Here is a 132,187-nt window from a genome sequence, read left to right on the forward strand (position 1 = left end):
AAATAAAATACTTTTTAAAAAAAAAACGCGAACTCAGATTTTTTTAACTGTTCAAATAAAGGGAGACAAGTCGGATTTTATTCACCTTTATATTCCGGTGGCTTTAAAGGGACATAATTAATATTTCTTTTTATTGCATGCTGTAAATCAAAATTAGTATTTTAGTGCCTCCGTAGATAAAAACTGAACACATTCACTTATAAGTTTTTGCCGTTAAACAAAAAAAAAAAAACAGTCGACCGATTTTTTTTTTTATTCTCTTAATGAAATATGTGAGATTTTGATTGATATATTTCAATACTTTTTTATCGAGTGATTTTTTTTAATATCTAAAAAAGAAAACATTGAATGAAATAGAAAAAATTGTCATAAGCGTCCGATATTTACTTGACATTCTAAGCATAACATAAGCTTCCACTTAAAAAAAAAAAATCAACATGGTTTTTTAAAAAAAAAAAGGTTTTACACTTTGGACTTTACAGGTAAATTTCTAAAAAACACTTCTTTTTTTTTGTTTTAAATTAGAATATTTTATTTATTGATCTTTTATCTTCAATTTGTGATATATAAAACTTTGAGTAAATTAATATTAAAATTTTAATAGATATTTCAAAATGGGTGGGGGGGTGAATTAAAAAAAAAGCCTTTATCTAAAATATTATATTCGGTTTATTGGAAAGAGCATTAAATTTCACATTGACCTTGAAAATATCGTAAAAATTGAACCAATAGAAAAATTTTGATAGATTTTTAAAGTTTAAAAATTGAAAAATATTTAATTTGTAAAATTCAATTGATTTCATTACGTAAAAAAAATGGCTGCATGAAGGCGCGCTGGCACTTTATAAAAACTGTTTTTTAAAAAATAAAAAATAATATTTCTATTTTTTAAACAACTTTAATAGTTTATTTTGGAAGTATATTCCATAAAGAAAATAAACAACCCACTTTAAAAAGAAAAATTGCAAGTTTTTTATATTTTGTTCACAGTTTTGTGGTAGGGATGTCAAAAATTCCCAAAAAATTCTGATACACCTAACATATCACCTTTTCTGCTATCGGTCAGCGGAGGAGAAATCCTATACAACTGAGACAATTTTTATTTTTGTTTCTATCGAGAGTGGGGAGCTGGATTTTCCCTAATTTATTAACCAACCTTGTGTTTAAATCTTCTCTTGTGGGGAGGCTATTAAATAGAAACATCACGCAATGAATGAGTTTTTTTGAGGCTGATGTTGGATTTCCAATTTTAACATTTCCAATAGTCATATATTCTATTATATGAATATATTTTTTAATATTGGAAACTTGTTATAAAAATTCTGTTTAAACTTCATATTGCGGAATATTGGAATTTAATATTTAAATTTTTTTAAAAATTCATTATTTTTTAGAATTCTGTTTTTTGTTGTAATTCAAATAATTATATTATCGAGAAAAAATATTATCGATAATAAAACGTTGATAATAGTATTGATTTTTTGTCCGTTTTTTTTTTTTTTGACAAATTTAAGGTAAGTGAAATAAATAATAGGTTTTTATATACATATATAAATAACTATTTCTTAATTATTTAAACTCTCCAGCTTTAAAAAATGTTGCAATTTTTATGAGCTCTTTTGTTTAGTTTTCATAACATGAAATATAGGGGTGGTAGAACACTTTAAAAAATATTTCCTCACATATATTTAATGAAACCTACTTTTAATTTGTAAGTTAATTTAAAAATAAATGAGTATCAAAAATTTCATGAAAATCTCTGACCATTAGTTGATTTTTGCTAGATCTTTTAAACATGGGTATGTTTACAGCTTCACAATGGTCACTAAGGAATTTTGTTTTAAAGTGTCGATAATGTAAACATGATTTTAGTCTTGCATTTTCATTATTTTTGTATGCTGTAAAAATATTTTTTAAATATTAGCAGTTTATTTGAAGTTTTTTCTGTTAAATGGTACAAAAGTTAGGATGATGATATTAAATTACAGTTACATATCGGATGGGGGGGTGTAAATCTGTGGTGCGCATTGGAGGTACCTATATTACAAATTAAACATCACATTACTGGTGTACCTAAGTATTGAATATTGCCGCATAAATTTTCCACAAATATCAGAAAAATTAACATTTACAAAATAAGAATTAAAAAGAAATCCGCGAAACGCAGGTACCAAATTTATACGTGAATTTAATTGATAGATTTTACAACCATTCTGAAAGGGAGATTGGGAAGGGGAGGTAAAAATGGCATAAGTGTATAAATGGGAAAAGTAGCACAAAATGAAAATCTTTGTGAATAAAGGGAAAGCATTAAGAAAGTTGTCAATTTAAAAAAAAAAAATTAGATACATCTAAATTTAAAACAGATGAAAACTTAGCTATCCCCCTCCAAAAACGAGATTCTGCTTTTTTAAGCGATTATGTGTGAATATTCCGAAAAAATATTTTAAAATTTAAAGTGGGGGCATCATCTTTACATATAAATTTTTAAATTAAAATGATCCCTCATTTCTAGGACATAACTTTTTGTGACAGGTAATCTTTAATATCTGTTGGGTACAGGCAATAATGGCAGAAAAAAAATAGGGGGGGGGACATAGTTTTGAAAGCCGGTTTATCATAAATTTTTTGTAGATTTCTGACTACTTTTTGATTGTATTTGAAAGATTAAAGCCTAAAGTTAATTTCCAAAAGGAAAAAAATATTTGTACATGTGAAAAAAAAAAGTTTTAATGAAAAACGTTTTCTTAACAACATTTGGAAGCTGACAAATTCAGCTAAATTTTGAAATTAAATAAATTCATTGTAAAAATCCTTTGAAAGATAAATATTAGTTTTCTGGGTCTATTTCAAAGATAATTAGTAAAGTTCTAAGATATTGAATTGAAGAAAAAAAACACCTTGTTTGCATAAAAAGTGACTTAATTAGCCCCCAAAAGCGAGAGATTCTAGCTTCACTCAAGCATAAACAAACAAAGTCATATAAGCGTGGATTCTTCAGAAGCCCAAAATATCAGAAAGTCAAAAGGCTGTCTGAAAATGAAGTCAAATAGTTAGAGGAAGGAAGGGAGTACTGATTTTCTTTTTATTCCCCAGCCGTGTATCCATACATAAACATTTGTATATTTTTTACCATTTTTTAATTTAATTATTTTTCTGTGTTTCTGTTTTAAATTAACAAATTTTTTTAAAAAATTTTCAAGATTATATAAAAATTATGTAACACCAAAAGTTTCACGTTCATTCAAGCAATGAAAATATTAGAATCTTACATATAAAAACTATGCGAAACATGTAATCTAAAAAAAAAAGTAGAAATATTTTTTGCAATTATAATTTTTTTGTGTGAAAATATTAAATAGATAATGCTTAATTCAATGATATTGGTAGTTTGAGAAATTAATTTTTCTTTGAGCTATTCATTAATACAGACTTTAGAGACTTTTTTCATAATGTTCCTGAAAAAATTAATTTTCCTTTTTATTCTTACAATTTACAATGCTTTATTTTCATAAAAAAGAAAAAAATAAATTCAATCATTTTTTTTTTTTTTTTCTACTACTGAAAGCCATAACTTTATTAAAGGTGTTTTTTGTTTAAACAAAATAATACATTTCCACTAAGATTCAAATAATGGTTTCATTATTATATTTTTTTTTTTACATAGGCATCACCACTTATCAAGGCCAAGAGGCCACTCGAGGATAAGGGTTAAAAGTGTACAGTAGAAATTGGACAATATAGTAATTGTTAGTAATAGAAATTCGGTAAATTTGTTAACTTATATGGAACAGCTCATTAAAAACTTGTTTACGTTAAACTTGAAGACAACCATATTATAGTCAGCTGGAAAGCAGGAAAATGGAAGACAATTACATTGGCGTGCAGTTCTAAGAAAGAAGTTTTGTTCATGACATTTAGGTTTAGGCACAGATAAAGAGTGGGAGAAATTGTTGATAGTGTTTGTGGGAGTTGAAATTCCCAGGCTGGCTCGATTGTTGCCCTTTAACTCAGATAGCGACCTAGCTATGTCACTTCCTTTTTCTGATATTTCTTACTCTTTTCCGCTGAACGCTCGATTAGTCAAGATGTGACAGAAATTGCTCCTGGTGGGGGCATTGGCCAGCCAACCAGTTTTACTGACTGACTCGTCAGCCTATTGCCAATCGCAAGTAACAAACTCTTCTTCTTTCTATCACTTCTTAATATTTCTCGTGTATATTTATGTAAATAAATTGCATTCCTTATCTGATTTACACCAGTATGTTTTTGTCGTCATTATGCGACCTTTTGCTTTTTCAATCCTTCTACCGATACATCCATTCACACACAATGAGGACAGGATCATCTATCACACAAGCAGACCATACTATCCTCCCTCAACATTGTGTGTTAATGGATATAGCTGTGTCAACGTTGTTCAGGTGCTCAGCATACTCAGTGGGTTGGTACAGTCTGAGTGTCTTAGTGTGCATGATGCAGCTTACTCATGTTAGCTGGGGAACTTCAGTGAGGAGGTGAGTCGTGAAATCCAGAAGTGTACAGTGTTTGGTGAACATCTTTGTGTTAGTTGTCATGCCTGTTGCTAGAAAAGGTTGATATCCTGTAAGGAGTTGCTGTGGATGACGAAGTTTAACAAACATTCTATCACGCATGCGTTTTATATATGGATTTTGCTGTGGACAACGAAGTCTCAGAACATTCCGTCACACACATGTTTTAGCTACATATCACAACTTTAAACTTTCTTCACTTTATCTAAATATTTTTTTTTGCCATGTGTGAATATAAAAAAAAATATTTAAGCTTTCAATTTCATCATGGAGAGAGTGCAGCAACAACCCCATTGAAAAACTCAAATAGCAACTCTCACACTATTTTAATTTCAGTTTTCCACAATTATGGAAAAGAAAAAGTGACAACAAGCCTCTTCAGCAACGTGTTACGGCGCAACAAGCCTCTCCACAGCATATCAACCCTTTCCAGCAACTCTAGCAACAGACGCGACAACTAACACAAAGATGTTCACCAAACACTGTACACTTCTGGATTTCATGACGACTCACCTCATCTCACCTCACTGAAGTTCCCCAGCTAACATGAGTAAGCTACATCATGCACACTAAGACACTCATTCCTGGACATTCAGACCATACCAACCCACTGAGTACGTCGAGCACCCGAACAACGTTGACACAGCTCTCTACAGACGGACCAATTTCCTCGCAGACCCACTTGTGACCGTAAGCGTGTAGTCGACACATTCGCGACCAATGCGAACCAACTTCAATCCACCGTGCTGACCCTTGCGCATGCTTCATAGACTCTGTGGCAATACAATCTATGACCGCAACACTCGCACTCCATAACTCATAATGTCGTTCCTGTGACTATCCCACAGTTATACAAGTTTGAACACTTTTTTTCCTGGTATCCTTTAACGTCGCAAATACTTCTTTCCACCTTGATACTTAATAAATAAAAAAATAAAAATTCTTCCTCATTCTCTATACAGTGGACACACACGCACACATATATATGCATGTTTTTTCTCCAATTATCTTTTCTTTTCTCTAGCTTCCAGCTAACTAGGAAGGGAGTATTGTGGGAGTTGAAATTCCCAGGCTTGCTCGATTGTCGCCCTTTAACTCAGAGAGCGACCTAACTATGTCACTTCCTTTTTCTGATATTTCTTTCTCTTTTCTGCTGAACGCTCGATCAGTCAAGATGTGACAAAAATCGATCCTGGCTGACTGACTCGTCAAGCATATCGCCAATCGCAAGTAATAAACTCTTCTTCTTTCTATCACTTAATATTTCTCGTGTATATTTATGTAAATAAATTGCATTCCTTATCTGATTTACACCAGTATGTTTTTGTCGTCATTATGCGACCTTTTGCTTTTTCAATCCTTCTACCGATACATCCATTCACACAATGAGGACTGGATCATCTATCACACAAGCAGACCATACTATCCTCTCTCAACATGTTTTCTGCTAGACGGGTGTTTCTTGTGAAAGTTTGGTGAGGGGGGGGACCATAGATTGGAGCTCAGTCGAGCACTTGCCATGAATTTGATAAATGCTGAAAATTTCATTAAAATTAGTTAATTTTCTGATTTTTGGCGATTCTTCAAGAGAGGAGTCAATATGTTTGTACATTTTGAGCATTGGCTATTCATTTTGCATGTACCTGATATCTGTCTAATCAATTGCAATGTCATAAAACCACACAAAATCACTTGAAAAAGTAAAACATGCAGAATTTATTTCCTATAACAAAAAAAAAATGCTTAAGTCTTGAGTTCTAAATTATTACAAAGCCCTGGAAATAAGGGTGTTACTTTACATTAAATTGGGCAACATTTTTCATGCCCACCACCATTCACAATCGAGTATATTTTTGTCTGCTCTGAATATTTAAAAAATGATATAAAAAAAATTACAATTGAAATATTTGCCAATTTTACAATATCTTTTTATTTTTGGTTTATTTGTATTATATTTTACTTTTCCAAATAAAATTAGTGCTAAAGTATAGTCTCTATAGGTCTGATATACTTTATCTTTTCTGTCCTTGGTAAATGAAGGAGAAGTCCTTTAAGATTGAGGATTAAAAAATTGTTGCCTCAAGCCAGAGTGCATCTTTTTGAGGGATAGCAGAGTTTTCACTAATTGACCTTGTGTCTAACTTTGTCATCATAGGAAGGCAACTAAATATATTTTACATGTGGAAAACTTTCTTCCTGTTTTTAATGTTTGCTAAAAAATAAACGCAATAAAATTTGCTGAGTTGTTAACATATGCTGCATCTTAGAAACGGTGGTTCATGCTAACAATTAAATGTAATAATAAACGTTGAAAAAATAGTAAAAATAGATAAAACCATGAATATTGGCTCTTTGGGGAGGCAAATAGGAACAACATAGTCATCAGTTAAAGTGCAGAATAGTTAACAGTTGAGAAATTGTAAACCATAACAAAAATCAACAAATACTTGATACCAAACGCTGTAAAATTGAAGTTTTTTTTATATGTGCTGAAACTGTGTTTAAGTTCTTTTTATTTCATTTCTTTTAGCTGTCTTTACAACAAATAACTAGTTGCTTGTTGCTTAATCGTTTGGGGACTTCATTCTTGAAAAATTGTAACAAACAATCTATGACTACCACTAACTCTAAGCAACTCAAACTATGGGTTAGTAGTAGAATAAGTCATTTGTTTACAACTTTTCAGGAATTAAGCCTCCCTACCTGTTAAGCAATAAGCGGGCATTTGTTTATTTTTTTATTTAGTGTGCAAAAACTACTTTGAACAAAAACTTAGTTTTAGCATGTTAAAAGTATAGAGATAAGTACATAACTAAATTCTGCATTTTTATTATATTTTGCTGTTGTTGCTTTTTTTTATACAATTTTTGAGTATTAACATTTCTACAGTTTTACCAAGTTAATTAAGGGGAATGCTTAGCTCGTATTGTAAACTATAGAGGTTGGAATGTACTTTTCTTCTTTTTTTTTTTACATGGTAGTCACCACTTATCAAGGCCCAGAAGCCACTCGGGGATAAGAGTTATTGCGTATACAGTAATCAATGGGATAATATCGCGTTAATTGTTAGTAATAGAGTGTCTTACTTAAGGGGGCGGTTTATCAGGAACTTGTTTATGTTGGACTTGAAGACATCCAAGTTGTAGTCAGGTGGGAAACGGGCAAACGGGCAAACGGAACAGAGTTCCACAGGCGTGCATTTCTAAGAAAGAAGCTTTGTTCATGGAATCTATGTTTTGATTTAGGCACAGATAACGAGTGGGGAAAATTATTGACAGTGAATTTTTCCTTTTTGGTAAATTTTTACTTTCACACTCATTATATTTTAGCCCAAAATAAAACTGAGATTCTAATTTTTTAAGGACAATTACATGTAAACAGTCTGAAAAGATATCTGGAAAAAATGGAATATATATATATATATATATATATATATGCTAGCGATGTACACCTATAGGTCAGTCATTGGTGGGTGACCAAGCCACGTGTTACATTTAATGTCTTGGAAACGGTCTGCATATGAAGATCTGTCGATTAGACATCTTTCTGTCTAGGTAAAGAGAAAAAGCATACCTGAGATGTTGAGTATAGCCGGCTCCTTCTTCTTCCAGAATGACGTTTTGTTTTTTGAAGGTTTGATATGGTTAGAATCTTCTTTGTCTTCAGGCCCGTTTCATTATGTAATGTAGACATTTAAGGCGGACACAAAAAAACGACGCACAACACAACAGTAATATGAGAATAATCTTATCTATTTATTTTACAAACAAAATATTATAATATATTACAAAATAAATTACAGATCATAATTACAAATTATAGATCATAATTAATTTTCACAATTAGTTCTTTAAAACTAACTAGCCCTAACTAGTGTTGAGAGAGGGAGGGGGGTTGCTTCCCCTCCTCTCATTTACGGAGAAACAAAAATATACGTCTTACCTCATGGCTGACAGAATAGAAAAGAGATTGAAGGATTAGGAATTGGATTGTGGTTCCCTTTCCCTCTGTATTACTCCACACGAGACCCAATAACTTCCCAGCAGTGCTGAGAGGTGGGGGAGGCCACGATGACCTGTGGCATTATCAAACCATAGTGCCACAGCTGTACCAGACACGCATTACTGTGGCTCAGTTTGATTAAATGGAAACAAACAAAAAAAATGCATTCTTCTTATATGTTTATGTTTCCAATACTTGTGACTACACAATATTTTGTAGTGTTCCATTCTCTGTGTAGATATAAAGAGTGTCTGTTTGCCGACTGTAGAACATGCAACATATACTTGTTCATGTGTAAAGCAATCAGTCACAAAAAAGTCACACAAATGTAAAATTGTCCCCCGAACTTTGTTGATGGTTATTTTAACTCTTTTTCAAAGTGTTTTTTAACATGTTTTATTGACTACTTGTTCTTTATATATATATATATATATATATATATATATATATATATATATATATATATATATATATATATATATATATATATATATGAAAAGCATTGCATAGTCGATCTTTCATCAACAAGGAAGCAAAACTTGTATAAAAAATACAAAACTTTTATTTTCTGGTTGTCATGTGTGACCTGTTTTTTTTTATGGCTGCACCTCTTGACTAGTGCACACTTCAAGTAGTTGACCTTACCCCTGTTTTCTTGATCTGCCGTACAAAGCTAAAACTCTGTAATAACGTCTTTGTACAGATACTCCCTTAGACATTTGTCTACAAGAAAAAAAAAGGAGCTGTGGCGATGGAAAAGTTGTGACGCGTGTAGGCCTGACAGGTTGGAAGCATGTAATAACTGATCTGCAATCATCATATGTATTTATGTGTGTATGTGTGTATATGTATGCATGTACAGGGTGACCCCCAAAAAACGTGCCCAACTCTAATTAGGCCCCGTTTCTTAGTGTTTTGTCCGAATGAAATGAAACTTTGGTCATAACTAGTTTATTATATTCAAAACATCACATCAAAACACTAGGGTCTTTGACATTTTTTTCTCCGTTCTACAGCATATGTTCTAGATGGCCTCCATTTAGCTTTTGTTTTTTGGGGTCACCCCTGTACATGTGTATATATGTATGTATATGTGTATCTGTATATATTTGTGTGTGTGTGTATGTATATATATATATATATATATATATATATATATATATATATATAATGTGTGGGTATGTACGTGTGTATATATGTGTGTGTATGTACGTGTGTGTATATGTATGTATATATGTGCATGCATGCATATATGTATATATATATCATCGTTTAATGCATTTGTCACGAGCTGTCTACAAGTGTGAACCTCAAACACTACATATATATGTCCGACAGAAACGATACGTGTAATGGGCAGACCTCGGTCGCCATCTTCTATTAAAAAGTTCATATAGGAAAACCGTTTTAAAAATGCCAGGTCTCTTTGATGTTTATGATGATGGTGATGATGAACACATAAATTAAAGCATAGATAAAAACAATACAGTATATGTATTATTTATATTATGTATTAATTTATTTATGTATTCATCATCACCGTCATCATAAGCATCAAAGAGACTTGGCATTTTTAAAACGGTTTTCCTATATGAACACTGCCCATTACACGTATCGTTTCTGTTGGACATATATTGTTTTTATTTATGTATTTATTTAAATTGATTTTAACATGAATAGATAAAAGCAAATTAATTAAATTCATTTAATTGCACCTATCATCACTGTCGTCATGATCGCTGGGGAGTTCTGATGTTTTGGACGCTACTTCAGTTTGGGATTTTCACAGACACTGCAACTCATGATCGCCTGTTGTGTATGTTGAGTTTGTTTTTATTTATTCACTAGCATTTCAGCCCGGCGTTACCCGGGTGTTTGGAGGTGTATGCTGAGCAAAAAAAAAAAAGAGTAAATTTTTTTTTAATTTGACCCCTATTATGACCCCTTAAAATTTATAGTTTCGGGCTCAAATCACTTTATTAAGTTAGATCCAGGTTCAAGGAACCTATATCTAAAATTTCAACTGTCTAGACCCAAAATTGTCGGAGGAGTTTGGTAGAGTTCTTAAAGGTCAAATCGTTGAAATTTGAGCCCTTAACAGCCAAATTTCTGGCTGACACCCGTCACATCGATTTTCCCAAATCTCAGTACTCGGTATTTCAAATTTCGAGTCTATAGACTAAAAATTGACAGAGTTATTGCGTAGGGAAATGTACACAGACAGACAGACAGACACACAGACAGACAGACAGACACGTTCACTTTTATAGATATATAGATTGTTGGTGTGTGTCCAGCGCTGTATAACTGGACCCCCACTGCCTTGTGGGCCAAGGTTCTTTAACCAAAGATTAAGGATAGGTAACCCTGACAGAAACCTCCAGAGAAGCTTAGACCCTGTCAGCTGCAGTATGCATGACTCACTGGCATGTGGAATATGCTCTGGTGCCCAGCAAACTAAGTCCCAAACATGGACCGAACAGCATTGGGATGGAGAGGGCTTTGTAAGCTGTGGTGAAGGCAACCCCTCTAGGAGAAGCAAATCTCTGATTTAAAAAAAACAAAGTGGAAGATCAGTACCTGCATTAAGCTGGTCTGCAATTTGACTTGTTGCTGGCTATCTTGCTCCTTCTTGTTGCTGGATTTCGACATTTTGAACCGAGAGAGATTTAGCTGCCGTACAAAGCTAAAACTCTGTAATAACATCTTTGTACAGATATTCCCTTAGATATTTGTCTACAAAAAAAAAAAAAGAGCTGTGGTGATGGAAAAGTTGTGATGCGTGTAGGCCTGACAGGCTGGAAGCATGTAATAACTGATCTGCAGTCATCATATGTATTTATGTATGTGTGTATATGTATGCATGTATATGTTTATCTCTCTATATATGTGTGTGTGTGTATGTATATATATATATGTATGTGTGGGTATGTATGTGTGCATATATGTGTGGGTATGTATGTGTGTATATATGTATATATGTGCATGTATGCATATATGTATATATATGTGTGCAAGTATAGGTATTTATATGTATGTGTGTATGTGTATCAGGTCATGTCATATGCTACTGGTACCATGTAACCCAGTATTACCTGCCTCATGGTCGGGTCACCAGCAACTAAACTGGTTCCCCCACCAAACTTATTTGGTGAGGAGGGTGGCGAGTCTCTCTGAAGGATTAAAAACAAGACGTTCCAAAGGGCGAATGAACCCATTTTCGGGGTCAATGGCCAACTAGCACCGTGTGTTTTTGTGTGTATGTATGTGTGTGTTGGGGTGGTGAGGGCTCCTGTAAGCCGTGGTGAAGGCAATCTTTCTAGGAGAAACAAATCTCTGATTTAAAAAAACCATAAAGCGGGAGACCAGTACCCGCATTAAGCTGGTCTGCAGTTTAACTTGTTGCTGGCTATCTTTCTCTTACTTGTTGCTGGATCTCAACATTTTGAACCGAGAGAGAGAGACTTAGCTGTCGTACAAAGCTAAGACTCTGTAACATCATCTGTGTATAGATACTCTCTCAGAGATTTGTCTATAAAAATGGTTCTGTGGCGATGGAAGTCATTTTTCAGCTCATGGACTTTAAGTGTCTGAGGGAGTGGCACTCGTCTGACAAGACGTTGCAATGATCATGTATGTGTATGTGTACATGTGTGTATTTATGTGTGTGTATATATATGTATATATACATATGTGTGCATATGTATATGTATGGATTTGTATGTGTATAGATGTATATATATATATATATGTGTGTGTATATATATATATATAGTCTTGGAAGTTTTTAACCTTTAAAACTATACAAAAAAAATATTTTTTATCATTCGTTAGAAAACCATCTAGTCAGTAAGTCATTTAATCACCTGCAATCACTGCATCAACTCGCTCTCGAATTTACTATAATACCAATAATTTATTTTTCAAGGGATCATCAGTTGTTTACCATGAAACACTGTTTCGGGGATTTATATATATTATATATATGTATGTGTATATGTGTGTATGTATATGTATGTGTATCAATGACCGTCTTCAATGTCATGTCTGCTTGAGGGTGTGCAAGTCGCTGGTAGGACTGAAGTCATCTTCGGACGCATGAACTTTCAGTGACTGAAGGAGTGGCACTTGTATGACAAGACGTTGCAATCAGAGAGAGAGAGAGAGAGAGAGAGAGAGAGAGAAAGCGACAGAGAGAAAGATAGATTTTAAAATGAAGGTATTATTTTCTTACATAAATATAACGTAACACAAGCACCCACTTCTGGGTCAGTTAGTGATAAATAGGAACGTGTAACCATTTTTTCCCCTTTAATATAAAGTGAATTTGTGAGTAATTCGTGTAATTTAAATAGGATTCTACCAACATTTCTAGGCAATTTCTAACAATTGTGCTCCCAAAACAAAAATGGCAGAAATGGATACAGTTGATGCAAATATGGAATGAAAGTCACCAAGCATGTAACGAAATACAAAATCATACAGAAACACCTTATTTAAAAAAAACCTATCTCAGTTTCAACACTTCTTGTGTTAATATGTTTAATATATTATATCCAAAGACTTTATTTTTAGACATGTAAAATATAAAAATTTTCTTTTCTTTTTTTTATTGTTTCATGTGTGAAGTGCAAAAAACATGTGGAGATGTTTTGTTTCAAGAAATTGTTTTTGTTTTGACACTTCTTGTGTTATCATGAAACAATATGAAATGATAGTAAATTTATTTTACATTTTTACAAAGAATTTTTACTTTTGTTTTAGTCTTAACAATTACAAATAATAAACTTTTATTTTTTTTACATTTCTTTAAATGATAGAGCACATTTCAGCTGTAAATATAAAATATTTTCATTTATCTACATTTAATGGCTAAAAAGAAACAGGTTTTACAGTAAAAAAGAAAAACAAAGGTAAAACACTCACGCAAAACCTGTAGCTGGAATCTGTATTCAGTGTGTGTCTTTTTTTATTTAGGAAGAAAAAAATTAGTTTACTGTCATCTTATGTTCCCCAGAAATAAGATTCTCTCTGGAAACATCTGTTGGTTTACATCTTTAGAAAGATGTGCAGCATAAAAGTGGTAGGTGGAGGAAAAAGGCTTGCATATTGAAGCCGCCATCTGATGCTCTGCAAAAATAGCCTTGAACAGACCCATCAGTAATTCTTGGTAAGAGTGTCTCTAGCAAACGGCAATAAGTTAACCTTTTCTCAAAAAGAGAAGAAAATGCCTTAGAAGACATGTAGCTGTCATGAATAAAACCTTATTTTCTTTTGCAGAAAAATGTCCCTGCTAGGCGATTTGGCTGTATGTATGCATATGTGTGTGTGTGTGTGTGTGTATCAGTTTACATGATGCATTGATTTCACCTACCCTCTGAAGAACTACTTTAGCAATGAGAATCCTAAAAGCAACAAGGAAAGACATCCTCTTTTTCCTACCTCTCTTCACTGGATGCTCCAGCAACTGCTGACAGACTCCTCATTTTTTCACTTGGACAATGGGCAACTATCTTCCACCTATAGCAAACGGACAAATGCTTTTGTTACTATTATAAAAAAAAGTTGTTTTTCATTTTGTGCGATGATTTTCATTAATAAGGTTAGATCAGTGCAACACTTTTTCTACATTTAAAATTTCATCTTGAAAATGAAAAACTGTTTTTGGAAATCTTTATTCATAACGACCTTTGCTCTTTTGATTCCATCTGTCAACGAGCTTATAACTGCTTTGCTTGTAAAATCTTTTAGGTTTTGATGTGAAATATGAATCTAATTCATGTTCAATCTCCTCTCATAATGTTAACCTAAGGAAATTTAAATGATTTTGTAATTCTCAAAATAAGTGATAATCCAAGGGAGCTAGATCAGGATAAAATGTAAGATGGGATAAGATTTCCCAACCAAACTCTCATTATAATAATGATGGAAGATAACTTCCTTTCTGTTGATAAAAAAAGGTTGTTTTGAGTCAATATGGGTGGAGAATATTGCAGAAAAATATAACTGATGTTTTAATAATCTGAAAGAAAAAGTTATAAATTAATTAATGTTTAAGTAATAACAATATGCATAAAGTAAATTACAATGATTTATCTATATAAGAGCCAAGTACGTCCAAAGATGGAGTACTGCTGCCACATCTGGGCGGGGGCTGCAAAAAACAGCCTATCCTGCCTTGACGGAGTACAAAATAGACCCCGTGGCTTGGTGGGGGGTGCCTTTTTCTCTACCCTGCAACCTCTTTCCCACAGAAGAGACATAGCGAGCCTGTCATTGTTCTATTGTTATTTCCATGGCAGGTGCTCGTCTGAGCTCCATTCTCTGGTCCCCCCTCGCCAATCTTTCTCAAAAAATACCCAACTAGCTGAAACCACCATCAATAATTTTCCCCACTCCTTATCTGTGCCTAAATCAAAACGTAGATACCATGAACAAAGCTTCTTTCTTAGAACTGCACGCCTGTGGAACTCTGTTCCACTTGCCTGTTTCCCTCCCGACTTCAACCTGGATGTCTTCAAGTCCAACACAAACAAATTCCTGATGAACCGCCCCCTCCTAAGTAATGACACCTTACCAATTCTCCAATACTATTGCTACACTATCCCTTTGATTACTGTACACACAATAACCCTTATCCCTGAGTGGCCATTGGGCCTTGATAAGTAGTGAACTCCATGTAAAAAAAAAAAAAAAATCCCCCTTCTACAAATCGGCAAAAACGTTTGCACCGAACTGATCTATAGAAGTTAGTTTTAGCATCCATTATTAAAACTAGCTCTTATAGAAGCATTTCCTAAGACTGAGCTGGATTATACTTCACTCTAACAGAAGAGGGCTTGAAACTGCCACAACAGTATCTGGTGTCAGATTGAGTGCCAAGAAAAGATAAACAAATATGACTTTATTTATGTATAAATATTTACAAAAAATAAGGGCATTTTTTGACTTGCTTGATTAGATCAATTTCGTTTTGGTTGCCAATGTTAAGACAATTTTTCATTTTTACCTGATATTTTTGGGTCTAGAAAAAAATTATATTTGTCCAATTATTTTATTTTTAAAAATTTATTTACAGTAAATGTGATTGGAAGAGGGAGGGGAACAGAAGTGGACAATGCTTTTTATGTTTTTACGTTACTAAAAGAAAGTGTTGATTTTTTTCCATTTTCTTTTGTGTAGAAAATGTTCGGTCTCTAGATATATGCACTTTGGCCATGCCTTTGCACACCACTCTCACCCCCATTTATGTTCAAGCACACTATTTTACCCATGCAACAGAAACTTGCAAATGAAAACAGCTAATTACTGCATCTATCTTACTCAACATAGCCTCTACGGACCATGTCTTCTTTCGAAAAACGTAAGTCTTTACCCTAATCGGCATTTCCATGGGACAACAAATACAGAAATGTTATGACCTCCTTCAATTTCGACTTTTTCAAAGTCAAAATTGAAATTGATATTAGTTCTTAGTGAAAAATATGTTCAAAACAAGACATTTCTGAATAAATCTGTTGGTGGCTTTCGATCTCATTTTGCTATTTTGCAAGTTTACATCCCCAAACATTTCATACAAAAAGGAAAGTCTTCCTTGCAAAAACTGATACAATCTTCTATGGAAGGTGAAATATTAACATTTAGTTAAAAAAGAAAGTTTTTTTTTAACTAATATCTTTCTCGTTATGGTTTTATGCCTTTTGAGGTATAGGAAATAACATAGCATCGTAAAAATGGGTAATACAACATTTCCAAATACGTAAAACAAAAATTATCCAATCCAAAAAATTTCAAAGTACCAAAATAAATATGAAGTGTGGTACAAGGTCAAAGGGGGGAATTGAGAGAGACTGGTCATCTAAATTAGCTAGTCACAGTTATTGATTGTTTTATTGATCAAAACATTACAATCATAGTAAAGATTTATTCACCACTCACCAAAATAAAATCACTTAACTCACTTAAAACCCATATAATACAATATGCAACTGTGAATTGAGGTGAATAAAAATTCTATATACAAAAAAAAGATGAGAAATAACTGCAATAAAAAAAGTGGTGTAAGTATAAGAATCACTCAATTTCTTGTGTGATACTATGAATGTACTCATTATATCTAGTAAGTTGATTTTTAATATAGCATAGATTCAACAATTCTATTCTCCCCCCCCCCCCCATCTTCCCTGTATTCCTTAAAACGTCAACAAAACAATCGTAGAACAAGAGTAGCATTCTCAGGGGTTAATTTTTAAATCTTTTGAATGCTGAACTGAATCTAAAGTGAAGAATATCATTAATAGTTTTGCATTGAAGACGGAAGCTTTTAGCAGATAAGTTGTTTAATTTAATTGTGATATGTATTGTTTTAGTATAGACAAATGTTGATATTATTTATATTTATTTTATTTGTTAATTTATATATTTTTTTATTTTATTGTTTTATAGCATAAATAGGTTTGACAATTTAATTATTTTCAGTTAGTTGGAGGGGAATCTATCACCATACCTTCCCTTAAACACGTCAGTTGGACTTATATTAAGTACATTACTTAATAACATAATTTTTTTTTAATGGAGAGTAAACAATGCATTGTGAATGCATTATCGGCTACTTCCATTACTCTTGCTTCTCCTAATAAGTCCCTCAGTCCCCATTTTTAATGAGCGATTTTTATGACAAAGGGAGAAAAAAAAGTTGTATTCTAGGTTGGCAGTATTTTGTGTGGACAGTTGCCAGAGATCTTGGAAATTTTCTGTTTCTATGTCTATCCTTGTAGCCATGTCACTAATAAGGGTGCTGGAGGTGAACGTTTTAACTGGGCTTATGTTAATCGCCTGATAGTCAGGGATTAACCACTAAGGAAGCTGTCCTATCAGCAGGTGCAAAGTACTGGGACTGCTGTATTGCCATTTTTATGGATTCTGGACCATGCAGTAGCTTCTGTTGGGGCTTTTCAATACCATATTAGTGGGTAATTGTTACGGCTTTACCTTATCATGTGTTAAAAAGAATATATATATAAACTCAGATCTTCAACTTCCAACATAGACCTCCACTACCATGTTTCCTTCTCCAACATCAAGGGTCTACGTTCCAACCTTCCAGAGGTTGAAACCCAATTACAGGAGACTAAACTAAAATTATTCCTAAGCAAAACTGGCATTGGACCGACTATTTCCCTAGAAAAGTTTGTAATTAAAGGATACTCTAACAACATCCAAATCTGATCCCTAAGATCGCCATGGACATGGTATATGTGCCTACATTAAAGATGGCTTTCCATGTGGTAGGGACATCTCCAGAGAAGCCTATATGTGCTTTCCAGGAATCACTTATTCACACTACTGTGTTTATATTTTCCCTCTATTGTCCCCATAACAGTGGAGTTACTATCTTTAAGAGCATATCTGAGAAAATTGACCACATCCTGCCTGCTCATCCTTTGGCTAACATTCACGTCTGTGGAGACTTCAATGTTCACAATGTGGAATGGTTAGCCCACTCAAACAAGACAGATAATGAGAGGAGGTTCTGTCACGATTTCTCTATTGCTTATGACCTCACTCAGATTGTTCGCGAACCCAGCTGTGTGCCCGACACTGACGGTCAGTATGCAAGTCTTCTAAACCTTTTCCTCACAACTTAACCTGAGCTATGTTCATCTTTCATTCTGTCTCCACTGGGATCTTCCAACCACTGTGTTGTATCAGTTAAAATAAAAATGAAATGTAATAAGTCCTCAGATGTACCTTTCCATCATACAGTATATCGATACTCTATGGCTGACTGGGATAGCTTCCTTACATTTATATCAGATCTACCTCTACATTCCATGTTTAAAAAGGATATGTCCTCTATTAGCATTACAAGTTGATTTTTTTCATTTTAGATAATTGTTATTTTATCAACTTGCTTGAAAAAAGCTCTGTAAAAGATGCTTAAAACCGTTAGAATTATGCAAATACCATCAGTAGTTCAAAAGTTATGAGAATTTTAAGTGCCAAAATTTAGGCTTTTCCATGGACATTTTTATTTTGAGAAAGTGGGCTAAATTACGGACCTCAAGATTTCAAGAAATTCGATAATTTCGCTATCATTTATCTATTTTTCAAGCTATTCTCATGGAACTGTGCACTCTTATGTAAAATTGTGTGCTCTTTCTGATTATGCAGTCAAATCTGATGTATCTCTTTACCATAAGCCATGAATTATAAATTAAGATGTACAAATTTCAATTTTTTTAAAACTGGCAGAAGGTATCATACAATGGGTGTCTATTCATGAACAAAACTAAGTATTATAGTGGTATTACAATATAGCTTTATTGAGAGCAGGCATTTTCCTGCCTCCTCCACCAAAGGAGAGCTTAATCTGGGATGTAGCCATTGAATGCCTAAGAAGCATTCACGGCCGGTATTTACTACTCCCCTCAAAGAAAAAAAAATTGAGTAGATAGAAATTAATCTCAGGAATAAATCAAAGAAAATTTTTCATATAGATTTTGGATTTCTGTAAAAGATGGAAATTCCCATAGTCGATCAGAACTTATGCATTTTGGGACCGGTCCCATTTTCAATTTTGTAAATCCTCTCTATCTGGCCCAAAATATACCCCTATTTTTTGAGATGCAACCATAAATCGTACTTTACATGAATCCTTGATGTAGCTTTCACAGTACCAGGATACCAGGAATCCTGATAAGCAACAACTATATATTCACCAGTTGATGGTAAGTTTTGTCATTTCTATTCTGTTGTTTTACTGAAATTTCAACTATATAAAACAAAGAAATAAAACAGTAATTTTTTTAACCTTGTTTCTGCCTTAAAATTTAAAATGATTACTTTCATAGGTTTTAGGGTATGCTGAAAATGAATATCGCATTTAAATTTTCTGCAAATAAGTAGTTTTCCAGATATTAAGCAATGTCATTTCTTATGTTATCGCTGGTGGCCATCTTAGTACACGTGAGTGCGCAAACATAATCCCTAAGAAACTATGCGCAAACGCACATACCAAGATGGCCACCAGCAATAACATAAGAAATGACATTGCTTAATATCCGGAAAGCTACTTATTTGCAGAAAATTAAAATGCAATATTCGTTTTCAGCATACCTGAAAACCTTAAAAGGTAGTCATTTTAAAGAAAAATGTTAAGGTGGAAACAAGGTAAAAATTTACAAAATGCATTAAATCCAACTTCCAACGTAGACCCCTACTACCATGTCTCTTCTCCAACATCAGAGATCTACGTTCTAACCTTCCAGAGGTTGAAACCCAATTACAGGAGACTAAACCAGACCTTTTATTTTTAAGTGAAACTGGCATTGGACAGGCTATTTCCCTAGAAGAGTTTGCAATTAAAGGATACTCTAACTTAACTTCTAAATCTGAGCCCCAAGATCGCCATGGGCATGGAATATGTGCCTATATTAGGGATAGCTTTCCATGTGGTAGGGACATCTCCAGAGAAGATCCTAACTTACCCTATATGTGCTTCCGGGTTGCTTTAGCTCACACTACGGCATTTATATTTACTCTCTATCGCCCCCATAACAGCGGAGTTACTATCTTTCAAAGCATATCTGAGAAAATTGACCAAGTCTTATCTGCTTATCCTTCAGCTAACATTCACGTATGTGGAGACTTCAATGTTCACAACGTCGAATGGTTGACCCACTCTAACAAGACCGATGATGAGGGGAGGTTCTGTCATGATTTCTCCATTGCCTATGACCTCACTCAGATTGTTCAGGAACCCACCCGTGTGCCCGACAATGACGGCCAGTATGCGAGCCTACTAGACCTTTTTCTCACAACTTGCCCTGAACTATGTTCAGTTTCTGTTCTGTCGCCTCTTGGCTCTTCCGACCACTCTGTTGTATCAATTAAGATAAAAATGAAATGTAATAAGTCCCCAGACGTACCTCTCCATCGTACAGTATATCGATACAATAAGACTGACTGGGATACAATAAGACTGACTGGTACATTTATATCTGATCTACCTATGCATTCCATGTTTAAAAAGGATGTGTCCTCTATAGTATTAGACCTGACGGAATGGTTAATTGTAGGTATTGACCGTTTCATACCCTCGAAAAAGTTTCAGCAAAAACCTGCCAGCCACGGTTCTCTCCAGAATGTGCTGCTGCCATTGCGCACAGAAATCACTTTTTCCACTGTTTCCAACGTAATAGATGTATGGAAACTAAAGCCGCTTTCAGGACTGCCAGCAACCATTGTAAGAAAGTAATAAAGAATGCAAGAGAGTTGTATGCTCAATCTGTTAAGTCCAAAGTAGCTGAGCAGCGACTTGGTTCCCACCAGTTTTGGCAAATAGCAAACAGAATCCTGAACAGAAGCGTGTGCTCCATCCCAACTATTATCAATGGACCTGAGGTAATCTCGTCAGCATCAGACAAAGTCAAACTCTTTGTCAAGAACTTTGCAGCTAATTCTACCCTTTGCGATCAAGGCCGCCTACCCCCAATATTTCCTCCTGTATCAGAAAACACGCTATGTGATATACGTATATCTGTACGTGATGTTGCCAAGCTAATCAAAAACCTTGATTCCAGTAAAACAACTGGTCCTGACGGTATTCCAATTATAGTACTCAAAAAACTTCAACCTGAACTAGCGCCCATACTTACAAAACTGTTTAAACGTTGTCTTAAGGAGAATAGTTTCCCATCTCCCTGGAAAATCTCATCAGTATGCCCTGTATTTAAGAATTCAGGTGATCGCTCATCCCCCTCTTAGTACAGGCCAATAAGTCTCCTGTGCGTCATGAGTAAGTTTCTGGAATCTGTGTTAAATAGAGAAGTAATCAATCATCTCAACAAAAATAACCTTCTTAGTGACACTCAATATGGTTTCCGTTCTGCTAGATCTGCAGCAGATGTGCTTACAGTACTATCTCATAGGATTATCAAATCTCTCGACGGAGGCAACCTTTCTAGGGCAATTGCTCTTGACATATCTAAGGCCTTTGATAGGGTATGGCATAAAGGTTTACTTCACAAGATCTCTAGCTATGGTATTGCTGGAAATGTCTTCTCAATTATTAAATCATTTCTTTCTGATAGGTTCATAAGAGTAGTGGTTGATGGGCAGAAATCAGAAGCTCATAGTATTAATGCTGGAGTCCCTCAAGGGTCCATCCTGGGTCCAACTCTCTTCCTGATCTACATCAATGATCTTCCAAATCACATATTTAGATCATGCATAGAAATTTATGCTGATGACACTTCCATCTATGGCAGCACACCAGAGTCCGTAAACGACCATGTTCTCTTTGATTCTCTCTCCTCTGATCTTGAGCATGTGGTACCACAGGGGAAAAAGTGGCTGGTTACATTTAATGCATCTAAAACCAAGCTTCAATCTTTACATCATCAACGCTCTGATCCCCATCTGGCATCAACTGAAATGCATGGCCCTCCTCTTGGGAAGACTCCATGTTTTGACAAGCTTCTGAGCTTGACTTTACTCCTGATCTAAAATTAAACCTGTACATCAAATCCGTTTCCAAGGTTGCTGGTAAAATGGTATGATCCTTCTATCAATCTAGTAGATAGATATATATAGAAAATTACGTCAGCAGGTAGACAAGAGCCAGCTATATCCAAGAATGGAGTATTGTTGCCACATCTAGGCAGGAGCTGCTAGAAAGGACTTGTCCTGCCTTGACAGAGTTCAAAATAGACTTTGTAGCCTAGTAGGGAATGCCCTTTCCTCTTCCTTGCAATCTCTTTCTCACAGAAGAGACATTGCAAGCCTGTCTGCTTTATCGTTATTTTCATGGCAAATGCTTGTCTGAGCTCCAATCTATAGTCCCTCCTTGCCAAACTTTCATGAGAAACACTCGTCTAACTGAAAACACTATCAATAATTTCCCCCATTCTTTATCTGTGCCTAAACCTAAATGTAGATTCCATGAACAAAGTTTCTTTCTTAGAACTGCATACCTGTGGAACTGTCTTCCGTTTTCTTGCTTTCCAGCTGACTACAATATGGTCATCTTCAAGTCCAATGTAAACAAGTTCTTGATGAGCCGTTCCCCTTAAGTAATTCAACTTACCAAATTTACACTACTAACGATTACTATGATATTGTCCTATTGCCTACTGTACCCTCTTTAACTCTTATTCTCGAGTGGCCTCTGGGTCTTGATAAGTGGTGACTTCTTTGTAAAAAAAAAAAAAAAAAAAAAAATGGACCTCATCCCCTCTTCCAAACAATGAAAATTACTAGGAGTGAGATTAGTAAAAAACGTAATCAAGATTTTCTGAACTCTTAAGACAGGAAGTTGCCTCATGGTCGGTGGTCAGTTTCTGAATAATCAGCCACTCCCAGCTGACAGGACTGTTCATAGCATTTTTGATCTTGAGTCAATAAATTTAGGAGTCAGAGTTAATTTGGACAATTTCCAGTTTGGGACAATTAACAGCAGATCAGAAGAGCTTTAACAGACCCAAAATAAGCTGACTTCAAGTGAACAGTAGTGATAACCTCGATAGACAATTTATCTCAATTGGGTCTTAGTTGATACATTGAAATTTAACTAAAATGCAGAATTAGTGTTTAGAGAGTCCTTTTCCTCAACAGATAGAGAGTTTGATTCTACTGTATTTGTTATAAATTATTTATTTATTTATTGTTTATTGAGTTCCCGATTGTTAACTATTCTGGATTTTTACCAATTTTCTAATGATAAGATCATTTTCGTATCATCCTTTATTCAAGTAATCATTTTTATTTCAGGCTTCATTGACTGTTAAAATATCAGATGCTATGGATGTCCATATTGTATGGGAGCCGAAGGAGGCCTTGGTAGACGAGATTATTCACATAAAAATTACACATCTCAACCCATGGCAAAAGGTCACAGTGTGCTGCAAAGTTCAAGACAAAAAGCAAATCTTTGGATCTTATGCTCATTATACAGCATCAAAAGAAGGAGTAGTTGATCTGACAGTCGACAATGCAGCCACTTCCGGCATGTACAGTGGTGTGGAGCCAATGGGTTTATTTTGGAGTATGGTTTCAGCACCAGGCCAAAGGAGTGGTGAGCGCCTCATAAAATCTGATGCGCGTACACCATTTGAGTTTGATATCAGTGTATACAGAGATCATATTACTTGGGATTGCATGTGGAATGACCATGTGCAACCAATTGCTCAAGAGAAACTGGTGCGGTGGTACATGGCACCGAATGTCAGACGAATTGAAATAGAAGAAGGACAGATACGTGGGACACTGTTTCTTCCGAGTGTGCTTTCCAGCAATGAAAAGAGACCAGGCGTGATTGATATGTTTGGCGGAAGGGGTGGTTTAGTGGAAATGCGAGCTGCTCTTTTAGCCAGCCATGGATTTGTTGCACTGGCACTTGCCTATTTCAAATATAAAGACACCCCAAAGGAAGGTTCCTGCTTGAATTATGAATATTTCGAAGAGGCTATAAAATGGTTGAGTGCTCATCCTTCTGTGATTCCTGGTGGTGTTGGGCTCATAGGAGTATCCCTTGGTGCCCAGATTGGACTTTATATGGCAACACATTGTCCTCTTTTGAGAGTTGTTGTAGCTATTAATTATCCTCCTATATTTGGGTATAACGTTCAATTCAAGCATGGTGATCATCTTATTCCATGCAAAAATATTAATGAGTTTAAGGCATTTGTTACTAATACTTTTGGTTATAATATGGTCCAATGGGAATCCACTCTGAGTGAATCTTCATATTTCCAGTTTGAAACTGAGAACACTCCTAAGATTTTGTTTATCATTGGTGAAGAAGACCCATGTGCTCTTGTAAATGAGTATGAAAAATGGATTGGAATGCTTCCACCGGAACGTGCAGTGAATGTGGAAATGGTTGTGTATCCTGGCGCTGGACATCTAATTGAACCTCCACATTCACCTTTGTGCATTGCGTGTTTTACTAAAAGTATAAATATGCCTTTATACTATGGAGGTAACACAAAATCGCATGCCGTGGCTCAAGAACTATCATGGAAAAAAATCCAACAATTTCTTTGGTTAAATCTTCCTTCTTCATTAATCAGTCATCTGTGATGGAATCGGTTGAATTCTTTGATCATGAAATTTGGACCACTTGTAATTGCAGCATTAAAACTCTTGAGGCATGTGTAAGTCTTTAAATGTGAAACAAGTAATTCTTATTATGATACTTCTCAATCTATTTTTGCCTAGATCCTATTCCCCATGTAAGAGTCGGAACAGAGGTACTTGATACCTTTCATGACCTAATAAATGTATGCTCTCCTCTAATTTGATAATCTTAGATGCAAACTCAAGACGGTATTATTCATACAAATTTTTTACATTATAATTTGAAAAAAAAATACTGAAATAAACAAAATACTTTTAGAAACCATGTATAAGATGCAAATATTTTTTATTAAAATTTATTCCAGTTTTATTCTTTCTTTCTTGACTTTTATCTTAAATTTTTCAGATAAGATATCCATCTTCAGAGAACAAGTGTTTTGCAACAAATATAAAGATGTTAACTTTATTTTCATATTATTTGGGTTATGCAGACTCCTGTTCTCATCTTGAGTGTTATTTTCACAACATTTCAGTCAATGTAATCTCCGACCTTCTTCAGGTGTATCTTGTCAAAATCAGGAATCTTTCTGTCAAACTCTGGAATCTGTATGGAATTTCAAACAGAACACTTTATTTAATTCACGGGGATAGCATGCTCTCATTCTATCAGTTATGACTGGGTAGAAATCCCAAATAATTGGGAATCGTATTTGGTGTTGCCCGCACTTCAACTTCCAGCTGATGGAACAAGCATAAAAATATGCTCTCGAGAAGCAATAGTGTCATACAAGAGCATGCTGCACCCATGGATTAAATAAAGGTTCCAGTCAAAATTCTGTACAGATTCTTGTGTTTAACAGAAAGATTCCCAAGTTTGACAAAATTCACCTGAAGAATGTTGGAGTTTACATCAACCGAAACATTGTGAAAATAACAATCTTGATGAGAACGGTAATTCGAATAATCCAAAGAATATGAATTATCAATCCTCATCTGATAAATTCACAAACATAATACCTTTATTTATTTGTTATCGAAGCGTCCATCTGATGAAAAAAATTGAGTGATTTTAATAAAATAGTATTTACATCTTGTGTATGGTTTCCAAATACATTTGGCCTATTTTTTTTCAAAATTAAATTCTTAAGAAATACTTTCAAAAAACTTCTTCCAGTTTTTAACATTATGTTATCAAACAAAACAAAATGTTAGGTTTTAATTTGGTTTGGTTGGTCTTTAGTAAATCGGGCGGGGGAGGGCGGTGTAATGCTGAAACACAATATCTATTATAAACAATTCAGAAAATTCATTATTGGCCCAATGGATATGATTAGAGTTTATGGAATTATCTATGTTGAATTTAATTCCCATGAGATCTGTCATGGTCATTTAAGTACTAATACAGATAAATGTATCAATCTGCAATTTAACCCATTATTAAATAAAATAGCAACTTGTGTTCAATTAATCATGTACAATGAATCGTTTTGACTTTTATTTTTAAATAACCCAAAAAATCTAATCAAACTGTAACCGAGTCATTGAATACAAATTGCTATTTTCTCAGTAACTATTTACTTAATTTAATATTTCATGCCTTTCATGGCAATATAAGTGCATCTTATACATCTGAGTATTGATAAATACAGAGTTGCATTCCCTTTTTTAAAATGGCGTCTGTATAAAAATAATTCTGATCCAATTAAAATATTTTCTGGAAAGAATTAAATTGAATTACATTTTATTGTCCTTAACATGTTGAGACGATCCACCAAAAGAATTGACAAGCCAGAATGAAATATTTATTTTGTAGCAAGAAAGCCATTGATAACAAAAATTGTGAAAGAGACTGATTTACAGATTGCTCTTATCTCAGTAGCTGAAAGAAATTTGAGGGTCTTTCATAACAATATTAGAACATGGCTAAACTTGATAAAACTTGCTTTATGATAGCATAGATCGATTTTTCACTTTTTTTTATATAAAATTACTTTTATCATAGAAAGCTGTGTATTGCTATAATAAATACTGATAATAAAAATTAGAGCTCTTATACTTGCACCATTATTTGAGATAATAGTGTTGAAGATCATTTGCATAATTACTCTAAAATCGTTGTTTATGCAAATTTTGACCTATAAATTTGTTAGAAATTTAACAATTTAAGTATTTAAAATCAGAAAAAAAAATTTGTCATTTTATTTTATTTTGATAAAACGAGTAAAAAATATCACTAGAATTCAAAATTGAAAATACGCCTTCTCCCATCACCACAGACAGCTTCAGTACGCTGCATTTTACCTCAAAGCAATGGTAACATTTTAAAAGATTGAAAGAACAACTGCTTCTGTTCTGTTATAAATGAAAGAAAAATAAAAACAAAAAAATATGTATTTTGTTGGTATCAAATTAGAGGATCATTTAATTTATAAAGACCTTTTCTCACTAAAGAAATGTTGTTAATCATTCTTTATTTTATATAATTCCTCACAATCCACAGGGAAATAAGTACTCTAATAAATTAGATCAGATTTGTAAATAGTTATTTGTATTATATATTAAATATTTTAGAGATTTTAACTATTTTCTTAAACACAATATATATTATGCAATTTAAAAAAATATCTTTTATAAAGGGTAATTTTTACATTTATTTTCTCTTAAGTCTAATTTTCATTTTACTAACTTATATTTTCGGATTACACTGAAATAGTTACAGAATTTTGAATTTTGAAATTAATTCCCTTCAATAGCAGTAAAATATTGAAGAAAAATTTTTTTATGTGGTAATTCTTTATGTTAATTTACAACTTTCATAACATTGCTTTTGTTCTAGTTCCAAAATCGATCAACCCTAGTTTAAAAATAATCAAGAATCGAGAAATAGTGTTTTTATTGTTTTACTCAAAGGTAAATTTTATCAGTTATGGATTAAATGGTGCTGTTGATAAATTGTTGTCTATATTTGTGTAGATAGTAGACGTGTCTGTTCCTTTTGTACATGTGCACTCTCGACTTCTGTGTTAAGTTCGCTGTTGTTATTTTATTTTATTTGTGAAACCATTGGTTGTTCTTTGTTTAAGCATATGAGAAGAATGTTTGGTTAGAGAAATTATTTTGTATGTATAAATACATAGTTACGTCACTTTTTAAGATGGCGGCTATTTCAGAATAATTCTGACCTAGATGAGGTATTTTTTTAAAGGAATTAAATCAAATTATATTTTATTCTTTTTAACAACTGTGACCCAACCCCTGTGAAAACGGATTTAACAGTAATAATCGTTATAATAGAGCTTAGTGAAAGCTTTCATTATGTGAAAAGTATCGGGCAATTCCCAATTGCTTTGTTGGCTTCACCTTACTAGTTAGTGACTCAACTCAAAACACGGGAAAAACACCTTCAGTTGAACGGATGTGAGTTGATAATAACAATTTAATACAAATACTGTTTTGTCAATAAATCAATGATATACTAGGAAATAGTATTGGAATATTGTTGGAGTTTGGTTTTAGGTGACGATGACACCTAGGTCACCATTTGCAAAAACTGCTGACATGAGAAACACCTTGATAAAAAATTACCCATGGAGGATGCTTACGTAAGATTGGCAATTGACCAATAGGAACGATGCTTACATAAGATTGGCAATTGACCAATAGTATAAGCATGACAGAGCAATCTCCTATTAACTGGAGTGTATGTCCACCACTAACCGTTACCCATCTATAAAATGATGTGCATGAGCGAATTTCAACAATAAGAAGTTGAGTAAGAGCAGAAGTTGAGAGTGTAGAAGTCACAAGTTGAGAAAAGAGTGCAAGTTTGGAATAAGCTCCATCACTGCAGGCCTATAAAAAGACTACCTAGGCTGGGTACGTCAACTATGATGCTATGCAAGAAAGGTCTATAAGCCTCTACCCCTGTAACTGTAGCTGTCTTTAGGTTTCTCCAAAAGAAAGGAGAAAGAAAGTGTATCTCATAAGAGGACAGAAGAAAGGGTATCTCCTAAAGAGAGAGGAAATAATGAGCTCTCACGCTACCGATGATTCAACAAGACTGTTACCCACTGTTCAAAAACAAAGGATTTTTTTTTCTCACTGACTATTGACATGTGTTTAATCCCGGTATACAACGGGGTATTTCTCTAATGGACTATTGGCTTGACACCCTTCAAATATATATTTAATCATCTTTTGTTGCAACAGCATTGTATATTGTACACATTTTTTTTTTTTAACTTTGTAATTATCTAGTTCCTGACAATATATATTCTTTGTTATAGAAAACAACCAGAGGCTTTGATTGTTGTTTTTTTCTGTTGTTTCTGTTTGGGTGACATACTTTAAATTGCAGGAACCAGCACAAAGCCCGAGGATGTGATCACGCATTTAATCTAAATCACAACATAGGCATGTGTCACTTCCTCTGACTTAAACATCGATTTCTCCATCTCATGGACTTTTCATATGGGAGTGAAGGACCCAGAAGTGATCAACCCACCCCTATTCTCGTGCGGATCAATCATGGCCAACTACAGTAATGTGTGAACTGTTTGGATGACCGTATAGCTGTGGAACTTTGTCTAGGTGTTCCATAATTTCCAGTTATACCTCGATTCGAACTTTTATACTGATGAACACCTGTTCGGGTTTTCATTGGGCCATACAACATGCTACAATGATGTACAAAAAAGCTGAGGAACCAGAATCAAATATTAATTTTGTAGGAAGAAAGATAAAGAAACAATAAGAAATTGTTTTTACTTTATATATTAGATGAGTTAATTTATAGGGTGGATACTCCCACACAAATGCACTCATAGAATATCAGTGGATTTCAATTTAAAAAACAAAACAAAAAAAAACAAGTTGATTTTATTTTATTTGTTTTATTTAATTTATACAGTAACATGATGCAATTATGGGTATCATTATTGAAACTGTATTAAACTATGGTAACACCAAATGTTCATTACTTTAATGTTTTAGGTGAACTAAGCATTGAAAATAAGGTTCTCAATGCAGCCAAATGTGAAAATAAGTGTTTTGTGCTGCTGTAGTTTAATATGGAGTCAGGCAATATGACAATGGAACCCATGATAGCATAACGTAATAAATAACAATTCTGAACATAACCAATAAAAACTACATTTTTGTTATCGAATTGCGGTGGTATTTTAGGAGCTTATGGTCATTGCAATGTGTTAGTGTATCAGAAAAGGCCCTCAAATTTCTGGCTTCACGAAGTATGTGGTATAAAGATGGCTGGTGTAACATGAAATGACATAGCGTTGAATTAGTAAATCGAAATTAACATGGATATATAACCAGAATGAGCCAGATTTGAGGAATGAATTATGTAGTCTCTGTGATGCAAGTGCACATGAACACATTGTGATGCAGATCAAATAAAGACCACGTAATGCATTTCTCAAGTCTGGCTCATTTTTGTTATATATATCTGTGTTAATTCTGATTTACTAATTCAATGCTATGTCATTTCATGTTACTCCGGTCAGCTTATATCGCAGGACTTAAATTTTTTGATATCAGAACCTATCCTACAATATCACCATCCTTTTACACTGAGATAATTTTTATTTATTCTCTCAATGTAGAGTCCCTTTTTCTTTTCTTTTTTTTTGGGGGGGGGAGCTGAATTTCTTTATCAACAAACATTTAAAAAAAACAAACAAACCTATCTTTAATAAATAAAAAAATACAGTTTAATTTATTTAGTTAATTCAATATATATATTTTGCCATTGGGATCTTATATGACCAAAAATACAACAGTTGAATGAAAGTCTGTAGTGGCAGTTTTACTCCTTCCAAAAAAAACTTCTATGTTTCATGGAAATGTGCCTTCCTTTATGTGAAAGGACATCTCCAACAGTATTCCCCAAATCTGGTTCATGCTGGTTATATTCATGTTAATTCTAATTTACTAATTCAATGTTACACCATTTTATGTTACATCGGTCAGCTATTACCACATAATTTTCTAATCCAGAAATTTCAGGTCCCCTCAGTACACTAGTACCCATTGTATTACTAGCCTTGAAAATTGGACTATTTCAAACATGATAAGATTTTGTTTTATTTCTTTGCATGACAGGGCAATTGTAACGAAGCACCAAACTTGATTTGTCAATTCCATTTTGATTGGCTGAGAGAATCACATGATTAGTAGAGGTAAATAGATAAATAAAGGAAAAGGGAGGAAAAGATTGTTCCATAGTTCATAATGCTAATAAGTAGGTCTCATGATCGCCTTCTCCCTCTTTCAATCTAAAAAAATTCAGAAACACTGATAACATTTCTTGCTTCATTGTACAGATTTGTACTTTGTTAAGGTGCTAAATTTGGATTGGCTGAGAAGGTCACATGTCAGAGGAAAGACAATTAGAGATGGGTCGTGGCAGTAGCAACAAAATAGCATATCCTTTTGGGTCAGTTCAGGGTCATGGCTTATCTAGATGAGGCAAACTAACTTATTTTTTATTAATCTTATCGTCACAATTGTTAGGGTGTATTGTTTTTATGCTTAAAATTTAGCAAAGCCATATCTGTATATAGTATCCAAGCAACATACACATCAACCTTCTGTCCACAACAAAGTGTTTTTTTTTTGTTTGTTTTTTTTTTTTGTCTTTTCTGGTCACACAACAATGTGATGATATCTCTCTCTCTAAAAAATATCTGTATAAAACTAGAATATTTGATATTCTATTTTATCATTTGTGAAGGAGTACACATGTTTAGTCTCTTTTCAAACATAAGTGTCGCCATGTGGAATGTGTTGAGTTCTATTGAGTAACATGAGATTGTAATGTAATATGAAAAAGACAATGATAAAGAAAGGCTAATAATAAAGAGACAGTTGAATCTGCATGTTTCTCTCTCTCTATATATATATATATATGTTTATTTATACAAACATTATTGGCTGCATATGTGCATACATGTTTCTGTTGTAATTCCTTTAGAGAAGCAGTGTTTTCAGGCCAGATTATTTTTAACAATGAAACCAGATTGTTAAAAATATCTGGCCTTAAGATGCTAGTTCTCTAAAGGAATTCAAACAGAATAATGTTTGTATAAATAAACATGCTATTATTACACTCTGTTGAACACTGGAATTTTAGTGGATTTACATCCATAAATACTATAGCGATACAATAATTACATATATATATATATATAAGAAAAAAATATATATTAGTCCTAATTCATTCTTATTTTATTTACAATTTGTTTGTAAATGCTTTTTGAATGAAATAGGATTATGTCATGAAGAGCTCTAGTATTATACACTCTGGAACAACTATATAAACTTTTGTGTGAACTTAAAGAAACTTATTCAATATATCATAGAAAAGTTTGTCAAAGATAATGCAAGAGAGACGTGATGAAAGATGATACATAAAAAGGGGTGATTACAGATGAAAAACAAAACCCAAATAATCATGAAGTGTCAGAGCAAACAACTGATAGAGAATGCACTGTGTGATGTAAAGTAAATACAACTTACTTTGATATCATCTAAGAACTATTCTGATAAAAAATTATGGGATGGACATAAAGGAGTCATGCTGATATGGCTGGCTGACTGGAACAACAACCAGAAGTGAGATCTGAAGAAATACTGAAAAATATCTCATAAATGTAGAACTATGTAGAAACATATCTACGTAGCTGGAGATCCACTATCAGTAAAAGGATGAGCCATTGCTTGAATCTTGCACATGCATGGTGTGAGTTTTGTTTTATATTTCATAATTGAAATGTTCACTCTCTTGTTGCCCAGTATAATTCATGGAAGATAACTGCTGCATGTGCATCAATTTCTTTTCTCTGTACGTCTCTGTTCTTTTGTACTTGCTTAGCTGCCAGTTAGTTCCTCTCGGTCACTGATAAATCTTTAACCTTTATATATACTTAAAATTTACATGGCCGTATCTTCCTAGTTATACGAGGCATGCCAGTCTGTGAATGAACCTTTCCTAAATTGTAAAATGCACATAGGTAGACACATTGAACGATCGCCAAACACTTTTACAAATAACGATTGAGCAAGTATAATATAGATATGTTTATTTCAATAAAAAAAGATGTCTTTTTATATTTTGCTATTAACTTTTGGTTTGATCATGTGAACATTGTGATCAAATTATAACCTAATATTTTAAAGTTTTAGCTAAAATTACTTTTAAATTAAACATTTTAAAAAACTTCAAATAAAATAAAATTTTCTTTTTAAAGTTACTTATTACTTAGAAAACTATATCTCTATTATATAAAAGTAACTGTGTGCGTGCACGTGTGTGAGTTCCTTCCTTGTGGGTTCCAAAACGTCTGAGCCTATCTTTTGCAAATTTCACACAAAGCTAATTTATACATCTGGTAGTGGTCTTAGATATGTTTTGTACAGGAATCTGTCTGATTAGTTTTAAAAATCGAAAAATTCCAATTTTAAAAATACCTTTTCTCTCTTATAGATAAAAAAAGAATGAGTTTTACAGGGGAATATTTTACGTTACACCAGCAAAAGAGATAAGAAAATTTCAACAAATCATTTCTTCTTAAAAAAACCCAGATTTATTATGATCTAGAAATGTAGCTTAGTGGTCGAGCATTTAACTACATATCGAATGACCCTCTATTCAAGCATGGTTGTACTTCACCATTCTATTTTAATTTTATCTTACTAATGAGTTTAATTCATGATAGAAAAAGAGGTACCATTTAAAAATCGCCGCAAATCATTTCTTCGTTTGCATATCTTAAAACTAAATATTAATCAGAAGTAACTGATATTTAGTCAAAACTAATGGAATTTGATGAACGACATTATCATTATTTTTTTTTCTATTTTGCAAATTAGTCCACCAGGCAAATTATTCCTCGTAATATATAATATTCAATAGAGGAATGATTCTATAATAATGCATACACAATCTGCATAAATTAAAATATATTTAAGTGTATTGTACAATCGGGCAACGCCAGGCTGCCAGCTAGTATATATATATATATATATATATACTAGCATGCCCAGGTGTTTGTAAGTGTGTGAAAAAAAAAAAAAGTTGTAGTAGGCAGGTAGGCTCGAACCCGAAGCCTTGATCTGAAGGTGAAAAATAAAAGGAAAAAAACCCTGACATCTTACCGCTCAACCACACGGGACAGGAAGTGAAAAGCGTTCTAATTTAACGATTAAAAAGTTGACATGCAGAAAGTGAAAGTTAATGAGTTCACGCAGGAGAAATAAAATCACGCACTTAAGTTTGGCAGGAAGCCAGTTCTTTCCGCCGTGGTGGGGGAAATCAGCTCCCCCAGAGGGGGGGGGTCTGGCACTGTCCTCATGAATAGCAATTGTCTGATATGAAGGAGTTTTCCCCACAGTAATCAAACTGTGATTGACTTCAATACCTGCTGGCCACAAAGGCCAGCGACTCGATTTCTTTTTTTTTTTTTTTTCAAATCAGTTTCACTTTTATACAAAAAAGCCAAAGAAACATGCAGAGAGGAAGAAATAGCGCGAAAATAGCGTTTAAAAGTCACTCAAATAAAAGATAGATGTGACCTCCTTTCGTAAATCAGAGATATTATAATCTAGGGAGTATATAAAAAGTTGTAAGAATTAGTGAACCCGCCCTTCCGAGCGCCCCCTCCCCTTCCTCGAAAAAAAACCTTTGCCGGACATACAGAAGATGTGCACACACTAACACACATTTTTGCTTTTATATTATAAATATATTACTCAAAATATTTCATATGATTTACTCCAAATCTTTTATATATGACTAGCATGTGTATCTGCCAGTGTCCGCGTGTGAAGAGGTGATATAGTAAGGCTATTGAGCAACCAACTCCCTAAAATAAATAAATACCCATGAGTATTCCTGCGAGTTTAAAAAATAAATAAAAAATATATAATAAATAAATAAATTAAAAAAAAACAAATAGCCACAGTAGCCAGGCTTGAACCTGTAATGCTAAAAGGAAAAGGAGGTGATAAAAGCAAACACTTTAGTCATCTCACACAACTTGTGATGTCACAGGCCTTGAAAATAATGTGTTTTATATGTACGTCAATATTGCGAGGCATGAGTTTGCAAAAATGTCAATGCAAAAACTGACTCCTCCTTGGAAAAAAAAAGGCCCAGTTAATGGTCAAAGCATTAATGTTGTTGGCCAATTTTTGGATATTTGTCATCCAAGAAATCGATCTTAATGATACCGATTTTGTTAGTGTTCATTGTGCGTGTCGAAAGTTTTTGGGAGACATACACACACATACACACACACACACACATACATACATTTTGCCCGGGTGTTTGTAGGTGGGGGGGGGGTTAAAGCAGAACAAAAAGGAAACTTAACCCTGTTTAAATATAAAAAAAAAAAACGATGTTAAACTTCTAAGAAAAATAAAACAAAAAAACAGTGATTTTAAAAATGGGAAAAAAAATCTTTTGTAGGCATAAAAGAAAAAAAAGGGGGGCAGGTAGGCTCGAACCCAAAGCTTGAAGCCAATAGGCTGACGACATACACCTGCACTACGGCGACATAAGCAATATAAGACATTTAATTTGGGTATTAAAAAGTGAATGAGTTCAAATTGGCGTCAAACATCACGCTATTCCGCAGTTAACAATTTCTGTGAGCCAGTTTTTAAGTGCATGTTTAATGAGGTCAAATCCACACGCATCTAATTTTACTACGAGATAGTTCTTTGAGTTTTTTTTTTGTTTTTTTTATCCAACTTTGGTTTTGTTTCCTCAATGTGTTGGGGTAAACCAGCTCCCCCGTTTATTAGGGGAGTGTCCAAATGAAAGCAATTGTCTGATATGACGGTGAAAACCGACATTGACAAACGTCTATTTGCTTTCTGGACGCTACGGGCCCTACGGACCGAGAACTGCGCTTTAGTTTCACCAGTTTTGCTTTTATATGAAAAAGCCGAATCAACACAAGAGGGGCCAGAATAGCAAGAAGTGTTGGTGGTGGGGGAGGGTAGATCAAAACAACCTGTTAAAAAGAAAAAAAACGTTGGCCGGGTGTTTGGAGGTGTAAAAGAAAAAAAAAAAGTTTTAGTAGAAAGGTAGGCTTGAACCCCGAACCGGAAGCCCTGAGGCGGTTTGAAAATAAAATCGGCCAGCCAGAATGAGTTACTGAAAGATGTTTGAATTTATTTAAGTAAGAACCAAATTGACAGGTGCGTGCACGGAAGTCGTCGCGCGTTACGACTACGACGCCGGAAGCTATTCAGCAAATGAGATCAATGACCAGGTTTGTTTGTTATAAGCGAAGTAAAAAAAAAGAAAACAACGTTAAAACTTAAGTAGGGGGAGGGGGTAATCAAAAAATCAAAAACACAAAAAAAACTAACGTAAGGCAAACGAATGATGTTAAATGTAAAAATCGAAAAAACAAAAAAAGAAATGGCTTAAATAAACCTGTTTCGATATTAAAATTTAAAAGATTGGTGGGTACCTGGGCGTTTTTGGGTGTGTGGTCGGGGGTTGATAAGCGAAGTAAAAAAAAAAAAAAAAAAAAAAAAAAAACAGAAAAACGAACGTTATGTGAAAAATGGCTTAAATAACACTGGTTCAATATTTAAATTTAAAAAATCGAAAAAAAAAAAGAAGACATCTCACACCACAATTCAAATCCAAAACGTTTAGATAACTAACCAACTTAGCTAATGCGACATATATGAAATTTAGTCAGTTCTTCAACTATTTAAAGTAAATCAGGTCATGACATCATCTGACGTCAAGAGAGTGACACCGGTGGAATTAGTATCATGGTTGAAATAAATAAAATGAAAAATATTATTTTGAAGAGAAGCCTTTAATTTGATAAAAATGTGTTTTAGGATTAAACATATATGGAAAGGATGAATTAAGTAGATTGATAACTTATTTATGTGTATCTAATATTTTTTTAAGTACAAATAGGTGTTTAATTTACTGGTTAAAATGTATGAGTAGGTTTTAATGGAAAAAATGTTTTGTTTTTTTTTAATTTCAATAAACAATTGATCATTAGTAAAAAGAAAATAATTCAACGTGTATTTAGCAAATTTACAGGCAAGAAACATTTTTCTTACACTATGTTTGCATGATATAACAATATTGGTTATCTTGAACATTTCTACTCAGTTATGACTACTAAATGTTACATCGTATATTTGCAGAAATAATGCACTCGTTTTTACTTTTGCTCAGTTCAATTTGAGCAGGTTTTTAATTTGTAGTTTTACTTTTGCTTGATAGTTGTATAATCATACATTATATTTCTGAAGGAGTCGTCATACCAGCCTTAAAACTTGGATTAAATGGTTACTCACCGATTATCAAATTTATGCTATACCAATAGCCAATGCTATTTGGAGCCAGAAAACCTGAACAAAATGGTCATTAAGTGAACAATGGAATTTCTCCTCCAGAAAAAAAAAAAGAAAATGCATTCTCTCTGCTCATTTTACAATGGTTTAGTCATTTCTCTTCTCAGAGTGCTTGATATAAACATGGTTCAAAGAGAGAAGCAGATATTCAAAGTGTACATTTACTCATACAAGACCAGGCAATGTCAGATAGTTCTGCTAGTATAGATATGTGTTACTTATGAATACCTTAAAAAAAAAAATAAAATAAAATGAAAATACTAATTCACACAAATCAATATATTATGAACTTTGACCTGCTTCATTCTATTGATTGTCATTGATCTTACTGATTCTGTTTAGAATCAAGTACTCATAGGAGGGACCACGAGAAAGTTTGCCAACATTGTTATTGAAAGTTGTGTTATGAAAGTGATAGGACTGGAACTCGACATGCCTCATTGTCAATCCATGCCAGCATTCTCTTAATTACTGTCACTTTAAATGAATACCCTGTTGAAGTAGAATAGGAAACTTTGATGTCATGCATTGACTTCAAGTGATACTAAATAACATTGGTCACAAAGGCTTCCTGCAAGCTCGTTATCAAATTGTACTCTTTGCATTTTCAAGTCGAGCTTTATGAAATATCAATGCACTATGAATATGGAAGATAAACAGAGAAATTATGGGTAATTTAAATTTAAGTGTTTTGGTCAGTCAGTACAAAGAAATAGAAAAATGGTCAAGTAGTGCTTTCCCATGAAAGAACTAACCACTTCAGATCAAGAAAATAGATGGCTACTTATAGAGTAGGCATTACCTACCTTCCCACCCATGACCTGAGTAGCCCCAAACCTACTAACCCCTTCACCACGTTCTCATGATAGCTTCAGCAGTACTCTGGAGGCTTTTTAGTTTTATTTTATATCACATTAGTTAAAACATTGTCAGAAAAAAATTATATAAAGATCATTTTTAATATATTAATAATAAAAAAAGACGAACAAAAAACATTGTGCATGAATAAAACTTAAATTCGGTCAAAGTTCACTCTTTAATATCGCTATGATGTTCAATGTTAAATTTGAAAAATTCTTTATAAAATACTAGTAGGGTTACCTGGCATTACTCGCTGTCACTAAAAACAAAATAAAAATGTAACATATTTTTATTAAACATTCTATTACTCTAGCTCTACTTATATCTTCCTCCTCAGTTTTTCCCCCTCTATCATTTTAACTCCTTTTCCCTCTACCCATGTAGAGTGAAAAAAATAAAACTAAGGAGACCTGTAGAGTGCTACTGAAGGCACCAAAATAAAATTAAGGAGGCCTCCAGAGCACTACTAAAACATGCTTTCCAAGTTTCTTATCACTCCCTTAGAAAAATAAAAAATAGTCTGAACTTTAAGAAACAATAAGAGTTAATGTTTAAAAAATTTTAAATCATTTTTTCCAAATAAGATAAGATTGAAAATGCCTTTAAAAAAAAAAAAAAAAAAAAAAAAAAAAAATCTCTTCCCCCAAGAAACCGAACCCAGTTAACCCTCAAAGAATCCAAAGTATCACCGTTTAAGAATATACCAACTTTGTAAGTGTTTGTTTACTTGCTTTTTAGTTTTAGCTGACAGACAACTTTTCATTATATTATACTAGCAGAGCACCCTGACATTGCCTGAAGTAAAAGTGTAACATAACTTCTATCATCTCTCTTTCCCTCCTCACCCAGCTCTTGTTCACCTATTCCACTTTCTGGACATACACAAATTGAGAAACTCAGTGACAAAAACAGATTTACTTCCTAGACAACAGACTACACGATAATGTTAAAAGATGTATGTACATCTTAATAACATTAAATGATATAAATGGCCATTTAACTTCCAAATAATGAAACTATCTTTTTCTCTCTAATCAATTCTTATCACTCCCTCCTATGGTCTTTCTCTACCAAACAGATCCTGTTTACTCAACTGTTCTACATCTAACCATCCATTTTTTCAACGTGACTATGCTGGGGTGTAAAGGTAAAGTCCATATTTTTTCATGATCTGAGAATTGGAAGGCTTAAGAACAAGAAACTATTTGCAAAGTCTGTTTATCCTTCTACTAGACCAGCTGCCAACCAAGACTAAAAAAACAAAAAAAAAATAGCAAAACAGATCAAACTTAAAGTTGGATTCATGTCATTCCCAAGCACGTTAAGGCTAATGAATAGGACAGCTTATTAAATTTGTTGTTTTTATGATCACTTTGAAAATTCAATATTTGATTCTGATGACAAGATTATTAAGAAAAAATAAGAATAAGAAAGTTTACATTAGTCAACTTAATTTGCAAAACAAGCAAAAAAAATAAATACTTTTAAGAGCGACCCAGATCATTTATTATTCATCTTACATCTGAGCACTAGTCCATCAGTTAGAATGTTTATAGGTGCAGGATCTAATATATAAAATTATTTTGTCAAATTTTCCATGTCATTGATAGAGCCAACAAACGTTTGATTCTGACACTCAATTTCTTCCTTTTATCCTGCATGTTATTTACATTAAAAAAAAAAAAAAAAAAAAAAAAGTCCACGCCCTCTCCCAATATATATTATTTTCTCTCATTTCTCCTCCTCCCACCTTTTCTCTTAATTACTTATAAGAACTTTTCAGCTGACTACTACATGGTTGTCTTCAAGTCCAATCTAAATAAGTTCTTATTGAGCCACCCTCTTAAATAACCAAATTCTACCACAATTAATCGCTAAGCTCATCTTACTGACAACCTTATATTCATTAATCCTATCTTCGACTTGCTTTCAGGCCTTGATAAGTCGTAATTCCCTTGTAAAAAAAAAAAAAAAATTTTGGAAAGATAATTCAATGAAGGAATAAGTTATTAAAAATAATAAAATTAAAATTAGTTCTGAATAAAACTGATTAGACGTCTTCAAATCCTATAAATATTTTAGATTTTTTAAGGCGTTTATTTTTTATTATTTTAAATAGCATTTTGTACATTAATTTATTACTGTTTGATTATTAGATTAAGTAAATCAAATTCTAAAGTAAAAAAAATGAAGAAAAGATAAGTTTTTCTTATATAGAATGATCTAGCAAGCAAAGCAGAATAATTGTTTACAGTATCAGCAGACAGGCTGGCAAGATTGGCTATGTGTCTTTTGTATGAGCATTTAAGAAACTGAAATACATTCTAGTAGATTTAATTTTTTTAAATAGGATTATTAAAAAATGTTTTTTACTTTTCACTAAAATGCATTTTTCATTTCAATAAATAATCGATTAATAATAAATAAAAAATTAAAATGATCAAAGTTTCAATGATGTAACGCACGTTAAATTGTCTCATAATTTTATTAATAATAACGATGAACAATTTAGTTAAATTTAAATTGAATATACAGTACAACTTATTTTGGTAATAATTAGTGATCAGACGATTCCAATATTTTCCTAAATTCCAATTCAATTACCAATTCTGTTCTAAATTTCTGATTCCAATAGAATTACAGAATCCAATTCTTTTAAATTTCTAAATATAATTGTTTTGAAGGGGAGTGGAAGGTACCGCAAAACCCATGAAATATATTTTCTCAAAACGTACAAATACAACTGTGTGGATAATCTATGAATTTTAGTTTTACTCATAATTACAAAAATAAATATTTATCATTAATACAAACCATGGGAAATTAGATTTAAACAAAAACAAACATAAAAACAATGAAAATAAATTTTGACATCAAACACAGGCACAAATTTTTCTGATTCCAATGCTCTAAAAGGTTCTGATTTTTTCGAATCCCAAGGATGATTAATCGTCTCAATGCTAATTAGTGAATCAGAATTGAGAATCAGAACTTTTGAGGGTATCAGAATCATAAAATTTTGTGCCTCAACATAAATTCTTGTTTTTTGTTTGTTTGTTTGTTTGTTTAAAATTTAATTAACCATTGGTAATAATAATAAATATTGATTTAAACTACGAGTAAAACAAAAATTTACAAATTATTCAAAAAAAAAAAAAAAAAATTAGTTTTTCTTTTTACTTTTATTAAAATATATGCACATATTACATGTGTTCTTATGGTAATCTGAAAAAAATTAATAAAAAAAACAATATGGCTAAATAGTTTGAGATTTTAAAAGAATTTTATCAAAATTGAGAATTTAGAATAGAATTAGTAATTTTATTGGAATCAGAAAAATATTGTAATAGATAAGAGTATCCATGATTATAAACGGATTTCATTGTGCTGAAATAAAGATAGAATAATTAACACAATTAGATGAAGTGTTTTTATTATCATTTAATGAAGTTTATAAAAATACATAATCAGTAAAACTGTAATGCTTGTGTATACCTGAAAATTTGGTGGAATGATATTTACAATATATTGGAAACTTTTTTGTTATTATATAATCTGATAAGAATATGATGTAACTCTTGTAGTGCACAAAAAAGAAAAAAAGAAAGCCTTTCTCCCACCCGAATTTATTTTAAAATTACAAAATGGAATAATTATCAAAGAAAAAAAAAAAAAAAGTATATTAAAATAGATTTTTTTTCCTTATTAGAATCTTGGCTACATGAATTCAAATTCAAATCAGCCTTTCTGTCTTTCAGAATAAGATCAAAGTATAGTATTTTTTTTTATTGTCCCACTTCATTTGTTTACACATACATACCTATATATTTTGTAAATTCAATTAAAACCGTTGGAGATATTTTAAGTAAAGTAAATTCCATTAAATAAATGTGTTATTGTGGTGAAATGATGGTGAAAGAATGCTAGAAAATACAAGGGATGATCACTGCTGCCCCCTCCACACACTTTTAAGGATCGTGTGCCTAATTTGTAAATTAAAAAAAATTTTTTTTTTTTTTGCAAATAAATCTTTCAATGTGTAGTATCTGTTCTGTCCTCAGAGAAGAAATCCTTCTTGATTCATCAAATTAAAAAAAAATATTGTTCCCCATCCAAAGTGTTGGATATTCCCAAATTAAAAATTGACCTTGTATTTAACATTACCCTCATAGGAAGGCAAGTCAAAAATAGAAATGTGTTTTTGCATGTGGCTTAAAATATTACTCAAATCTATAATACACTAAGGCACTTCATATTCATACATATATTATGTTTCATACTCACACACAGAGAAAACATAGTTTGATAAGCAAGGATGATGGTTGGTGATTAATGATTACTCTAATGTAAAAAAAAAAACAAATTCTGACTAGTCATTTTGAAATGAATTGTTCAAAAATAAAATTGTCATCTGTAAAACAAAGCAGTTCAATTTTAAATTAATGCATTAAAAAAATTGACATTTGTTTTATTGATTTAAAGCTGACACTTATTTTTTAGCAAAAGATAATATTTGCTGTTTTTAAAAAGAATTAAATGGCTAGAATTTTAAATAAAGAAGCAATATATTTGTTTTATTTAAATATTATTTAGCTGATCATGATAATTATTTATATGGAAGAAGAGTCACTTTTTTTTTTATAGTATTAACTCTAACAGACATTCAAAAGGAATATTATTAACAGTAAATTATGCAGATTGATGTAGAAAGCACAGTTGAATTTCCACAGAATCTTAATAGTTTAATATATAAAAATATTCTAATATTTTTTTTAGTTGTTGACATCATCCGATCTTAACACTGCCTGTTTCTTGGGGATTCGGCAAATTATAGAGGAAGATAATAAACTGAAAATTGTTTACAATTTTGGAATGTCAGTTCTTTGCATCATGGAGCAAAACTAATCACTCAATCAATTCAGTATTAGAAAAATAAACTGATATCTGTTTATTACATCACACACTAACAAATGTACACACAAAACCAGTTATGACAATCATTCTAAACTGTTTAATTGCTACCTGTGCAACAAGTTTATCCTTATGGTTTGAACCTGGAGAGTGCATTTTTTATGAATAAAATAAAATATGCATCAAGTACACTTGAAAGCCAAATCACAACATAATATTAGGAAAATAAACAAATATTTTACTTGTTTCAAATTTATAATTTAAATATATTTTGGAGCCAAACTCCATCCTCAGTATGTTGTTTTCTTTTTTTTCTCTTCTTCTTTCTTGCTATGTTGTAAAGTTGGAGAAAGAAATGGAACTCACACCCTTGACATTTTTTATGATTAATCTTTTGGTGCCAAAGAGAAAAGAGACTGAAGCCCTCACCAGCACCACTATGCGTCTGAATATAATCACTTGATATTTTAAATATATTTGCTATACTAGTCATTGTACATATGAATTGTCTCATTAAAAAAAAATTTAAACAATTAACAAATAAATAAATAAAAAAATTAACTTTTTGCCACAATGCCATGTTCACCATCTTGTCTATATTTTAGCTTAAACTAGCTTTACCTACTCAGCATTGCCCGGTATGCAGTGAAATATTTTTTAGTCTTTAATTTTTATTTGTTTGCACATTTTCTAAACTAATACAAAAAAAAAAAAATAAAAAATAAAAAAAAAGAATAAAACTTTAGTTATAAGGGAGGCAACATTTTTTATATTCTTCAATAAAAGATGAATTACTCCCGATATTTTTTCTTTCAGTCTTGAGTGAAAAATGTTTCCATTTTACCAACTGTCTGAGTGAGACTACATAACTTTTTAGAGTAAACTTTAGTGAAGTACATTAGTGTCAATAATATGCAACAAAAATAGCTAATGAGAATTGACTAAAAGTTGACTATATCAGCTAAATGATATTTAGGTTCAATTTTAAAAAAACATTAGAGAGAAAAGAATACCCAGCCGATGCCACCCTTCTTTGAGTAGATAGTATACTTTTATTTGGTTCCAAAGTCGATAGAAGTATCCATTAGGCACTAGAATATTTTACTGAAACTAATAATTAATGTTTCATAGAATATTTTGGAATCAAATCATTTTAAAAACAATAAACGATGATAGTCATGATTAGACATGGATTTTAATTATAATCACTAATGATGGCTCCAAGGTAAAGACAACACATAATGAAGGTTCATAACTTATTAATGAAAAAAAAAATCTTTTAATTTAACTGATGCTTTTGACTAGATAACCGGCAAGTTTTATACACTACAAAAAATATGCTCTTTCTCTGCATATTTTTTGCTTTTTTGCTAATATAGATATTATGAACAAATATACCACTCTGTCAACCCCTCCCACCAAAGGTGAAGGTAATGCCCGAGTGGATGGTCTTATGGTAACAAAACAAATACCCCCCCCCAAAAAAAAAGAGGTAATTTTTGGGAGGATTATACCATGAGAAAACAGATAATATATTACCCTCCTCCCTGAATCAAGTATTGATAGATAGTAACAGTATAGTTTCAGCTTCAGAGAAACAAATACCAAATATCCATTATTAATAGAAGTATTAGTAGTTGCAGCTGCAGATAGACATATACCAAATCTATAAAGCAACATAATCTTGCTGTTTATTATTTTTTGGGTGTCAGTGTGAAGCTGATTATGTGGAGTGTACCATTCAACAATTAGACCTAAGAATTTCCCAACATGTCTCCAGTTTGATGCGTATGTACAAATAGTGACCAACATTTACAAGCTCATGGCAATTGGTGATTATTTCTTGGAGACCAATTGTACACTATAAGTTACTCTATTGAGGTATTTTATTCTTTTTGCACAAGGCTCATTCAAGAAATCATCTCAAAATTCTCAAAGCAAGTGTCATTAACTTGCATCAATCATGTGCAAACAGAAGTACACCAACAATTTAGAATTTATGGGTTTACATTGAGAAAGCTGCTTCACCCCCCCTTTTTTTTAACCTTTATACATTAATTCCTGTAATGGTCTTTTGACTATGCTTTTATTTATGATTTCATTCCCATTATATTCTCAGTGATTACCTTGACAAAGAGTCGATCTAAAGACGTCTTCGTAGAAACAGTATTTTCTTTTTTTCCTTTGTTCATTTTCTTTCCTTTTAACCTGGTAACTAAAACCGCAAAAAAAAAAAAAAAAAAAAAAAAAAAATCTGAAGAAATAGATTACTTGATCGCCTCATGTTTTTTTTTGTTATTCCCCCCCCCCAGTAATAAAAGCATAGCTCTCTTTTTTTTTCTTTTTTTTTTTGGTAATTATGGGTAATTTGCCAACATTATTGAAGTAAGTTTGTAAAAATTCTGCAACTACTATTATCTATATTTATAAGTAAACATTGTTAAAAATAACAGAATTTCCTACTTAATTATACTCTTTTTCAATTTTTCTAATTATCTTTTTGGATCCAAAAAATTAACATGTTCCATATCTATCATGAACGTCTTTGATTCTTCATCATCAAAAAAAAAAATAGCCAAGAAACGTACAAGTGAAGTTAGTTTCATGCCAAAAGAATGGTATTGCATTGTCTTAGGAAAGACATTAACAATTTAAATTCCATAATGTCAGAATTAGCATCACAGGATAAAATTATTAAATTAAGCATTTTTAGATGTTGTTACTGGTTTTATACATAATGTTATTAATTGTCAGTTGCTGAGTTTTAATAAAAAATAGCTTTGCATATTTATATTTTTTATTGGTTTCAGAATGTATGAAAATTAATAAAATCAAGTAAAATAAAAAATTCAAAAAAAAGGTCAAGTCTTGACTCTAGCAAAATTGTTGACTAATCACGTTCATTGGTACCATGAATTAATGTGGATTACACCAATGTTAAGAATGCAATGAGCAAAATGTGCCTGTCCTGATTTGCAGTTCAACATATTTAAACACATTTCCTTATGCAATGACTCCATAAAGAATCGGTGAATTTTCTCTTTGCTGCTTTGTAACACTATATTTTAAATATTTTTTTTTTTTTACACAACCAATATTGTACATGTTTCACTAACAAAATTCAATAGTTTTTTAAGTCAATTTTTTTAAATTTATTTGAAAATATAAATAATGTCAAAAAATAATTTGTGATCAAGATGCTGTGCTCAGATATATTCTATAAAAAAAAAAAATGACCAAATTTTTTAAAAAATTATTTTCATTTTTTTTCACAAAGGTTGTTATACAGCTGCCTCTGTTCCTCCGAACTGAATCCAATGTATTCAAGGTAGTTAGATACATTGCCATACCTAAATTAGAAAAAGAATACAAATATAAACAAATAAATAAATAACAAATATAAACATGACAAATAAACAAATAAAAACACAAAGAAATAACCGAGTAAATGATACAGTATTATGATGTTACTAGCTGTAATATTAAATGGGAGACCATTGGTCTGTGAGAAACCAAAATTAAAGAATCCAGAATAGAATCGCTTGCTTCTGATCAAACTCTTCATGTCATCCTATGAACTATCTATCCAGATCCAACAGAATTGTTTTTCTAGTAACCAAATCTTTTTAGTGATACAGTACTATAAACCTATCTCAGATTGACTGTCTCTTAATCCTGAAAGGGAAATTTGCCAAATCTATTTCATACAATGCTACTTTCCAACTGTTTCATATTCTGAAGAAATTGATAAACTATACAAATCCTTGATAAAACACCAAAACGAGATTATGTTTTTATCATGGGAAATTTCAATTGTAAAGTTATGAATCTCCATAACAACTATCCAGATATTATTTGGAAATGCAAACTCTCGAGGTGATATTCTTGAAAAATTCTGTATCAAAAATGACCCTATTGTGACCAATACCTAGTTCCAAAAGAAGAGACTTTTCACTTGGATATCCCCTGATGAATGGATGAAAAATCAGATCAACTATATTTTAATCTGGCAGAAGGTTCTTGACAGTAGGATCATCAGCAAACCAGACATTCCTGACCATGTACTTGTTTGAATAAGAGTAAGGCTCTCTTTTTCATGGTCAGAAAAACAATCTGGAATCTAAAGATGCAGGCTTTCAAAAATGCACTGATCATTGTATTGCATAAGAGCAATTGCTTAGATTGCAGAAATTATCACCCAATCATTTCTTTTAAGTCATTTTTACAAATTGGTTGTCACATTTGTAGTAGAACATACCTATCCTTATGCATCATTCCAAATTCCTCAAGTTGCATACTAATCCGGTGAAGGTACTATAGAGCAAATTATTGTCCGAGGAGATGAATAGAAAAGTCCATAGAATTCAATGATCCTCTGTTAACTGTCTTTATTGATTTTACTAAAGATTTTGATAGCATTAAACTTCAACTTTCTTGAAATAAATCTGAATAAACAGTATATACACATTTTGAAAATGACCTATGCTAATTAAACTGAGACAATTAAAAGTGATACAGGCATATCACATAAAATTCGAATCCTCAATAGTGTAAAACAAAATGATAATCTTTCAGCACTTTTTATTCTGCATCATTATGGCATAGATTATTTGGAAAAAAGAACAATGCAGCTCTGATTTTTCAATTGGTGGCCATCTTTTGTCTCATCTGAGCCATGCAGATGACATAGCTGCAACTAATACCTCCAACTCTGATTTGTAATTATTTCTGGATAATCGTGTGAAGTACTTGAAAGAAGTTGGTCTTCCTATTAACACACCAAAGATCAAATTCATGATCACTGATAAAAAATAAACTTCTCTTAACATGTGGAGGATGTAGCTGCAACCAGATGAGATATCACTGGGCCAAAAAGTCTCTCCTTACCTTTAGCAATCGTTTTGCTAAATGAGATCTTACTCAAACTCAATTCCATTTCTATAGTACATATATATATATGTCTAAATCAACCTATTTTGTATTCTTTTTATAACTCTTTACTGACCATGTTTTGTGCTGATGAAGCTGTTGAATAAAATTGATTTAAATTATAGAGAAAAATTTGTTGTTTTAGCTAATGACCTTTTTCTTCATACCAAACAAGGTGAGTGGGATGGATACCAATGCAGCGACTCTGCTACAAAATGGCAACACAGTTATATACTCTTAAGATATCATGTTATATGACTAACCACTAACCTCTTCTTCTTGGATAGGGTAAAACAAAAAAAAAAAACTCAAATCTTATAGCTGCCACACTATTTACCAAGCTCCAGCTCCTGTTACACTCCTGTATTTGTTTTCTAAATACTTTAATGGAATGTGCTTCTGACTGTACCAACATAATTTAAACATTATATGAAAAAGCTTGTTGCTGTGAAACTCCCCACTTAGGATGACCCTAGTTCACAGTAACCTCTTCCATTTCAGTGGTGCTGTGCTTTGTTTGGGTTGAACTAAGGTATAAGAAAAAAAAATTTACAAAATATTTATCTCTATTTCAATCACATACAGAAAGCTTAGATACAAGATTGTAAAAATGATGTTGAAAAAGGAATTTTCCACATGAAGCTTAAGTAAGCAGAGAAATTAGAAATTTCTATTAGAAGTTCAATACAATTAGAGCTACATCTACAGGAAGTTCTTTCATGGAAAAAAGTATGTGGCAAAAAAAAAAAAAGAGAGATTTTCTCTTTTGGGTATTCAATGTCAAAGCAAACAAACGTCTGTTTCAAGATTTCTTCCATTACCACCTCTGCAGAGGCTGACCAAAAATGTACTGCTGTCTAGTTGTACTTGCTGCAAAAATGAACCAGATGATCAAGCAGAAAATAATATGCAGCTCAGAGTGAATAATGCAGTATCTATTTATTTATTTTTAATTATAACTACAGGGAAATGGTTGATGACAGCTCTTAACAAGGAAAATAAGACACCACTACTCACTGAGCCACCTACATACAATGTATCAACAAGTCAAACAACAGTTTCTGTCAACAAGATTAAGAGTCATCATGTAGAAGTCAAAAGGATTCTCTCATCGAATGTTACAAGCGGCTTATTAATGCCATTAAATGTTACACGTAGCACACTCTGTTCCATTACTTTTTAGGTTGAGTCAACAAACATTGTTTAAATCTTTAGGGGCACATTTAGTTTTTTTACATAAAGTAAAGCAAAAATAAAAGAGAAATGAAGTTATTGTTGCAGAATATAATCTTTGCTAAACTTACTTTTCTTCAATAAATTCAAATAAGCTGAGCATTGTTTCTTCTTTGGCAGATGCAAAACTTTCACTTAACCGATATCGTTCAACAATTTCTTCCTGAAGAATTGGTTTTAACTTTGGTGACTGTTCCTGTAGAAAAATAAAGAAGTTACATCATGATTTTAAAACGGGCAAAAAGATTAAAAAGAAATATTCGCTAAATATTTTATTATATTGGGGGAAAAGAAAATGATCATTAATTATATTCATTTATAGAAAGTCTACACTCCCAACTTATACCTTCTCTCAGTGAAAAGTTAGTTTACTGCTAATCGCCTATAATGTCCCTAATAGAAAAAACTGATGAGACTGCTCAGGCATTTTTTGTAGGCTAGCGCACTTTTAGTGAACTAGATTTTCAAATCCAACCTGACCTTGTGTCTAACTTGAATAAATAGTAACATTGATTGTGTTGCTGAAGATTTTATTTTTGTGATCAACAATTTTCACCATGATGCTTGAAAGAAATATAATTTTAATATTAAAAATAAAATTTCCATTTTCTACCTAACAGTAGGGTTTCTGGATTTCTAATGCATGAATGCATTTAATATAGCATTTTATAGGAAAAAATTAAAGAAAAGAAAAAGAGAGAAAAAGAACAATGAAGAAAAAGAGGGGGTAAAAGAAAACAGGAGTAAAACAAAGTAAAAGAAAAAAAGGAGTAAAACAAAGTAAAAGAAAAAAAAGGAGTAAAACAAAGTAAAAGAAAAAAAAGGAGTAAAACAAAGTAAAAGAAAAAAAAGGAGTAAAACAAAGTAAAAGAAAAAAAAGGAGTAAAACAAAGTAAAAGAAAAAAAAGGAGTAAAACAAAGTAAAAGAAAAAAAAAGGAGTAAAACAAAGTAAAAGAAAAAAAAGGAGTAAAACAAAGTAAAAGAAAAAAAAAGGAGTAAAACAAAGTAAAAGAAAAAAAAGGAGTAAAACAAAGTAAAAGAAAAAAGGAGTAAATGTAAAAAGGTAAGAGGCTTTTATTTGTCATACACATGCGTGTGTGAATAACTCATGGATTTTGACTTCTGGGTGATGGTGTTTGAATATTATCAGACAAAAGTTGGTAATTTATCTAAGCATCAGTTCCAAGTAAGCTACCTTTCACACCGCAGTGTACTTTATATTCTCTGCGCCTTCTTCTGTGTTGTTATGTAAGCCATACATGGGCAAGAGTAGGTGTCTTCTACCATGAAAAACCAACCAAAAACAAGGTAAAATTAGGATCTATTGATAGAACCTTCAGTACATACATTCTCTATACTTCAAAAGGTGTTACCTCTTTCGATAAAAACCATTGCTTAAGTGCATGTGTTGCAACATGGAGTTTCTAAATGAGATTTTACAATGCCATAACTAGCATAAAAATAGTGCACTTTATGCTATAGAAGTAAATGAAGGATTGTTCCTTCTTCTTAATATATTTTAAAGGGGTTTTGAAGAGTAGGTTATCATAATGCAACAAACATGCCAATAATTGGCATAATTCCAAAGGAGGAAATGGCTTTTGGTAGTATTGAATATCTCTATTAAAAGATTTTAGGATGTTGAGAAGGCAGACGTGTGAATGATGCAGCAGAAAATGTAAATGCAAAACAAAACAGAAGTCCCAGTGATGAATTCCAGCAAAAAGGAAAGAGAGAAGTGGTGGAAAGGGGAATAACCAATACCAGTAATAACACAGACTATTCACATAGCCAAGTTTGAATAATTCATAAAGTTAATGCCAACGACACAATTTTAAATGTTAATAACATTTAAAATTATCTATATATAAATAACAAAACTTAAATCCATTTGTCAATCCAACTAGAACTCACAAACTAGGACATTTAGACAAAGAAAACATGATATACAAAATGTGTTCAAAAAGTAATGCCTTCTATTTTATTTATTGCACCCAAATGGATCTGAAGAAATTACAAATTGCGTTATTATGATGTCTGAAGTTATGCATTCATGACCTGAAAGTTTCATCTCTGTTACAGATATTGACAATGTGAGACTAAGAAAGCAACTGTTGTCATGGATGTGCTAGAAGCAGAGATATGTCGTTTAATTCCTGGCAAAAGTGTATTGAGAATGGTGATGACTGTAGAAAAATAAATATTTTAATGGTATCACTCCCGTCTTCATAGCTCTTCAACTTTTGGAGTAAAAAAATAGGAGGCTTTACTTTTGGAACGATCCTTGTATATGTTACAATGCTCAAATCAAACTACATCATCACTCTCTTATCATTTAGCTTTATTATTATAGGTTGGGATTATTTTAATATAAAACATGGGCAATGCCATGTAACACTGTTAGTACACGATGAAAGCAACATTTAAAACTAAATACAATGTCTATCCGTTTAAAATTAATTTTTTTTATTTGTTCAACAAAATAATTGATTATTATTAGAAGATAATCAAAATATTTTCGTAGTCAATCTAATTTTACAACTACGACAAATGTGGGTTTGTTTAAATGATAATAAAAAAAAACCCCAAAAAACACAATGATCTCAATTGATTCAAAATTGATCCAAAGTTACAGCAAGTCTTTTCTTGATTAACCCCTTCCCCTCCATGCACACATACATAAAAAAGGAAATAAAGTTCCAACTTACAGAGATTGCATAGTTTTTTGCAATGTAGCATTTATCTTTTCCAAGACAGGCAAGAATAAGTGCAGATAAAACTCCAGTTCGGTCTTTTCCATGAGTGCAATTTAATAATGCAGGTACATTTTGGGGGTCTGTTAATAACTTTAAGGCTGCAGGTAAATAAAAATAATATCATTAGTCCAAAGTTTTAACATCAAATATTTTTGCCATATTAGAGGTTAAGGCATAACGGAAGCATGGGCGACCATAATAAGCATCAGTTGAAAATCGCTTACTGATGTAAAATTGTTCTGCTTATCAGACCGGACTTCCTGTTTTAGTTTCATTTCACTAGCAACAATGTTTAAAAGTTTATTTTTTTAGTTACACCAAAAGTATTTAAAAAAAAAAAAAAAAAAAAAAAAACAATACGAAAAACATAACAGATTCACACTACTAAAAAACATTGTATTCTATTTTCACAAAAAGAAAAAAAAAATAGAAAAAAACAACATTGTACAAGATGGAATGATAAAGTTGTCGCCTTAAAAGAAAACACTATGGCTTTATTTTAAAACTTTTATTGAAAGAATATCAATTCAGCTGACTTGATTATGTAGTAGAACTAATATCTATTCAATGTAGCTGCATTCAGTCTCAATCACTGCCTTGATAAGAGTCCAAAACTGGGAGCATGCCTTTTCCACAAGTGCCGGTGGGAACTCAACAAATATTTGGCAGATGGTGGCAATCAGGCTGGCTTTGGTATTCTAGGAGGTCATGTTGGTGATGTTCTCGACATATGACCAAACGAAGTAGTCCAGCAGGTTCAGGTTGGGGGGAGGAAGGGAGCCAGTGAGAGAAGGTGCAAAGTTGTAGTACAACTCCTAAAGCCAAGCCCGAGTCTCTTTGGACTTGTGGGTCGGTGTTGAGTCCTGCTGCCAGGGTTGCATTTGGAGCATGCTGGCAATAATCCTGTTGTCATAACTTGGATTGGTAGAGAGCACGAGTTTTACAGTGGCGCATCTCTGATCTCATTTGTTGAACATTGTATCCTAGGTTTCTATCGCTCTTCGGATTTTTACACGATTGGCCAATTAGTAAATGGTCTGCAAAAAAACTGGTTTTCATCAAACAGAAATAAAATCAAGTCTTTTCTAGGGTGACAATTTTATCGTTCCACACTGTATTCTATTTTCTAAGTATTTTTTTTATAATACTAAAACAGATACAATTTATTAAAAAACATTGTATTCTAATTTTTAAAAAATTAAAAAAAAACAATTACAAACATTGTATTCTAATTTTATAATAAATATTTTAAAAAATGAATAAATATTTAATAAAGTAATATATTTTTATAATACTAAAACCAATTCAAGCCATCGGAAAAAAACATTGTATTCTATAACAAAATTTAAAAAAATGAAATAAAAAAAAATTTTTTAAAAATAAAAAAACATAAGTAGCATTTTATTTTATACAAAATTTAATAACGTATTAATTACTTTTTAAAAATATACTTAAAATAAAATTAAAAACAGAAGCCTTGTTTGGTAACCTGACTATTTCTTCCACTCAAAGTTTTCACCTGATACCAATATGGCCAAATGTAGGGTTGCCTGTGGTTCCAGTACATCAAGTTTCATTTAGACTGAAAATTTTAGCTCGATTTATTTGGTAACAAATTTTGATATGACAATGAATAAACTCTTGCCACAATATTAGTCATTCTGTTTCTTCAATCTTTGTCAGAATTTAATTCTTTCGTCTACGCTTCTTTCTCTCTTTTCTTCTTTCTTTAGCCCACCCCTCTTTGCAAGTAGTTGTAGACTGCTACTGATAGCACGTGACCATTTCTTTAGTGACGATTGGTTAAGTGATTTTTTGCTCGCTGATTTAAGCGAAAATGGAAGTTGCTGCCTTGGCCTTTGGGAGTGAAAGGTCGTTGTTTGAAAATGTTGTAGAAACCCATCGTGGCGAGACATTAGGAGGCTCTAGATAAAAGGTCCTATTTCATCAGTTAAATTTTCATCTAGGCGACAAAAATGAAGAGAAAAATTCCGGCTGAGTTCAGACAGGAAAACCAAGTCAAAAGTCTTATCTAGAGGAAAAGAAATAAATGCAAATGTTAAATCTCAGATGAGGGGAAAAAGTGACGGTGCAAACAATAATTTGCTTGTTCCTCAGGAAATATTCGAAGTGAAAAGGAAATTTATTATCTGCATCTTCTTCAACTTTCTTTTACTCATATTTGTCGACTTTTACTTGGCAAAAAACATTACCTAACCTGAGACATTTTTATTCTTTTGCTATCTCAAGCAGGAATGACAATTCTTCTAAAAAAAAAATGGTATAAATTATCCTTGCTTTTAAAAAAAAAAAAAAATATTCTTACCTCAAAGTTTTGCCTCTTTCTTAATCTTTTAATTCTATTCTTTCTCTCTCCTGAACTGTTACTAGAACCTTTATGGTCCGCCAAAAGGGACATTTTGTGGCAGTCAAAATACAGTCTTTTATACAGTTAAAAGGTGAACTTCAGACTTTATTATTATTTTTTTCTCCCTCCACTTTTAATTTATTTTTCCCTCTTTAAATAAAAAGTTTATAAATTATTTCAAGTGGTTTTTACTTCCTCTTCTTTCTCCTTGTCTTACTTGTAAATGATTATGCTTATTTAAATACATCTAATTTGGCTGTTACTAAGTTAAATTCAGACATCTTGAGAAACATTGGATACTCTTCATGAAACAATGTATTTAAAGTGAAGCAGTATGCATAATCTTTAACAGCACCTCTCTTGATTCTCAAGGAGAAATACAAGATGATTAAAACCAATGTTGATGTAAAAATAACAAATATTTTATATTCGTGAACTTTTAGGTTTTTAGCAACCATATGTACGGGTACATCTTCTATGTATACAAGGCTGCTATTTTGTGTATTATATTATCGTGGTAACACATTTATTCTCACATAAAGTTTGCCAAAAACAAATGTAAAACATGAAATAAGAAACCTGTAAGATGGCACTTAATGATAAATGAAGTAGTAAAACCAAACATAACTGATATACAGAGAATGGGTTTGCCATGTTTCGGCGTCGCCATTTTGGCTTGGCTAATCCGGCATGTGACCAATTCAGCATCAAATCAGCACTTCAGCATTATAGTAAAAATTTTAACTGGCATTGTAACCTATTGTTAATATATTAAAAATTTTCATCTTTGACAACCAAGCTGAAACATTTTAGCACCGATTCAGTGAAATTTCTGAAAATATTAAAAACTACATTCCTGCTATTTAAACGGTTAACAGAGTTCTTTTCCCCTTTCAACGTATAAAACATTGTCTTTAAATATTTAAAAAAAATAGGTTAGCATTTTCTTTTACTTTACAAAAAAAAAAAAAAAAGAAAGAAAGAAAAAAGAATAAGAAAGGAAATTCTGAGAGAAAAAGTAAAATGAAAAGGTCAAACAAACTATACACTAAGACTTGGATTTCTTTACTCATGTTTTTTTGTTTTTGTTTTTTGTACTTTGGAGGTTTTTCTTCTTTTCTTACTTCAGCACAGGTTTTAATAAATTCTTGTGAAGACTTTCTTTTTTTTTGGTATGGAGAAATATGTAACAGAGCTGTTTACATGTGTTAGCAGCAGCAGCAGCCGCATAACACATATTCAAATGACCTTGTCGGTGTGTGAGCTGATGTCACAATGGAGAAAGGGAAGGAAAAGGACATATGGGCAGCAAACACAAAAAAGCATGTGTGCGACAACAGTGAGGAACCACGTGGTGAGAAGACTGGCAAGGCGTGCCGGTAAGAGATGAACATGTGGCCACATGGTAGTGCAAGAGACTTAACCTCATATCAGTATGGCATAGTTTTGTTAACTACATGGGGGAACTAAGACACTTTTACAACAGAATGCAAGGTATTGTTTGGAAAGTACTGTTAATAAATGCCTTTTATTTCATCTAGAAAAAAATTGAGTCGAATCTATTTTCTTTTTTGATCCTTTGCATCTGTTTCTGCATGTGGGTCCATGTTAATACGTAATGACAACATTACATTATTTATCAAAACTAAAGATTTTGTTTTGAAGGTTGTGTATGCTTTAAGCGTCCCAAATTGTCGATTTATTATCCATTTATTTATAGTGCACACAGCTCACCCAGAAGAAACTGTTGTAAGCTCAAAGTCACCTCTTTGATTTTGCTTATTTTCTGGAGTCCTTAAAAGTTAATTGATCCAAAAGAAAAAAAAAATGTATATACATGTATTATTTAGATTGTTTGGACAACTTCTCTCATCTTTGATTTTATTCTCACAATTTTTCAAACAGATATAACCTCATCTTCAGGTGTAACTGAGATTCTGTAACAGATTACAGAGTCCGCAAACTGGACGGTTTGTTTAAATCCATAGGAATAACTTTTTCTCGTTTTGTTAACCAAGAGAATAAAATTTGCAATTTTTTTATAAATAATGTTGATACACTCTCCTTTTGATAGAGCTGATCTACTAAAGTTTACTTCCTTTTAAAAGTCAGAGTATTTTTCAAGTTTATGATTAGTTACATAAGGTCATAAACATTTTTAGGGAATTTATTTGAATGTCTCAAGCCATGATCTTGATAAAGTTTTTGGGGTGCCCCATCGATTAATCCTTGCTATCTCTGACAAGTTCCCTTCAAGTAACCTGTGGCAGGTTGTAGGGTTGTCAAAAATATTAATACTTCAATATTTCTTGATACAAAATATTTGCTTGTACTTGTAATGCCCATCACTCTGGTCAGGTTGAACGAGATACAATGTCCCTGACCATCGCTATTTACTTTCCCCAATTGTAAATTAGGTTACACCATATGGCTGGCCATTACAAATTCCATAGTCGAAGACCAACTACTTGTGCACCTGATAGTGCTTCTAGATCACTGGGTCAGTTGACACCCCTACCCCCACCCCACTTGTATGTGAATTAATGAAGCTGTTTTTAGGAGGTATTCAATTCACAAACGGTCCTTATGAGTCACATACATCTCAATCCGGAGAGTGGATTTTGATTGTTAGTTTTTGCAGATAGTCTTTTGCATGAAGGTGTCATCAACCTCTTACATACAGTTCTTAGTATATCCATATGTTCATCTATCTTATACTGAGCATGTTCAAAGTTGCTTGCCCATCAGCATCTTTGTACCAACCAGGTAGATCTGGGAAGGAGGAGGAGGAGAAAAGAACCTCATGGACAAGCTTTCTTCAGGTGTTGAGCTAAATGTCAAAATCATCTTAGATCATGTTGGTAAAGGACAGACAGCAAGGGTTGAAGACTTAGTTGTTAGCAGTGTAGAATATAGCGAAGGCAGTCATTGTTAAAGACTTCGCCTATGTGTGTAAACCATTTTCACAACCACAGACAAGGATTGGCCGCACCATAATCTAATAAATATATGCTTCAGCATTGAAAAAGTATACAATATATATTCAATATTAGACTAGTTACTCAACCAAAGCTTGAGAGTGTATTCTATTCTACTATTTATTCCATAGCTGGGAGACAGATCTAAATCCACGTCTTTCCCATTTAAAAAAAAAAAAAAAAATTATAGCCACTTTCAAACTTATTTCACATCATATTCCTAAATAGTTAGCCATCCAAGTACCGACTTGATTTTTCTTTATTTTGTAAGAGAATGATAAAAAGTATCTTAAGATATTACCTGCAGCTAGACTGGGTTGACATTCTTCAATGATATCCTTGTATTGTCCCAGTATTCCGCCAGGATTCAATACTCTGGTTGTATAAAGCCGTATAAAATTATGAAAACCTTTGTTGAAAAGAAGGTCATACAAGAGAACAAAAATGCTGTATATCCAAATATACCATGGGGCACGTTTAAATATTATCCACGCATAACCACCAAATATATCCAGCATATAATGGTGAACTTTACAATCAGAACTTTTGGAATCTATTGGCAGAATGTCCACTTCTTCTTTTGGATGATAATTTCTGCATTCTGGATATTTCAACTGGAAAAAAAAAAAAAAGAAAACACAAGAACATTAAGAAAAAAATACAAAATAATGAAAATACAGTAGAACCTCAAGATACAGCATTAAAAATTGGGAGCAAAATATAGTACAGTACATAATACACATGTATATAATCAAATAACATTATGAATAGCACTGTAAGGTGGGACAAATACCATAACCAGGAAAAACATTGTATTCCATATTGTAACCTGAAAAAAACGTATCCTAGGACCACCAGGGTTCTACTGTACATACAAAATTATAAAATACATATATATATATATATATATATATACAAAATTATAAAAAAAATATTGAAAATAATTTTGTTTGTTTTTGTTATTTGTTGTATGGCATTCACCTGAAGTGGGTTGAGCCAGCTTCCTCTGAACGAAGTGTCAAAGTGATATTAAATTCACAGTGGTCCTCAGTTGTTTGTATTAATTTTGTTTGTTTCTCAGTCAATACCATCCTGTTTTAAAAAATAATTTCAATGTTGTGGGTATGACCTTAAACTACATGCGACAGTTAGGCCCTAGTTTTAAAATACCAGAAATTGTGGAGTCATCATTTAGTTACCATAAATCGTAGATCCATCCTGATCCAGAGTTGTAATACAAGGCTCTATGGACAAATTTATCTTTTTTGTTTACTAGCCAAATAGAAAAGTTACTAGCCAAACCCATATGATTTTTAGAATATGACATCTTCGTTCTGTGACGAGTATCTACATCATAAAAATTATTTTGTGTTTTTTTTAATAAGTGTAATTCTAAATATACAACAAATTTTATGTTGATACTTGAAGGTATAAACATTCTAATTTCTTCAGATATTTTTTTAAACAGCCTTCATTAAAAAAAAAAAAAAAAAGAGTACATTGTTCTATTAAACTTTTATTGTTTAAATAATTTAACTTTTTTTTTTCTTTTTTTTTTAATAAAACGAACAAAGTTGAAAAGATATTTTTCACTCAATAGTGAGTTTTGGAAGATTGTCAGTGAAAGAAATACAATCGCCAAAAGATAAGCGTTTCATTATTTCTAGTCGCCACTTTGAAAAATCACTTGCAAATGCGACTGTTTCATTCACAATGTAAAACCCTGTAATATCCGTAATGATTTTATTTACTCATCATAGCCGGATTCACGTCCATTTTATATGCTGGTCAGGCGTTGAACAGGTCCATTTTTATCACTTCCACACATTTTCATTTGCTTTCACCTATGAACTGAACCTTCTACTTTGACTGTTCTACATTTACTAACCTAAAAACTGTTATCAATTCTTTCAACATGGCCATACCATCAAAGTTTACTCTTCTTCACACATCTCTCCATAGATTTAATCTCCCTCCCAATGGAATTTAAAAATTTATTTAGCAGTCAAAGGTCTGACGCGCAAACCTCTCGTAATTTCATCAGTCACGGATTATTGTATCGTATTCATCAGTGACTGATGAAATTACGAGAGGTTTGCGCGTCAGACCTTTGACTGCTAAATAAATTGGGTAGTGCCACTACTTCATTGCTGTGATTAATATAAGATTTCCACTAATGATGACGTCATAATGACGCAATAATTGTAATCTATAAATAGAAATGACGCAATTACAACGTATATAACCACAATGCCACCGGTAAGGCACCAGAAGAAAGCGAAAAGGGCAGAGTGGACGGTACCGTACCACAGGTTCCTAGGGCCTGGGACTGACCTCGATTACAAAAAATTCCTGCCTCCCCTAAATCGCTTAGACTGGGCAGCAAAAAGACACGATTTCAACTACGGAAAAGGCAAGACCAAAGAAGCAGATGACCAATTCTACAAGGACTCTGCTGGAACAGGTCTGTTGGGAGCTTTATCGCGAGGGGCACTCAGAGCAAAGCATTACCTGGGACTGGACGACTACTTCGATCCCCCACCTAAACGAATTAAACTTGATCCTACTTACACTGCTAGCTGCGAAGCAGGTATGGAAGTCGATTCGGAGGCGAGCACTGTCGCGAACGACAACGGCAGCGGAGCGTGGGGAGGAAACGAGGAGGGAGGAGAGCTACCAACCATTACTAACAACAACGTAAGACGAGTAGTCTTACAGAGGAGCTTCAAAAACCAGGTCAAAACGACAAACATGAACGATTGCGCAGCTATATTCCAGATCTACGACACTGACCCAAAGGAAGGCATACACGGAGCAGCCCGGTTTTCATGGTCACAGCCAGTATCTAAAGACTACATAGTACCCTACTTCCTAACTACCTGGGTAACTCCGCCAAAATGGGAAGCGATAATGTCAAACGCGACAGCGTACAGGATCGTCAGCCAAGGATTTAAAATATCGAAAATAACCTGCGGTGAATGGCTGACAAAAAACAACGAGGAAGTCTTCGTACCAAACCCAGAACCCTACTTCGACATCTACATCGATAACGGTTCCTACATCGGTTACGGAAACTTGGAAGGAATATCTAAAATCCCAAACAAAGGTTTCTCAGAAATCCAACCCATGGTAGGGGCAGACGCAGAGTTACCGACCTACACATACAATTACATGGCTCCGATCGAACTAATCAATGCGATCCCAAACACGGGAAACTTCTCGGACTCAGTAAACAAAACACAGGTGAAAATGATTGACCTGCACGACTGGCGAGAAATGCCAAACGTAAAAAACTTACGACAGGGCGACTCATTCACACACGTATGGCGAAACCACAGCTTACTAAGACGACCACTAACCAACACTACAATGCAGGGCAACTACACAATACAGGCAGGTATGATATCAAACCCGGTACTAATCACAAACCTGTTAAATTCGGGTGTCAAAACAGCCTGGGACTGCGGTTTAGCAGTAGCGACCGCGCCGGCCTACGGCACCTTACTGCGAAAAGCTGAAGACAACGTCCGCCAGGGTGCACGAAAACGTCAACGGAAGGAAGTACAGGAGGACCTAGTACAAACAGAGGTGTCCGACTTAAACTTCGATCACCAAAGAGGAAGAAAAACAAACACGAGCGACGCCGGCAAGAAAGACAGTGGAAAAGTGGACATCGGGGCTACAACTTACATACAAACAAGCGGTTCCACAACAATGTCTAACAGAACAGTGATTAACAAGGTGCTCTACACAAACGAGGACTCGCCAGAAATGGTACTAATACATGTTCCACCTATACTGCGCCCGAACAGCACCGCCGGGATTTTATATTTCAACTTCGAAATAACGTACATGCTAGAAATTGAATTAGTCTGTGACGCACTTATCCACCCGCAGAAGGTCCCAGTCACCACCCACAAACAAGCACTATCAGCAACATCGGCGGACTTCAGTTACGAATACCACACCATTGTACCGCCCAATAGACATTTCCACGGCCAATCAGCTAAAGGAATGCTACATAATCACGGCACACACATATGGGACCACAACGGTCAAATATTCGGCATGCCTTATGGGCGTTTCGTAAACAAATAGGGTGGAGCTACGGACACTAAACGATCGGTAAGCAAAATATATACTTTTTTAAATTCCGAGGTGTCAGCGAAAATTAATTAGCTATTTTCGAAATTCATCAACGTCAGCATAATTCAATTACTACCAGAGATAATTACAAAACCGGCAACAGATTCCAATTCTTACGACGCAGATACTTGTTATAAAAGACGGACCTAAACCACCGATCAGGCACACGCTCCAGACAGTCAGGATGGAAGCCACGACCAGCGCCAGTAACCAAAGAGAAGAACAACAAAATTTCAATACCTTAGTCAACGGCGAAACTGTAAACGGCAAGCAAATCCGACCGTACACATGGATCTACCGTTGGGAAACCGAAAAGGAGTTCAGCCTGAGGCCCGGTTCGACAGAGACCAGACCTTACCAAGAAGCGCTAACTTTACAGCCAGCTAACGCTACACACAGGTACTTGGCCAGAATCCTAGACCAGTGCCCATACATAATAGTATACCACGTAGCAGGACCCAGCAGTTTGAAACATTGCGCAGACGTGGACCACTTCCACATGATAACATGGCACCACAACCACCCGACATGCGAGCACAGTTACGTCCAGATGAAAAAACTCCAGGCCGAGCGACAGATAAACCCCTACCAAATCTCATGCCAGAAAATTTACAACCCGTACGGGCTGTGTAGTTACCTGACAATGGACCCGTCAAAACGGACCGTAGTAGCGGCAGGGCATCTAGAAACGCCCGGTCAACTAGCGACCTACAAAAAAATATGTGACAAGCCGTTAAAGAAACAAGACGAACCCTCGGTAGACACAGCACTCACGGGAAAATCTACCCTGAGAGGGCAAAAATATAAATTCATTCTCGACATAATGAGAAAATGCAACAGTACGGACATGGCAAAAGTCATGCTCTACTGTAAACAATCAACAAACGCAAAGGTCCGTGACACATGGGACCACATATTTACCAATACCCAGAACATACAACCGATCATGCAGGCAGCGGCAAGCGACCTACAGATCCAAACAAAGGTCACACCCATATTCGAACAGATCCGGCAAAAGAAGGACCTGTTCAGCATGGACGGGAACAGGTATTGGTCGGTGCAAAAGTCATTGGACATATACGACGCTTGGGCCCAACACCACAACTTTGACCCGGTAGAATTCGGAAGAAACTTATTCGAAGTATGTCACATGATACGCGCGAAAAAGAACGGGTTCCACATAACGGGACCAAGTAACTCTGGCAAGTCTTACGTGTTACGGTCAATCAGAAACGGTCTCATGAACTGTGGTCGAATGCGGTGTCAGGCTTCGGACAACTTCACGTTCGGCTCCTGCGTGGACAAAACCCTGATCTACACGGACGAAATGTGGTTCACACCACAAAATGTAGAGGAGGGAAAGTGTATCCTGGAAGGTACCACAACAGCGGTAAACGTGAAGCACCAGGCTGAACGATACTTAGAGAGGACACCATGCCTGTCTACAAGCAACGACGACCCCTGGAGACACGTCCCGCAGGAAAGAACAGCAATGCACAACCGAATGTTCCTCTACGAGACCAAGAGGCCCATGCCTGCCCTAAAGGGATGGGGAGTCCGAGAACTCAATCCGACAATGTGGCTGACCGTCTGGAGACAGTACGTGATGGACTACACAAACCAAACGTACCAATTCCAGGAGGAAGAGGACATCGAGGAACCAGCAGCATCGACCAACTTCACTGTCCAAGCAGTAGAGGGCCTGTCACCAGACAAACAGGCGGGTTACATGAAGGCTCGAAGACAACTGTTCAAAGAACTCATGGAAGGAGAGGAGGTACAAAACCTGCGTATCTCAGACGATTCCGACGTCGAGGACTGGATGACTGAGGCATGTGAAATTGATGAAAACCAGCCGACGCAGTACTGCAAAACCCACGGTTGCAAGGCACACAGATGCCCAACAGCAACAAACCAACCCAGCCCCTCAGCACCCACCATGTCACAGGACACAGTAATAGAGGACTCGCCAATCTCCGGAGTAATAGTGCTCAGCGACTCAGAAACAGAGGAACCGGAGGAGGACGACTTCGTCACGCCAAAAAAAACAAAAAAAACATAATAAACTACACATTAGCAATATACCAACGACAAATCAACGGACGAGGGCCGACGTCACAGCTATTTTTAGAATGTGAGGAAGTGCTCAGTGACTCCGATTGATAAAGTATTCTATCAATGACACTGATCAATGATCACATAGACTTTTGTAAATATTTTCTAAACCGCACTGACACTGATGTAACTATTGTAAATAAACTATATATATACACTAAACTGAAATCGTTGTTATAATACTGCATCTTGAACTGACTTGACATTGGCATGATTTAATATTATTTCGCATGTTCGATATTCTCTTTCAGATCGACCATCAGACATGGGATCGTTTAAGAAATTCAAAGGAGGCATCAGGGAATCAGCGTCAGCGACGATTGAAAAATACAAAACTAGGTCAAGGAATTAGGTCACAGCTAAAAACTATATTAAGCAATGACTATGATATTAGGCCGTGGCACTACCCGCATCAGGGCTCGGACCCATGCAATGCAATTCTATTTTATTTAAGAATTATCAGGTAAAAAAAACCAGATGACGTGACCCCCATCATTAACGTTAATGATGGGGGTCACGTCATCTGGTTTCCATCCAGCCTATAAAAATCTTGCCTCAAATAAGGAAATAACTTCCAAAGAATCCATTTATAAGTTAAATAAAATCTGTCCTCCAGGGTACAACATGAAATTACATCCGATCATTAGAGTTTGACATTAAATAACTCAGAAAAGGTTGATGTCATAAAATGCACATTACTTTTAACACCTCAACCAGAGTGGGGGAGGGGGAACCAATATCAATAGGAGGGTAAACTAGAAACAGAGCATTTACAATCAGGAACTTAAAAAAAAAAAAAAAGAAAATGCACGGTTACGGATGAATAGTTGTTAAAAAGAGATGACACATTACACAGGAATTCGATGGGTTGATTCTTCTCAGCCAAATCATCAACCAACAATATCCTTTTTAGTTGTTATTATATAAGCATTTGTGACCACCTGAAACGCACATTTTGGGATGGTATTGTCACTGTAACCACACCCCAAGGGCTTTTATTCGGCCATTATGCTTCACTGGATTAACCTGAATTGATTGTACCTGCGTAACCTTTTGCCAAAAATAACCTTTCAAATATCATACTTCTAACTTTTCTTTCTGACAATTCCAAGTTCATTGCTTTTATCATGCAAGTGTCTGTCAGGTTTATAATTTTTTTTTTTTTATTCACGTGACCTTTCAGTACGTACATTTGATAATTATTTTTTTTTTTCAGGTGTACTTTTGTCAAAACGATCTCTTGACATTATTATTAGGCACTAATAAGATGTCAGGTACATAATTTTTATTAAAATGACCTTTTGGTAAAGTTGATAATGCAGGTACACACTTTTTGTCAAAAACGATCCATCGGCATGCACAGTCCAAATACCCAACAAATTTTTCTAAATCCTATAGAAATTTGTCTACAGATCCAAAGTATATCATGCTCAAACTTTTGCTTGTTTGTTTGCACATTAAGTGTTTTAAAGGGTGAACAGAAAAAAAATGAGGGACAAGAAGTAATGAGAAAAGGGGAAGCCGTGGCAAGAAAATAACAAAGTGTACCAATGTAGATTCAACAGACTGCAGGTCATCTGCAAGGTTGCATAAAAAGATGGAGTAATAAAAATGATATTCCAAAAATGCTTAAAATTTTTAACTTATGAACACAGAATAGAGTGAATGATATGTATTAGGCAAAAAAATGTTGTTCAAAAGTTATGAAAGTCAAAAAATATTGTTTGTTTAAATTTGTTTATATTTTTGCTTACACATAATTTTTGGGGCACTGTTTTACAGTTTGCCACTCTGCAGAGGGAGACAACTCTCGTTTACTAAAAGATTTGTGCAATTTTTTTCATCTCTTAATTTAAGACGCGATATTTTTTATTAAATCAAAACATTAAAAAACAAAAGCAGCTGCGATTATTTTTTATTAATGTAACAAAGTTGATAATATTAATAATATAAAATATAGTCTTTATGTAACTATTAAAAGAATCGTTTCTGTTTTCATATTATAATTTACGATGCTAAAAGCCAATGGACAAACGATATTTGCATTAGATGAAAACATTTAAAAATAAAGCTGCGGCAACTTTTTTATTATAAAGTAAATGTTATGGTAAGGTTTTTAAAAAATAGTCTTTAACCTTAAAAAATACAAAGGATGAAACTTTTAAAGATGCGGCAACTTTTTTTTTTTTTTTACTGTAAAAATGAAAATGCAACGATAGTTGTAGAGAAATTGTAAACAAAGTTGATAACATCAATAATACAAAATGTAGTCTTTACACAACTATTAAAAGAAAACCAACGATATTTTCATTAGATGAAAAAAAGCTTAAATAAGTAAATTATGATATGAAACAAAAACGATTCTCTTAATAGTTGTGTAAAGACTACATTTTGTTAACTTTATTACATAAAAAAAAATCGTTGCATCTCTTTTTTTTTTAATGTTTTGATTTAATAAAAGTTATCGCGTCCTAAATTATGAGATGAAAAAAAAATGAACAAATCTTTTAGTAAACGAGAGTTGTCTTCCTCTGCACAATGACAAACTGTAAAACAGTGCTATTTTTTTTTGTGTTAAACTAAATTAGAAAATTTAATAAAATTAGATTGCAAATATAACTAATTAAAAAAAAAAAAATAGATTAAGGATGAAATGTCAGATTTAACATTGACAATTTATTTCACAATATCATAAACAAAAAGCTAAAGGTTTAATCAAAATATGGACCCAAGGCATCTATAGATTTCTGCCATCTTATTGGTATGCCAGCAACAAAGAATTGTGGAGAGCAAAAGGCAATTAAAAATCACTGAAGAATGTTTTTTTTTCCTGTTTTTTTTTTTTTAAATTCTTTTTTACCCCAAACAAGGCATACTGTTCTTCAGATATAAAGATTTATTCTTGTAAAAAAATTGCCTAATGTTTAAAAAAAAAAATGGTAATCAGTTGGTGCAAAGTCTGGTGAATAAAATGAATGAAAATGTATTTAATTTTTATTGCTGTCTTTTGAGTAACATTCTATGTGCAACATGAGATCGAACATGAGGATTGGCTCATCCCTATTCACTTTGGTTGTTTATTTGCAAGTTTCCTCATCATTTCATCGAATTGATTGATGTATACATCTGATATTGCCGTACCAAATCTCATGAAGCAATAATGAATGACATTATCTAAGAAGCATCAAACCAAGACCATTAACTTCTTTTGATGGAACTCCTGTTTTGAAGATTGTTTTGGGATTTATCCAACAATCTTACAGAATGTTTCTGATTGTTGAAAAGAATCTATTTTTCATCACACATAACAATATGTTACAGAAATGGTTCTGTGTTCTGCCGTGATAACAGCCACAACAAGTTTTAAGATGACACATTATTTGATGTTCTTTCAATTATATGTGGTACCCACGTTTTTACCTTTTCTGTCTATTTCCGATGGTCGAATACAGTTGGAGTTGAAACATTAAATTTCTCTACTAATACACACGTATATTTTTCCACTACTGCTTCCAGCTCGTCATTATCGATCTTGGTTGCAGACCTATTGTGGGGTTGATTTTCAAGACGGATAGCAACAGACAGAAATCTCTTGTTCACTACATTGTCACCAAATACTTCATTAATGTTTCTAGTTGTGTGAGAACCATTGTTCCATGATGGAATCCGTACTTGTATGCAACACAATTCTTTGATTTATCCATGAGTTTCAAGCAAGATATAAAATTTCTAAATCAAGAAATTTTATGCATCAGTAAAATGATAAAGTTAAGGTCATACGAAGCAACAATAAAAAAAAAATTAATCCAACAAAAATGTGATTAATGGAATCAAGCATTTCATTCTTAATATTAAAAAAAAAAAAAATTAAGTCTTAAGTTTAAGAAAATATTAAAGTGTTTTTAAAAAATAAAAAAAGAGGATCAAGAAAAAAGAAAAGAAACTTTTTAAAAGTTTTTCCATCTAAAGTTCTACATAGATAATTTTCTGCTTGATATTGGATTTTCATGCATATGTTGATTTTATTCAAATCAGACATTTTTAATCTATTTTGAACCAGAAAATTCTGGTGGGGGTAGTGGACTATTTGCCTTTAAGGTCAAGTGAGTTCATAGGCCATGTTTTATCAAGGCTGACATCATTAATCTGTTTGAATTGGTAACCACAAGAAAAAAGTTAATTCTAAAAAGGACCCTATCTTTGTACAGAAAAAAAAAGCATACTTTTTTAAGTGGCAATAATTTGTGCAATAAAACTATATATCATACAGAATCAATACCCATTTAGCTTATATATAAAGTAAAACGAGATTTTCTCCTATTTCATTTACTGGAATAGCTTAATAAACAAACAAAAAAGAAGCTGTTACATTTTGTCTGTCATTATTTTTTACCCTATTGTTCCATGTCATGTATTAAAAAAAAATTAAAAAATTAAAATAAATAAATTCATTTTTGATATATATGTTTTTTGAGTTGGAGAAGCAGGCTGGAATCAGAGCTGGAGAACATGCATGTCAAAGGTTAAGACTTTCAATATATTTGCACCCCAGTTTTTTTTTTGTTTTTTTTTACTTTACTCATCACGTTTGTAACTGATATGATCAATTATCCAAAGAAAGACTCCGGTCATGCCGGCACTTGTTTTATGACTCGCACACCTAAAGATCTCCCCCATCCTCACCACCAACACCTTAGCCCTCAGCATGCTGACTCTTTATGACCCAACACTCCTAATATCCCCACCTCTCCCCTAGAAGTTTAATTCATCACACTTTTTTCTTTCTTTCTGTACACATCATCATTCAACGAAACCAATCACATCTCATCAAAGCATTGTATGAGCAGCAGTCACCATTACACTTTTCACTCTCAGCTCATTTGAATCTTTTGCTGCTTGACCTTGATACCTAATCCCCTCCATCGCTGCTGACTGCACCTCACTCCATAGATATTTATCAGACATCATCACCCTTTCTCCAGTTCAGTCCTGTGTAATATCTGCTTTGGCCTCCCTCTCCAGCTCACTCCAGGCAGCATCTGCACCAGCTCACTCTCTTCTGATCCAGCCCCATACTCCTTGTTCTAGAAGCTCCAGTTCCTGCCCTTTCTAGTTTCCTCATTCCAGTTGATTCAGTCTTTTCCACATCAAAGTTCTAGCTTCCTCTCATTTCTGTTGATCACCTCCTCATTTCATGTTCTTCCAGCCTTTCCTGCTTATACAGACATCAATTCTCTTCCTCCAGTTCTTCTCTATTATTTCCTCTTGTATTTAGGATGCAATAAATACAACCTCTAGTTTACAACTGTTCATCTGCGTTTGTACTTCTTTACCATTTGCCGTAATTTTGCCCACATTTTTTTGTCTATTTTTGTCTTTCTTAGTTATAAGTTAGTTAATTTTAGTTACTTAAGTGTTGCACTAGCTCTGCCCAAACATCAGGTACCCCTCCCCCAGGTGATTGAATCCTATAACAGGTTTATTTAAAAAAAAATAATAATAATAAAAAAAAAAAAAAAAAAAAACTCTAATGTCCTATGAATTATATTAAAAAGATTCAATGTCTTAGCTGTTGAAATTAATCTTATATGAACAGTAAATGTTGGGCTCTGTGTCATTTTTGCACGTTTTTATTTAAATAGTATTGTTTTCATTAGATTTAATTTTCATTTACCATAAGATAATGTTACATTTTTCACTTGTTTGAAACCTGTAATTTACTTATACACTGAACATTGGCTTCTGGATCAATAGCACATAAATTTTCTAATTGCCATCTTCCCAGGCTTTGTCTTCCCACTCTTTGAGAAGGAGTTGGTTTATTGCTGATTGCTTAAGACTCCCCAGTCAGGCGATATCAATAGAGTTGCCCAGACAATTTTTGTTTGACTAGATTAGCCTTTTATACAGAGGAGTAGTTTCAAATCTAACTTATCTTGTGTCATATCTTCTACCATGAGAGGGAGATAAATAAACCAACAAATTTTGAACAATTATATGACCACCACCCATAACACCAGGGTAATTTATTTAGTAAGATAGTAAATTTTTCATTCACTGATCGCTAACACTATGAGTGTGCATTATAGTAATGATCTATCACATTTTCTAATATTAAACTTACAAATTGCTTAAAAAAGAAAAAAAAAAAGATTCACAACTAATCATTTAACTTGCAACAAACACTGAATATTTATCAATCATTTTTTTCATTAAGTTTTTAAAAATTAAAAGCACATCTCAAATACACTTTAGATGAGATCAGATAAAAACGTTACAGCTATTTTTATGCTTTTGTGCCTCCTAATATTATGCATTATTGCATAGAATTATTTCAGAACGTTATAGGCTGGTACCAACTATAAACTGTAAGTTTAAAGTTTATCACAGCTTTCTTTTTCTTTGACAGGAAGAAGGAGCTCCAATAATTTTTATTGTCGTTGTAATTACTGTATTGGAAACTTATCTCCCTTCTTCCATCTGCTCGACAGATATTTTTGTATTTTTAAGTGACATGTCATTTCTGTGTGTCGACTTCTTCATAACAGTAATATAGTTGGCACAAATATAAAAATAAATAAATCTACTTATATATAAAAGGCACTTTGTGTGTATTTATGTGTATGAGTTTGTTCCCTATGGACTCCGAAACAGCTAGGCTGATTTTTTTTTTTTTAATTTCATACAAATGTACTTTATGTGTTTGTGAGTATTCTTAGATAAATTTCAGAATGCCTCCAATAAGTATCGAAAATCAAAAAAATCTGATTAAAGAAGAAACAGTCTAATTTTGACCAAAGTTAACATCCTTATACAGCCTAACATTACAAGTGCATTTGAGAAGTTATATCACTGCATAATCAGAAGAGTCCAGCATATAAAAATCAACAGTACATTCTTTGATAAGAGGGGGGCGCATTTGAAATGAATGTTTTTGTTTAAAGCACAATTGAACCACAATACTTGACTTTTGCTTTTTAAACTTTAATTCAAACCATTATATAAAAATAATTTTATAAAATCAAAAATTCTCTACAGTGCAATGTAGACTACAATGTACTGTGGACTAAATCACTGTGGGAAGGTATGTGAAGCTTCCTCCCAGTGCATCGTGGTGGATCTCTGACTAGAGCAGATAATGAATTGAGTAATTTCACTGATAAAAGTATTGGAAATGTAGAACATTCGTTGATCATCATTCAACACCCTGCAATGTTGGGGATCCCTGCTAGTAAATAAAATTTAAAGAAAAAACATTAAGGTAAATTATGATTCAGGACTTAAAAATATTTTGAACCCTTGATCAATTTCATCCTAAATCTGGAAGACAAAAAAAAAACAATTCTAACAGTTACTTTTAACTTTACAGCATAAAACTACAAAACAAAACGAATACTTTTTATATATATATATATATATATATATATATATATATATATATATATATATATAAAGTAAGATAAAATCCACTGTTTATAGTAAGCACTGTTAATATTGGAATACAAAATTCAACAGTTTAAAAGTCAAACAAGTACAGAATTTCTTTCAATAAATATATTTATTAAAATTAAAGTCAATGTTTCGATCCATAACAGAATCTTCATCAGGAAAACAATGTTCGGTTTTTTTCTTCCTTTTACAAGCTATGGTGATAGTAATGCTTGGCAAATCTACAGATGTTGGTGAAGCATTAGGTTTGAATGTCCGAAGCAGTGTGAGGTACTGGCAGGTGTGTATGTGTTTAGTAACATAGTAAATACTATTGATATTTGAAAGAAAATCTGCATTTGTTTGGTTTTCAAACTGCTAAATTTTGAAATATATAACCTGAAAAATCTGCAGAAGGATGAAACATGGAAAATTCTATGTAGCTTAATTGCCATATATATTTTCAAAGCTTATTAGAGATATATATATATATATATATATATATATATATATAGCCTGACAAATCTGCAGAAGGATGAAACGTGGAAAATTCTATGTAGCTTAATTGCCATATATATTTTCAAAACTTACTAATATATATATATATATGAATGATTCCAATATTTTTCCCCAAGTATGATACAATTACCAATTATGTATAAAATTCCTGATTCCAATTCTTTATAAATCTCTAAGTTTCTATTTTTTCCCCAAATTACTGTAAAAACACGTTCTAAATGTGCAGATATTTTCTCAAACATAAAACTACATTTGCATTTGTGGTTTGTGTTTATGTGGTGGTGGGGGTGGGGGGAGATTTATAGAATTTAGTTTTAATAGTGGTTTAAAATCAATAAATATTTATTTTATTATTACTACCAGCAGTGGAATATTTTATTTTAAACAGAATCAAATAAAAATATAATTAAAGAAATCGTTTTTGACATTGAAAAATAGGCACAAATTTTTCTGATTCCGATACCTCCAAAAGTTTCAATTTTTCTGATTTCTCCAATTCATCATCCCAATGCTAATATATATATATATATATATATATATATATATATATATATATATATATATATATACATAAATAAATACACTTTTACTGTTGCCATCGTGAATAGTATGTTATGTGTTATATGGGTAGATTCCAACTTGGAAACAATAATTCTTCCCTTTGTCAGAAACATCGCTCATGAAACATGAGGGCTAAAAGACAAAATAAGGGAAGCGAGCATTACAAGGCTGCTGAAAGGTTCCATTCCTACCCTCCATTAGATGATAAACAATTTATATATCTATAAAAGTGAAATTGTCTGTGTGTGTGTGTGTGCCTATGTCTGTACATTTCCCTACCAAACTACTCTGTCAATTTCCAGTCTATAAACTCGAGATTTGATATAAGGAATATTGAGATTTGGGAAAATTTTTTTAATCGGTTTTCAGCCAGAAAGTTAGCTATCAAGGGACTGAAGTTCAACAATTTGATTTTTGAAAACTCTACCAAATTCCTCCGCCAATTTTGGGTCTAAACACTTGAAATTTTAAATGTAGATTACTTGGACGGATCAAATTTTTTAATTTGATTTAAGCCCAAAACAATAAATGTTAAGGAGTCAAAATTGGGATCAAAGTTAAAAAAATTTGACATCTGCGGTCCCTACCAAATTACTCAGCCAATTTTTGGTCTAAACATTTGAAATTTTACATAAAGTGTATTCAGACATGGGACAAGTTTTTTAATCGGTTTTTGGCTGAAAATTTAGCTGCCAAGGGGTCAAAGTTAAAAAGATTTGACCTTCGCAGTCTCTAACAAACTATTCAGCCAATTTTGGGTCTAAACATTTGAAATTTTGCATAAAGGGTATTCAGACATGCAGCAAGCTTTTTAGTCAGTTTTGGGGCGAAAATTTGGCTGTTAAGAGGTCAAAATTGAAAGTTGACCTTTGCAGACTACCAAACTCCGCTGATTTTGGGTCTAAACACTTGAAATTTTAGATGTAGGTTACCTGGACACGAGTCAAACTTTTTATATATATATACATACATACACACACACACACACACACACATATATATGCACATAGTTATGAACAGTACATTGGGCCCGAACAAAGTCAGGCTGAACTGCTAGTGCTTAATAAACTTACTTAGTAATCTAATATTTATTGAAATTAAAGCAACAGCATAAATAAAATCAATTTTTTAAAATCCTAAATACAATATTATAGAATAAAAAGGAATTTAAAAAATCTGATTTAAAACAATAAAATATGAAATCTACTTGCATGCATTTCAGTTTATTCTGAAACAAGACTACCATTTTAATGTCTTTATGCGACTCAACCTTTTACTTTTTACTATTAATCAATTAGTTTATTTTTAAATTAAAAAAATGCAATAACGTAAAATTAAATCTTACAAAATTAAATCCATCAGAATACATTTGAGCTTATTTGTAATGACTTGGCAACTTGACAAAAGTGACTATTGAACACATGAAAGGAATTCGGAAACACTTTAATTTAATTTTCCAAATTCTATTGAAAACAAAAAAATTAAAGAGCGAATCCTGGGAAATTCTGAGCAGGAACTTCTAGTTTAATATAAAATTTAATACAATTTTTGTCTGACTAGGAAGTTAAATAATACGGTTTGAAATGATATAAATGGAAATATTAAATTAAACCCAATACATAAGTGTAGTATTTATTTTCATTAATTTCATCAAAATGACAAAGTGGAAAGTTAGCATACACGGAAATTTTTTTTTTTTAAGTTTCCAAGATTTATGAAATATTTGATTTTGATCACATAAATTCTTTCTTTTTATTTAAAAATTTTATATAATGGTGAAATTTTTTAAATTTCTTATGGAAATTACTCCAGACAGGGTATGAAGCTATTTTATGCAAGGAGCTAACAAAAACGAAAGATGATTATCACAAAAACAGAAGATGCCTATTGGCCTTAGTCTATAAGTAGGAGAAAAGCAGTCAGCAGGAAGAGAGTTCCACAAGCCTGCAGTTCTTGAAATGACTAAGGATTTTATCTTAAAAATGACGAGCCGACTTCTATTGGAGAGAGAATAGAAAGCAAACTCTGGGTTTGGGTTTACTTTTAGCAGCCTCGTAACTCTCGTTTCCCTTATTTTCTCCTTTAGTCTTGACATTGCATGAGTGATGTTTCTGACAAAGGGGGAAGAATTGCTGTTTTCTTGTTCAGAATCTAGCCACATAGCACATATCATTGCCAAGATTTGGATCCAAATAGTATTTTTTTTTAGCTCCTTATATCAAGCAGTATCATACGTTGTCTGGAGCAATTTCCATAAAAAAAGAGGAAGTATCAAAACAATTAATTAACAGACCAACAAGTCAAATGAGCTGAAAATGTAAGCTGGGAATAAATCAGACAATTTTGAAGAACACACGCCATAATAATATTTACCAAAAAATAAAAATAAAAAAAGACTGAGATTAGCAACATCATGTTTATGAGAGAGAGAGAGATTGCAGAGAAGAAAGGGTGGGGTTTCTGAGAGAGAGATTGCAGAGAAGAAAGGATACGTTTCTGCACTTTACAAGAACCTTCAAATTGTTTGAAGTTCCTAGCTAATATTTTTTCTCATGTTTGATGAAAATAAAATCTAGTTGAAAGTAATAAAACAAAATAAGTAATATTTCTAAACTGAATTATATTTATAACTGAAGAAGCAGCAAAGTAAATATAAGATAACCATTTTAGTGTTGAATCCGTCTGGATATATGAACTTTCCTTTCTTACAATATTCAATTATTTAAGCTCCATGTAGTAGATATATATGAAAAAAAAATTTCACCCACACTAGCAGTACTTATCTGACATTATCCTGAAATTTGTATTCTGCAGGAAATAATTGTTACAAAAAATGATCATTGGTCATAAGATTGGGCGCTATGATAGTAGGGGTTAGCTATTCACACGACTGTGAAGGCAGGTTTGGAATGTTAAATAAAGACAAGTTAAATATTTGAAGCAAACGGAAAATGGCAAAAACAATAACAAATAATAACATTGCTGACCTTGGACGTCAAAGAATGATGTAATTGTCTAATATCAAAAGAGGTCAATCAATCAATAGAGAACAGATTAAAAATGGCTTATATAATTAACAACCAAATTCAGGAGCAAGTTAAGAGTTGAGGCGTGGAACCTGATGGACATTTGAATCATGTAATCAATCAACATCCGTGTATAGAATTTGGGTCCTCAAAAACTTTTTTGACAGCTTACAGCTCAACCAGATGTGCATGTGCTTGAAAACGGAAATAAAGCTGGAGCAAAACATTGTATTTGTGTTGATTTGCATACCATCCGATATTGGAAGGTTCTTTATTCCAGTGTCTACAAAACAAGGAAAAATTAACGAGAAGAAGTAGTGACAATAGAAACCCAACTAAAAGTATACCTGTATATATATATATATATATATATATATATCTTTGTCGTCAAGGGACATTTTGTGGATTGGAGTTAGCAGCCGTTTCAAAGAACTCTCATGGACTGTCTATTATATGTGTTTAAACCCACACCTAGACACACACCCTGTATTGATACGTAATTTTTCCAACAACTATGAAGCATATACTTCGTGCATATATAACACATGCATTGAAGGGTATGTAACATAATCACGTTGACACACCAGATTACCGAAGTTAAGCAACAGTGAGCCTGGCCAGTACCAGATGTGTGACCATGTGAAGATGCTAGGTGCTGTATGTTTCGTGCTGGGATGTAGAAATTTCCAGGTTAGTGTCTGGGAGCGCATTTAATCTACTAACCGACTATTATATATATTATTATATGTACATATTAATCGACTAAGATTAGCAGTTGTATGAAAAAGTGTTGGTGGTTCTACACAAAGCCACTTTAAACTAATCAATTTTGTGGATTGGAGTTAGCAGCCATTTCGTAACAGGCCTCATGTCTCGAAATCGACGGGCGCATCCATCATCACCAACAGGTTATTATTTAGATACACTGCATATAATCCGTATACAACATGTCGTTATTTACAAGTAGAGTATGCAACATTAAAAAAAATAAAATTGTTAAAATAAAACTATAAATTTAAAAGAGTAACGTGTAAGTTACATAGATGTGTCCAACAAATGTTATTAACGAAATTAACACACATTTTTGCTGTTGAATTTATGACACAAAAAAACTGCATAAATTAGAATCTTCTAGTTGCCGTTGCTTCAAGACTTATTTAAAATAGAGGAAACAGAATGAAAATAAAGACCTTTTCTAATTTTACTTTTTTCCCCATAAATAATTATTTAACTGTTAGAAACGAAATAATGTATTATTAGTGGTTACATTTGCTACGGTTAAACATGGTTTTCATCTAAAAGATATTCTAAGTCTGATAAAGAATTTTCTTCTGAAAGAAATTAGAATTAATTCTAAAGAACATGCTGACACGACCCCCAAGAAAAAAATGGTTAGCTAAACTTGAATAACTTTGTATGTGACAAATCGCTATTATGACAAACTTTGAAAAATAGACTGGCTTTGCTTTATTATATAAAAAGATGAAACAGAGGATGGGGGTGAAAAAAAAGGGAAGGGGGAGAGGATATAGAAAATATAATTACATTTAATGATCAAAATAAACTAATAACAGGAACATTTTTTTTTAGGTAAATGTAAATATAGGAATAACATATTTCCTTTGCTATTTACACATTAAAAAAACACAAATGCCATGTTGAATAATTTATATATGTATTTTACTTTTTGGTGTGTGCACATACATGTAAACACACACACACACACACACACATATATATATATATAGTTGAAATGGTAATTAATAAAAACTGAAGAAAGTGCTCAATACTGTTGTAGAGCAAATATGCGTTTTATTTTTTATTACCGTATCTTTCTGTTAAGTTACATTATTATTCAATAATATAACTTAACACAAAGATACGGTAATAAAAAATAAAACGTATATATATATATATATATATATATATATATATATATATATTACACACACACATATGCTTCTTATGTGAATATTATGTTTTATATATATTATACACACACACACATACATACATACATAAGGTTGTATTTATTAAAATAAGGTTAAACAAATTATCATTTATTATTAACATATTTCAAATTTTTATAAAAGTTAATGACTCTTATAATTCGGTCTGCCATTTTCAATTGATATTGGACTTAACTGGAAGATTCATCCATAAAAAATATAGAATTTCTGAGTTAAGTGTCAAAAATAATCATGACATGAAAACATGTTGGCAAATACATCTACTTAAATGTTATTTGAATCAGACATTCAAAATTTTAGTTTAGTTTTATTATCATTATTTTTCATACTTTTGTTTTACTCCAAACAACGCATATTACCACTCAAAACTATTTGAAATCATGTCTAACAGGGGACTACGAGGAGTTGAGCAGCAAGCTATCTGTTCACATTACATTTAAACTTCTGCAGTTTAGTACAGCCAGGGAAGCAGGAACAGAGGGAATTCCAAAGTTTAGCGGTCTTAGGGAAGAAATTAGTAGAGTAAAAAACTTTCCAACTTCTAGGGACCTTAACATTATTTTAATGTATTTATTATTAATTTATTTATTTGTGCTCACGTCATGTTATCCTGTTTATATTTACACAGATATGAAAAAAGTAGACATTATTAAGGAGAAATTATTTTTATTTTAATTCAGGATGCCCCTTTTTGAAGAGCTGAATTTTCCCTACATTAGAAACCAACCTTATGTAACTTTGCTATCATGAGGAGGAAAATGAGAACAAAGCATGATGTCAGAAGGTTATCATCAAAATGATATTGACTTTTTTCTTTCATCGTTGATGAATTGAACAAGCAACAGTCAAATCCCATGGTTAGTTAACTTTATAACTTGGCACCACTGAAACAGAATTATGATGCTTATTTTAGTGCATGTTATACTTAAAAAGTAACTTGATATTTCGATGCCTTAAGCACGATAAAAAAACAAAACAAAAAAAAAAAACGTCAGTATAAAGTACTGAGATTTAAAATTTTACTCCTATTTTGAACGATTCAAAGTGTAGACCATCAACGAAAAAAGAAGAAACTTAAAAAATCTATGAATTATTTTTGTGAGAGGTTTATATACTTCTTTCTATGTCTGTATTTTTGTGCTTATCGTTAGAAATTATCTAATTGATTCCCATCAGAAATCTCCCTATATATTATGAAACTCAACTGACCATAATCGTCATTAGTTTTGATGCAATTTTCCAGTTTTTCTATTCATTCATTTCTAATGTGAGCAAGATTATTTCTTTAAAGGTGGGAATAATAAGGAGTAATTCGCTGAGAGCCTTTGTATATATAAGAGTTCATTTATTTATCTATTTTTTTTTTTTTTAATATTTAAAGAAAAGACAATAAGACTGGGAGAATAATGTACAAGTGTACAAAATAAAACGACTCCTGGGCAATGTCAGGTAGATACAACAGATATTAAATAAAAATAATTAATAATCAGCCAAGATTGTAGCAGGTAATCTATAATCTGTTAGAATGTGCGTTTATTTCATGTATCCCATATCAGCCCATGTGTGCCGACATAAAATTGATGACGGAATCTTGAATAGCAGTTAACTACTGGTAGGTATTTTCATCAGTTTGAGTTTATTGTTTCCCAACCATACACAGGGATATTGTTACAGTATTTATTGGGCAAAGTCACTAAATCACAACATAAGTTTATTGCAAGAAAAAAATTCTGTGTAGGCATTATAACATTTTTTGTTGTTAAATATTATCCAATGAGGAATCTTTTCAAGTTAAAATCTATTGAAAAATACAGATTTCATATGGAAAAATACACATTTTAATTATGTAAACATTAGGTATAGAATGATAAGTTATCAAAAATGGCCATCTTTTGGGACCATACTTGATAACTTTATGTAATGTTTACATATTTGAAGTATGTATTTCTCAATAGATTTTTACTCTAAATAAAAGTTCCTCTTAATATTTAACAAACAAAAAAAAATTCTTAATGCCTACCCAGAATTTTTATTTTCTTGCAATAAACTCACACCATGATTTAGTAATTTTGCACAGTTTTGGCTGTACTGGTTGGTATTTGCTGCATATGATACATGGATGCTCTTGGTTATCCTGGCCAGAATATTAACTTACAGGATGTATTGTTTCTCCTTGGTTGTCTGCATACATTACTTTTTGGACTAAACATCTGAAGTTTTCTAGAACCATGATCATTGTCTCCATTGAGGGCTAAAAAGTTCACACGTGAAGATCCAATATTCCTAAAGTTTTGTTGGATATAGTTTTTGTATACTGGCCACCCCTGATAGTGGCCTTCAATTGATTCATCATTTGTTCAACACTGGCTACTTTCTTTATATATTTTATTTCTATTACTTTTGTGTTTTTGAAGTTGATGTCATTGAAGCAGATTCTTGCTAAAGTACCTGTAACAAGTATTGTTTTATTATTGGCCTTTACTTTATTTGTCAATCTTACGCTTTTAAAAATGAAAAAGAGTGGAGATGGAGTACGCCGTTTTTTGTAACTGTTGTCGTGGTGAATGGTTTCCTCCCACAGTTACTCTTTGCCTTAAAATTTCTTCAAGTCATATGCAACCTCTAGAAATTCTCTTTATGTCATAGCATTTTGATTCTGTCGGGTAGACCACCTTGAAAATGTCTACTACTTTTATCTTATTCATGTGTCTACACTTAACGCACTGGCATCACACTGAAGGATTACTGCTGTGCGTGTGTGGGGTGGGTAGGTAGTGTTATAATAGCCAACGTTATTTAAACTTAACATATCCCTTTATAATTTTTAGAGTTTCTTAATAGTGTGACAACATCTGAATATGTATATTGTTTTTATCAATTTCAAATGATGCAATCCATTTTGCAAGTTTTGCCGAATATTCAAATATACAATCATAGCCATGAACATGTAGAGTTCCATAGAGGGGTTTTTTTTGTAGAGGAGGAGGGGGGAATATCCCTGATGGTTTTAAGTTTATCTTCTATGGGTGATATTTCTTTCTTTTATAATGCTGTGACTGAAAAAGTTTACTTTCTTTGACATTGTAGTACTCCTTTTTCATTTTCATTTATTTATTTACTTTTTTTCACCATTAAACTCTACATTATCGTTTTTAGCTATTTTCAGGACTTGACCATGTCATATTGCTTCTATTACCAGGACATAGTCTATTATTCTCATCACTTTTTATTCCAGAGAAAATTGCATGAAGCTTATGTCAAAAAAGCTTTTGGAATAATTGAAACGGCAAATGTTCATATATCCCAAACAACTTATTGAAGAGATGGGTAATTTAATCTTTGATGCCACTAGCCCTTTCTCACGTCTATTATAGTGAAGTATTTCCTCCTTTCATAGAGTAGTGTTCTCTTATATATTTGTTCAGGTCTCTTGATGTGATACTATAGATGTCTCACCTTCCAGGGCCAAGCCCCAGAGTATCTTGGAAGATGATTCAGTGGGAAGAGTTATAAGTAGAAAGAGCCATGGTCCAGAACAATGGGAGGAAGTGATTCGCAATAGGGAGAGGTGATTATAAATTAATATATCGAGTGGTGAGAGTTGCTTGCGACAGTGGAGTTTGTAGCTCGGGCAAATGGGAGTAAGTCGTGGTAGATGCGCAGGAAACTATGAGATGAGCTGATTAATTAACTGGCAATGATGCTTTGACAGGTAGCTATCAACAGATAATGTTTGGTGTCGTTTTTTTCTATTTTTCTATACTGATGGTACACAATGTATCAGAGTTTGTGTTTTCTCTCGTGAGTGCGTTTTGTTCATATATATATATATATATATATATTACTTGGAAAGGGCGGGGGAGGGGGCACATCGCATATCAAGGCCCAAAGGCCACTCAAGGATAAGGGTTAATAAGTGTTAGATAGTGGGACATGATCAGTAATATGGGAACTTGAGTAGGGCTTAATTATTTAAGACAGCTCAACAGGAACTTGTTTACATTAGATTTGAAAATGACTTATAGTCAACTGGGAAGCAGACAGTTCCAAGGAAGGAACTCTGCTCATGGAATTTTCATTTAGTTTTAGGCACAGATAGAAAGCGAGAGAAATTGTTGACAGTTGTTGTAGCTAGACGAGTATTTGTCGCAAGTGTTTTACAGAGAAGGTATCAGATTGGAGCTCAGTCGAGCACCTACTATAAACGTAATGATAAAGCAGAAACAGATTCGCAACATCTCTTTAGTGATAAAGAGGAAGTAGGGAGCCGAAAATGTCTTTGCCCATTAAATTTCAAAGATGGTTTTATTGCCTGTTAAGGCAGAAAAGAGTAATCTTAGGTGCTTCACTCTAAATGAGGTAATAGTACTCCATTTTAAAATGTATAAACTCTTGTACATGCAGATTATTGCGTCAAGAACGAGATATGTTTTTCAGCAGTAGAATGATCCCACCATCTTTCCAGTGATTTGGACAATAGATCTGATGTAGGTTTTTCATTTCAAGTCAGTTCTAAAAGTTTGTCAAAGCAGGATGCTTCTTCAAGACAAGAGCCGTTCATTTTAAGTGGTTGGTTACGAAAAGATAGAAGTTTAGTTTTGGATGCAGAAGATCGATCCCAATATTCTTAAATATTAGGCAGACTGTCAAGGTTTTCTAATGTGTTGGGAAGCATCTCAGCATCTCTCTTTGACGCAACATTTAAACAACTTTGTTAGTATAGGAGCTAGTTCCAGTTGCAGATTTCGGAGCACTATGATTGGAATGTTATCAGGGCCGGTTGCTTTGCTGGAATCAACGTTCTTGATAAGTCTGGAAACATCTCAGGCAGAGATATGGATATTGTTCAGAGTATTTTCAGTTCTGGGATAAAATTTGTAAACCAGTGCATGTGCCCTCAGCAATCACCAAGACAACATAGCCAGAACAAGAACAAGATGAAAGAGAAGAAAATCACAGTACATAAGCATTGGGGTCAGCAGTTGTCAAGAGGAGGGGTGGGTCAACATGGTTTCACAGAGTCCAAACAGAATCTGATTCTGGATTGTTACAATACTTTTTGCACTATAAGGGGGTATGATCCCGCACAGTCGGGAAATTCTATTTATAAACGATGCTGCTTGGAACTGACAAATTAAATTAATTCACGTTCTGCTACCAATCAGAAACCAGAATTGCTCCATAAATATTAAACCTTTCTGTAGCAATTTCGCATATATTTTTTTCGTGTCAACACGGTAAGAATCTTTTGCTCTGTGGATTCCAACTCGAGAACTGTCTACTGCGAACCAATCACCTCCCAAAACTTGTGTAGAACAATGAACCATCGGAAACTGTTCTGAAACTAAACATGGCTTACACTTTTAGATGGGTGTTCTATCTTTGACTATTGTTCGTCAACAATCAAGTTTAGCAAATTCGTTGGCCATACTCTAACAGTGCATCCCAAGTGCATTCTTAAGGTTGCAATTTCCCTGACAGGTTTTTATGAGAATTAACCTGATATCCTGAAATATCTCTCTCCCAAGATAGACAACTTGGATCTGTAGAAATTAATGAAACGTGAGATTGATTTCCCCGTTGCCCAGAAAAACAGTTGTATTCAAATTAATCATTCCATGAGATGAATTTTTATGTCCAAAATATAAATATGTCCCAAGATCAAAACTTTTGTCTTCCTTTTATGCAGATGAAATTTCAAGATTTTGATGGATTATTTCCCTTTTAGCAATGGCGTCCATATGACACACACACATGAAATCTATGGATATTTTCTACATAAATACTAAAAATCTTAATCATTCAGCGAAAAATATCTAAAATAAATACATTCAAAGATTTTAATTTTCTATTTTATAATTTAGACACAAAAAATTGGAAAAGTTATTCCAATTATACTTAACGAAGTCAAATTTCCTAAAGCCAATGATCTATGGAAAAAGTTTCTTAATGATAGCTCCCCCCCTCCCCTAAAAAACAAAAAACAAAAAAAAAAATGTTAAACTTACTGAACAACTAAATAAATATAGCTGATATATCTTAAAAAGCGAAAATGTGTATGTTTGAGGACAATTGTCAATCTATATACTCAATGAATTTCTGATCTACAGACTTGAAATTTGGTATATAGGGTGTTAAGACATGTGGAAAATATATATATATATATATATATATATATATATATATATATATATATATATATATGTAATTAGGCAGTAATCATTCTTTAAAGCATATTAAATTAAATACAATTGCCATTCTGTCTCCATTTCATCTGTTGACCATTTCAAAAATTTGGACAAATTTTATGCAGGTCAGATGAGTAAAGTAAGTACACATTTTCCAAAAGTTATCACAAATTTAATTACAAATTTCAATAAATTTTAATTATTTCTTTATTTTAATCATTTTAATCATAATTTGAATTCGCCCCCTTAAGTAAACACTACATCAAATCTTCAGACTAACATAATGTACTTGCAATAACCCTTATCCCTGAGTGGCTTCCGGGCCTTGATAAGTGGTGACCACTGTGTAAAAAAAACAAAAAAAAAAACGTTTTAATTGGTTTTAATCTGAAAAAAAGGACTGCTAAAGGGTCAAAATTGAAAAATTGGTACATGGTAATCATCGGATTTTTATCTGTTTGTCAACTGTTTCGCGAATGTGCATGCATGATTTGTTCCCGTGATAGATTCCTCATGTTAAGAATAAGTACGTTTGAAAACACTTTTCAAAGATCATGACAAGCTGGCCTAATGGTTATCGTATTTGACTCACTGTCTTTACTTTCGATCTCAGCTCGAGTATTTTTTTTTATTTTTACTTACAAGAAGTGACCTGCTTAGAAAAAACAATACTCACATGCACATGTCTCAGTTTCTTTCCAGGAATTTAATGTTATGTTTAATACCTACGGTATTTCTCTTTATATAAATAAGAATTCGGCACTAATTAAAATATAATATTTATGTGTATTTTATGACCAGGAATGTTGGGCGACCTGCTCGTATATATCTTAGTATGTGACAATATAAATAAAGCACTTACATGAGATTGATTATGAGAATCAATTTCAAAACCAAATTAAAGCTTGTTACTCAAACTATTAAATATTTGTCTTATTTAAATTGCAATAGTTTTTATTGGATAATTATCTCTGAATACAAGAGTGTTCATATGATAACATGGATGTTATTCAAGAATGTTATACTTATATATATATATATATGACAAAATGGTTGCATGCATTTTTGTATGTGCAGCAAAGGCTTTTTTCGCTGTGGTTCTTGGGGGGGGGGGTACTATATTTTAGAACTTTTTATATATTCCCTAGATTGTAATATCTATAATTTGCAACGGTCATTGAGCGAGATTTTTTTTAAAAAAACCTGGTTTCCAGTGTTTGTTTGTATTTTTCATATAAATAAAGCAAAACTGAATGGAATCAAATCAGCTCACTGGCCTTTGTGGCCGGCATGTCTTGAAGGCAATCAGCTTTGATCAATGTTGGGAATAGCCTTCATATCAGACAATTGCTATTCATTTGAGAGCTCCCCTTTTTTGGGGTGAGCTTGGTTTCCTCAACATCGTGGGAAAATAAATGAAAACGCAAAAAGATGAACTGGCCTTCAGCCAACATTTATTTCTGAATCTGTGTATTCACTTAGCAAGTCAACTTTTTGATTGACATCACTAAATTTGAATGTTTTTCACTTTCTATGGCTTCATAGCGTAGCGATAAAATGTCACATTTTCTTTTCTTTTCTGCCTTTGCGTCACTGTGTCACAGGTTTCAGCCTGCCTGACTACTAACACTTTTTTCCTTTTATACCTCCAAACACCCGGGCAACGCCAGGTACTCCCACTAGTATATATATATATATATATATATATATAAAACTTGAGTGAACAAAAATTCACTGCTTAGTATTTTTAATTTGAAAAAAATAAATAAATGTAGCATAGTTTATTCCAACTAAATGTATTTGATTACAGTATGTGTAGTGTTATCATCTAGATTAAAGTGTCGAATGTTGGGGGAACAACACGATTCATTTGTCAGGCTTCTATGACAGTTTGCTTTTGTTATAAAAAGAATGCTTTTATTGCTAAGTTAACTTATTTTACAAATGAACAAACAGGTCTCAGACCTTTGTTGATTCTTCTCTACAAGTCTCCCTGTCTCTTATCTCCCGGGCACCCAAATTGAATGCTTTTGAGTGCCCAAGAGATAAGCTTTTGTTTGCATAATCAGACGTCAGCTCTGTTATAAATGTCTATGACCAGATTCCTAATCACGGTCTTTCTTAGATAATGCCATTCTTTTGACAACTGTGCTTTTCAATCTACTAACGTCATGAACAAGAATTTTTTTTTTTTTTGCCTTTTCGCTTATTTACAAAACAACTGTTTTTTTGTTAGTTTTATTTTGATCTCAAATCTATCTGCAGATGACCTGGGTTCGAACTTGAACCTCACCAAATAACATTAAATATGATGGATTGAAAGACTCTTTCTTTAATACATATTGTACCTTGCTCGGGAGTGTATTGTTTCATCATTCGTTCATTTTTTGTTCCAATTAAAAGGGAAATAATCGGGTGCAACTTTACTTTAATGTTTCATTTGACCCAATCGTGTAATTTTGAACAAAGGCATTTCAGGGAAAAACATGCATGCATGTCAAAGAAAAATTGCATGTCATGTCAAAAGTAGTATAAATTTTAAAAGATTATGAAAAATGGTCCAGTAGAAGATGTGCTAAAGCTAATTTTTGAAAAAAAAAAAAAAAAAGTGTGCAATATTATTGAAAAGAAGCAAGATGGCTGACCTGAAAGAGAGTGTCATCGGTAGAATTCAGTTATCCCCCCCTCCCCCGATTTCGATCTTCTAAAGAGTTAATTTACAATGAAATAGCAACTTACTTATAATTATTTTTCTACTGGACCATTTTTAGTAATTTTTGGAATTTATACTAATTTCGGCATGACACGCAAGTATTTAACAATGTTTTTCTCTGAAATGCATTTTTCCAAACACACACTATTATAAAGTTGCACCAATAATTGTATTGGCAAATACAAAGTTTTATTTTCTTAACATGCTGCAATGATGCAAGAAAAACTGATGAAAAAAAAAAAAAAAAAAAAAAAGATACAGTATAAGATTAAATCTGCCATGAGTAATGTGCCGAATGTATATTGATAATATGTATCAACTTTATATTGATTTGATAGGATGAAAGCAAACGATGAAACAAAAAGAGATTGACTTTGCTTTATATATTAGATTTGGATATTATCAGTTTTCAATCACAGGACTTAGGTTATCAATGTACGGTACTAATGTAATAGGCAACAATTATTTACAAAAAAAAAAAAAAAAAATACCAAATGAAAATCATCTATCATCAATGTTAAAATCCAGTGTTAGTTTTTAAAAACTGAATAAAACTCTCCACAGCATATGAACTCCTAACCTCAGAGACAGGGAGTCGGCTGGAAAAAGAAAAAATTGATTTTAAAATAATTTTTTTTTCTTTAATCCCCCAAACGAATCCAACTTTAGCAAAAAATTCCTAACTTTCAATATGTAGAATAAAATTGATGTACAATTAGTTGTGGTGAATTGGCTTTGTGGGGCAAGGTGATTTAAATGTCCAATTCATGCACCCCCATGGACTACAGAAAGCATTCAAATGACCAGAAGGTGATGATAGCTTCTATGTCCACATAAAAAACGTGCTATACAGGCTCCTAATATAACGACTAGAAGAACTTGTAGAACCTATGTGATAAAGATTATGATAAAGTGACTGCTGCATTTGTAAAACTTATTTGTGAATAGCTGTTGAGTTGGTGTCTTGAAAATGCGTTATGATTTACTTTATAAATAACTTAATTAATTGCATAGACAGAAAATTTAACTATAACAAAATGAAAAACGAATTTTGTAATAAATTTGGGTTTGGGTTTACTTGTTCTACTGTAGAAACAGCAAGTTAAATTGTGAACTAATGGGAAAATAACACGACTTAATTTTTAGAGAAAGTTCAAACTATATAGATTACACAGGTAAAGAAAATTTTCATTTTTCAATAGTTCAACATTTTTGAGACCTTTTTTTTAGATAAAAATGTACAATAACTAAAATCAGTTTGTTTTTAAAGTTTTTGAATGTGATTTTTGTATTCATTGTGCAAAAAAAATATACATTAATGACCTGAAAGTTTCAAACCTCTATTGCAGATATTGACAGTGTGAGACTAAGAAAGTAACCCCTGTCATGGATGTGCGTCAGAAGCAAAGATGTATCATTGGTAAAAATGCATTGAAAATGGTGGTGATTATGTAGAAAAGTAAATTCTGGAGCAAAGATCGCTCATTTTAATCATACCACTCTGGCCTTTGTAACTCTTCAACTTTTGGTGTTAAAAGAAAAATAGAAGCCTTTGCTTTTGGCATGAGCCTCATAGAATTCATTTCACATACAAAAAAAGTAATTCTCTAATGTAGCAATTTCATGACATAGTTGAAATCTTTAAAATGCAATGTCTTGGAAACTGGTTGGAACTACAAGCTCAAATTTCAGAATTGTCTAGTTTTTATGGCATCAACAACTGGGCAAAGTTTGAAGAAAATCTGAGAGGTATGGGTTACATTTTCAATTTTTCCAAATGATTTGATATAGAATTACCATATGTTTAGTGTGTGTGTGTGTGTATATATATATATATATATACACACACACACACACACACACACACACACACACACACTAGCAAGGTGCCTGGTATTGCCCTGTTGTAAAATACACTTAAATATGATAACTTGATTAATGCAGATTTTATATTTATTATTATATTATATTGGACCCAATATATAGTAATGATTTAAAAAGTTAAAAAAAAAAAAAAAAAAAAAAAAATTTAACTTTTGCACCACCACCGAGAATTAAAACCAAAACGTTTAGCTTATGATTTACTTTTTCCTTTGACATTAATCACTGTACTACGAAGACATGTTTACTGAAAAGCTAAAAATTAAAACATGAACCAATAACTATTATGTTACTAATGCATATTTGTAATGCTGTTGTTCGATCTGCACCTGGTAAATTCCATTTTTTAAATTTTCACTTTTGCACCGATTTCCCCCGCTTAAAACCAAATAAAGTTTTGCATGGGTTCAAATACCTATATATTAAGTTTCATGTCTGTAGACCAAAAACCGACAGGAGTTTGGTAGGCAAATTTTTTTAAACAAATATATACACGCATACATAAATATATATAGAGAAAGAGATTTGTGTTTGCTATAACATTTTGCGCAAATATTATGGCAAGTATAAATCATGTAGAATATCTGCATGAATATAATTATACATAATGGTTAACTAAAGATGATCATCCGACAAGAAAACTAAAAAAAAAAAAAACTAATAGGGAATTAAAATGAATGTTTAAAAGAATATGCAAATTAGCTAGATCTTTTGCAGATGAATGCAATTCCACGACCCATATATAACAAAGTTGTATTTTCTTTTTAAATAAATAGAAAAAAGGGTTTTTAATATGAATATCAATACACAAAAAAAAACAAATTTATAGGAGTATATATATATATATATATATATATCTTATTTATAGTATTCCGAATTTTATTGAGTTTATATAATTCGGTAGCCATTCATATACCAATAAATTTTAAGTCAGAATGAGATGACTTAAATTGTAAGCTTCAAAATTACCATCTTTTGTAATTGAGCATTCATATATCATTCTAACAAAATCAAGACATCAAAGAATGGATTGATAGCAACAAAAAGTGTATTTCATCGTTTGTTACAATTGTTGCAAGACCATTCGGACAAATTCGAAAATTTTCGAACGATACAGAGTTTGAATTTGTCCAAGTGGTCTTGAAACAATTGTAACGAACGATGAAATACACTATTTGTTGCTATCAATCCATTCTTTGACGTCTTTATCTTGTTAAAACAATATATATATGTGTGTGTGTTCCACTTTTACTTTAGCTGAAATTTTGTATGGTTCTTTCTTGCAATAAGGTACAACAAACGAAGTATTATAGTATCTGTTCAATGCACGGTTAGGGATTAGTATTTAATGCAAAATTGGGCAGAAAATTAATATTTGGCATAAAGTACTCATTCTAAGACAGTAGGTTATAATTTTGCCTGTATTTAAGGGTCTAAAAAATCTTGTGTATATACATGAGATATATATATATGCACGTTTCATTAAATAGCACAGACAACTCTTGCTTATTTTTCTTGTAATCCTCCTTTTCTCTTTGTCGGATCATTTTCTGAACGTTTTTTTTTTTTTTTTGAGTGAAAAAAGAAATTTCCCATAATCGCGAACGTTTTCGATCTCCATTGGTTATCCTCAGGAGAGTAGTAAAAAATAAAAAATGAAATTGAAAAATGAAAATAGCGAGATGAAATTAAAAGACGATTAAAATCGCTTAAAATCACTAAATTACTCGCTTGAGGATGACCAATGGAGGTCAAAAACGTTCGCGATTATGGGAAATTTCTTTTTTCACTCGAAAAAAAAAAAAAAAAACGTTCAGAAAATGGTCCGACAAAGAGAAAAGGACGATTACAAGAAAAATAAACAAGAGTTGTCTGTGCTATTTAATGAAATGTGCACAAAAGAAAAAATTCTGCCTAAATTTACTAGTTATATATATATATATATATATATATATATATATATATATATATATTCATTCTTTCTTATAGAATAGTTAAAAAAAATAAACATACATAAATACTAATAGTACCAATGCTATTCTCTTCACCAAAAAATGAAACTTTGGTCAGCCGCTGAGGATCTATTCTCGGCAATGAATCATACAAACCAAAGGTGCCTTGGAACACCATACACTTCTTTGTCAAAACGAAATATGGCCCGACTTGATCCTAGAAGGTGCACTATGGTGGGATGCGAACAAGACTGTTCTCCATTATTTTTGTACCCAATTTGGGTGCCCTTCAAAGGAACTGGTTTGCTCCCTTTACCGGCCTTGTGCCATATCTTACAGCAGACATTTGGAATAAGAGCACATACGCATGCATGAGATAAATGTTTCTTTAATTACAAGTGGGGAAAGAGATCCTGTTTTCTTATAGCATGTTCACCCTCTATTAAACTTTTACCAAATTATTCATATGGAATGTTGTAATGAGCACATCCTAACCTAAATTCAAAAGGGAAATCATGACAAAACCAGTAAACTTGAAATGTGGCTAGCTCAGTACAGTGTAACAAGACACTTTAGAAAAGAGAGAGTCCTCATCATTGCATAAAAGGCTTTCAGAATACTTAAGGAGGACAACAGAATTTATAAACATCCTCTCTTAAAAGAAAAAAAAAAAACATAACTTGGTTAAATATTCAGAAAATTTAAGCAAAATATTTTTCCAAACAATTACTGTTTCTGCTTTACATTAAGAGGACACACTAACACACACATGAAATGCGCTTTTAATATAAAGGTATATTCTTAAGAGCATTTAACAGCTTTAGTTTTAGCCAAGAAATATTTATAAAAATGTGGGTGACCATATTTTAGGTTGAAATATAAAACTGTATAGCGATAAAAGTACAGAATAGTTAACAATCAAGAACTTGCAAACAAACCAAAAACAATACGGTGCTTATGCATTTATGTTACCGTGTTGTCGTTTTTTTTGTTTTTTTTTTAAATAGTATTTTTTAGTTAAATTCAAATTTTACAATATCATTTTTATTAAATTGTTAGGTGAAAATACACAAAAATTACAAAACACTCTCCCCTCCCCATGTTAACAATGGCTTTCTAAATGATGTTATTATTTCAGCACGATAACATAAGTTCATAAATACTGAAAACTTCTTAAAACGCATTAGAATGAACAAGTGCACTTTTAATTATTTAGGAAAAGGTAAAGTTTTTTGTTAATAATGGAGTCCATTTTTCAATCTTTTTAGAAGACGGTGGCAGAATTTTTCTAGCATCATTAGTATTTTTTTTAATGTAAATAAACATTCGCACTTTACATTTTGATTATTGTGGACAATTTTTTTTATTTTCATGTTTGAAGAACAGTTTTTAGATAAAAAACAAAAAACAAAACAAATACACCAAAGTAACACAATAGCACAAAATAAAACATTAATTATCTGAACATTTATTGAATTAAAATAAAATTAAGAAAATTCTGAAATGAATGAAATTTGCCATTATATGAAAATGTAGGACTTAAAATTTATAAATAGTCATTATTATGTGACAGTGTCATTGGATATAACAATAATGACGTTGATGATGATACCGGAATCAAAGAGCATTGTTTAGAAAGGTTGTTATATTGATTTAACAAACAAACAAACAAACACACACACACACACACACACACACACACACACTTATTGATAAAAAGGAAGTCAGTTTTCTCCCATAGTAATTGGAGTTGATTCAAACAACCATTAAAAACACACTAGCTAAAAAAGTTGAGGTTTGGGTTATAAAGATACCTCAAAAATATCTCAAATGGCCCCTTTTGGCAATTTGACAATTTTCATCATAATGCCACTCTTGTTAATAAAACCAAGTTAACCAAATTCTTGGGTGGTCAAATTTATTTGTGGGCCACCTGAAATATAGGCCAGATATTAAGAGTTTCTTTCGATAAGAAAAAGCAAGATGGTGAATAGAAATTCAAGCGTCCATTAATTGTCATTCAGGAATTTGGTTATCCCCAAAAGATAACCAATTTATTTATTTACTGATATGAAATGACAATTGGAAAAAAAAACCTTGGTTATGCAAATGAAGCAAGAGGAGAAGGGACCCTCTCATGTGAGCGATGGTGAAAGGTAGAGACCTAATTGAGGGTGAAGGCAATGGACCCTCTTTTTAAGAGTGGCAGTGAAAGATACAGATTTGAGGAAGTAAAAGAAAAAGAAAACTTTTTTTTTAGAATTTGAGAATTCAAAAAACTGCCTGAGATCGGTTTACTGAGGATTGTGAAATGAAATTCTGTGGATCAGGAGGCAGAGTTAAGCCCACCTGATTCTCAATATAATGAAAGGCAAAAATAGCCTTAAGGACACACTCCATCTGACTGCTGGGGAACCAACACCATTCAAAAAAAAAGAAAAACCCTTGACTTAAGTTTCACTCAGTTCCAAGTCACTGAATCTACACTGTGAAGAGAAAATCCCCAAATTTAAAGTTGACTGCCTCAACGTTACTAATAGAAGATGCCAGTTCCCTAGCATTTATATCCAAGTTAGAAACTTATGAATGATCAGAGTTTTGTAGCATTCAGTGAATACTTATCCTGTTATTTTTATACAATAAATCCAGTTATTGTTATTCTTTTGGTTTACAATGACCTCCACTTTTCAGTGACATCGACTTCAGAGACTAGGGTCCAATGGATTGCACACTATCAACAGCAACGTGAGGAGAATGGCAGCCAGCCGGACCAGTTATCAATCAAGACTCTCAAAGAAACAGCTCAGTCTCAGTGAGCAAATGAGACCTAGAGTGCACAAATCTGGTGACATCACTTGCTGGATGTTGTTCAAAGAGAAAGGGGTACAATTGGAATGTGTGTGACTTTTTTTCTTCTTTTGAAAACAAGGTTTTTCTTTACATGGCATGCTGTTCTCTTATCAGAGTAAACAATCCTTCAAGATCATTGTTGGATATACATGCATGCACATTGTAGAATTTTCTTAACTTTATTTTAATTCAATAATTATTTAGATAATTAACGTTTTATTTTGTGCTATTGTATTACTTTAATGTATTTGTTTTTAACTAAAATTTATGAAAAACTGACATTCGGATTGGGTTCTCTTGGGTTGTCTCCTGTTATGGAAGAAGTTCTTAAAAAAAAAAAAAAAAAAAAAAAAAAAAAAAAATGAAAACAAAAAAATTGTGCATTTTGGTTATTGTGGACAAGTGCCTAAATATTAAAATCATAATTTCTGGTGTATTCTGAGTAAAAACCAAACAGATTGCCATTTTAGCCCCCTGTGATAAACCAGTTTCCAAAGAATTTTTCCAGTCATTTTTCTGCAATTAAGTCATTTATGAAACCAATTTTTGCTTTTAAATCAGAAGATTAACAGGCTAAAAAGAACAGTGAGAAAAAACAAGTTCTTTTGGATCAACGTATTAGGATTTGAAGATTGTTTGAAAAACTCTCCGCTTTATAAAAATCAATGTGCATAATTATATATATATATATATATACTAGCTGTACCCTGCCACGCGTTGCAGTGGCTCAATTTGGTGTAATGGAAACATTTAATAAAAGAGAAAATGCATGTTTCTTATATTAGTACAGCAATCCACTGCAAAAAGTGAAAAAGAAGGTGAAACTGAAAAAAATGGTGCTCTTGCAGAATTTGATCTGGATCCTCGAGAGTTTCTGTCAATCATTCATGTTTTGGACTTGACCAACAATCAGTGGATGAAGCCGAACGTAGCAAAAATGTTGAAACGCTAAATGCTTTTTTTTTTGTTTTAAAAAATGTGATTTAGTAATTAATATTTGGTTGATGGTGGGGGGAGGGGGGGTTACTATACACAGATTCGAAAAAGTCGTCCAAAAACAAATAAATGAAAGCAAAGGTAAGGTAATTTACGTTTCTACCTAATTGGATAATTGTTTAGTGTTTTTATGTAATGCAAAATGTTTAATTGGCTCAAAAAACAGAAATGGTCGCGAATTCTGTTGAATACGTTAAGTTTGGGAAAGTAAGTTGAAAACTAAAAACTATACAAAACAGTGTCTGAAACTCACCGAACATATGTTACCATGACATAGGCTGGCATAATGGATAGGTTTCTGACAGTATTTTGTATAGTTTTTTTAGTTTTAACTCACTTTCTCTAACTTAAAGTAATCAACAGTGTCCACCACCATTTGTAGCTTTCAAATACACCAATAAACACTGTTTTTCGAGCCGACTAAACGTTACATTAAATGAAAAGGGTTTATATTACTAAACACAGATACAAAGAAGTTGTCAAAAAATAAATATATAACAAATAAATGTTATCAAAGGCAAGAAAAGTAAGTGTTCTACCTAACTGGATAAGATTTTAGTGTTTTTATGTAATGTATAATCGGTTCAAAAACATTCAATGTTTATCGGTATATCTGAAAAATACAAATGGCGGCAGACTGTATCGAACATGTTAAGTTTGGGGAAATTTTGGGAAAATGAGTTTAAACTAAAAATACTGTTAGGAACTCACTCAATATATGTTACCATGATGTAGGCTGGCATATAATCGGTGGTTTTAAACTTTTGCTCGATACAGGTGACGACTTTTAAAAATCCCTTTTAGTGATTACCTGGTTTGAGGATATTTGTACAACTAAACAGCAAATCTGCTCAAAAAAATCCGGTATTATTTTACTTTAAGGCCTGTTTCACGTTCATATATAACGAAATATTTTATTGTAGATTTCGGTGTGCTAAAAACGAATCTGCAAACCGTTTACGTAGCAAAAAAAAAGTTTTCATGACATTCATGAAATTACTTTTTCGAAAAGTGGGTGATCACTTTTCAATGTAAATTTAACTTAGAATGAGCACCCACTTTCTGGCCACCTGAGAGAGGGGCATTTTTCTGTTTCTTGGCTAAAAAGTTTTTTGTTTGATTTCTTTTGCATGGTAATAACCCCTGAACTCTGGGACTATTTTCCATTTAACAGCCGTAGCCTTCGTTTACGCTATGTGTAAGCATAAACGAAAGCTGTTTAGCCAATAAACATGGGAAAAAATCCCCCCTCTCTCAGGTGGCTAGAAAGTGGGTGCTCATTTTAAGTTAAATTTACATGGAAAAGTGATCGCCACTTTTTCGAAAAAGTAATTTCTTCATATCATAAAAACTATTTTTTTGTGACGGAAACGGTTTGCAGATTCGTTTTTAACACACCAAAATCTACAAAAAAAATTTTGTTATTTACGAACGTGAGACACACAGCCCTTAATGGAAAATTATATCAAAAATCCGGGGGAAAACAGTTTTCAATAAAAACAGCAAATGAATTCGATAGAAAAAAATGGATGCTATTTTTTTTTTCTTTCTGTGTGTTTCTTGGCTTAAAAGTCTTTTTGTTTGATTTCTTTTGCATGGTATTAACCCATGAACTCTGGGAATATTTTCCATTTCACAGACGTAGCCTTTGTTTATGCTATGCGTGAGCATAAACGAAAAATTGTTAAATATGCATTCGCGTACCAAACTGCCTTGTAAAAAAAACCTTTAAGCCAATAAACACGAAAATAAATGCCCCTTCCTCAGGTGGCCAGAAAGTGGGTGCTCATTTTAAGTTAAATTTAGATGGAAAAGTGATCACCCACTTTTCGGAAAAAAAAATTTCTTCAGATCATGAAAACTATTTTGATACTCCTTGGGCGTTGAGTTCCATGGCGACCCGCAGAATTATTTAATGGTCGTTCCCTTAGTACCCCCCTAGTAGCAGTGTCAGAAATTTCGTGAAAATAGCGAATAATTCCACCCCATCTTTCCAAGCTTATAACTCCTCGAAAAATGCAATTCAAGCCCTAATTTTTTTTTTCAATTAAAGGAGCAAGGACCAAGATTTCATTAAAAAAAAAAAATTAAAAAAAACGTGTTTTTTTTAAAAAGGTTTTAAACTTCGGACTTTACAGGTTAAATTCTAAAAGAACACTATGTTTTTTTTGTTTTAAATTTGAATATATTATGTTATGTATTGACCTTTTCTCTTCAATTTGTGAGTAAATAATTATGTACTTATAGGGTTCTAAATTAATTATTATTAGACATTTACAAAATGGGAGGCGTGAATTATTCGACCCCCTGTCTTTCCAAGCTTATAACTCCTCGAAAAATGTAATTCAAGCCCTAATTTTTTTGTCAATTAAAGGAGCAAGGACCAAGGTTCCATTAAAAAAAAAAAAAAAAAGAAAAAACAAATAACGTGGTTTAAAAAAAAGGTTTTAAACTTCAAACTTTACAGGTAAAATTCTAAAAGAACACTATATTTTTTTTTTTTTAATTTGAATATATTATGTATTGACCTTTTCTCTTCAATTTGTGAGTAAATTAAATATTTACTTTCGGGTTACTAAATTAAGTATTTACTTTTTAATAGACACTTAAAAATTGGTATGGGGGGGGTCGTGAATTTAAAAAAAAAACGTTTGTCTAAAATATTATATTCGATTTATTGGAAAGAACATAAAATTTCACATTGACCCTGAAAATATCGTAAAAATAGAATCAATAGAAAAATTTTGATAGATTTTTAAAATTTAAAAATTGAAAAATATTGAGTTTAAAAATTGAAAAATATTGAGTTCGGAAAATTCATTAATGTTTTAAAAAAAAAAAAAAAATATTTCTATTACTTTTAAAACAACTGTAATAGTTTATTTTGGAAGTATAATCCATAAATAAAATAAATAACCCACTTTTAACAGAGAAATTCCGAGATGTTTATATTGTATTCGCAGTTTCGTGTTAGGGGTGTCAAAAATTCCTACAAAAATTCTGATACTGCTACGGCATGCGCACGTAACATTTTTTATTTATTTACTTACGTGGTGGAGTTTCTATACTGATAGGTTTTTAGAAATTTTTTCACTGGATTATTATTGATTGAACACTAACCAGATTATGAAAAAAAATTGAAAAAAAAAAAAAAAAAAATCATTTCAACATTTGAAAGGGATACTCACTTTTTAGTTACCACGTTCTGGTAAATCGGTCACTTTTTATTTATTTTTATTTTTTTTTTTTTCTAAATACGGAAGTGTCTTCGGGAGATATAAAATGGTCGCATGTTGACGAAGCAATGTATCGGGAGGCGTACGGGATTAAAAATTATTGGTAAATTTTTAGATTAGGTCACCTCCACCTCCTCAATTTTCTTTTAAATGACGACTTGAAATGGTTTTCGACTATGCTGAATACGAAAATCGCATCGAAATTTTGCAGAAATAAGTAGTTATCAAGATATAAAAAGTTGTATTATGCATTGTAATCTTTGGCGGCCATCTTTTTTACGTGTGTGTATTTGTTTATGGCGCGTGTGCACGTAAAAAGATGGCCGCCGAAGAATACAATGCATAATACAACTATTTATTTCCGCAAAATTTCAATGCAATTTGCGTGTTCAGCATACTCGGAAACCTATAAATGTCGTCATTGAAAGGAAAATTGTGGAGGTGGACCTAATCTAAAAAAATACCAAATTATTAAACATTTCTCCAGCATGTTAGTGAAATTTATAATACTTTTAAAAAATTAAAAAGAAACAAAACAAAAGTTTTGAAAAAAAAACTCACCTTTCACAAAAACAATTAAAAAAAACACACACACACAAACTGTGTGTGTTTTTTTTTTTGTTATGATAAGTAAAAAACAAAAAATAATAAAAATCTCGAAACTTTATTTTCATGAAAACAATTAAAAAAAGTCCTGTTCTCTCTATTTTTTTTTCTTTGAGAAACAAATATATTTCTGACTTACAAATGCGGTAGAGACTCATTATTTTTACTTTCTATGGTTTTGATATACCGCGTTTTTATTGCTTACAAAATGGGTGACTGATTTATCAGAACGTTGTAACTAAAAAGTGAGCACAGCACCACTTTCAAATGTCGAAATAATGATTTCTTTTTTACATTTTTTTTTTTTTTAATAATCTGTTTAATTAGTGTCCAATCAATAATAATCCAGTGAAAAAAAATTCCAAAAACTATAAGTATAGAAATAAAGCATGGGAGTAATGTTTGTACAACGTAACGTCGCCTTTCGCACTTTTACAAACATTTTTTAAAAAAAGTAACTAAACCATTTATTGATAATTTGTCACGTGTACAAACATTTATTTATTTACGTAGGCTTAACTCCTTTCATGAATAAGAAAAGTTTTACTCTTTAAGAATAATAAAAGGAAAAAGTTACTGAACATTTATAAAAGGACTTCTTTTCATGAAGGCCAGAGGAATAGTTGGCCGAAAATTCGTGAAACAACAACAATAAATAAAAATGGTGCTAATGCAGAGAGCCGCGCTATTTTTTAAATCATATTTCCACGTTTAAATAACGTTTTACGATTTTTTTATTTATTCAATTGTAAGGTTAAAGTACAGAATAGGTACAAAACATCCTTACCTCCTCATGTTAAGAATGACTTTTTAAATAATAACATTATTTCAGCACGGATCACTCTCTGCATGAGTAATCTTATATAGAAAAAAAAAAAAAACTCAAAAGCAAGCAACAAACTTTTTTTTTTTTTTGGCCTTATATAATAAAGAAAAGATGTGTAAATTAAAAAATTTGGAAGATAAACAAATGAAATATGTTTTTTTTTTGTTTTTATTTTTTTACTTATCGAGTTAACAGAAAATTAAACCTTTCATCAAATCGTGGCTGTGAAATGAATCGAACCGGAAGTTCAGTTTTATCAACAGAACAGATTCGCAGAACCGATAAATAAATATATTTATTTTATTTAATATTTTAATTTTAATTAGGTAAATTTATTTTAATAACATAAAAACATACCTCGACTCTAAAAATTGGTTGTCTGAAAATTTCAAATAAATTGGTAACGTATAAACATGGTTTTATTTCTTTAGAACGAACCAACTTTACATTTATATATATATATATATATATATATATATATATATATATATATATATATATAAAGTATGAATACATTTGAAACCAAAACTGCAACGCGAATTTTTTTTATAAAATAAACGGGTGTTTATTTTTAAAGAAATATATTTCGGAGTAAGACTCCTTTGTCAATCTTTTTTTTTCCCCTCTTCTTCCTCAACATAATGTAGTGAAAGATGGTTCGGTGAAGAGTCCACGTGATGTTGTTAAGATTGACAAAGAAGTCTTACTCCGAAATATATTTATTTATACATGTTTTATTCTTCAAATTTCACTCAGCGCTTCTAACGGATATAAACAACAAAAAAAAAAAAAACTACCAATATATATATACATATATATATATATATATATATATATATATATATATATATATATATATAAAGAGAGAGAGAGAGAGAGAGAGAGAGAGAATAAATAACAGTTATATTCCAAAATTCATGATGTTGACCATCTTATAATTTATTCCTTTAATTCAGTTGGAATATAACTTTTTTTTATTTATTCTCTATATTGATCTGTAATTACATTGAGTTTCTTAAATGATGATTAGTATATATTATAAGAAAATATATTTCTACAGATATAGATATAGATATATATATATATATATATATATATATATATATATATATATATATATATATATATATATATATATATATCCAGTTACACAAAAATGTTAGCATGTAAAACCTACAGATGAATCCATTTTAAGTATTTAGAGGTATTGAGAAAACAAACAGTAAGTCTGAATCACCCCCTCCCCGGCCTTCATTTCTATAATGAGATGTTCTTTTTTTTTTTCTATGCAAATTTATACATTTTTTTTTCTTTCTTTTTTTTTTTTTTAGTTTCAATTCAGGAATTATTTTATATGAAGAAAAGTGCAAACAGTAACACTGATGAAGGATTTTTTATCACTTAACTAAGAAAAAAAAAACGATTAAGTTTGACAAATTTTGCTAGTCTTAAATTCAGCATTTGCTTTACATTTAATCCTTTGTTCATTCTTTGAAAAATCATTTCATGCAAGACTAGTGACTCGTTTGACCTAACTGGCGACACCTTACCAATCACCAATCCTTTTTTCCACCCCCATATGCAAAGGTCAGTCATCCAAGTGCACTTAAAGGCGGCGGGGGTGGGGTAACTGTTCGGCATGGTCTGTGCCAATAATAATCAATTCAAGCTGAGAGATAGAGAGAGCGATAAAGCAGTATAGGGAGAGAGATATAAAAAGGAACCAAAGATTTTAAAAAAATAAATAAATAAAACACACACAAACACAAAATTTGACAAAACATTTCCTCTTTTTTTACTTATAAACCATTAAATATTCACATTTGTTTTCTTGTAAACTTTTTCTTGAATATAAATTAAACAATAAGCTTATTGAATTCAGATCATAGCGAAGGAACACCCAGATTCAGATGAAATAAAAAAAAAAAAAGTTTTTACAACTATGGAACCTCTTATCCGGATTGCAGAAAATAGGAAATACCAGAAAACACAGGCTATTCTTTTCAACTGGTTACTTTTTAATGTCTTCGGTTGTTTTGTAAAACCATTTTTTTGCTTGTCTTAGTTGAATTTTCATCTCGTATATATTTTATTAGTAAATTTATGTCACATCTGTTTACATATTTTTGCTAGCCGGAGAGGATGGTATTATAATGAACATATCACACTACCCATAAAATGAGAAGGTAAGGCCTAGGAAGATCGTCTGATAACAAAACATACTACCCCCCCCAAAGTAATGTTTCAGAGGATAGTATCATGAACAAAGAAGAGATACTAGATCACTCCCATCCTCTTCCACACACACAAAAAAAAAACGGATGAATAGTGTGACAACAGAACGAATACCACACTACTCCCCTCCCTGAATCAAGCATTGAAAAATAGTACAATAATTCAATTAATGAAAATAAAAGAATAGTTGCCGAATCAGAAAGATATCAAATCTCAATGATTAATAGAATTAAGAAGGAAAAAAACAATCACTTTTTTTTACCTTAACTATAAAACAATTTAGTTCAATTCAGAGTGACCTTTTATGGGCTAGCTAGATTTTTGTCACATTGAAAACCGATCTTGTCTCTAACTGCTATCATGGAGAGGCAAGTGAATAAGTACACGAATCCACATCAGAAAGTCAGATGTTGCAATCTGAAATGAGTTCAAAGTTCTTAGAGAGCTACAGTTTGACTGCGCAGTGACTTTGGCGCAATCAGATTGCGTGTTAGACTACCTGTGATCATAATGAAATGGCATGGTCGAATCAGTAAAGTCATCTTCTGATGATAAAGGAATTGTATGATTGGATTGGCCCCGTGATACGATCGAACCCCCCCCCTCTTCTAGCGTTAGAAAAAGGAAAGAGGAAAAAGTAAAAAAAGAGGAAATAAGTTTATCAAAACAAAGGTATAGGAAATAGAGTTGGTGGAAAGACAAGGGAGAGGAAGCTGTTCACAAAGGCACATAAAAGAAAGCTAAAATAGGATTGTTAATGAAGGTGTGGCAGTAATGGGAACAAAGGAGGTCAATATGCTTAGAGTTCCTATTTACAATGCCTCCCCATGGGACAGAGTTAGACACCAGGGTCGTTTTTTAACGTGAAGAAAAAGAACAAAAATAAAAATTGTCTCAGTCGTGAAGGATTTCTCCTCCACTGACAGAGAACAAGAAATTGAAGTGCAGCATCTGAAGAACAGACAGTCAGTTTTAGAAGTGTCTGAGTTTTGCAACAGTTCATGACAGTTGGGGATAGTTTTCAGGCGGTCTTGGGTTTGTGGCAGTTGAGGAGTGTTTAATCCAATTTGTAGGTTCCGAGAGAGATTGGAGTCTAAGGCAAGTGAGAGTAGATCTGGCGGCCTGGGGGGGGGGGTGCTGGTAACTGGCACAACCCAAAAGTTAGTGATGGACAATGTTTGGGATTCCTCCTTGTACACTATGTGATGGTATCACACACACATCCAGAGCTTAACTGATTTGCATAAAGTACTCATCTTGTGTTATTCTATCATAAGACAATCACAAAAACTATCATTGGGTTACAAAGATTTCCTCCACAGACCCCACTTTTATTCTCTGCAACCTCTCTCTCTCTCTCTCTCTCTCTCTCTCACACACACACACACACACACACACACACACACACACACACACACACAGATGTGATGCTTCTAATCTGTCTTATGGCATGTGTTCTTCAGCGTTGTTGAATATATTCCCTGATTCCTTTGTTACAGCTCGTTTTATTTGTTGGTTTAGTGGTCTATCAATATGCTGTTTTGATACGTCATTATAATACAGCTACCTATTCTAATAACTGCAAGCGGGTGAAACTCTTCCTGCTAACTGTTTTTCTTCTACCTATAGTTTTAATCTTTTCAAGACCAAGACATCTCCTGTCTTCACAATAATCATCTTTTGATCTTGTTAGCTCCTTACACCAATTGGCTTCACACCTTGTTTAGAGCAATTTTCATTAAAAAAAATTCTCACATTAGATTATTTATTCTATCAGGCTGGTTTGTTTACTACCTACTGACCTCTCCAATGTAGAAACAATACAACTACAATGAGTCCCGAAACTCAACAGGGTTGCAGGGGTGCTACCGTGATAAGTAGTACCAGCTGTCTCCACCTCTGATGGAGATCAGTAACCCATAACAGAACTTCCCTAATTAATGGCAGGGAGAAATCCAAGACAACAAGAAGCAATGCTAGGATAAGCGAAAAACAAATGGTATTATGACATGCAAGCATCTACTACACTGCACTCCACCAAAGACGAGGTAATGTCTTAGAAGATGGTATTATGACAACAGAACATATTACACTACGCTTGAAATCCCACCTCCAAAATTGAACATTGACAGCACAATATCAATAGAAGTAATAGTATTATTTCAACTTGAGACAGATACTAAATCTCCATTCATAATTGATCATATACTTTAACATCAACTTTTAAAAATGAGATCGTCCAATCTTCAAAAGTGATATGTAAAGAAAATAATAATCTATATATTAATACTGTAGTACCTTTTGACGTCACTGTTTCCAGATTATGAATTAATCGATCGGAAGATCCTATTTACTAAAAAGGAGGATAGAAAGTGATAACATACTATGAACATTAAATTAGCGTATCTATATACTAATTTAATGTTCATAGTATGTTATCACCTTCTATCCTCCTTTTTAATAAATAGGATCTTCCGATCACCAAAGACGCAATGTAAAAAAAAAATTTAAAAAATAATGTTGCTGCTTTTAGGCCATACATGAAACTAAAATATACCTTCTTGGTCTTCTGGCTAGAATCCAAGTCTATTATCTGTTCTGTCTAAAGATGGCATAATGATATTGTGAGATTTTGATTGCGTCAGGAGTCCATACAATGGAAATACGTCACACACTCCTATAAGGATATTGGAAATAAACCGTAATAACCAGATATAGCCTGACAGTACATTAACCAGATTACTTAGATAAATACTTTAACAAAAAGCTATAATAATATTGTGAGGTCTCTACTCATGCTGAACATCCAGAGAATGTCCAGCAGCAATATATTACATATAAAAGCTGGCGCTGTGGAATTTCCACAGGTCCTGCTAGTAATAATAATCGGTCATTTGATGTTATTACTTAAAAACAATTTTTAATTTTAGCAATTTTAAAATGAATTTGTCGCAAATCGAATAAGATATCATAAATAGAATTCTGCTATCAACAACTTTTAAGGCGACATTCAATGGCAAGTATTTTTGCAGTAAGAAAAAAAGACCGAAGATAATCAATTGTGGAATCTACATGGTCTCCTGCTAGTAAAATTTGTTTGTTTGTTTGTTACTTCTGTGATTCAAATATTTCTCAGACATAACAATTTAGTCTGTAAAAATAGTTTTCAAATGTATGACTGAAAAGTTCATAAAAATGAATGACAATTGATAAATATTTGTTAGTTCTATAGGTAATGCCTAGGAGATTGTATCTTCTAAGATTAGACTTAACTTTATCCTATTCCATCAAAAGAATGATCTGCCCACCAATGCAGCTCATCTTTACCAGGATCAATCTCAACGATGTATCCTACATATGTCTGTCATGCTCAAGTTTGAAATGCCATCTTTGTCCATCTGTCGTGCTTAAGTTTGAAATGGCATTCAGTAAATGCAAAGATTGACCAGATGCATAAGAGTTCTATTTAGTTGCCTTCTCAGGAAATCCAGAGTTTTACATAAGGCCGGTTTTTAATGTGAGGAGAAAATCTAGCTCACTAAGAAGAGGGTCTCTGGATTGGGATTAAAATAAAAAGTGCTTCAGTAGAAGAATTTCTTCTTCACTGATTGAGGACACAAAATATAAAGTGTACTATCAGAACAGATACTGTACTTTGTTCCTAGCAAAAAAAAAAAAAAAATGCCAAGGAAACGCAAACAACTAATTTGAATCTCCAAAAGGTGATTTCTAAGATGTTTAACAAATTTCTTTTCAATTTGACCAATTCCATTCAATGACCCGGTCAAGAAAACGATTAATCGGTGTTTTAACAAAAAGTACTTTTAAATAATTAGATAATTGTGTGGAAAATGTCACTGGTGTTAGATAAGAACGACGAATGGTTAATACAATATATTAGCAAAGAAAACCCACAAAAACACTGAAAGGAAGTCATTTGGAATCTTCTACTTTCTGCGCTTTTGAAGTAATTAAACTTCAAAGAAAGGCATAGAAATGCGCCAATAGAATCCATTTCTTACTCTTCTTTTCATTTTCTTTCAAGCTTAAATAGTAGAGGTGAGAGAGTTCGAGTGGCAATTTTTACAGAAGTCAGAGTTCTTAAAATAGAATTAGAAATTTTTCATATAACTCTTTGAGCATCAAGTGAGAAGTCGAAGAATTAGCAATTATTTCAGAAATCAGGGGTTTTCTTTTATTCGATATAAAAAATTATATTTAAAAAAAAAATCGATGCTAGAGCAAATTTATTTTTCAGACGACGCTCCACCTTTGCTTAAAGTTTTGTGGCAGTCACATAGTTCAATGTACTGTTTTTTATCCAAGTACACAGGTGCCACCGTGTAATTGGCCCATCAGCCAATCAAAATGTATTACCGTAAGAGTACAATTCGTTAGACTTCTTACGATGCCCACACATGTTGACCTGTTTTCCTGCTTTTCAGTTTGAAACACATAGGAACCAGACATCAGCAATGGGATGAAATGTACAAAAGATTCACGGTGTCCCCCCCCCTTTTTTTTTTTTTTTTTTTTTTGCAAATCTTGGCTCTTGTTTTTAATTCGTTTTGAGTACTGCCAAAATAAGATATTTTCTGTTAAGCTTCAATGTTTTCTGCTTATTTCATCCAAGAGAACCGATGTAGATGAACCGTCCATCACATCCAAACTTTAATTATAATGAATATGGATATCCCTCTACACCACCTCATCCCATCCTTATTATATATATATATATATATATATATATATATATATATTGGTCCCCTGACAAAAGGAGGATGAATTTGTAAATTCACCCTTGTCCGTTCGTCTGTCCACACTTTTCTCAAAATTTTGCACAAACATTAAACAATTTTTTTTTTTTTTTTTTTACAAAAGAGTCACCACTTATCAAGGACAAGGGTTAATGAGTGTTCAGTGGTCAAGGGGAACATATCAGTCATCGCTAGTAGTGGAAATTTGGTACTTGGATTACTTAAGGGGATGATCTCATCAAGAATTTGTTTACGTTGGACTGGAAGACAACCATATTGTAGTCAGTTGGAAAGTAGGAAAACGGAACAGAGTTCCACAGGTGTGCAGTTCTAATAAAGAAGCTTGGCTGAAGAATCTACATTTAGGTTTAGGCACAGATAAAGAGAGGGGGAAATTATTGATAGTGGTTTCAGTTAGACGAGTGCTTTTCATGAAAGTCAGGCCAGTGGGGACCATAGATTGGAGCTCAGACGAGCACCTGCCATGAAAATAATGATAAAGCAGAGACAGGCTCACAACGTCTCTTTTGTAGGAAAGAGGTTTCAGGGAAGTGAAAAGCCCCCCCCCCCACCAGGCTACAAAGTCTATTTTGAACTCTGTCAAGGCAGAATAAGCTGCTCCTAGCAGCTCCTGCCCAGATGTGACAACAGTACTCCATCCTTGGATGCACTTGGCTCTTATGCATGAGCAGTGAGATATCTATTGAAACAGTGGAACGATCCCACCATTTTCCCAGCAGCCCTAGCAATGAATTTGATGTATGTGTTCCATCTCAGATCAGATACGAGTAAAAAAGTAACAGAACGGATTTTCCGGAGAAAACTCCAGTTGTGCCCCTAGGGGTGCCTTTCGGGTTAAAATGACTAAAATTGATACTGTTATGCTTATAAAAAAAATTGATGTCTTGGATTTTTAGAAAACTTTCTGAAAAGTTGTTAACTAACTGATTTCTATAATTTTGTTTGTCTATACTTCATGATAACTCTTGGGTGTGCCCCAGGGGCTCTTTTAGGGCTAATAAAAACACTCCATTTTTGGGACTATTTTGCTACATTTGTCCAAAATTTCTGTGTATGTCTATTTAGCAGTTTTGCATGGTGCTGAACTCAAATTTAAACATGTTAAGGCCTTGGGGACGTTTTGGGCTAACTAGGGGGCGGGGAATGATGGACGTAGTCATTTCTTTTTTTGCATGGTGCAAAACTCAAATTTACATATGTTAAGGCCTAAAAACTGCACCGTTTGTTCATTTTCACCAGGATTTGATGTCCCCTGGTGACTTTTGGGGCTAAATGAGTGGGTGGGGTGGGGGACAAATGTTGAACTTAGTCATTTTTCTTTTTTATGCCTCGTTCACTGTTCATTCACGGGGAACCATGCATACTTCACTTGTTTTTATATATATTTACAAGTGTGGAGACGATTATCGGAATTTGGGGTATCAGAATCAGTGTTGGAAAAAAATTTGAGCCTATTTTCCGATACCAAAAACGATTCTTTTAAGTGTCTAGTTTTTTTGTTTTTTTGGTTTAAAACAAAACATTCCACTGTTAGTAGTAGCATTAAAAAAAAAAAAAAAATATTTATAATTTTAAACTACCAGTAAAACTAAAATTTATAGATCACCCCCCCTCTGCCTTCCCACCCCACGTTTTTACGCTTAGGAAAATATCTGCACATTTAACAGGTGCTTTGAAGGTAATTAGGGAAAAATAGCAACTCTATAGTCAAATATTTAGAGATTTATAAAGAATCGGAATTGGTAATTGTATCAGAACTGGGAAAAATATTGAAATCATCCCACCACCAATATTTATTAATGGATCACCGATAATAAAGGCAAGAGTGCCATTCGAGGATAAGTGTTGAAGAGATTGTCAGTTGGGTGATGAATGACATCACAAGAGGATTGGAAACAATATATAGAATGTTTTTAGTTATGTTCACCCTAAACAAAGCACAAACTTGGATGTAAGTGGTTAATATTCGAGACCATGTTTAGAGAAGATGAGCGAGATGTCAGTTTACATTACATTTAAACTTCTGCATGTCAATACAGTCAGAGAAGCAGGTAACAGGAAGGGAATTCCAAAGTCTAGCAGCCTGAAGAAAGAAACTATTAGAGTAGAAGGCTTTCCGACATCAAGAGACCTCTACAGTGACGGGGTGGGATTTTGTTACTAAATAGGTTTACTGTAGGTATGTACGTCGCGGGAGCACAAGTGCAATGAGTTCCTCAGAGTACATTCCATTAAAATATTTGTAAAACAGACAGAGGGATGAAAAATTGCAGCATTGGGACAGGGGTAAAAGCCGAGTAAGTGCAGGACCTTTTGGATTAAAGAATTTGTTTGGTTTGTGTATAGATTATCTGAGAGGACAGCTGAACAAGTATTTTATTGCTTTATAGTTTGCAAATTTGAAAACTATTTCAAGTAAAATGCTTCAAAGTAAAATGTCTGTACTAACTTTTTAGTAAGGTAATAAAAGTTTTGAAAATCGAGAGAACAAATTAGATAAAAAAATAATACATAAATCTTAAATTATCTTCCTTTGAATTCAAAGAGTCACCTACCTACTTTTTCTAAATCATATATTAGCTGGTAAGCTGTAATTTTTTTTTTTTTTATTCTACTTCTCTTTAACATTACTTTCTAAAAAGTTGTATTTTAATTTTTTTTTAATTTAAAGTTCTCTTTGAAATTTTGATCTTTGCCATTCTAACGGTTTGTCATTTTATAGTCTTACTCACACATAAAAAAAAATGTGTGGAGACATGTCTTCAATTTGTTGGAAAAGACAAGAAAACTTATACTAAGTACATATTTAATGGGTGGTTTTCTTTTTCTTTAACACTATGCTATGTTTCTCTTACAACACTGCCATCTATATATATATATATATATATATATATATATATATATATATATAAAAAAGGCAAAATGTGTGTGCACATTTTATGTATGTCCGGCAAAGGCTTTTTTCGCCGGGGTTCTCGGGGAGGGGGGTACTATTTCTTAGAATTTTTTATATACCGTCTAAATCATAATATCTAGGCTTTGCGAACGCGCACCGTGTCTTTTACAAAATTCTTGCTATTTTAGCTTCTCTCGAGTGTGTTCGGCTTTTTAGTATAAATAAAGTGAAACTAAGTTGAAACGGGAGCAGTTCCTGGCTTCCGTCCCAGGAACGTCCAGAAAGCAATCAGCTTTTGATCAATGTGGGGCAAACCCCTTATATCACACAATTGCTATTTAATTGGACACTCCCCTTAAATGGGGAACTGGTCCCCCGTCAACATCTTGGGGAAACAAAACCAGAAAAACTACCTTGCAGCCAAAGTTGGGTAAACAAACCCAAAAAAACTGCCTTGCAGTAAAAATTCAGTGCGGAATATCATTCAGTCTATGGCGTGATATTTTTTCCACCTTCGCCTCAAAGCTTTGGGTTCGATCCTACCTACCTACCTACCAAAACTTTTTTTTTTAAACATCATATTTTTTTGTTTTATTTTATCATATTTAAATAGGGTTATTACTTCGCACATTTTGTTTTGATCAACCCCCCCCCCAACTCACACCTCCAAACACCTGGTACCCCCATGCTAGTCTATATATAAAAGCAAAAATGTGTGTGTGTGTGTTTGTAGATCTCGCAAAAACTTTCCACACAGGCCATGGATTTTCGCCAGATAGGTATCATTTTCAAGCTCGAACCTTTGGCTGACTGATATTGAAAAATTGGCTAAAAACATTAATTCCTTCACCCTCAACCAGATGCTTTTTTACAGAGAGGGTAGCAAAAATCCGTTCCTTCATGACAAACAGATTAAAGAAGAAACAATCCAATTTTGACCAAAGTTAATATTCTGATGCAGCCTAACAGCACAAGTGCATTTAAGGAGTTTTATCACCACACAAGCAGAAAGGCCGGGCTATAAAATAAATAGTAGGTTCGTTGATGACAATGTTTTTGTTTAAAGCACAACTGAACCATAATATTTAACTTTTGTATTTCAAACTTTAATTGAAGCTGTTATATAAAAATTTTATAAAATCAACCATAGGTTCTCTACAGTGCAATGTAGACTACAAAAAGGCATGTGAAGCTTCCTCCTAGTACACTGCAATGGGTCCCCATCTAGAGCAGGCAATTAATCGATTTGATTGAAAAACGGGCAATTTTACCGACTTTGATGACAATAAACGTATTGGAAGTGTGAACATTTGTTGATCCTCATTCAATCCCTGGCAACATCGGGTCTCACTAGTATATAAGTTTCTAATTTAGCAATATTGCAAAAGTTCTCTACTTTCTGAGACTTACTACATTCGTAAATAAAGTATAGGGTTTATTTCTCTCACATTTAATATGACCGATGGAGTTATGTGTCCTGGGTTCAAATTGTTTGACCAGTAATAAGAGCCACACTGATAACTGTCAGTGAACATGCACATGTTTGTGGATGATAAATATTCATGAAAATGATTATATATATAATCAATTTTATATATATATATATATATATATATATATATATATATATAATTGTCCACAGACATGTTTTGTCATTATACAACTCATCAGTATGGCTGAACCTAGCAAGATTCAAAATCAGGACCACAGAGTCTAAGGCTTGAAGCTCTACCATCGAATCAATCTCCACTAGTAATAAGTGTATCACCTTTTTTGTGGATGTTAATCATTTGTTTATTTTACCCGCAATAGTTTTGTGCAGAAAGCACTACTTAAATGGGAATAACTTTCCCTCACCAATGTAATACTACCAGATAGGAAGATATAATTATCCAAGGATACATGTTTTGTCGTTATACGACAAAGTGTGGCTAAACCTGAGGATTGTTTAGGAGTCACCACTTATAAAGGCTAGGAGGCCACTCGAGGGTAAGGGTTAATGAGTGAACAGTAGTCAATGGGACAATATTAGTAGTGGAAATTTGGTAAATCGGATTACTCAAGGAGACGGATCATCAAGAATTTGTTTATGTTGGGCTTTAATAGTCAGCTGGAAAGCAAGTAAACGGAAGGCGTACAGTTCAAAGAAAGAAGCTTTGTTCATGGAATCTACGTTTAGGCTTAGGCACACATAAAGAGTGGGGGAAATTATTGATAGTGGTTTCAGTTAGACGAGTGTTTTTCATGAAAAAAAAAAAATATATATATAGATAGATAGAGAGAGGGAGACAGACAAACACACAGGAAAGTAACAATCCTTTTTTTTTTTTTCTTTTTTTTTTTTTTAAATATTTTTTATTTTGAATAAAGAAGTGCTCGCTGGTTAGATATAAGAAACAAATCAAAAGGGTGAGTTAGAATAAAGATTATGGAATTAGAGTCTTACAGCTGTCTGTTGAGGACTAGCTGTCCTTACCCAGCGTTTTCCTTGTGGACAAATTTGTTGTGAAAATTATTAAAAAAAAAAAAAAAAAAAAAAAAATGTTATAAACCCTAAGCATCTATTCCTGTATAAAGTAAGCTTTTTATTTTCCACACATATTCAAAAAAATTTTTTTTTTTATATAGATTTGAAAGTTAAATAGAAATTTACAATATCATATTAATCAACCGATTAAGTTCCAGTGTATCTTTTCTTTTTTTTTTCTATCGAGTTGAAACTTTGTGTAATTACTAAAAATGGGTTAGAATACACAAATTGAAAGGAAAAGGTTATTTTATTTAGAAAGCGAGATATTAACTCTTCTATAAATAGGACACTGGGTACATGTGATATATTTTAAAAATCAAGGTTTTCACAATGAACATTTACACATTAGGATAAGGAGCAAAGCAGTCCACGCATAAAGTCACATTGCACTTTTGGCAATGAATGGCTTGCAAGAGTCATTTATACATCATTGAACAAATACAACTGCAGCAAATTTCACAAGAATTTTTAATAGGGCTTCAACAACTCTAAAAGAAATTGATGAATAAAGATGAATTTTATTCCTTTTTTTTTTCAGAGTAATTATGCAGTAAGCAGTACTATTATATATTATCTAATAGATTTTTAACAGAAATTATTTAGTGTCCTATTTATAATGGGTCAATGTAAAAACCAAATTGCTATGAAACTAATTATTTGTAGTAAAGTTGTTTTAATCACAGATTCTGAACCGATTACTAGCTTTCAACAAACCTCAGTGTCAAGTTGAGAATTAGTCCCGGGTAGTCCTGGAAGACCCACTTTCCTAGGTTTTGCCTCCTGCCTCTTTAATGAGGAGTTAGTTTATAGCTAACTGTGCCTCTTTTTTAGGGGCGCTGGCTTGATTCTCCCAACTTCCAGCCTTGTGTTACATCTTCCTGTGATGGGAAGGAAGTAAATACCCAGAATGTCAAGCCTATGGACAGGAATCAAAGTGTAGTATCCATTCTGTCTTTTCTAGTTTAAATCTTTCGTGATGGAAATAAATTTATTTATTAATCACAAGCCAGATAACGTTTTTTAACTAATAAGCCAATATTAAAGTGGCTGACTTGTTTATGAAAACCAGAAATGTATTGGTTGTAGCAATTTTTGTGATTATATTTTCTGTTTTAAGTAAGCATTAACAAGTGATAGATTTGCAAAAGAATTAATAAGAAGTTAGAAAAATGGTGGAAGACAGACGTGCGTGATGTGCAGTTAATGAAAAAATATGCTGAATCTAAAAACAAAAAGGACACAGCTTTTTAGTGTAGAAATAAAACATATCTATATTTTAAAGATGTTTCTGTGAATATTGTCAAATGAAAACATGATACAGAATATTGTAGAAGAGAAAACTCGGCTAAAAATTGCTGAAAGACATGAAACCACGGCCTACTCATAAATATATGAAGGAGCCGTGATGAAACCTATACATTTTTTTTTTTTTTTTTTGTAGTAAGTATTTCTAAAAACCTTATTGAAATGAATTTTTCTGACATACCATTTATGCAATTATAATTTCAAATTAATTCAAACTGATAATTTTGATAAATCAAATGGCGTCATCAAATTATCCGATGGAAATCGTAGTACTGGTATAGTCCATGTAAAAAAAAGTGACACTGAATTTGATTTTAGAGATAAAATAATCTTAAAAATATTTAAAAAAAAAAAAAAAAAAAAAAATGTTTAAATTAGTGCATTAAAGCACTAGCACGAGTTAGCTCAGTGCTGGGGTTTCAGGTTTCTGACTTGCTAGGTACAGACATGCTGATAAATACAAATGACAAAGCATGTGTCCGTAGATAATTAATTTTGTAAATACGTTGCTTCCCATCTATGAGGAATCACATTAGTGAAGGAGAGATTATTCCCAACTAACATTAAGATAAAAATCCTCTTAAAAAAAAAAAAAAAAAAAAAAAAAAAAAAAAAAAACCATCACATTTGTTCAAAGATATCACAAGCAAAAATGAACAAATGACATCCACAAAAAATGCAATACATTTCAGCACTAGCAGGAGTTAGCTCAATAGTGAGGTATCAGGTTCAGTGAGTCTCACTAGGTTTAGTCACGCTGGTGTGTTGTAAACAAAACACTTATTCATGGTTAATCAAATTTGGAAATTATATATATATTTCATAATTTACTGCTTAGTCCTATTCACATATAGGACGCTACAGTAAATACTGAAAATTGATACATAAAATTTTATATCTCCTTAACATTTTATGTGGATAGAGAAAACAGTAATAATAATGTGAAACAACAAACTGCCAATAGCGTACACAACAATGCTCTTTGTGTAAACAAATAGAGCTTAGGTGTTTTGACAATGTTTAAACATTTGCATACCCATCTTAGCAGTAGCCAAATAATCTAACGGTGAGAAGCGCTGACCGTCGCCTTGAGGTAGTTGCTAGTCTAGCTACACTGATGAGCTGTGATACAGCGAAACAGTACTGTATGTGGATGACTTTATATATATTCCTTCATACAAATAAAATATAATTTCAAAACAATCAGTAGCCGAGAATGGAAACGTGATCTGTTTTGGCAAAAAATAGTTCCAAACTGAAGATCCTTGATGGAAGTATATATAAAAAACACAAGGGAAATTGTATTTTTTAAGAATAACAGACTTGTAGAATTCTTCCTGCTGATTGTTTTCCTCCTATCTTGGACTTTTCAAGACTAAGATCAATAAACATACCATCTTTTCGATAATCGTCTTTCATTCTTGTTAGCTCCTTACATCAAATGGCTTCATGCTTTGTCTGGAGTGTTTTCCATAAAAACGAAATGTTTTTCGCAAAATTTGCATAAACACAAAATGTATCAATGCACAAAGAAAACGACAAATAAAAAACTGGGTTTAATCAATTTTGATTTAGCAGATTAAATAGAATCAATTTTGATAAACAAATCAAAATATACAATAATATTTGCTCATAACTACTCAAAACATTGTTAGATATATTGGCGAATACATTCATTAGTATATAAAATAGTTGATGATAATAGGATTTGAAAGGCTAGCCAGGGTCAACTTGACAAACAGGAGATGAGGATTGCTAAACTATGGAAATATAATAGAAACATATGATGCCACATGGCCCAAAGAGAGTGTGAGAGAGAAGACAGCTTGTTTGAGAGCATACAGCACATGTGCAAAATAGTAGGGGCTGACAAAATATAATTAGTATTTCTGTAATTCTCTCTCTCTACCCTTCTTCACTGGTAAGACAGTTGAGACAAACATTAGATAGCATAAATGTCCACTGTTTTCTAACCCTTTCCAAGCGGTGTTCCCTTGGTTGCAAAATATCACACAAAAACACATAAAAGGAAAACATGCAATGACCAAGATAGAAATACAATTTGAGAGCTTTAATGTTTTTGCAATAATTATGGCAACTTGGTTCTCGTATTCTGCAAAAAGATTTTAGGAAGGGAATATAATATGCACACAACTTCCCATTTGTAAATTCAAATATTTCAGATTTGCATTGAATTTGAACTATAGTTATTAGACCCCAATTAAGTAAGATTCTGAAGTTTATTACTTCTTTTTTAATCCTTAATCTTAAAGTTTAGACATTTTCTAGAATTAAAATCATGCAATGGATTTTGCACAAAATTAGATAAAGGATTCTAGAGATAAGGTTTAGTAGATCATAGTTTGATTTTAATCTCTGTAAGGAGACATACATGATGCAAAACTTTTCGGGGAGGGGGATTAATTTTACTTTTTCTGAGACTGGTATTCTTCTAGTACAAAATCTAAATCCAGCTTTTTTTTGTAAATCTCCATTTGGAAAAATAGATGGCACGAGTAAAAGGTGTCTATTCCATCAATTTCAACAAGCAGGCTCTTGAGATGGCAAAAATAATTCTTTTGGTTATCTTGGAAATCAAACAGTTCTCCAGGTCCGCTTTAGAGGAATTTACTTATTTTCTCGAATTTTGGGAATAAGATTTGAATGGAGTTTCGAATAGAGGTCGTGGTTCAATACGAAATTCCATCTAGCTCCAAGTTCTACTAGACGGTTCCAGAGTTTGAAAACCTGAAGAAGGTCGGAGCTTATAACAACCGAAGTGTGAAAATAAAACCAAGATGAGAATAGTACTTCGTTCGAATAAAGCAAATAAGTTTTAGTTTGTTATTTTTGCGTGTTTAGAAAACAAAAAGAAAATTTATTTTCATTGAAGATGAGTTATCTTTAAAAAAAAAAAAAAAAAAAAAAAAGAAGAGATATGATCCGTTAAGTCAAGCATTTCACGAAACTGTTTGGAAAGGTAACTAGTTGCCTTGCAACAGCTGATAATAAAAAAAAAAATAATAATAACGCATGTCTAAATATGCATTTATAGATTATTAGTCTAAAGAAATGACTGTCCATCATTTGACCCCTCCCATTTAGTCCCCAAGGCCTTAACATATTTAAATTTGAGTTCAGCACCATGCAAAACTGCTAAATAGACATACACAGAAAATTTTGGACAAATATGATAAAAAAGCCCCAAAAATGGAGTGTTTTATTAGCCCTAAAAGAGCCTCTGGGGCACACCAAAGAGTTATCACGAAGTATAGACGAACAAAATTAAATAGAAATCAGTTAGTTACAACTTTTCAGAAAGTTTTATAAAAATCCAAGGCATCAATTTTTTTAATGAGCACAAAAGTATTAATTGGGGTTTGTATGTACACATAGATTCGAAAAAGTTGTCAAAAAACAAATAGATGTTATCAAAGGCAACATAAGTTACTTTTCTGCCAAACTGGATATATTTTTTGTGTTTTTATTCAATGTAACATATTTATTCAGCTCGAAAAACATACAGTGTTTACCGATGTATTCGAAAATTCAAGATGGCGTCTCACACCCACTTTCACACCGTAAGTTTGGAAAAAGGTGTTATAAATAAAAAACTATACAAAATACTATTAAAAACCCGCCGAATATATGTCAACCTAGGTCACGGTAACATATATTGAGCGAGTTTTTAACAGTATTTTATCCGGTTTTTTATTTATAACATCTTTTCCCAAACTTACCGTGTTAAAGAGAGAATCAGACGCCATCTTGAATGTTCCAATACATCGGTAAACACTGTATGGTTTTCGAGCTGAATAAACATGTTACATTGAATAAAAACACGAAAAATATATCCAGTTTGGTAGAAAAGTAACTTATCTTGCCTTTGATAACATTTATTTGTTATATATTTGTTTTGACAACTTTTTCGAATCTATGTATACAGTAATACAAACCCAAAATGTCATATCCCAAAAATCATATCAAGTAAATTTTTTCAAAAAAAAAAAAAAAAAAAAAAGGGACTTATACAGTCTTTTGTAATAAAACTATTTTCAGCACGTATTTTTAATTTTCCTATTAATAAGGTTTTGTTCAAAGTTAGTATTTTGGCATTAATCTTTTGTTATTTTCTTAGTGAAATGGATTTCGGCATTTTAATCCTAAACAACTTATTTTGTACTAAAATGACATTTTCTTTGAAAAAAAAATACTTAGCAAAGGTTTATTTATTAATTTAATGCCAGATAATACGATTAATTCGTGCACAAATGAATAACATTAAAAATCTTCGCATCTTCGGTTTACTTTGACAGAATGGACTTTTAAAAAGACTTTTAACTAACAATTTAATAAAATGACCCCGTAAAAATTGAATTTAACTTGAAAATCCTGTCTAAAAAAAGAGCACGGTCCGTATTCTGCAACATTTTTCTTTTTTAAGTTTAAAATTTTAACAAAGGGGGAAAAATTCAATCATACGCTTATATTTTAAGTTTTGTAAATCTTCGACATAAAGTGTTGATTTTGTTGTCTGGAAATCATGCCAAAACGCATTTCATAGGAAATAGTAAGCGCCCATAATAAATTAGCATTTTACCCGCACCCGCCCGCCACCTCTTACACAAATGACCATATAAAATTGAGTAGAAAAATAACTTCAGTTGACTTTTATGCACACAATAATTGATCAATGGGTCATTAATACGATCTTGATAAAGAATTTTTTTTTTTTTACAAAATTGAAAATAGTAAACAATAACCACAATAAATAGTCAATTCAAATTGTCACCGTAAAATATATTTTTTTTAAAAATGAGTTTTCTTTTTCTTTTACTCTTTAAGTTCTATGTTTCGCAAAAGTTTGTTTCGGTTCTGTTCAAATTCTGTAGAAGCCACAAATAAATAATAATAATTTCAGCAGCACTGATCCAATTCTTCGTACTTCTAGTCTACGGACCGTGCTAAAATAATAGCATTATTATTTAGAAACCTATTCTTAACATGGTAAGGAGGAGACTTTGCTAACTTAATAGCACGGTCAGTAAACTGCAGAAATACGCAATTCTTTAAAATTTCTTTCGATAAATTTATACACGCACCAATGCTGGACTGCTGGGCTGGAATAATTCAAACCGACCTTGTGTCTAACTTTGCCCTCGTGAGGAGGCAAGTAAATAGGAATAACGTTATTATTTAGAAAGCCATTCTTAATATGAGGTGAGGGTGTTTTGTAATTATTCTGTACTTTCACCTAACAATTTAATAAAATTATATCGTAAACCTTCAATTTAATTTGAAAACACTAAGTACAAAGGCACCAAAATTTCATTTTTACAATTACCTTCTTACCCTCCCCCTCCCCAAATAAGCCATTTCCTATATATATATTCCCCCTCCCCCGTTAAATGTGAGAAAAGTTGCTGGAGGGAAGTGGAGATCAACAAGAATAACAATTTTTTTTTACCTCAGAAATATTAAAATGTTGGTCGAGAAGTTTATCGCCCGATGCCTTCCTGTACTCCCTGACGGACCTCATATCCAAGATGCATTTTATCTTCAGGTCTTTAAGAATGTAATCAACTTCTTTTTGAGTTAGCAGATCAGGTCGCGAAGATCGATAGAGGCGGAAAGGCAAGTCCGGGGCACCATTCTCGAAATCCGGACATACACTTCGAAAATTGATGCAGTTTTCGATCGAGTCGAACGACAATGAACATGGACATCTATCCTCTTCTTCCTCGTCTGGCGAAATGGACATTTTTTTTTTTTTTTAATAATAATAAAGTTTCTTTTTGTTGATGTTATATACGACGCGAATAAAGGGAAGAAGAGAACGATCCAAGTTGTTGTTGTTGTCTTATTTTTACGGAGCAGGCGCTTTTACTGTTTACTTCCCCTCCCCCGTCTCTCTCTCTCCTTTCTGTTTGGGTAAACTTGATTGACCAACTTAGGAACACAAGCTCGCACTTTCTTGACTTCGTTTGAGTGGAGAGTTACACATACACACGTGTTTTGTTTCCAACAGAATTCCTATCCTTTCGTCTGCCGCGCAATTGTAAAATTGAAGTGCCAAATGACATACCACTTCTGTTTTGAGCCCTCCTCGCGCTTGTCACTGTACAAGCATCTGAAGTACTGTCTGTTTGCTGCCTTTCTTTACGTACTGCCAAATTAGTGATGCTCTTTACATTAAACTGTTTAAGTTTGATGTAAAAAAAAATGTAGAAAATCATTTAGATAGAAGTAAACTTTAATTTCAAATTACAAAAAATAAACAAAACGTTTTTTAGAAGGGATAACTCGGGAAATGAAGTATTACTGTTTGCCCCCATGCTGTCAATAAAATAAAAATGAGAATTTTTTTCTTGTTTGTTTTGTTTTTTGTTTTATTTTTTTAGATTACACGTCAAAATTAGAAAGAATAATAAATAAATGAAATAGTTTAGACTATTTTAGAGTAAGGCGTTCGTTTTACGGAAAATCATCCGCTTCCTAACCAGAAAACTTTGGTGATCACCCAGTTTTGAGCCGCGTAGGAGGACAGAACGTGTAAGAGTTAAAATGTAAATTGAAATTTTAAAAATAAACAAAAGCGAGAGAAAAAAAAAATGGTTTTACTCTTTACTCCAAATGCATCTCTCTCTCTCTCTCTCTCTCTCTCTCTCTCTCTCTCTCTCATCACCTCAAAAAAATTTAATATTTTAGACTGTAGAGTGTGTGTGGGTGGGAGGAGTACTTTATTAAAATAGTCAGCCATCTTCTGGCAAGAAAGCATTATTGATCACTCAGGGCTTGATCACATACCGTAAGACAGAACGAATAACCATTTCTTTCTATTTCTAAAATGGCTGCTATTTTTTATTTATTTTTATTTTTTCAGAAATATACATTTATATATTTTTCGTGTTGCCCTCTTATTGCCATCTTTTTATTTATTTATTTATTTCTATTTATTTTCACCCCAAACAAGACATATTGCCACTTGGAATGTAAGAGGCTACTATTTGGGATTCTGCCTAACAGTGAACTGAGGAAAGTTAAACAGCGAGATATCTGTTTATATTTAAACTTTTGCAGGTTAGTACAGCCAGATAAGCAGGAAAGAGGAGGGAATTCGAAAGTTTAGCAGTCCAAGAGAAGAAACTATTAGAGTAGAAGGCTTTGAAGGTTTGAGACTTTTTTTTTTGGAGGGGGGGGGTCTATCTATGAGTGAGAGACTAGTTGTAGACGTTCCAACCCAGATGTGGCAACAATATTCCATGCATGGGCGAATTGTAGTTTTGTAAAGATCTAGGATGCTCTCTGGAATGAGTAATTTTCTAGCACGATAAAGACAACCCATCTTTTTGCAGCAGCCTTGGCAATATCCTCAATATATTTGTTCCAATTTCTGTTGTCTAAGAATGTTAGGCCAAGGAATTTTTAAAATGGGCTTTCAGATAAGGTGTTATTTATCATGGCAGTCGGTGGTTGAAAAGAGCATGGTGTTGTCAGCAAGTATACCCATCTCAGACACAATTTTATCAGGGAGGTCATTTATGAATATCATGAATAATAAAGGTCCAAGGATCGATCCCGGCATTAATATCATGTTGTTTAGGCGTATAAATATCAAGGACCTTAGACTCAGAATTGGTGTTCATGTTAATGATGGGTGAAGCATGATTTTTCTCTTTATTTTTCTTAAAAATGAAAGAAGGGCGCAGATAAAAGCATGAACATATTAATCTGATTAACACTAATACTAACCCTAACCCTAATTCCATGCTGGCAATATGAGAATAGAGGAAAGATTTTTTGACAGTAACAGTTTAAGACTGAGGATTAAATGGATGTATAGAATAGGGAGGCGGTTTTAGAATGAGACAATATCAATAAGTAATGACAAAGTCTAGTAGCCATCACAAATGTTGATGTTTCTTTCCTCTTGCAGAGAGCAGCCCTAGTGAGGTGGTTTAGCCAAATGATGATCAATCAAACTCTAGGGCATAGTAATTTAGACTGGATCTTTTAAGGACTACATCTGAAAATCCTTTAGCAATTGCACAGCATATGGAGAGCTTCCAGACGCCCACAAAGAGAGACATCCTCTCTCCTGCCACTGTTGGCTAGACATTGAGCAAAGGTATCTTCACTTGAAGATGTATTGCTCCAAGATTTTCAACAGTCAACATTAATTACTTTTCTATTCTTTGATTATTTTATATGATACTGTTTTAACTTTTGGCAACCTACACCTAACGGTGTAGATCACTTAAATATATTATTTTTAGTTTGTAGAAGGACCTTTTTTCTTTTATTGATAATTCTTTTATTAAGATTATTATAGTACATTATGTAGTCCAGTGTATTTATGTCCATATATAAAATATCAACTTAATTTATGCCTTGTTGAACAAACAAAAAAAAAAAGTTAAGAAATGTTCAAATGTCTAGATGAAGAAAGTGTTTTGTGAAGAAGGGTTCAAAGGGACAAAATCCAATGTATGTTCACACAATCATCAAATAGGTGGAACAGTCAAAATAAAGTAGAACAGCTGTAAGTGAAACGTTATCAGTTAAGAGAGTCTTAGGGTCTTAGACAAGATGGAGAAAGTTGTTTTGTCTGCATGTGTGTGGGCTTTAGTGTGTAAGGAGTCTATGCCTGTGTTGTTTTATCAAGTTGTCGGTGGCCAGGGTTTTTACTGTCTAAAGTTTGTTTTCCCACCACAAATATGAGTGGTAGTAGTTAGTGGCACTTTAGCAGTTATACGAGAGACCTATTTTGTTTAAATGTATGCATAGTATCATGTGCTAGATTGAGTCGTTGTTTGGCTTTGTCATGCGCACTCAAGACTGGATTGTTAACCGTATGAGTGTTATGATACATCTGTGCAGAGGCAAGATTAATATGTATAGACGTATCTTGATTCCAAAAAAGATAATTCAAGATCAGTTCCTGTTTTGATCGCTTCTTGATAGGATGTTCTACTGTACTGGTCTTTTCACTGCAAATAGCCTTGCTAGAATTGCTAGAATAGAACTTAAGGATTCATCGTCTGTTTATCAACAAAAGTCAATCTATCAAACACCTCTCGTTATGTTCCAGTTTTCCCATGAATAAAAGTTGATACCTATTTAGTTATGGAGCTGTGGTGTTATTTATAAAAGATGGTGACCTCTTTTTCTTCTTCAATATTCTGCAAGGGTTGTCCCAAAAGTATCTGTTGCAGATATTGACGGCATGAGACTCTAAGAAAGCAATCTCTGTCATGGACGTGCATCAGAAACAAAGATACATCATTGAATTCCTGGCAAACATGCGAATGGGGTGACTGTGTTGAAAAATAAATTCTGGAGCACAAAAAGTCACTCGTTCTAATGTTATTACTTCCGTCTTTGTAACCCTTCAACTTCTTGAGTTATAAAAAAAAAAAAAAAAAAAAAGCAGGAGGCTTTACTTTTGGAATGACCCTTGTATGGCAAAGTACACTCTGGACGCCCGCGCACAACCATCATTTATCGCTGCTAAAAGTGCATTGATAATGGTGGTGACTATGTAAAAAAATAAATTCTGGAGCACAACAGGTTGCTCGTTTGAATGGTCCTACTCCCATCTTCATAGTTTTTGAACTTTTTGAGTTAAAAAAAAAAGAAGCTTTACTTTTGAAACGACCCTTCTATTTCAGTCAAATACAACCAGATACAACTAACTTTACCAAGTTACATTTTTCATTTTAGCTTCCTTCCTGTAATAGAAATCACTATTGCAAACGACCTCGTGTTTGATTAGCCTGTAAAATGCCAGCAGAAAATGTAGAAAAGAAAAGACAAGCATAATTTTGTAGGTCACTCATTGGTGAACGTATGCCATTAATTTGCATATGTACACAATTGGTAACTGTCAAATGGGCGTTGAGTGGAGTTTCTTTTTGTTTTTGTTTTTTGTTGGACAGCTTATAATGAGAGCGAACGGTGGAAGATAATATCGAATACACAATGATTTGTTGTGAGTGTAGAGAAGAAAGGAAAAAAAGACTTTCGTGCGTTATAACAACAACAGGACGGTTTGACACTGCCAATTTTGTTGTTGTTGTTGTTCTTCTTCTTCTTTTTCCATTTTATACTTCTCAACCTACCAACCACATAGCCAATAGCTTCTCCATAAAAAAAGTTGAAACAGTATATTGTGGATGGCATAGGTTCCCTGTGAGAAGTTGTGGCTCTCACTACATTTCACTGCAGACAGTATGAGGGAGCTTGCTTAAATAAATAGTGTGAACAGGTATCCGCTACATTTTACTTCGCATCCTTCCTGTTTGCTAGCAACAGTTCATCTCAAATGCTGCTATTCATTCTCGCTGCAACATATCGTCTCTACAGCAAGCTCCCTTTAGTACTGAAAAATAAAACTTTAGTAAAGATGTTTTTTGTTGACACAAAATAATACATTTTCAATAATATTTAAACAAAAAAAAAAAAAAATGGGTTCATTAGATTCAATGTCGTTAATTAATAAATTTTGAAAAATTCATTAAAATTGGTTGATTTCTTGAATTTTGGTGAATTTTTAATTGAAGGAAGGGATAAAGATTTTTTTACATTTTGGGGATTGACTATTCATTTTGCACGTTTCCAGTAAATAAGTATGTAGTTTTTTTTTTTTTGTTTTTTTTTTAATAAGGCTGCTTGCAATGTAGTGGCGACTGGAGCAGTGAAATAAGAAATGAATAAAAGTAAATAAGTTGAGAAAAATAATAAAAGTGATATTCTTCTTCAAGACAACTTATTCATCTTTTAATTTTCTATATATCTTTTACTTTCTGTTGTATATAGTCTGGAAAGATCGAAAATATATTTGTTGATATTTCGGAAATAACGCCACCACCCCTTTTCAAAAGCAAAAAGTTTATACTATTTGCTGCTGAAAAACACACACACACACACACATACACACACACACACACACACACATATATATATATATATATATATATATATATATATATATATATATATAGAGAGAGAGAGAGAGAGAGAGAGAGAGAGAGAGAGAGTGAGTTACGGGAAACGGATGTTTTAAGGGAAACAAAACTTTGCGAATACAAACTAAATGGCATCTTAAGCAGGCTTCCTCACTCCATATCCTTTACTCAACAAGAGCAAGGGGCGTTCTAAAAATATCCGTTTCCTGTGACTCACCCTATGTGTGTGTGTGTGTATATATATATATATATATATATATATATATATATATATATATATATATATATATAGTGTGTGTGAGAACAATTCTCAATCTATATAACAAATTTTTGATCTACAACTTTGAATTTTGGTATATAGGGTATCCAGACATATGGAAAACTTTTTTAGTCGGTTTTCATCCGGAAAAAAGGGTTGCCATAATTGAAAAATTGGTACGTGGGATCATCAGATTTTTATGTTTGTCAACTGTTTCGCAAATGCGCATGCATGAATCTTTCACATAACAAATTTCTTATGTTAAGAATAAGTAGGTTTAAAAATATTTTTAAAGAACGTGTCAAACTGACCTAATGGTTATCATACTTTACTCACTATCTTTAGATTTTGGTTTCAATTTCAGCTCGAGTATGTATTTTTTTTTTTTTTTTTTTACTTACAAGAAGTGACCTGTTTAGAAAAAAACATAATACTCGCATGCACATGTCTTTGTTTCTGTATGAATTAAAATATAATATTTATTAGTATTTTACGATTGGGCAACACCGGGCAGCCTGCTAGTGTGTGTGTGTGTGTGTGTGTGTGTGTGTGTGTGTGTGTGTGTATATATATATATATATATATATATATATATATATATATATATATATATATATGTATATATATATATGTATATATCTTGTATGTTTTGAAAATATATATGGCAATTAAATTACACAGAATTTTCTGCATCAAATCTTCCTGAGAATTCATCAGACTATTGCATGGAATTGATGTTACCGCATGGTTTATATATGACTCAGCCGTTTCTGGCAGTGCGAGTGCGGTTAACCTCTAAAACTTAATTCTCAGTTGACTCCTTCCCCCTATGCTCGCCACTGTCCTCATGCGATACATATTTATTTTTATATTAAGTTCTCAAACAACTACTGGCTTGAAACATAAGAGTAAAAAAAAAAAAAATAACACTTGGTAATTGTGGTGAAAATTGAAAGTACAAGAAATGAGTTAACATTGAGATTTACAAAAGAAAGAAAGATGCAAACGAAAATGAAAGAAGACAAAGTTAGAAATCTTTAGAAACGAAGTAATAGAAAGTTCTTTTTTTGCATGCCTAAAAGTGTTTGAGTGAGTTGTTTTCTTTTAAGCTTACTGTTGATTGTTGGTCCTGGTATAAAGATTCTTCGTGGGGAAAATGTCTCTTACTTTAGGAAAGAAGAGAGTGTAGTTGTACGAAAAAAAGACGGCGATGATCAGATCTGAAAGACATGAAGAGGCAAGTAGATGTGATTGTTAAAGTTTTGTGAAGAAGACGATATGGCTGTTGAAATCTTGAAGTTCTGAGAAAAAAGAAAAGATGAGTATAATTCTAGTTACTGCAGAAAAGAAATTCGCTTGGGAAAAGTAATACCTTCATCCGGTATGCATGATCTTTTTTTTTTTTTTTTTTTTTTTTTTTTGGTCCACCTACTTAGTCGGATTTGGATCTTATTATTATTTTTTTTTTATAGAAATTCTGCATACTTTATCTAACTTGTTCTTCAAGTTGAGTTGACTTCTGAAATAACCCATAACGACTCATTGATAAAAAACGTATTTCTCGATGTCTCTGACTCTTACAAAACAAATATAATTGATCAAACCATAATTGGTATACCGACTTATTCGGATTTGGACCTTAGAATTCACTCTTGTCCGTTCATCCCCCAAATTCTCAATAACTACTTCTTACATTTTTCTGAAATTTTGCATGAAGTTACAACTACCCAAGGGAGGAAATGTAACATTCTCGGATTTTTTTTATAAAACTTCTGGTTGTGTCACAAGAGAGTCAAAAGTTGTCAAAATGGCCAAAAATAGCACTTTTCATGATAGAATCTTTTCTGACAGTTAGATTTTGCTGAAAATTACCCAAAAGCAAGACCACATAGATATACATCTAGTAACGTAATATTGGACCCTGGGAAAATTCTGAGACTTGATCCCAAGGGTGTTTTAGGGGTGAAAACACACCTTTTGTGGCTAATTTTTATTTTTTCTCCTAAAATTCATAATTATGTATAAATAGGGATTTTAATGGTACCGAATTTAAAAAAAATTGAGGCATCGTTTTTACATCAGGCAAGGGGTTTAAATGGGCAAAATAGATAACAGTTCTACAACTGATTTTGGCTAACAGTACAAGGGAAGTAACTCTTGTAGACTCGATTTTACAAATCTATATAATTATAAAACTCAAATGACCTTGTAATGAGTGTTGTAACCACACATCCGGTTTACAACTTCCGGTTGCACATGTGTACATAAACATAAACCCATAACAGTGTAAACAAATAAACACAAATCGCTACTTTTGCAGAATTTGACCTGCGGACTGAAATATTAGCGTTATTATTTAGAAATTATTATTTAACATGGGAAGGGTGGGGATGTTTTGCAACTATTCTGTATTACAACTATACTGTCGCAATTTTCTTACAAATAAATCAACTTTGACCCGTTGACAACTATAAGAGCATTTTACACCGGCGATTTAGCCACGTTCTTCCTTTTTTTTTTTAAATTTATTCTCCATTTTTTTAATACACCTTTCTTAAAAACATTCATACATTTTCTTCTGCACTACCAACATAAATAAATAACCCCGAAAATGTTGGGGTTTTTTTTTACAAATAAATAATCAACACAAACGTATTGTTTTACTGTGTACATTTTCACCGTCCCAATTGTTTTTTTTTTTTTTTTCGTGTTTAAATTATCCAAATAAGCAATTTTTAATACTTTGTGTTTTTTTTTTACGTCGTTCATTTCCACATTGTCTTAATTAGTTTTATTGACCTTATGTTTAACATAAATTAAATATTGTCATAAATGGGTCATAAATGTTTGTTTAAAATAAATGAAAAAAGTTACATTTTATTTTCATTTTCTATTTAAAAGGCCATTCTTAACATGGGGAGAGTGTTTTTAACTATTCTGTACTTTCAACTAACAATTTCATAAAAAAAAGATATATCAAAATTTGAATTTAACTTGAAGTATTATGGTATCTGTTCAGTGCACATTTACCTATAAGTATGGCAAACCACTTATAATTCAATGGCTGTAAGTTTGTTTTTTTCCAAAAATAAACAATTATAAACAGAATGACTCATAGAAATCTATCTGTATTCTTTTTTCATTTTAATATACTTTCATAGAAATGTTTCTGTTATGTCACAAAAACTATTTTCTTTACGTCAGAAGTGTCACGCTCATACATTAATTCCATAGCTAATCTAACATACTGATCAACGGGTCACGGGTAGTCTAGTATTGATTATATATTCATACATTGAACTTTAATACATGTGCGCGAGCCTTTTCTAGTCTCACACAAAATCATATGTTCACATCTCAAGCTATATTACTTGTCATATACATACGCGCACACAATCAGTACGCTACGTTACGCAAACCGTGCTAAGAATATTAAGAATAAAGCAAAGATTAATGAAGATCCCAAGGATGCCCTGTTGCGGCAGTTCCAAGAGGAAATCAAAGAACTCAAGAAGCAGCTGGAAAACGGTATTTGTAATGAAGATGATTACAATGATTCGGAAGTGATTGAGAAAGATGGTAAAAAGTCCAAGAAGGAGAAATCGTTGAAGATCTCCAAGGAAAAAATGTCGGAAATCCAACTAAAAATCGCCGAAGACCGTAAACTCTTGGAAGAGAAAAAAGACATGGAAGAAACCGAAAGGAATAAAATCAAAGAGAGTTTGGAAGAAAAGGAATCCGAGCTGAAGAAATACCAGGAAGAGATGGACCAGCTGGGCCAAAAGCTGGCGGCCATCGAGAAGAAGATAATCGTAGGCGGAGAAAATCTGCTCGAGAAAGCCGAAGAGCAAGAACGGCTTTTGGAGGAAAGCGCCTGCGAGCTGGAGAAGCGGAGGCAGCACGAGGAAGAGCTTCACACCACTTGCTACTATGTGGGACAAATCCAGCAATTGAGTCTTTGTTTTCTTCATTCCATTCGTTTCATTATTTTTCTTTTGTAACAGGATTAGGATTTATATAGCCTGGTGACCCCGTTATTTTAAAATGAAATGGATGCGTTTGAGTGAAATACTCATACACACACAGACTCTCTCTCTCTCTCTCTCTCTCTCTCTCTCTCTCTCTACAACAATAAACTTTCCCTCTCACCAGCTAACAACGAGAGATGCACACCAAACTATAGACTTTCCTTCTCACTAGTTAACAGCGAGATACACACGCCAAACTAAACATGTGTAGTACCCTTTTCTTTCATTTGTTTCTTCACAAAATAAATCCTAGTTTGTTTAATTCAATTTAACACATAGTTCGTCTCTTTCTCAATTCAATTCATTTTCCCTATTTTTCACCATCACCACAAATTGGTGACACCCGAATGCGAGAGGAACACGCATTTCCTCCTATGCCACAAGTTCACAACAAACCAACGACCACGACAAGACATGAAACGAACAAGCATGGTGACCCTACCTTTTTTTTACTTAATTGTTTTGAGGGAGACGCACATTTTATTTGATAAAGAAAAAAAACAAACTTTTCAACAAAGAAAAACAAGTGAACCACTACCGACAGGAATAATTGCTACAAATAACAATGACGAGACCCCTCGTCAGACTTGGCAGAAAACAAACACGGAGCTGTTGACTTCATACCGAATTTTTTTTAAAATTCGAGCTCGACAAACATTTTTCACGGTTTCCTAACATTACCCTGCAACAAATGCGAGGAGCAAAATCACATAGGCCTATACACATTCTCTCCCGCACAGCAGACGCAACAACAAAAAAACAATTACAGGACATCCCTATCAACACATAGGAAGAAGTTGAATCAACAATACGAGTTGAGATGCACCATGCATGCTGATAAACTCACAACTTGGAAGTTTCGTTGACAGCCGGCAACCGGACACTATCGTTCAACATGAACGAATGCACAACAAACGCCTGTACAGACAATGTACATACACTACCGCAGACTCACATGCGAAGACAACGGCAACTGGAAACCCGTTCGACACGAACGAATGTGCAACTAGCGCTCGTCCAAACAATGTATACACACCCTACCACAGATTCACTTGCGAAGATACTGTCAACTTGACACACGACGTCAATAACGAAACAAAAATTTTCCTTCCAAAGGAACAATTCACTTCACTATCCAAGCAACTCGTTGCACATGTCAACACAACAAAAAACAAACAAACAAATATCACCCTAAAAAAAGACTAAACGCCTTTCCACGCGTAAGTAAATACTTTTTTTACGAACACACTCCGTTTTTGACGTTTTGTTTTAAACAACCACACCAACAGCAAAAACAGGACAAAAAGTCAATTGCCGAAAACATTACTCACAAAAAATATATATATATATATATATAATTATTTTTTTACTATATATACACTGCATATATTCTTTTTTCCTAGGAAGGGGAGTATTGCGCGAGCCTTTTCTAGTCTCACACAAAAACATGCGTTCACATCTCAAGCTATATTACTTGTCATATACATACACACACACAAACATAAGTGCACACGTCCACACACATACATATATTCACATTCGTGTATATACACTCACATTCATGTGTATACACACACAAGCTAATGTACGCACATATGGACAACGTCACTTCCCCTTTCAAAGGAAATCCACAAAAGACCACCGGAAACAAGTATAAAGGCAAGAGCAATAAGCAGCATCTTCCTTTTTCAGACCAGCATCCTAGCTGGGCGGTCTACGGACCGACAGCGTGCCTTTTCGGCAGGCGCGCGCACGTGCGTACCTCATGCCACTTGCTACTATGTGGGACAAAAAGCCAACAGACAGTACATATACTTTATACGCTTTCTCTCTCCATGAACTGGATGGACATTCTCACTCTTTCTCTCTCTATCTACTACTTGTGCCAGAGAACACCACCGCATAGCTGACGGCTAACATGGCGCACAGTTTAACTGATGTCAACCCTCTATCTTTTTCTTTGTCTACACGATGGACTGCCATTTCTCATTCCATTACATTACTCACTTCTCTTCCCACGCGCGAACAAACGACAGTGACCCGAACGTGAGATGAACACACATTTCCTTTTTCCTTCTATACTACCAATCCTGCAACAAACGATGGTTACACCAGCGCGGACATGAACACGTGTTATATCTAAAACATTAATTCTTTCAACAGTAAATAAACGACACGTTTATCTTTTCCAGCAATTGAGTCTTTGTTTCCTTCAATTCCATTCGTTTTATTATTTTTCTTTTGTAACGGGATTAGGATTTATGTGTCCTAGTCATCTACATATTCAACATAAATATTTTAACTAACATTTTTTTCTTTTAAAACATTTTTCTGATTTATGTGTCCTAGTCCCCCTACACATGCAATTAGTTTACAATATAAGGTTACAAATCAGTAAACAGGCAACTCATTTTTTTTTTAAGTGTCTTCTACACATGAAGATCTGATCTTTATTTAACTATACTCTCGTGGAGAGGCAAATAAATAAGAACATGTCAAATCGAATTTGTTTTACAATCCACAGAAAAACAACATTTTGCAAACAAAGTACCTGTTGGAAAGGACCAATCTAGTTTACAAATTTAGCTGCCCAATAGGAGAGTGTATCTCCAATATTAGTAGCTATGTTGGTTCAACAACTAACACATTGTCGCGAAGATTGACGCTCCACCTCTCTGACTCTAGCTCCATATAACAACATTTGAAGAGACATGGCTGCCAACATTCGGAATTTCGAAGAATTATGGTAGAAAATACAAGAGTATTGCAGAGTGAGAGAAATATAAATAGGCTAAGAATACTCGAAGCATTGTAAAACAAAGAAGCCTCAAATAAATAATATTAATTATGAGTGCAGCCGGAACATTTTGAAATGTTTGGGATAAATGTTTAATAATGTATATATGTGTTTGTATACATAAATCTGTTTAATATATGCAAAAAAAAAAAAAAAAATTCGCCCATTTAACTTGTAACAAATTACCACGTGACTAGAAAAAAAAACATATATATATAAGTAAATTAAAAAAACAATCCCTACATTTATTTCTACAATATGCCTGAGGATGATAGAAGTACTTCTATCGAAAGCACTAGCGATTATGGTTCCAACATATACAATTTCGAGAAAAACGCAAAAAGGACTATTCGGAGATTGGAGAAGATAAAAAGGAAAATTGTAAAACAGAATAATTCCGTGCTATTCAATAATATTTGTGAAAATGAGAAAATGCTGCCTAAATATACGCAGTATATATCCATATATATATATATATATATATATATATATATATATATATATATATATATATATATATATATATTCATATATATATCCATATATATATATATTATATACATATATATATATCAATATATATATCCATATATATATCCGTATATATATATATATGTATATATATATATCTATATATATATATATATCCATATATATATATATATATATATATATATATATCCATATATATATATATATATATCCATATATATATATATATATATATATATATCCATATATATATCCATATATATATCCATATATATATATCCATATATATATATATATATATATATATATATATATATATATCCATATATATATCCATATATATATCCATATATATATATCCATATATATATATATCCATATATATATATATATATATATATATATATATATACATATTTATCCATATATATATATATATATATATATATATATATATATATATATATATATATATATATATATATATATATATATATATATACAGTGATAATCATATTTATTGGCACGGTAAAATAAAAGTTAAATTTTGTCTAATAAATTCTAAAAAAGGGATTAAATTAAAGAAAATAACAAAGTATATTATGTATTTTTAACTGGCCTTTCCGATGCAGCAATCGGATTTTAGAAAAAATAAATAACAAAGGAACAACAAACATAATTGCAAAAAAACCCTTGTTCAAAATTATTGGCACGGCTTTGTTTTTCTTTTAGTATCAGTATAATATCAATCAATTTCCGGTTTACATGCTTTCTGAACTTTTTTATAGCCATATTATGCTTGTTTAACGCTAATTCAGTGAATAATTTTTTTCAGATAATTTTTAGATAGCGATTTATTTAAACTATTATAAGTGACTAAATTATAATTTTCAATCGCCATGGTTAAAACTAAGGAACACAGCGAAGACGTCAGGAAGCTTGTTGTAGCATGCCATACCAATGGGGAGGGCTATGATAAGATTTCAAAGAAGCTAAACCTTCCCAAATCCACTGTTAGAGCCATAATAAACAAGTTCAAATCGCAAGGCCACGTTATGAGTTTAGAGGGTAGAGGGAGAAAAAGGATTCTTTCCCCAAGAGATGAACGGAAAATTGTTCGACAAGTAAAACAAAACCCAAGGATCTCTGTTGGGGAGATTGTTGATGAACAGAGCACCTCTGGAGTGAATGTATCTCGACATACAGTTGGTAGAGTTTTGAAGAGAGCTGGTTTAAAAGCATGTCGTCCGAGAAAGACTCCCTTATTGAAGCCTATGCACCTGAAAGCAAGGCTAGCCTTTGCAAAACGTCATATTGATAAAGATGTTGCATTCTGGAAACGTGTTCTATGGACTGACGAAACGAAAATAGAGTTATTTGGCCATAATAAAGTGTCTTATATTTACAGAAAATCTGGCGAAGCTTTCCTGCCTAAGAACACCATACCCACAGTGAAGCACGGTGGAGGCAGTTTGATGTTTTGGGGATCCTTTGCTGCCTCTGGACCAGGGCAACTTGTTAAGGTCACAGGTAGCATAAAAAAGGAAGATTATGTTAAAATATTGGATGAAAACCTGAAAGACTCTGCTAAAGAGCTCTCACTTGGTCGTCGTTGGTGATTCATGCAAGATAATGACCCAAAGCATTCGGCTAAACTGACTAAGAAATGGCTTGAGGACAATCATATTAATGTTTTGGAGTGGCCATCACAAAGCCCAGACCTTAATCCAATTGAAAATTTATGGAGAACATTAAAATTGAGGGTAATGCAAAGGAAGCCTAAGAATCTTATTCA

The 132,187-nt window shown here is 32.7% G+C and overlaps 2 protein-coding genes and 1 pseudogene across 5 annotated transcripts in view; 2 read left to right on the plus strand and 1 right to left on the minus strand.

The window, feature by feature from the left end:
- Positions 1–28,928, plus strand: part of LOC145256650 (bile acid-CoA:amino acid N-acyltransferase-like) — a 153,213-nt gene extending 124,285 nt beyond the window's left edge. For 2 of the 4 annotated variants that reach the window (XM_080115594.1, XM_080115624.1), the window contains one exon: positions 23,328–28,928. In XM_080115594.1, the coding sequence (XP_079971720.1) occupies positions 23,328–24,638 (1,311 nt within the window). In that variant the 3' untranslated portion in view covers positions 24,639–28,928. Of the gene's footprint in view, positions 1–4,049; positions 4,173–4,889; positions 5,784–23,327 lie in introns of those variants that run through there. The other 2 variants (XM_080115605.1, XM_080115614.1) reach the window with 2 other exon arrangements.
- A 12,414-nt stretch (positions 28,929–41,342) lies between these two features.
- On the minus strand, positions 41,343–117,984 carry LOC145257215 (uncharacterized). Its single transcript, XM_080115646.1, has 5 exons — positions 117,317–117,984; positions 57,394–57,706; positions 51,699–51,844; positions 49,061–49,185; positions 41,343–46,177 (listed from the first exon to the last, which is right to left on the minus strand). Exons 1-5 carry the CDS (start codon positions 117,608–117,610, stop codon positions 46,087–46,089), a joined length of 969 nt encoding a protein of 322 aa, XP_079971772.1. The 5' UTR covers positions 117,611–117,984; the 3' UTR covers positions 41,343–46,086.
- A 6,320-nt stretch (positions 117,985–124,304) lies between these two features.
- LOC145280916 (kinesin-like protein KIF3A pseudogene) overlaps positions 124,305–132,187 on the plus strand; it is a 17,239-nt pseudogene continuing 9,356 nt past the window's right edge.

This window comes from Euprymna scolopes, chromosome 1 (genome assembly GCF_053919585.1).
Source record: "Euprymna scolopes isolate OS-2025 chromosome 1, ASM5391958v1, whole genome shotgun sequence".
Classification (NCBI taxonomy): Eukaryota; Metazoa; Mollusca; class Cephalopoda; order Sepiida; family Sepiolidae; genus Euprymna; species Euprymna scolopes.

Excerpts from the sequence above, each read along its gene's own strand:
- LOC145257215 (XM_080115646.1), bottom strand. The coding sequence starts at position 117,610 with ATGTCCATTTCGCCAGACGAGGAAGAAGAGGATAGATGTCCATGTTCA. Across the intron at positions 49,186-51,698 it reads CAAAAAACTATGCAATCTCT|GAACAGTCACCAAAGTTAAA; the intron begins GTAAGTTGGAAC and ends ATTTTTCTACAG. Across the intron at positions 46,178-49,060 it reads TTTGAATTTATTGAAGAAAA|GTATGGCAATGTATCTAACT; the intron begins GTAAGTTTAGCA and ends TTTCTAATTTAG.